Here is a 144179-nt window from a genome sequence, read left to right as displayed (position 1 = left end):
TTTTGCGGTACAGCTCTTTCATTTGGGTCATATTTCATGATTTGAGTACATTCGAATTGTTGCTTATTGGTGCGCGGATTGCATGAGTTGTGGCTTTAGATAGTATTGATATGTCATGTCACCAGAGTAGCTGTGTTGGATTAGATGAGATCGTTGGGATCTTGAATGAATACAAACGGATTTGATTTCAGCATGTTGGAAGGATAATATCGAGGTTCGGCTCAGAAATTTGCTATGGTCCTTGCCAAAGGAGAAGTGGCTTTGTGAATGGTTGATCTGAGGAATGGTTATGACTTACTGCATGTTTCAGTTATCATTGACAGTATATGAATGTGTTGGAATGAGGCCTTATTGGATAAGAGGATTATTATCGATATTCGATTATTTTGAGCAACTATTGTGATTAGAAGTTATCTCTACGAGAGTTTGAGTTATATGGTATATCATGTAATTGCATCTGAGGTTGCAGGTATGGTTTGTTACGGTTTGTTCGGGCTTATTCAGAGCATAGATGTGAGATTCTGGTCTTATGTATGATTTTAGAAGTAGAAATGTGGTTCTAAGGTTTATAGGCTAGGATGAATTGTGAAATTTCAGTTACATTGTGTTATCGGACAAAAATGAGATAGGGTGACATGGTATCACCCCCGGGTATGTGCATAGTAAGGTTTCATAGCGATTTGATGGTTTTAGAACGACTCAGGGCACGTTCGAGGACGAACGTATGTTTAAGTGGGGGAGGATGTAACGACCCGACAGGTCATTTTGAAATTTTGCACTTCGCTTGCTAGTTTTCGGGCACGACTAGACCTGTGTGATGTATTATGGCTTATATAAATCGCCGGTTTTGGTTTTCAGGGTAATTGGAATGAATTTGGAAGAACAGTTCTCAGCTTGAAGCTTAAAATTTGAAAGGTTTGACCATGTTTTGACTTGCTAGTATATTATCTTGGATTGGAATTTTTATTATTTGGTTAGCTCCATTAGGTGATTTGGGACTAAGGAGCGTGATCAGAATGTATTTCGGAGGTCCGTGAAAGGTTTAGGCTTGAATCGACAAAATTGGAATTTTGGCATTTTCTGGTTGATAGGTGAGATTTTGAAATAGGGGTCGGAATAAAATTCCAAAAGTTGAATAGGTCCGTTGTGTCATTTGTGACGTGTGTGCAAAATTTCAGGTCATTTGGACGAGGTTTGATAGGCTTTTTGATCGAAAGCGAAATTTATAAGTTTTTTAAATTCTTAAGCTTGAATCTGATGATGATTTAGTGTTTGGATGTTGTTTTGAGCGTTCCGAAGGTTGTAACAAGTTTGAATGATGTTATGAGATATGTTGGCATGTTTGGTTGAGGTCACGAGGGCCTCAGATGAGTTTCGGGTGGTTAAACGGACCAATTGCATGTTTGAAAAATTGCAGATTTGGCTTCAGTTCTGTTGCAGACTTTTGTTCTCTACGATCGCGTAGTAAGGTTCGTGATCGCGTAGGTCTATTAAGGACAGTTGGGAAATTGTCTTATGCAATCGCCAATTTGGGTTTGCGATCGCGAAGGTCTATGGATTTGGCTATTGCGATCGCGTGGCTAAGGTCGCGATCGCGAAGAAGGATCTGGAGCGGTCATGAGGTGAAGGATTTTCTCTACGCGATCGCGTAGTATTGGCCGTGTTTGCGGTGATTGATGATTTTGTTGTTCGCGATTGCGTGTGTTGTTCCACGATCGCGTAAGGTAAGTTGAGGGGCAGTACATTTCAGTGCTTCGCGATCGCGAGGCAATTTCCGCGATCGCGATGAAGGAAATAACTGGGCAGAATGTTTAAGTTCAAAATCGAGGGTTCCAATATCACAAAAACCATTGGAGAACTCGGGAGAAGGTGAAATTTGAGGATATTTTCAGTTGAGCAATTGGGGTAAGTATTCTTCATTGATATTTGGCTTAGTTCCATGATTTAGTCTTGAATTTCATCATTTAATTTGAGAAATTAGAGTGGAAATTGGGGAAAATGGAAGAAATGTTTGAGAATTCTTTTGGGGATTTTAATTGGCAATTGAGGTAGGATTTTGATAAATTTGATATGGGTAGACTCGGGAGAGGATGAGGATTCTATAGATATGATTTTTATTGTATTCCGAGATGTGGGCTCGGAGACCAATTTGAGCAATTTTGGGATTTTCGATGTATATTGGATATTTTTGAGTGGGCTTTGTTCCCTTAGCATATTTTAATGGTTATGTACTGATTATGGTTAAATTTGGAGCATTCGGAGGTCGATTAGAGAGGGCAAAGGCATCGTGGGGTAGAGTTTGGATCGGATAGAGGTAAGTAATGATTGTAAATGTTTCGTCCTGAGGGTATGAAACCCCGAACTTCACATCGTTGTGCTACTTTGAGGTGACACGCACGCTGGATGACGGACATGGGGTCGTGCACCATTGGAGATTGTGACTTAGTCCATCCCGAATGACTATTTTACTGCTTATTTGATTGAAAACTATTTGCTATTATCATGTTTTGGGCTGAATACCATATTTGGGCCTCGTGCCAACTGTTTTGGACCCTTAGGGAATTTTTACTGCTATTTCCTCACTATTTTGATTTTTATATCTGTACTCAGTCATGCTATATTCTACTATTTTCATAACTCGGCCATGTTTACTCTGTTTTAATACTTAAAATGATATTTTGGGCCGAGCATCATATTTTATTGTGCCCGAGTGGCTTTTAGAGATTTCTGACTGAGTAAGGCCGAGGGCCTGTGTTGTGAGGATACTTTTGGGTCGGGCTACACGCCGCATTAGTGATACACTGATTTATGATTATGAGGCCGAGGGCCTGAGTTTTACACCACAAGGTGGCTTGATATGAGGCCGAGAGCCTATTAATTATGCCATGAGGTGGCTTGATATTGCGCTTGGGCCATAAGGGGCCCCTCCCGGAGTTTGTATACTCCCAGTGAGTGCGGGCACCCTGAGTAAGTGATATATTGATTATGCCACGAGATGGCTTGTTATTGCGCTTGGGCCGTAAGGGGCCCCTCCCGGAGTCTGTACACCCCCAGTGAGCGCGGGTACCCAGTATGAGATGTGATATAGCCCGAGGGGCGGTTTTTGATTTATGTTATGCCTGAGGGGCTAATTACGAGTGATTGTGAGGTAGCCTAAGGCGCTGGTTCTGTTGATACTATGCCTGACGGCGGTTTATGGTACATGTTTTGCCTGAGGGGCTGTTTACGTTTCTATCACGTTTATTCACTATTTTATCACTCATTTGAAAAGTATTAAAAATTATTTTAAAAAGGGTTTTTTTACCGAAACTGAGCATGATTTACGAAGTAAATGATTTTTGTACTGTGTTGGAAATATCCTGCTTTTGTTGTAGCATTTTGACGTGGTTTACATGTTTTCTTACTGCTCAGCTTTCATTTACCTTTATTACTTACTGAGTTGGAGTACTCACATTACTCCCTGCACCTTGTGTGCAGATTCAGGTATTTTCTGAACCCCGTAGCGGGTGTCGATTACTCAGAGGCAGAATCATCGGAGTTTAGCAAGGTAGCTGTCCGGCATTCGCAACACAGCTTTTCTCCCTCTTGCTTTCATTAGACTGTAGTTAGTATATTTTCAGACCTTTTTGTTGTATTCAGACCTTAGTATATGCTCGTGACTTGTGACACCCCGACGTCGAGCTTGTATATTATTTTCGCACTTTTCATTTAGACTTATATTATGAAACATTTGTTTAAATTAAAGCCTTAACATGATTCTTATTGATAAATGATTATTTTGAGAGTTGTTTCGGCTGACCTAGTTTTACGATAGGCACCATCACGACCGGGTCAGTTTTAGGGTCGTGACAGTAGACTATGCCTATTAGCTTATTTTTCATGCTCACTAGGCTCCCATGTTACAATTCCTATGTGCAGACTACTATTTTACTTGTTTTTATTCTTGATTCTGCTAGACCTTCATGTAAAACCCTTATGTCTAAAGTTCTTTAGGCTAATTTTGGATTATGCTTTACTTTTTAACTCTCTTTGGAATGGTTCATTATCCTATAGTGGTCAATTCTATCGCACTTAAAATTTCTTTCTAGAATTACAAGCCTCAACTTTCATACGTATTTTGTGTACCTTCAATCTAGCTTAGTCCTGTTTATATATCTTAACTAGAACTAGTATTAGCTATAGCTTTAAGAATTAAGTGTTCAAACTATTTTAGTCAGATTTTATAAGTCTTTCGTCACTAGTATGGCTGAGTTTGGCATGTGTTTGGGTAAGTAAGTGTTGGGCCATGCACGTTGGGCATGGAACTCAAGTGGCTATGAAATGGATTGTTTGGGTCTGCTGTTGTGCGAATATTCAGACCATTGAAGGCCTGGGGACATCCCTGGTCTATTTCTGTATTGGGCTTCTAATTGCCTCATTGGGCGTGTGCCAGTTCATACTCGTAATTTTTCATCACGTATCATTTCTTCTTGGGCCAATAATAATTTGTAAACAAACAATTGGGGACTTAGTGAAATTGGGAAAAAAGGTATTCTAGTACTTGCATGAAAGGGTAGAGAACATATCTATAGGATATATCTGCTCTATTTGTTGTTTTGTTCAGCATGCTTTATTTCTGTATACTAATAAATATCATGTCTATAGGGGTCACACACATACTTCACCTAACTTGTCAAAACATGTTAGTTCCAGTATTCGCTATACTTGTTTCCACTACTGTGCACACTTAGACAACATGCCTATAGGATGCAATAACACATGCCTCACCAATCTTGATACCATGCCTATAGGACTTCAAATAATCAACTTATGAATTGCTTCAATTACTTCTAGTGTACTACTCATCTAGATATCATGGTTATAGGATTCTAATACTCTAATCGGTTGTTCCCATTGTCTTCTATTACACTGTCGCCTGGTCTAAGGTGCATTCCTATAAAACCAGCATTAGTCATTCAAAACTATGATTGTTTTCACTAACTTTTTACATAAAACTATTAGATATCATATCTATAGGACCCGCAACATTCAATTTGCCTATGCATTCATCCAGAAATTATTGCACTGCCCATGTATTACTGGAATCCAGAATCACTTAAAAATCTTATAGGACTTGCAATGTTACTACACTACCTATATAATGCTGGAAATAAAAATTAGTTAGAAATCATGCTTATAGGACTTGCAATATTTTAATTCGCCTACACTGTCTATATAGTACTGGAAATCAGAATCATGTAGAAATTGTGCTCGCGGGACTTAACGACTCAAACACGACTTAAATTGTTTACTATGTAGCTTGGAACCTATTTACATGCTTTGTTGTTACGTGTGGAGGCTACCATAAGCCACCCTTTGATATTGTGTGCGGTCTTGTTTGTTTTGAATGCACGATTAGTTTTATCATTTTGAGCAACCTAGGTAGAAATCTAGAATCACCCAAATAGAGATCTAAAGCTTCCTAGACCAAAGACATGGGACGGGTAGTGAATGCATAGGGTACGATGTAGAAATGAATTAGAATGCTTTTAAGTAAATAACTTCAACATAATAATCGGGTAGCAGGAGATGATAGTTTGTGCCCGCTGAATAATATGAGCAACCCTTACCCAAAGATTGTTGCGAAGTATTAGTTATGTTGCACGGGGTGATCCTTTAGGCTAAAAAACTTAGGACCCCCTCTTCTTTATATACTTATCATATATGCCTAGTCATTTGACATAGACCAATGTATTTGTACCGTTGTAATTGTTAAGATTTGCACCAATTATCATGTGTTATGATAAGACTCTTCGACTTCTATATTTTTATTTGTTTATTTGATCATCTAGCATAATTACACAATCCACATAGTCAAAGAGTTGTGGACCTTGAAGAGTGCCTAAAACCTTCTCTTATAGGTAATTTGAGCCCTTACCCAATCTTTGGTGACACAGACTAATCAAAAAAAGAGTTATTTGCAAATACGTGCCCTAACACACCTTAAAAATTATTAGGTGGCGAGTCTTCTCTTTTAATACCTCCTTTGAAAGAGTTGTCACACGTCAAAACCCACTTTTGCGAGAAAATAAGGCGCAACACTCGAGACACACCTCGTACCTCTTGCAAAAATTCAGAACGACCGGGTCCACCGGGCCCAATGTGAAGGGGTAAGTGTAAACACTTAAGTACCCATCCACGTGGGTAGTAACAGCGTCCTCGGTCCTGGGGACTACTATGTCCTTGCCCTCCTAATTGCAGTCATTTCGAACTATAGGAAGAACATCTTCAGTCACAGAGCATATGTACCTCGAGACTCTTTCACCCCGATTTTGTTTGTGTGAAGGCTTCTTAACTTTAAAGTCATCTGCAATTGAACAACCCCCGAGAATGAATGTTGTCAACGGAGGCTCGGTGGCCGATTCTTTAGCAAGCACACTAGGGGAATCCATTTCGACGGCGACCACTTCGAGGGCAACCGCTTCAGTACCAACGGACGGTTGAGAAGATGAAGAGGCAAATTATTGGGGGACGATTTTCAATGTATTGGCCATTGTCATCTGAGATAGTCTTTGAAATTTGAGGAAAGAATGCAATGTTTTGGAAAAATAGGCACTACTAGAAAATGGTAGATTTCTGACGGTCAAAACGGTCGGAATTCGGTCAGAAATCACGTATTTTCGACTACTTTGCGACCAAAATTGATCGATTAGAAAAACGTTGGTCGGAAAACAATTTCCGACCAAATCTGTCGGTGATTTTTGACCAAAGTGGTCGCAAATTTCAAAAAGGTCAGACAACCAAATAATTCACGTTTCCGACTAAAGTGGTCGGAATTTACCGACTGAATCGGTCGTAATAATACAAGTAAAATTAATAATTAAAAATTATATTTTATTTAATTTTCGACGGAATCCGTCGAAAACTATTGAATATTAATTTTATTTTTAAAATTTTCGACCGAATCAATCGGAAATTTTATTTAATTTCTGACGGAATCCGTCAAAAAATTTTGAATATTAATTTTATTAAAAATATTTCCGATCATATCAGTCGGAAATCTGGTAATTTATGATTAAATCTGGGAAGTTGTTCGACCGTTTCAGTCGGAATTTTGTATAAAACTGGGCAAAATTCTGCCCAATTTCAAGTTATACCACCAGTCAAACTATTACAAACAAAAAAATACCAACCAACAATACATTAACAACAATCTAAACCAACGATACATTAATACAATAATACGAACCAACAATACATTAACACAATCTAAATTAACAATACATTAATAAAATCTAAACCAACAATGCCAACCATTAACACAACTTAAACCAACAATACCAACCTTTAAACCTAATAATTTTGGGCATAAAAATATCCAAATAGTAGCCCACATTCAAGTTTAAAAGCAATACATAAAGTTATCTCTCACAATCAAGTTTACCAATCAACCAAAACATCACAACTAAACTACTACACATCAGATTCAGTTTTTTCATCCTCATCAGATAAATCATGCCCATGTTTACGCATGAATTTTTGCATCTTAACAAATGTTCCGTATTGGTAGTCCAATTGTTGCTTCAGTTCACGAATTTCGTTTCTCATATCTTCCATATGTTCTTGATTTTGAGGAGAAGAAGAATTAACTAAGAGTGGATTTGGATGACCTGTAGATGAGTGGGTTTGGATGACCTGTAGATGGACATACTCCTAGTTCGTAGACTCTGTATTTGTTTGCTCCACCCGATGCCTAAGTCCAAAATGAATCCATATCATCAGGTGTTGGTTGAGTTGAAGGAGGCTGAATTTGTTGCCATTCTTCCAATAACTTCCAATAACGTAGAGATGGACTTTAACTTCATCTGATTTCAATAACTTAACACACTTACATTTCACACATGGACACCTAATCCTTGCCCCAAAAAGAAAATCATCAAGTGTTCGAGACTTAGCAATAAATTCAGCTACCCCTTCAATAAATTCATCCCTCAACCCCGCACGATTAGGATGATTCCTATTATACATCCATCTACGATGCACAAATTCCATCTACCCAAATAGAAATATATAAATGAGATATTTAAACTAATTTGATTTATTTAAACTAGTTATTTAACACTCGAAATCTCGCATTAATCCCTATTTTAAATAATATAAGTAATTAAATGTACTAATTAAATTTGAATAGCTTCTTAAATATTCATATAATCCAAATTAATTAATGATTTGTCAAACAAAAGAAATAGTCGTAGCTAACAATTATTTAAACTCTTTCACCATATAAAAAAATTAAAGAATTCAAATAGAATAAAACTATGGAGCAGTCATGCACATATGTTAATCTTTCTCTTCTTGTGGCTAATTCATACTTTAGAAACAAGGAAAATATATTCAACTCTAAACTCTAAAAGGCTAAACTGACTTCAATTATTTATTGTAAGAAGCCATTCTTTTAAATAACTGAAAGCTTTTTCAATCAACACATGAAAAATATCACTAAAAATATCTATCCTTACCAAACGCAATCTAAATACAATCTTCAAATGAATACAATTAACATCTATCCTTACCAAATGCAAGCGTTTTTAGAAGATAGTTTTAGTTAATTGTTTAAGCCATGTCAACTATTATTGTGCGGCTTTTTTTCTGGTGCTTCTTAAACCAGAAAACTTTATTTTCTTTGTCCCCTAGTTATGTAAAGTTATTCTTGATTTTTAGCTCCTCGGACAAAAATCTATGTCTCATGAATTTATTACTAAATTATATGCTACTATCATATGCATCTGGTTCATATAAATAAGAGACAAGAAACTGTAATGGGATATCACTAATAGCTAGGAAACTTTACAGAGTTAGTACCTAATTCATACCATTTTGACCTCCAAAATACAATAGCATATTCATGACAAAAAGCAAAATCATATAAGATTTTTAATTGGAGCCATTTAACTTCTAATACATCTCAAAAAAAATGTTTACATTATACCAAGCCAAACAATTGCAAACTAAGACTTTCAGCTTCACAGGCTTCCAAGTTTTCTTCAAGTGCACCGATTGTACTCATTAATTTAAAAATGACAACTTTGGATTTTGCATCAATTTCATCTTCTTTCTATTGAAATGTTTTACGAGATCTCACTTCCTAGAATATTAAAAAATATACTAGTCATTAGCTAACACTAGATAATTTGAAGAATAGCAAACAGAATAGTTTATAAATTTCTTAGTCATATTCCAAACATAAAGTTCATATAATCTACAATTGTCGAAAGTAATCGAAAAGAAAGCAACAAAACTACTTTTAATCAGTTGCACAATATCATTAAAGGAACTCTATTACCATTTTGATAGATAAATCTACTCTATAGCCATTTGAAAAAATAAAGTACTGGAAAAAGAAATCTCACCTTCCGTCGACGAAGCTGCAGCGGAGCGGCGTCGCCGGTGAGTATTGCTGGTGATGGCAGCAGCAGATTGGTGGGGGGATGCAACGTTTGAGTGTGAGAGAGAAGAAAGAAGAAAGAAAAGAGGGAAATGAAAAAGAAAGGAGTCGGGTAAGGTTTTAAAAGTATACTTTGACCGATTCGATCGGAACTTAGGTCAAAATAGTCAAACCTCATTTAAACAAACAATTCCGACCGAATCGGTCACAATATTTTATTTTATTTTTTAATTTTTTTAAATTGTTTCCGACCAAATTGGTCGCTAACAGTTACGCGGTATTTTTCGCCAAAATTTACAACGGATATGGACGGAATATCAGTCATAATTATTATTAAAAATTGAAAAATATATTTTTATGCAATTTTCGACCTATTCCGTTGGAAATTTCTGACTACTTTATTCAGTCAGAAATTGGCCATTTTTTGATAGTGAAGTGGAGATGAAGAATAGCGTGTGAAGATTTAAAGAAAATCTAAGCGAAAGCCTAGACATTGCTGAGGAATCTTAAAGAACAGGGGAAAAGATATGAAAGTCTGAATAAGGTTAATAAAAGCTTGAAAACTCTAAGGTAGTAGCTTGGTTAAAAGGTGAAAAAAGAATGAAGGATGGAAGCTTTTATAGAAATTTCGTGCCGCTTCGCATTCAGAGGTAACCTACCGATGGATGACACATGTTCGAAATCAAAGGGATACGACTGACGGGACGTTTCGACTTTTTTGTCATTTGTGTTATGGCGCATTGAAGAAGGAATCAAAAAGCATATATTGTTTCTCATCATTTCGGTAAACCTACTCTCTAAGAAACGAGGGTACTATCTCAATATAGATAAAATCGAGCCCCACCTCAGTTTTTCGGTGGGGTAAACGATGTAGGGACGTGACCATAATGAATTAGAATCACGGTGAGGATACCCTCGTATCGGGATTTGAGCAAAACACCCACCTTCAGAGGCATCAGGACTACGTCTTCCGGGTCCGATTTGAGTCCCAAGACTTCGGAGAGCGTTGCCAAACAACTCCACACGACAAACAAAGATCCGTGATATCCGTGCCTAACCGGATGTCACAGCGTAAATCTTGGCCTGTATCAAAGATGGATCAGTGATTGGCGAAAAGAGATATTTTTACCCTTTTTTAGAATTGTACTTAGGATAAAACTCGCCTATATAAAGGGGAAACTAACTATTCATTAGGGACATTGTAACACGCATACCAAGGCAATTTACTCTCATTCTCTCTGTTATTAAAAGTTCTTATATTTGTTCATCAGTTCTTCACAAATACAAGCTCGGGATCAAAGGCAGGTTCTTCATTGAGCCATTAACCGAACCCGAGATTAATCTTATCATTGATTTGACCATTTATTATGTCTTTCATTTGCTAAACCTAACACCATTAATTACTTGTATTGAATTAATCTACATATACTCTATTTACCCTAAAACTCGAGTAATAATTAAACTTATATTGTGATTTAAGGATATGTGATTTACTCCAATACCAATTGATAAACAAGGAATTAAATAGATAAATTAAAGAGTAAAATAACTCAAACAAGTGTGTAAGCCAAATCTCCACCTCGAAATATGATAGTCTTGAGGTATTATAATAGGAATAGCAAATGATAATGCAACTCTCATGAACAATAGTTCGAATAGCAAGAAAGTAATGAACGTGTATTTTCTTATCAGTGAATAATGATCCTTCCAAATGAATGGAATTCCTTTTTATATAATAGAGGAGTCCTAATTAAGGTACACTTCTAAATATAGTAGAAAATCACGTTTACAACTTATTAACCGTCAAAGATTGATTCGTTCCGAGATTTATGTCACGATCCTCGAGCAATCGCGGATATCTTGCCCTTTTCGTTATAAAACCGACCCCGATGTTATTCGGAGTCTGTCCCTTTTTATCATTGATTGATATTGACCTCGATCTAAAAAGAGGCTTTGATCTCGGACTCAATGCGTTAGCTTGTCGACATGCCATTTTTATCTCGACCAAATAGTGAAATCGGGTAGCCCCGATTTCTACCGTATACAGATGGTCCCCTCATTTCTTAGAGTAAAATGATAAGAAATGACTTGAGCATCAATTTTCTGAAGACCTCGATAGTGATGTCATCCTTGTGATGCAAGCGACGGAGGTGACCAAAACATCCTATCGGTACAGTTTCCGAAACCATTAATGTTTGTCAGTTGACGATTGGCTACTAGCACAACCAAACAATCGCCGTAACTCTATAAATATAGACTCCTTTGTTGAACCAAATTTTTACTTTCACCTTTCATCAAATTTTCTAAGTCTCTCAAACTCTGTCCATCTCTTCTCTTTCACCACCCGTTGAGTCAGCTTTGTTAGTTTCAATACACAAAGTTTCACCTCTTTCCGCTTTTTTCTACCTAGATCAATGGTGAAAACTTCCAAAACCATTCCTCAAAAGGAAAAATCCTGTTCATCGCGACCAGCCGGCTATAAAACACCGGTGGAGACTCTCATCAAGGAGTGCATTCCTGGGTCGTGCGACCTCACTTCCGATTTTAAGGTTGAGAAAACCTCGTTGGTCCCGGGCCAATGCAATCTAATGCAGAGATACATATACTCGATATCTAAGGGCTACCTTAACCAAGTAAAGGAAGATTGCCACTGGGAGGGCAAGGAGCTGGTGATACCTACACCCGATGAGGATATTACTACTCGTGTGGAAGGGTTTTTAAGCGTTTACACTTACCCTTTAACACTGGATCCTATCGATCCTATAATCATCGACTTCTGCCGCCAATATCAAATAACCTTAGGTCAAATCCACCCTTATTTTTGGCGTATAGTAATTTTGTTTTGATTTTTTATGAGTAAGGTCGAGGGGATGTCTTTCACCCTCGAGCATCTTATTAGATTATACAGCCCACATCTCTATAGACGAGCCCAAGGATTGGGGGTGGATGAGTTGGTTTGTCCCAGTGAGGACCTCCGACATAATCTCGGCCGAGAAAATGCCATTCCCTGAAGAATGGAACATGAAGCGTAAGTAGAGTTTATTCATAGTCTTCTATTTACTATTTTGTTCCCTTTGCTATTCTTCATTTGCATCTTTTCTTATAATGTAGCGGCTCCCTAGGTGTCTGGTGCTATCCTGGACCTTGAAGGTTGGGTTCGGAAATTGGCTTCGACATCTACGTACTCCGAGTGTTGTTGGAGTGATCTGGCAAGGGGTCGATGGGAGGCCAAGAATTATGGTAAGCTTACCTTATATACCGTTGGTTCCCTTCTTCAAAGCATCTCTTTTCACTTGTACTTAACTTCTCTTTTATGCAGTTCTCGGGGATGTTACCAAGATGAGGCTGGCCCCGCCTGGGGAGGAGGAGGCCCCGAAACCATCCAAGGATAAGAAGTGAAAAGGGGTTTCGATCTCCGAGACTTCGAAACCAAGAAAGAGCAAGTCTCTTAAGATGAAGAATGATGTCGCCGCCCTGTCCGAGGTTGCAGTTCAACGGCTACGCGATGAAGACGAAGAAGAACATAAAGATAGCGGCTTCATGTTGGTGGCTCTAAAGAAGAGCGTTGTGGTCCCAAAGGCCACTGAGCTTGCCGTGATTGAAGAAGTTCAGCCTCGGGCTGAGGAGGGCTTGGAAGATGCCCCGAGCAAACTGCTTGAGTCAACGGGGGCTGACGTTGCCTCCCACCGAGATACGCATTCGGTGGATGTATCCAAAGGGGCTAGTTCAGAAGACCTTCGTAATGAGAGAATGCCCCAAGTGACTTGCTTGGATAAATAGATATAGGCGATTCGCCGCTCCTCCCTTCATTTTCTGAGGGGCAAATTGAAGAAGCTCGTGCCATGGAGCCCCTTGATGTGGGAACGGCCCATGGAGGGGAGGACCTCTTTCGAGGCTGCTTTACGGGGGTCGAAAATGCTCCTGATTTGGATGCAACGAGCATCTTTGACGAGGCTCATCGACTCTTGAGTCAGGTAAGCCTTAGCTCAATATTAATTTTGTCTTTTTGTTTTTCTCTTGTCTGACTTTCCTTTCTTTCTTCATAGGCTTCGACGCTTTATCGGGAAGCATTTTCAAAATCCCGAATGGATCTGGATCAGTGCGAGTCCGAGCTCAAGAGGCTCACTGAGGAGAAAATTTCCCTCGAACTTCTTAGTAGGCAGAGAGAAAAAGATCAAGGGCCTCTGAGCTGAATTGGTAGTACCTCACAAAGAACACACAGTCTTGATGGAGCAGGTAGTAAGAAACGTTTATAAATTTTATGTGCCCATTCGGAGATAATGACTCACACCTTCGATTCTACAGGTTAAGTAACTTCTTGAGGCAGCCAAGGTGAAAGAGGCGGAGACTTTGGAGTGGAAGCAGAACATGAACCGCCTTGCCTCCGAGAAGGATGCCGCTCGAGCTCAACTATCTTCGGTTGAGCATCAGCTCCAGAGCATGAAAGAGGAAAACTTGGTCGGAACCAAGAAGATCGAGGAGCTTGAGGCTCAATTGTCCATCGAACTTACAAAGACCTCATCTGAGGCAAGAAGGGTAAAGGCCAATACGGAGAAAGTTGTGGCTGTCTACCGAGTTGATGCTGAAGCTGCTCATGCTCTAGCAAAGGAGATCTCCGATTTTTCTCAGGCTCGGGCACTTTGAGTTGCTGAGCACGCCGAATGTCAATATCGGAGAAAGATCTCGAGAAGATCCACGCTTGTGGCTTTGACCTTGCTACTGAGATCGAGAAAGCGAAGGAGATAGAAGCCGAGGATGAAGCTTTGTCTCCGACGATAGTGACTCCGAGAGCGCGAGCGGATCTGAGAATGGAGAAGATGAAGAGTAGGCACTTAGGATTTTTTTTTCTTTTTTCTATTTTTGTGTAAGGCCCTTGCCGGTCCTTTGTACATGTTTTTTCATATAAAGAAATCTCTTTTTTAAATGCCTTTTTCAAACTTTGTTTCCAATCATGTTTCGTGCTTTGCAAAATTTCAGCACATTTTTATGCTTTGAATGATACGTTCGAGACTTTGACTTGATCAAAGTCATAATATTACCGCTTTTATAGCCGGGTTCGAGTGAAACCCGAATTCGGAGCCAAAGATAATGGACCCTCGCTCCGTAGCCGAGTAGGTTCTTGTTCGAATCCGAGATAGTGAGATCCTTAGGTTCAAATCGAGTGAGAATATGTTCTCAGACACAAAGTATGTTGGCCCTTAGGCTCATTTAATTGGGCCGGTATGGCATCAAAAGAGTGGCTTTTTTCCCCCTTTTCGGCTAAAAAAATTTAATTTATTATGCCTTAGCAAGAGATAACTCATTAGGATTTTCAAGGTTCAAAGTTATCGAAGCTTTGTTATGCCTTGACACAAGTTTGTTCGAGAGTTTGAACAATTTAGTACCCCTTAAGGTTTTCGAGGGTTGATATTATCGAAACCCATTGTAATTTTGTCGAGAGTAGCCTTGTTTAACCGGTTTTTCAAAGAATTCGAAGGCCTATGTTTATAGCGGGATTCGGACGTCTTCGAGCCGTATTAATTTGACCATAGCCTTTGGCTATTCCTCTTGGGCTTATTTCCCAATAACACTTTGAACTTGTTCAAAGTGTTAGTCCCCGAGAATGGTGGCCTTGGCCTATAGATCAAGGGGTGCCTCTTTGGGGTCTTATGAATTTGAGTTTAGATAACTCGAATATGTCGATTGTTGACGGCAGTCCCCGAGTGTTCGATGCGTGTTTGTGCTTGTCTCTTGAGCCATTTCTCACAAAATCATAAGTATGGAGCTTGTATAGTAGAAAATTTTCTTTGAGACACAAGATGTTTGATATAGAAAGAATGCTTCTTTGAATAGTTTATACATGTGTACATGTTTGCCATCGGGGTTCAACTAATCTATATGCGCACAGTTCATTCGACTGTTTGGCCCGTTACAAAGTTTTCCTATCGAGACCCTTTGACACGAAGTAGTACTTTCCTCGAAAATATAACATTCGAGGTTGATGCCCCCCAGTATTCAAGGTTGATTGTAAAGAAGCCCTGGATACTATTGAATTTTCCTTAGGTAGCACATAATTGTTGCCTTGTTAAAAACCTCACCAAAAAAATCCATTTGGGATAAAAATCGATCTTAAGGGAAAAAGAGTTCAACGCGTGCTTTCAAAGCTAAGGTCCTCGTGTCGAAGAGCTTCTTCGATTGAATATCTGCAATAAGTTAGTACAAAATACAAATGGAAAAGGGAGAAAGTCATACCTTAGTAATAATATCATTTGAGGAGTCAAATATTCCAATTATTTGGCAATTGTTCACCATCCATCTTGCTAAGCTTATAAGATCCCTTTCCAATGATGTTGAGGAATCGGTAAGGTCCTTCCCAACTTGGGCCGAGCTTCCCTTCATTAGGATCTCGAGTGTTGATGGTGACCTTCCTTAGGACTAAGTCCCCGACTCTAAAGTGGCGAAGGTTGGTCTCCTATTGTAGTATCTTTCGATTCGTTGCTTTTGTGCGTCCATTCGAACGATTGCGGCTTCTCATTTTTCATCCAATAACTCGAGGCTAGTATTCATAGTCTCATGATTTGATTCTTCTGTGGTATGCCAAAATCTGGTGCTAGGTTCCTCGACTTCGACTAGAATCAAGGCCTCAGAGCCATATACTAAAGAGAACGGAGGTTCCCCCGTACTGAACTTCGATGTTGTTCGGTACACCCAAAGGACCTCGGGTAGAATTTCTCTCCATTTTCCCTTGGCATCGTTCAACCTTTTCTATAGATTTAGAATGATAGTTTTGTTTGTTGACTCAGCCTGTCCATTTTCACTTGGGTGATATGGTGTCGAAAAGATCCTTTTTATTTTATGCTCTTCGAGAAACTTCGTTACCTTGCTGCCAATGAACTGCTTTCTGTTGTCGCATATGATCTCGGTGGGCATCCCGAATCGGCATGCGATATGATCCCATATGAAGTCTATAACTTCTTTTTCTCAGAGTTTATCGAAGGCATGTGCTTCCACCTATTTAGAGAAGTAGTCGGTCATAAACAAAATGAATTTAGCTTTACTTGGGTCGATGGTAGAGGGACGACGATGTCCATCCCCCATTTCATGAATGGCCATGGGGACAGGACTGAATGAAGTTGTCCTCCGGGCTGATGGATCATTGGTGTGAACCTTTGACATTTGTCACATTTTCGAACCAACTCCTTAGTGTCTTTTTTCAAGCTATCCCAGTAGTATCCTACTCTGATGGCCTTGTGAACTAGTGATTCGGTGCTAGAATGGTTCCCACAATTGCCTTCATGGACCTCTCGTAAAACGTAATCGGTGTCTCCTGGTCCTAAGCATACTGCCAATGGTCCATCGAATGTCCTTCTATATAGTGGTCCATCTTCATCCAATATGAATTGAGCGGCTTTAGTTCGTAGGGCCCTCGACTCTTTGGGGTCAGATGGGAGCTTTCCACTCTTCAAGTATTCAATATATTTATTCCTCCAATCTCAGGTTAAGCTTGTAGAGTTTATCTTGGCATGACCTTCCTCGATCACTGATCTCGAGAGTTGAATGACAGTCCCTGAGCTGATCTCATCTTCCTCGACCGATGACCCCATATTTGCAAGTGCATCGGCCTTACTATTTTGTTTCGAGGTACGTGTTGTAAAGTTTATTCCTTGAAACAGTGCAAAGTTACTTGCATTTTGTCCAAATATCTTTACATTTTATCCTCTCGAACTTCAAAGGTTTTGTTTACTTGGTTTACCACCAGTAAAGAGTCGCACTTGGCTTTAATGACTTCTGCTCCTAAGCTTTTAGCTAGCTCGAGGCCTGCAATCATGGCCTCATACTCGGCCTCGTTGCTATTTAACCTAGAAGTTTTGATATATTGCCTAATAGTGCTACCCATGGGCGGCTTCAAAATGATGCCTAGCATGTACCCCTTCACGTTCGCAGCACCGTCTGTGAAAAGGGGTCCATACCCCCAATGATGTGCCCGATTTTAACACAAGTTCCTTTTTAGCTTTGGGTATGAGGGTTGGCGTGAAATCGGCCACAAAGTCCGCTAGAATTTGAGACTTGATGGTCGTTCGGGGTTGATACTCGATATCATACCCACTGAGTTCGACGACCCATTTGGCCAATCGGACCGATAGTTCGGGCTTGTGTGGAATATTACAAAGTGGGTAAGTGGTTAACACGCATACGGGGTGACATTTAAAGTATGGTTTTAACTTCCTAGAAGCACTTATCAGTGCAAGTGCCAATTTCTATAAGTGTGGATATCTAGTTTCTGCTTCTTCTAAGGTTCGACTTACATAATAAACGGGAAATTGTATACCTTGATCTTCTCGAACTAGTACATCATTTACTGTGATTTTTGATACCATCAAGTACAAGTAAAGTTTTTCATCTGCTTTTGGAGTGTGAAGTAGTGGTGGGCTCGACATGTATCGCTTTAATTCATCCAATTTCTATTGCCATTTCGGGGTCCAGACAAAATCGTTCTTCTTTTTTAGTAGAGAGAAAATTCTGTGGCTTCGATCCGACGACCTCGAGATGAATCGGCCCAAAGCAGCTATCTTTCCGGTTAGCCTCTGAACTGCTTTTACACTGTCTACGATGGTGATGTCTTCGATGGCCTTGATTTTATCGGGGTTGATCTCGATCCCCTGATTTGATACCATGAAGCCCATGAACTTGCCCGAACTGACCCTGAAAGCCCATTTCTAGAGGTTGAGCTTCATGTTATATTTCCTCAAAATCTTGAACGTTTCCTGCAAATGAGTCAAATGGTACTCCGCGTGCAGGGACTTAACTAACATGTCATCGAAATAAACTTCTATTGATTACCTATTTGTTCTTTGAACATTTTATTTACTAGGTGTTGGTAATTAGCTCCTGCATTTTTTTAGCCTGAAGGGCATTACATTATAACAATAAGTTCCATACTTGGTGATAAATGAGGTATTTTCCTGGTTTTCCGGGTTCATTTGAATTTGATTGTGCCCGGAAAAGGTATCGAGAAAGGTAAGGATCTCGTGTCCAGCCGTGGTGTCGATCGTGCGATCGATGTTAGGCAGTGGAAAATAATCTTTGGGGCATGCCTTGTTTAAATCTTTATAATCTATATATATTCTAAGTTTGTTCCCTTTTTTAGGGACTACGACTATATTAGCTAATTATTCAAGATATTTTACTTCCTGAATGGACCCTATTTTGAGAAGTTTAGTTACCTCGTCCTTTATGAATGTGTGCTTTACCTCGAAATGGGCTATTCTTTTTTGCTTCACCCTTTTAAACCTAGGGTCCACGCTTAGCCGATGCATTGTTATCTCCGATAAGATCCATGTCATGTCTAAAGGGGACCAAGAAAAACAATCTATGTTATCAATAAAAATTTTAATATGCTTTTTCTTGAGTTCGGGGGTTAATCTCGTTCCCAGGTACCTTTCGCTAGGGCAGGTACTCGATCAATATAACCTGGTCCAGCTCTTCGATCGTTGATTTGGTGGCGTCAGAATCTTCGAGAACAATAAAAGTTCAAGGGATCAGAAAATCCTCCTCTTCTTCTTCTTCTATCTCCTGCTTCCCTGATTCGGTAGAGACTGATGGTTGTGATTGCTATTTGGCTTCTTGTTTATCTTTGGTGATCGGCTTTTCCGAGGTTGATAATGTCGATATCTGTGTTACCTCTTCGACTGCAAACAGTTCCTTTGCAGCATGCTTCTCCCCGTATACCATTTTAACACCGTCTAGCGTCGGGAATTTCATCATTTGGTGGAGAGTTGATAGGACGACCCTTGTATTGTGGATCCAATGCCTTCTAAGTAGGGCATTGTACCTTATGTCACCTTCGATTACGTGGAAATTGGTATCTTGAATGGTTCTAACCACGTTAATTAGTAGAATAATTTCCCCTTTAGTTGTTTCACTGGCCATATTAAAGCCGTTTAAGACCCGAGCTACGGGCACGATTTGATTTTGTAGGTCGAGTTTCTCCACAACCCTCAATTAGATGATATTTTCCAAGCTACCTGGATCCACTAAAACACGCTTAACTTGAACTTTATTCAATAAGATAAAAATTACCAGAGCGTCATTGTGGGGCTAAGAAATGTCTTTCGCTTCTTCTTCGTTGAATGATAAGGAGTCTTTTGGCACATAATCTCAGGTCCGTTTCTCCCTAGTAATTGATACCTTAGTGCGTTTGAATACAGGCCCTTGTGAAATATCGACCCCTCTGACGATCATATGAATTACATATTGCGGCTCCTCCTGCTCATTTTTCCTGTTGGCGTCCCTTTCCTTGAAATGACTCTGTTCTCGATCACTTAAGAATTCTCGAAGGTGGCCCTCATTGAACAAACAGGCTGCCTCCTCTCTCAATTGCCTGCAGTCCTCGGTCTTTTGACCATGCGTACCATGATATTTACACATTAGATTGGGGTTCCTTTGGGAAGGATCGGTCTGTATAGTCCTGGGCCATTTGGTATCTTTGATTCTTCTAATTGCCGATACAATGCCTGAGGCATCGACATTAAAATTATACTCCGACAATCGAGGTGCCTCTACGGGATGGGCATACTTATCAAAACCACTTTTTCTCATGAATCCTCGAGGATTCTGTCCTCGATCGTTTCTTCGATCATTCCGTGCGGAATTGTATCCTAGACCACTCTTCCTGTGATCTGAAGTGTACGGTTGATATAGATCTTTGTTTGACCTAGGCTCTCTGTCGATGTCCCTCTGATTTTTGGTTGCTGACCTGTTCGAGTGTACCGAACCGAAATGGGCTCCTAATTGGTCATCCTCGAACATGATCTTTAATTGATATCGATTGTGCACCTCTGCCCAAATTATAGTTGGATGCTCGATCAAATTTTGTTTCAACTGGCGTATTGTTATCGAGCTCTACTCATTCAACCCTTGGGTGAAAGCCTGAACGGACCAATCATCCATGACCGGTGGCAACTCCATGCGTTCTATTTGAAATCGGGACACGAACTCTCTCAACATTTCATTATCCCTTTGTTTTACTTGAAAAGGTCTGATTTCCTTGTTGCAACTTTTATGGGCTCGGCGTGTGCCTTTAAGAAAGAATCTGCTAACATAGCAAATGAATCAATGGAACTCGGTGGCAGGTTGTGATACCAAATTATTGCTCCCTTCGAAATGGTCTCTCCGAACTTTTTCAACAGCACAAATTCGATTTCATCATCTTCTATATCATTACCTTTGATGGCGCATGTATATGAAGTAACATGCTCATTGGGATCGGTGGTCCCATTGTATTTAGGTATGTCCGGCATACGAAACTTCTTTGGAATAAGTTTTGGGGTCGCACTCGGAGGGAATGACTTTTGTGCAAATTTCTTTGAATCCATCCCTTTCAAGATTGGTGGTGACCCCGGTATCTGATCAACTCGAGAGTTGTATGTTTCCACTTTTTTATCGTTAGCTTCAATTTTCTTCTCCCCTGACTCGATTCTTTTGGTGAGCTCCTCGAACATTTTCATTATTGCAAGATCGATCCCCGATCCGTATCATTCGACCTTTCTGGCACTGACTCAGTATGGCGAGTGACTTCTGGACCAACCCCACTCGGAGTCCTATGCTGATTTTGTAGCTGAGCAATAGCGGCTTGTTGAACCTGTATCATCTCGAATATAAGTTGGAGACTAACTCCTTCGTCTCCTCCGCCCTGTGTACCTTGGCCACTAGATCGGTCTTCTCTGCGTACGCTCCCTTTAGGGTCTGAGTTCAAAGCAACGCGCGAACTGACATCGACTAGGTTGACAATCGGTGCTCCCCCGAGATTAGACGGTGGTACTTCGACCCCTGGAGCAATTACATTGTCGTTTTTCCCGTGAAACTCGAGGCCATTGTCATCATGTATGGGTGTGTTTTGTGATTTTGACATGCTTTAACCTGAGAGCAAAAATACTTGACAAGAACAAGCGTGAAATAATGTGTGTTATCAGAATCAGCACTGAACAATCACTATTAACCTTAGCCCCACGGTGGACGCCAAACTGTTTACCCAAAAATTCGAGTAACAATTAAACTTATTTTGAATTTAAGGATATGTGATTTAATCCAATGCCAATAGATAAATAAGGAATTAAATAGATAAATTAACTCAAACAAGTGTGCAAGCCAAATCTCTACCTCGACCTATGATAGTCTCGAGGTATGATAATAGGAATAGAAAATGATAATGCAACTTTGATGAACAGTAAGTGGAATAGCAAGAAAGTAATGAACGTGTATTTTCTTATCAGTGAATAATGATCCTTCCAAATGAATGGAATTCTTCTTTATATAATAGATGAGTCCTAATTAAGGTACACTTCTAACTATAGTAGAAAATCACGTTTACAACTGATTAACCGTCATAGATTGAACCGTTCCGAGATTTACGCTACGATCCTCGAGCAATCACGGATATCTCGCCCTTTCCGTTATAAAACCGACCCCGATGTTATTCGGAGTTCGTCCCTTTCTGTACTCAATTGATATCGACCTCGATTTAAAAAGAGGCTTCGATCTCGGACGCAATGCGCTAGCTCTTCGACGTGCCATTCTTATCTCGACCAAATAGTAAAATCGATATCCCCAATTTCTACCGTATACATACTCAAAATCATATATAAATTCAATTGTTATATGTTTTTAAGGGTAAACAATTGCATATTTGCACTTTAAGGATCCGTTGTCTTTTCAAATATCTTAAGAGGTGAAAGGGACGAAAATCAAGACATGCAATGCTAGAATAGGCTAGTGCCTAAAATTATGGGCGTGACCAAAGAAAAGTACTTAAAGCTCAAAATGGTACAGTAGGAATTGGGATGAGGCACGTGAATGTCTTTCATGCTCAAGAAATATAATGCTAACGGTCAAAAGTTTCCTAGCTTATCGCTACAAGGTGCGGGGCACGGGATTCGCCCTGTGTGATGGTAGGTCAGGAACTCACATTTTTTATTATATTCTGTATTATATTGATGATATTTTAATTGTGTTTGAGCTTAATTGCTAGTATTTTTTATTTATTATGTGTTATATTGTGTAGGATATAGTTCCGAGTTAAGAAACAATTTTGGAGCTAAAACTGATGAATGTGAGCTTTGAAGTATGAGTAGAAGCTCAAAGTATAAAATCAGGATCGTGTTCAGAGTTCCAGTACCAAGTTTGAATATAAAAAACTGAAGAAAAATCCGAAGCGTATAAAATTATACTACCGCGTCGCACCGGCTCTGAAATTTTGCAATGTGGCACATGGTGGCGCATGGTATGTCGCGCCTGTGCAATATTACCGCTCAGTTTTTTCACTTCAGCTTAGAGAGGTAATTTGGTCCGGATCTGTTTCTACTTGGTATAAATATACTCAAAATACGTTTTTCAATGGACTTCTGACCTATGAAAGATTGAGAGAGCATTGGAGACCTCAAGATACAAGAATTCATCATCCTTCCATCAATCCAATACGCGAGTTTAGATCGTAATGTTGGATTAATATTTTCTTATTTTACAACTTCATATGTGATGATTTCTCCTACTGTTATGGAATAGATTACTTTAAGGTTTGACATGGTTTGATGACTTGATTGTTATTTATGGATTTGATCATTATTTAATTGCTTGAATTTGTTGGAGGAGCTTTAATTTTATTTGTGATTTTATTCATTATCGTGTATAATTGAAAGAGGAATAGTAAATATTATCACAACACATACGTTAATTTATTTTAGTAGTTCTTTAAAATAATCGAAAGAGCTTTGTGATTCACTATTTGAATTAAGATTGAGAAATATTCGCGAGACATTTCTCTTAGACTATTCTTATAAATTACACGGCTTGGGTTTAATTGAGAGAGGGATCTAAGTTAGAAGAATAAAATAATAACCTATTGTATTCATGAGAATCAATAGAACCTATTCAAATCCAGGATAGCAATCTTGCACTTATCATGCCATGACCCTTATTTCTCATATTGATAATAACATGTTTAGCTCAACTCTGTAGTTTTTCTGTGATCGAATTTGCCAATCACAGTTTTAGCTTAATAATTATAGTTAGTAATCATTCAAAATTAAAGTGTTGATCATCTTGAATAGTATTTAAGCAAGAGATTTACTTGAATATTATTTAATCAAATCCCTATTATGACGATAAATAATTTATATTATCTTTGGCCAGCGTACTTAGCTTTGACATATACTGATTTTGTGCTAGTCAGTGGGTGATCAATCAAGTTCTAATTCTGGAAGGGTGAAAGTACTTGGTTATAACTATAACGCTGATGGTTTACTTTTTACTAATTAAGCCAACCTCCTACCAAAAATAGAGAAAGAGAATTCAACTATACTAAGATTAAAAATGTGTTATTTGGATGAGTTTAAAGATTCGTTGACTCCACATATTGTTCCGTGCGTGCTAATATGAAAGGTCCTTTTCTTTCTTTTGCCTTGATGTTATGAATTGTACTAGTTGATTTACACTATGCTCCTTAATCTCTACAGTAGACTGTAGATTTCCGTTTTGTATTTGATAGGACTTAGGAGTTGAATAGTTTATTTAATTAGCTGTATATTTTATGTTATGTTCTGGATTATGATGAGCATTATGGAAAGGGATTTTAAGCAGTAAGCATGTTGTGTTGAATTATTTATAAGGTTATGGAACGAGTTTAGATTGGACATATTAAGTTGATTCGACTAGTAGATAAACCCACTACGTACCGGTTTTTCGATGCGACGTAAATCAGGTAAAGTAGTCGTTTATCTATTTTAGCATTCATCTCTTAATATCGATACTAAATGTAACCTCATAATCATTAATTAAATGCTTGTATTGTTTTCGTTGCTGCTTCCAGTTGCATTTTGTTTTAATAATGAAAAGGTTGTATTTTGTAAAGTCCTCTTACTATAGGGATATACCAAGTCAACATCAAACCTCGTTCCAAACACGTGCCTGCCTAATTCAGCTGAACTGAAAACTCAGTTCATCACTTCACTAGTTATCAGCTTGTTTGGATTGTTGTTGTATCGTTTTGTATTGTTATTCTAAAATAATATTTATTTTGATTATTTTATTAAAATTGATTGTATTGTATTGTTAAATCTATTGTTTCGGAACAATAAAAAGTCTTATTTTTTGAAACAATCAATTTGGTGTGGTGGAATTGTTTTCTATTTTTCTTTCCAATTATGCCCTAACTTATTACTCCGTAATTTTATTTTACCCTTTTCCTTTTTTTTTAATATTTTTAAAATATTTTAACTCCAAATCCCTCACCTATAACCCAGTTTGTCTTCATTCCTTTTTTTCTAGAACTTCTGTCACTTCCAACTCCAACGTAAAATTGCTAATTTTGTTAGAATTTGCATGAATTTAATTGCTTAATCTATTTACAAGACATATTTGGTGATGAATTAGTAGAAAGGGGTTTCTTAAATTATTTTTATGCGTACAAATTTAATATTTAAGCAATTGAGGGTATTTTAGTAAACTTACCAATTACAGTACAGTACGATACAGTACTATTTAACAACAAAATATTATCCAAACGTTATATTCATAAAACGATACAATACAATATATTTTATAATGATGGCTAACAACCATCCAAACAAGCTGTAAATAAAAGCACAACTTAAATTAGAGTTTGGATAAACATGTTGTTCGTATTTGTAAGTACAATGTCCACTTGTACTGATTTAAGTTTATAGAAAACTATGGTCCAGTTCATGCCTTAATTTGCTAATAGCGTTTACTTTTATTTTTCTGTTACAGAAAACTAACTAATTTTGGCTAAGTTATTGAATTGCATCATTTTAACATACTCTATTAAATTGTTTATAAGGTTATGGAATGAGAATGATTGGGCATGTTCATCACATTCGCATAGTCGGTGAACCCACTTAATGCTGATATTTCTCTTGTGACATAAATTAATCAGATAGACTAGTTTATCTATTTTAGCATTAATCATTTGTGGATATTGAATGCAATTTCACAATCATCAAACTAAATATTGGTTTTATTTCAATCTAATAGAATAGTAATTGCATACAAGATTGAATCCTAGAATCTAGAGAATTCAGAGAAGAAGAAGATGAAGAAGGAAGAAGAAAATTTTCATTTCATTTTTTGTTAATCCCTGTTACAAGACTTGAACAGTATTTAACAAAATAACCGACCTACACATGACTCTCACGTGTGGGTATGTATTGATTAAAATGCCCTCACTTAACTAACTTAACTCTCAATACTCTTCCTTAAGCTGGAGGGTGGAAGATGTCTAACACACCAAGCTTGGACACTAGAAAAGAATGTTGTGCTGTAGTGAGTCCTTTTGTTAGAAGATTTGCTAGTTGTAAGGAGGAAGAAACATGACATGGAGTAACAAGCCCTGTCTTGATTTTCTCTCCGACAAAGTGGCAATCGATCTCTATATGCTTTGTCTGCTCATGGAATATTGGATTCCCTACTATTTGTATTGCAGCCTTATTGTCACAGAACAATGTAACAAGTGTAGACACTTTAACTCCTAAGTCCTCCAGCAATCCTGTTAACCATGTGATCTCAGCAGTTGCAGCAACCATACTTTTGTATTCAGCTTCTGCTGAACTCTTGCTTACTGTAGGTTGCTTTTTTATTTCCATGATATCAAAGAATTACCTAATTTAACAATAAATCCTGTCATAGATTTTCTTGTATTAAGGCATGATGCCCAGTCTGAATCACAGTAAGCAGTTAGATGATCAATAGGTCCTGCTTCCATCAGCAATCCCATGTCTGGTGCTCCTTTGACGTATCTCACTATTCTCAATGCTGCCTCCATATATGACTGTTCGGGTCTTTGCATGAACTGGCTCAAAGTTTGCACTGCAAAACTTATATCAGGTCTGGTGATAGTTAAGTAAAACAACCTTCCTATCAATCTTTGATAAGCTAAATTATCTTTCAGCTCTAAATCTCCTGTCTTCCCAACACATGTATCATACTCCACAGTTGTCAATTTTTTATTCAACTCTATAGGAGTTGCAACTGGTTTTGCACCACTTAAGCTACCTCTAAAATTAATTTCAAAGCATACTTACTTTGATTGAGCAAGATTCCTTTCTTTGATCTTGATACTTCAATTACTAGAAAATATCTCAGCTTGCCTAAATCCTTAACTTTGAATTTATTGTGTAGAATTTTCTTGGTATTATTGACTAAGTTGGAGGAGCTACCAGCAATCATCAAATCATCTACATACACAAGTATAATGACTATCTATCCCCTCTTTGCTGCTTTGTGAATAAGGAATGATCAAAAGGACTTTGTTTGTAACCACTCTGAACAAGTGCATCAGTGAGTTTTATGTTCCACTGCCTAGAAGCTTGTTTAAGACCATAAAGGGATTTCATAAGCATGTTGTCACGACCCGAATTTTCCACCCTCGAGAGTCGTGATGACGCCTACTAGTGAAATCTAGGCAAGCCAACCATTTGAATTATTTACCTTTTTCCCAATTTTAATCCTTTAACAATTAAGAACCAACATTATATAATCAACATACTTTAATAAACGGAAGACTGATTTATAATATTTTAATAAAGATGTCAGTACCAATCCATACATACGCTACGAACGACTAGTGTCACAATTTTACAGACTATCTAAGAGTTCTACAAACAAGGTCCAAAAGATTTATTACAATACTGTCTCTGAAATACATAAAAGAAACAGAATAAAAGGATATAAGGAGACGCTAATGCCTGCGGACGCTTGCAGGACTACCTCGGATCTCTGAATGGACTGAAGACAGCAACCCCAAAGCTAAGGTCCGAAAGCTGCTGCACTGGGATATGCACACAGTGCAGAGTGTAGTATCAGCACAACCGACCCATGTGCTGGTAAGTGCCTAGCCTAACCTCCGCGAAGTAGTGACGAGGCTAGGACCAGACTACCAAATAAATCTGTGCAGTAAATCATATACAGCAAAAAATAAAAGCAAGAATGTACAGTTAAGGATAGAAGGGGGAAATCAATAAGGGCAAGGAAATCAACAAATTTACGATTAAATCCCGGCAAGGGAACAATAGTACAACAGTTATATCCCGGCAAGGGAAAACAATATCAACAATAACATCCCGGCAAGGGAGACAACATTAAACACCAACATCCCGACAAGGGAGACAATATCATAATCCTCTTTTCTATTTCACCTTTACTTCACAACTCGATTCACAATTTGAACCAATGCTCTATAAGGTTCAATTTTCAATTATACTTCCACAAATCACTTTATAACTTGAGCCAACACTCTTCAATGTTCAAATACAAATATCACTTCCACAAGTCTTGCTCAACAATAGAAATCATCACATAAAGCATAAACAATACAAACGGAGTCACATTAATCATAATATAAGACTCATGGGCATGCATGACACCAACGTATAGATACCTGTCACCATGCCTATACGTCGTACTCAACAACTAGCACATAGCAAATAGGACACAACTCCTAATCCCTCAAGCTAAGGTTACACCAAAGACTTACCTCGATGCCACGAACACAATTCAAGCCTCAACTACCGCTTTACCTCTTGATTCCACCACCAATTCGCTCGTATCTAGCCACAAGTTACTTAACTATATCAATAAATGCTAAATGAATCAATTCTAATGCATGAAAATAGGTTTTCTAAAAAATTTCCCAAAAAGTCAAAAATTTCCCCCAGTCCCACATGGTCAAAACCCGAGGTTCGAACCAAAACCCAATTACTCATTCCCACACGAACCCAAATATATAATTTATTTTTAAATCGGACGTCAAATCGAGGTCTAAATCCCCAAAATTTGAAAAACCTAGGTTCTACCCAAAACACCCAATTTCCCGCATGAAAAACCCTTGATTTTGAGTTGAAATCATGTGAAAAGATGTTAAATATTGAAGAAAACGAGTTAGAAATGACTTATAATCGATTTGGAGAAGAACTTTTCTTTAGAAAATCGCCCAAGAGAGTTTATGTTTTGAAAGGGTTTGAAAAATGAAAGATTTTCGGCTAAGTCATGAATTTGCAAGTCGCAGATGTCGCAATTGCGACCAGGGTTCGCAAATGCGAACCCTTCAGAACCTGCTAACTTCGCAAATGTGAATATTTTGACGCATTTGCGACACTGAAGGAAATCCGGTCCATATCGCATTTGCGATGGACGTTTCGCATTTGTGATATCGCATTTGCGATGAACAGGTCGCATTTGCGACCAAGGCAGCCCAGGTCTTCTTCGCATTTGCGAGCCAGGCTTCACAAATGACCTGCAACATACTAGCTGAAAACCTGCAACTTTCGAAGTTCAATTCCACTCTGTGGCCTATCCAAAACTCACCTGAGCCCTCAGGGCTCCAAACCAAACATGTACACTAACCCAAAAATATCATACGGACTTGCTCGTGCAATAAAATCATCAAAATAACATCAACAACTATGAATTTAGCATCAAAATCAAAGAAATCTCAAGAACGTTCAAAGTTTCAAATTTTACAACTAAGGTTCTGAATCACGTCATATGACCTCCGTTTCTTACCAAACTTTACAGGCTCAACTTAAATCACATATAAGACTTATACCGGGCTCCAGAACCAAAATACGGGCCCGATACCATAAAATTCCAAACACATTTCATTTCCAAAACCTCATATATATTCCAGAAAATAATTTTCATTAAAAAATTTATTTCTCGGGCTTGGGACCTCGAAATTCGATTCCGGGCATACGCCCAAGTCCCATATTTTTCTACGGACCCTCTAGGACTATCAAATCACGGGTCCGGGTCTGTTTACCTAAAATGTTGACCGAAGTCAACTTAAATTTATTTTAAAAGCAAATTTATCGTTTTTCACAGATTTTTGCATAATGGCTGTCTTGATAAGTGCCCGGACTACGCACACAAATCGAGGTGAGACAGAAAAAGGTTTTAAGGCCTCGAAATATAGAATTTATTTCTAAAATAAGTAATGACCTTTTGGGTCATCACACTTGCACATTTGCAACTCCCCCTGTTTATGAAATCCTTGAGGCAACAGTATATAAACTTCTTCATAGAGATCCCCTTTTAAGAAAGCATTACTAACATCTATTTGAGATAAAGGCCGACCCCTGGCAGCTACTATGCTGATAATGGTCCTGACTGTGACCATCTTTGCTATAGGTGAGAATGTGTCATGGTAGTCCAGCCCTTCCTTTTGATTATAGCCCTTAGCAATCAGCCTTGCCTTGTATCTTTATACCTCTCCATTAGCCTTGTATTTGATCTTGTATACCCACTTGGAACTAATAGCTTGCTTCCCTGCTGGTAAGTCCACTATCTCCCAAATATGATTATTTTCAAGAGCTTGGATCTCCTGTTGCATAGTTGTAACCCATCTGCTATCAGTGGAAGCCTGCTGAAAAGTAGTAGGTTTAACTTCAGCTGAAAAAACCTGCAAGTATGTATGATAACCTGCTGTGAGATTAGCATAAGTAAGGGTGTCAGTTAATAGATATAAGCATTGGCTAGAGAACTTCTGAGTAGTTTGGTAGTCTTTCAACCAAACTGGAGGTTTAGATGTCGTAGTAGTCTTCCTAGGCTCTTGATCACTTCTAATCACAGGTATGCTATTGTCTGGAGTAACATTTATCTCTGACTCAGTGTTTGGAACTAAGTCAGTGTAGGTATCTTGCTTATCATGCTCAACCTCTGTTGTTTCTATGTTTTGATCTTTGTGATCAAGGTGTTGGACATTTGTAATAGGTGTATTGGTGTTCTTTGTGACTGAAATATTATATGTAGGTGGAATGTGAGGGTCTGTGGATGTAGGCAATGAGGAATCAGGATATGGTGGTGTCACGACCCTAAACCCGGATTCGGTCGTGATGGCGCCTCTCGCGAAGACAAGGTCAGCCGACACTTTTCCATTTCAGTTTTAAGCAGTTAAACAATAAGATTGATGTCTAAAACATAGTAAATAATCCAAGAGTAAGCAGTGAACGTTACAGTTTGCGGAAATAAAACCCAACACAGCCCAATATCGGGGTGTCACTAGTCACGAGCATCTACCAATTCAAATACAAGTCTGAAAAGTCTACAAAGCTATTAAAAAGCCACTAATAAGAGAAAAGAAATGAGATAAAGGGGGAGAAGCACGGGACTGCGGACGCCAAGTAGCTACCTCGTGAACTTCGAAGTCTACCAGGAGCTCTCAACTCGCGCTAGCAGGATCAGCAATGCCTGAATCTGCACACTAGGTGTATGGAGTAAAGTGAGTACTCCAACTCAGTGAGTAATAATCATAAATAAAGACTGAAAGCAAGAAATCACGTAAGACACATTACATGCTATAATGAAGCAGTAAAAGTCGGTAAAACAGTGAAGTAGTAAAGATGTGCAAAATTACTGAGTTCAGTTTAAAACTACATAAAAGGCCTTTTTAATAATTAAGCAGGTAAATAATAGGCAATAAAGAAGATAAGCACATAAAGGTTCGCCCCTCGAGTACAATGTCAACAAATCCGCCACTCGGGCAATATCTCAGAACAATATCAGCCCCTCAGGCTATATCTCACATCATAATGGTTACCCGCGCTCACTAAGGGTGTGCAGACTCCTAGAGGGGCTCCTTATGGCCCAAGCGCAATATCAAGCCATCTCGTGGCATCACTACTAGGCTCTCGGACTCATATCATCAAGCCACCTCGTGGCGCACAAATATCAGGCCCTCGGCCTCATAATCACAATTAGTGTTTCCTCACAATATAAGCCCTCGGCCTTACTCAATCAAAATCTCAAAGTCACTCGGGCAATAGTAAAATATGATGCTTAGCCCAAAATATCATTTAAAAATTATTATTTAAGTGTTAAAGCAGAGTAAACATGGGTGAGTCATACAAACAGTAGAATATAGCATGACTGAATTCAGGTATAAAGTCAAAACAGTGAGAAAATATCAATAAAACCCCCAAGGGTTCAAATGGTTGGCACGAAGCCCAAATATGGCATTCAGCCCAAAACATGATGATAGCAAAGAGTTTTCAGTCAAATACGCGATAAAACAGTCATTCGGGATGGACTAAGTCACAATCCCCAATAGTGCACGACCCCACGCTCATCATCTAGCGTGTGTCACCTCAATATAGCACAACGATGTGCAATCCGGGGTTTCATACCCTCAGGGCATCATTTACAATCATTACTCACCTTAATCCAGTCAAATCTCTAGCCCGCGATGCCTTTGCCCCTTGAATTGGACTCCACTCACGTCGAATCTATCCAACATCAGAATCACGACATCAAAATATGCTAAGGAAACGAAGCCTAAGGGAAAATAATCAATTTACAACTTAAATCCCGAAATTACCAAAACCTGACCCCCAGGCCCATGTCTCGAAATTCGATAAAATTCACATCAATAGATTGCTCATCTCCCCGCGAGTTCATACATATCAAAAGTACCAAAATCCGACCACAAATGGTCCCTCAAATCTTCAAGTATAGGTCTCCAATACCAAGCCCTAGTTTTCCCAATTTTAACCCTTAAATTCCATTAACTATAGCTCTAATCCGTGAAATAATACCATAGGAACGAGTTTTAGGTCCAAAATCCTTACCTCAATGAAGTTCCCTTGAAACCTTCTTCAAAATTGTCCAAAAAGCTCCAAAGCCGACTTAGAAATGGTGGAATAGCTCAAAAATCGTGAAAGAAACAATTTATATGTTCTGGCCCAGGGTTTTTGCATATGCGACCCAATTCCCGCTTCTGCGGTACCGTATTTGCGGTCAACGAACTGCTTCTGCGGTTTTCACTTATGTTACCAATATCGCATTTGCGATGCACTAACCGTACCTGCACCATCGCAGGTGCGGTTCACTAACCGCTTCTGTGGTCACAACCCTTCCATCCTATCTCCGTTTTTGCGACCAATCATCTGCATATGCGATGTCGCACCTGCGGTCCCCACTCCGTAGGTGCGAAAAAAACAGAAGTAGCAAATCTGCAGCTTCACCAAAATTCCAAGCTTCTCCATCAACCATCCGAAATCACCCTTAGGCCCCCGGAACCTCCACCAAAAATACAAACATACCCCATAACCCTATTCAAACTTATACCAATCTTCAAAACACCTCAAACAACATCGAATCAACCGAAATACATCGGATTCAAGCCTAAGTTTCCAAAATCTTTTGAATTCCGCTTTTGATCAAAAACCCAACCAAACCACGTCCGAATGACCTGAAATTTTGCACACACATCCCAAATGATACAACGGAACTACTGTAACTCTCAGAATTCCCTTACGACCTATCAAAATCTCACCTATGAACCAGAAAATGCCAAAAATCCAATTTCGCCAATTCAAGCCTTAATCTATTCCGGACCTCCAAAACACATTCCGATCATGCTCCTAAGTCCCAAATCACCTCCCGAAGCTATTCGAATCATCGGAACTCACATTTGATCCCTCTAATACCTAAGTCAACATCCGGTTAACTTTTCCAACTTAAGCTTCCTCAAAAGAGACTAAGTGTCTCAAGCCTTACCTAATCCTTTCCGAACTCGAGCCACCTAACCCGATCACACAAAGAACCAAAGACAAAGCAATAAGAAGAAGAAATGGGGGAATCGGAGCGGTAACTCATGAGACGACTGGTCGGGTCGTCGCAGGTTGATAGAAGCTTGTGTGGGAAATGGATCTTGTGGAATGGTTACATTTTCCTTAAAAGGGAAAGTATGTTCTCTAAAGCTAACATCCCTACTTACAAAGATAGTTTTAGTTTCTAAGTCAAACAATCTATATCTCTTTTGAACTTCTGAGTAACCTATGAGGACTAATTTTCTTGCTCTCTTTGCAAACTTGTCTCCGTTTGGTAGGTTGCTAGAGAAACATAAGCATCCAAACACCTTTAAATGATCAATAACAGGTGTTTTATTATACAAAACTTCATAAGGAGATTTTCCTTGCAGTATGGGTGTAGGCCACATGTTGATGAGGTAAATAATTGTCTTGATGCTATCTCCCCAAAATTTACTAGGAACATAACTCTGAAATTGCAATGCTCTAGCCACTTCAAGTATATGTATGTGCTTTCTTTCCACCACCTGAGGTGTATATGGACAACTGCTTTGATGCACAATGCCTAAGGATGCTAATAATTCATTAAAACTGGAATTAAAAAACTCTCTTCCATTATCAGATCTTAGCACTTTCACATTCATGTCAAACTGAGTCTTTACCATTATAAGAAAGTCTTTCAACACTGTTACAACTTCACATTTAGACTGCAACAAGCACACCCAGGTATATCTACTAAAGGCATCCATAATTGTAAGAAAATAATGTTTCCTATAATATGTAGGAAGCTTGTGAGAACCCCAAACATCAAGATGAATAAGCTGAAAAATACACTCAATCTTACTGCCACTGAGAGGAAATTTCAATCTACTTTGCTTAGCTAAAGGACATACTTCACAGTTATGCTGTAAACTATCCACTACTTTATTTTTTAAGGCAAATATATGATTCATTGCCATTATTGATGGATGTCCCAATCTTATATGCCAAAGACTACACTCATCAGTATCCTTGGTGACCAATGCTGCTACTGGATTGTCTCTCCATTTCAGAATATAAAGTCCACAATTCTCTCTACCAATCCCCATCACCTTCCCATTGTAAAGGCCCTGCAATACACAAAAATCAGGGAAGAATAGAGCACAACACAACAGCTCCTTGGTCAGTTTGGAAACTGACAATAGATTGAACTTAAAATCTGGAATATATAACACATCTTTTAGTTCATATTCCTGGAGAATTGAAGTATTTCCTTTGTGTGTTACTGAACATTTGCTACCTGTTGGAACCTATACTTTATGATTCTTGTGTTGCTCAATGTTCTCTATGTTAGATAAAATTTCTTTATGACATGTGATATGGTGAGATGCTCCTGTATCTACTACCCATTCACATAAAGATGCATCAGACAACAATGTGGTTATACCTGCCATTAGTGTATGACAATCACCTGCAGATGTTTTGTTTAGAAGCTCCAGTATGTGTTTATCAGTGAACAGTTGTCCCATCTGTTGGCCTTGAGATGAGCTTGTAGTTTCTTCTGTCATCATGGTAGCATAATTTTTGTATCCTTGTCCTTGTTGTTTCTTCTTACTCTTGAAGTCAGGAGGCTATCCTATAATTTTGTAGCAGTTTTCCTTGAGGTGTCCATTATACCCACAGTGTTCACAAACAATCCCAATCTTCTTAGCCTTATATCCTTGATTTTGTCGTGCCATCATAGTTAAAAGTTCCCTAGTTATCTCAAGCGCACTTAGTTCACGATGGCTTTCTTCTTCAATGACCAAAGCATAGGCCTGATTTACAGTCAATACTGGCGTCTTAAGCAATATCTGACTTCTCACCTGACTATAGCTTTCATTAAGCCCAACTAGTAATTGTAACAAACGTAAATTCTTAAATTGTTCAATGAAAGGTCTAGTTTCTTCATAGTTACAACCAGGCCCTGGAACTAATAGGTCAATTTCATCTAGAGGCCTTCCATTTTCGTATAATATGATGTAACAGAATCAGTACCTTGCTTTAATGATCCAATTTGTATCCATAAAAAGTAAGAACGAGTGAGATTAGATTTATCAAACCTCTCCTTGAATTCCTTCCATATTGTTTTTGCATTTGAAGCATAAATGATGCTCGACTGCAATTATGCAGATACTGTACGTCTTATCCATGAAAGAACAACTGCGTTACATCTTTCTCATTGATTCGCCAATTCTCCTTTGTAAGAGCTTTTCAAGCAAGTTCCTTCTATGAAACCTAGCTTGTTCTTCACCAAAAGTGCCATCCGCATCGATCTACTCCACAAACCATAATTTTCAGGTCCGGTGAGCTTGATATCGTGCAAAGCAACTCCAAGTGTATCTGTAGCTGCTAAAAAACAGAGGATGATTGTGATCAATTGGTAGATTTCCTATTTCCGCCATGGTTGATGAAATCAAAGCTTCTAATCAGTGTTCGATGTTCAGATCTTGCAGAATTTCAACTCGATTGCAACAACCTGCTCTGATACCATGATAGAATTGGAATTGCATGCAAGATTGAACCCTAGAATCTAGAGAATTCAGAGAAGAAGAAGATGAAGAAGGAAGAAGAAAATTTTCATTTCATTTTCTGTTAATCCCAGGGATAAAAGACTTGAACAGTATTTAACAAAATAACCGACCTACACATGCCTCTCACACACGTGTATTGACTAAAATGCCCTCACTTAACTGACTTAACTCTCAATACAATCATTCATCCTTTCTTTCAGTTGCATTTTAATTTATTAATCATGAAATGGTTGTATTTTGTAAATTCCACGCACGACTTGAAACCACAAAGTCAACATCAAAACTCGTTGCAAACACGTGCCTTCGTAATTCAGCACAACAAACAACTCCTTAAAAACACAAACCCTTTGTCCGTATTTATAAGTATAAACTCCATTTGTACTGAATTAAGTTTATAACACATTTAGGTGCAGTTCGTGCCTTCCCTGATATAGCGTTTACTTCTATTTCTCTATTGTAAAAATATTCTTGTGGCTGATGTCAACTATGGCATGCCATTTTCATGCCGCCACATGATTTGGGTGAAGAAGTGTTATACTTTCAAGTTTCTTTTTCGCCTCTTGATTTTAACAAAAATATTTGGATACTGAATATTCAATATGATTTTCTTTCTGCTTAACTAATTAATTCCATTAATTTTTAATCCTAGCACACGAAATCAAAAACTTCTACTTATATATATAGTTGCTCCCATAACTCATAACACCAAAAAAAGAAAAACACATTATTCACTCAAACCAAGTAAGAAAACAATGGCTTGTTATAAGCACAATATTGCCATAATCTTCATTCTCATCTCAATTTTCACACCTCGAGCTTTATCAGTAGTAGAAGATTGTGGAGCAGAAGAAGACAACTCATGTGTCAACAAATCAAAAGCGTTTAGCTTAAAAATCATAGCCATAGTCTCTATCTTAATCACAAGTATGATCGGAGTATGTCTTCCACTGGTCACACGTTCAATTCCGGCCCTAAGCCCAGAACGTAGCCTTTTTGTGATCGTCAAGGCATTTGCTGCCGGAATTATTCTAGCCACCGGTTTCATGCACGTGCTTCCCGATTCATTTGACATGTTGTCGTCCAGTTGCTTGAAAGAGAACCCTTGGCATAAGTTTCCCTTCACTGGATTTGTTGCAATGTTGTCTGCTATTTTTACTTTGGCTATTGACTCCATGGCTACTAGTTTGTATAGCAAGAAAAACAAAGCTGGTGTAATTCCAGAAAGTCAAAGTCAAGATGGAGATCAGGAAATGGGAGCGGTAAATGCTGGAAACCATGTTCATTCCCATCATCACCATGGTTCCTTTTCGACTAAAGATGGAGTTGATGGCGCGAAACTACTTCGATACAGAGTGATTGCCATGGTTAGTTTTTTATTCTGTTACTCCCTCCATCCCATTTTATTATGTGATATATTTTACCTTTTAGAATGTCCAAAAAATAATTTAACTTTAAACTTTTTATTTTACCTGTTAATATAATTTATAGTGGCTACAAAAATATCACGGTAAGATCAAAAATTTCAAAAATCTTTAGCTTCACTGAACGGAAGGAGTACTGATAATTAATTTGCTTTATGTCATTTTTAATTTCAACATGGTAGAAATTTTGAAGCATGTCGTCACAATAGTTTGGAGATAATTAACTAACTTATCAAAGTGTAAATAAACTAAAGGGAATTAGAAAAGATTGGATTCGTTTGTAAACTCTTTGAATATGTTATTATGTTTTGATAGAAACCAACTTAATTATTGTTCACTGTGTTGCTACGTTGTTGACGTTAGATTGTTATGTTATTTTAATTAGAATATTAAAACAGATTGATATCATCGAACTAGACAGTGAAGGATGGGAGAAAAACGAACACGGATATTGTTATCTAAGCCATGTGGATCGACTCAATGTAGGATGGTCGTTTTAAATATTTTCCGTATTAAGTCCAGTTGTCTTATGAAAATAATACTCCCATTCGATCGATATTCATAAAATATCCACACTCAAAAAAAACAGCTAGTTGGTTATTTGACCCTTGGGAATTGAAATGGCTCCACTAGCTTGAGATGGGAGTATATTTTCATTCAGTAGCACTCTAATGTGTGAGTGATTTGTGTTCAAAGGATAACAATAGTATGTCAATTATTATGGTACAGATAAATAATTGACAACTAATGCCTTATTCTTGAAACATTTTATGCCAACATTTTCTTATAGTTATGTTGAGTTCCGCTAAATAATTTAAAATTGCGGAAACGTTTTTTGGCAGGTATTAGAGCTGGGAATCATTGTGCACTCAATAGTGATAGGACTATCTCTAGGTGCTTCAAACAATACTTGCACAATTAAAGGACTTGTCGCTGCACTTTGCTTTCACCAAATGTTTGAAGGAATGGGACTTGGTGGTTGCATTCTCCAGGCAAGTTTTCATTTCATGACATAGAATTAAAATAATCCTCAGTCAATTTCAGCAATTCATGTTTATATTCACTAATTCATATACTCTTCAAGGGGTGGCAAATGGGCGGGGCGGGTCAAATATGGTTCTGATCGAAAACGGGTAATGAAAAAACGGATCAACTATCCGACTCGATCCATATTTACTACGGATAAAAAACGAGTTAACTGACGGATAATATGGGTAACCATATTATCCATGACTTCTTGCATGTGATCACTTTTGGGAGAATTCTTAGCTACGTTTGGCCATAGATTTTCAAATTTATTTTGAAAAATCTGATTTGGGTGAAGTTTGGTTTGAAGATGAAAATGTGTTTGGACATATATTTTCAAAACATATTTCCCAAATTTATTTTGGAAAAACATGTATATTATTAGTGTTTGTAAAGATTTTGGCCCAAAACCCGCTATTGAGCTGGTTTGGGGATTTTGCCAAAATATAGACAAAATCTATGGCCAAACATGTGTTTGCCAAATAAAACCCAAATTTATATTGGCAAAATCTATGGGCAGACGGGTCCTTAGTCTCCCTAACTTGAGGAACCTCCAATTTGAGACTTTACAAATGTAAAAGTTAGACACATTGGTTATCCATTTTCTAAATAGATAATATGATTCTTATCTTTTTAAAAAGTTCATTATCCAACATATTTTTTAATGGATAATATGGGTGGTTAACTAACTGTTTTCTTTTAACCATTTTGCCACCACTATACTCTTGTTTTAATTCAGGCTGAGTACAAGTTCTTGAAGAAGGCAATAATGGCATTCTTCTTCGCAATAACAACTCCATTCGGTATAGCACTTGGGATAGCACTTTCAAGCACTTACGAGGAGAACAGCCCTCGGGCATTAATAACCGTTGGATTGCTCAATGCGTCATCTGCTGGCCTTCTGATCTATATGGCTTTAGTAGATCTTCTTGCTGCAGATTTTATGGGTGACAAGTTACAAGGCAGTATTAAGCTACAGATCAAGTCTTACATGGCTGTTCTTCTTGGTGCCGGTGGCATGTCTCTTATGGCCAAATGGGCCTAAGATTCGTTTCCTTGATTGTTTTAGGAAATAAGTTTTTGTGTGAATCCTCCCCTTTTTTCCCTCCCTCCTTTCCTCCAATTTTAAAATTGTAATTTGGTATCCTTTTCAATTTCGTGACTCATTGTGAGCTTCAAAATATTGTGTAAAATATGCCCTCTCTTTTTTCCTATAATGTTTATCAGTGGCAAAATCGACATATCTTATATAAGACTTTCTAGCGAGTGAATCTTAACAATATATACTCTTTAGAAAGCACAAGAAAAAGTCTACTATTTAACTCGTAACATCTCCTAGCTACATAACAATGCAGCCCCTTTTTGTATGGTGTTATGCGCACCTGGTCCTAGATCATCAATAATCTCTTTTAATATTTGTCTTCTAGGTTAAGTATTATATGTTTCCCTCTATTATACTTATTCTTGCGATCTATATCACATCAGGCCAGCATAGCCCGGTTGAATGGTTTATAACAAAAAAAAAAAAAAAAAATCCTAACAATATTTCCCTTGTGTATTTCTTAGGTTTAGAAATGGAGGGTACACCAAAAATTTGCCCATCAACTTTTCCAATTCCTCTAAAATTGGGGAAGGAAAAAAGAAGAAGTGGTAAAGTTATTTATTTAAATTCTTCCCAAGTGATAGTGTTAGTTTATGTTTAGTCAACAATGACATGTCAATTGGAAGAGTTGGTATGGATGCTAGGAGGAAACTTCCTCCTTTGATGTCACCTATGACATCAAGAGGAGGTAGTTTGATGTCACTAATGATATCAAGAGGCTTTACCTCTATAAATAGATGCACTCCTTCATTTGTAGAAACCATCCCAAAAATAATACAACACATTGTAGTGAGTAGAGAGTTAAGAGAGAAATTCTCTTAAGTGTAATTGGGAACTCTCCCCTTCCTTTGTTAATATTAAAAAGGCAACTGTTCTCTGGTGGACGTAGGATTATTTTGATCCGAACCACGTTAAATCTTGTGTTCTTTCTTTTACGTTTCCGCTAACAATTGGTATCAGAGCAACAGGATTCTTTAACGATCCAAGGAGGAAGAACAAGCAAAGATGAGTTCCATGAAGTTTGAAATTGATAGATTCAGTGGATGCAACAACTTCAATATCTGGAAGATCCAGATGATGGCGTTACTGCGGAGGGAAGGTTCAATCCATGCTATTGACGGAAAGTATCCTAAGTCCGTCATGTTCCTGATCTGAAGAAGAATTTGATCTCCCTGAGTACTCTGGATGAATAAGGCTACAGGTACATGAGCGAAGCAGGAACTATAAAGGTGACTAAAGGTTCTTTAATCATGCTGAAAGGCAAGCTGGAGAACGACCTTTACACATTGGCCGGAAGCACCATTGTTGGCTCTGCAAATGCATCTACAGTGCAGTTATCTAATGATGACAAGGCAAGACTATGGCACATGAGACTAGGTCATATGAGCGCACGTGGACTGGAGATATTGAGCAATCGTAACCTTTTGGAAGATGAGAAGATCATCACACTTGACTTATGTAAGCACTGTGTTCTAGGGAAGCAGATGAAGGTCAACTTCAGCACTGGCAAACACAAGACAAGAAGAGTGTTAGACTACATCCATTCAGATTTATGGGGTCCCTCTAAACTTCCATCGAAGTTCAGAAAGAGGTATCTTCTCACTTTTATTGATGATTTTTCACATAAGGTTTGGGTGCATTTTTTGAAGGCAAAAAATGATGCTTTTGAAGCATTTAAAGAGTGGAAGATTTTGGTTGAAAATCAAATGGAGCGGAAAATCAAGTATCTTCGCACAAAAAATGGCTTAGAGTTTTGCAATGAAGAGTTTAATGAATTCTGCAAGGTTCATGGGATCTCAAGACAAAGGACTATCAGGCATACCCCACAGCAGAATGGAGTTGCCGAGAGAATGAACAAAACTCTTCTTGAAAAGGCTCGTTGTATGCTCCTACAAGCCAAAATGTCCAAAGTATTTTGGGCTGAAGCAGTTCACACTGCTGCTCATATTGTCAATCGATCTCCAGCATCGGCAATTGACTTTAAGACTCCGAATGAGGTATGGTTAGGTGAACCCTCTAACTATTCATACTTACGAGTATTTGGGTGTCCATCTTATTATCACGTTAATGAAGGAAAGCTTGAACCAAGGGCTAAGAAGTTCATATTCGTAGGGTATGTGGATGGAGTAAAAGGGTACAAACTTTGGTGTTTGTCTTTACTCAAAATTTATAGTTAGTAGAGATGTCACCTTCGATGAATCCTCTATACTTGATCCCCGTAAAGTTTCCATGGAGTTTTCAGGAAACAAAAATGACGAGCAGGTGGAGCTTCCGGTGGAGCTTGCCAAGGAAAAGGATCAAGAGACTCAGGTTAAAGATGAGTCAGAAGATGTAGACCTTGAAGAACTTGGTGTCAATGAACCATACACAATTGTGAAGGGGAGGGAGAAGAGGCAGACACGATAACCAGAACGCCTTATAGATCAAACAAACTTGATTGCATATGCGTTCGTAGCTGCACAAGAAGAGATTAAGGATCTGGAGCCCTTCTCGTATATTGAAGTAACTTCTTGCAAGGATGTTGTACAATGGCGGTTAGCCATGACTGAAGATATGGAGTCTCTTCACAAGAATTAGACATGGGTCTTAGTGAAAAGACAAAAGGGGAAGAGGACAATTGGATGCAAGTGGGTCTACCGAAAGAAAAAGGGAATTCCTGAAGTGGAAGATGCTAGGTTTAAGGCGAGATTGGTTGCAAAAGGTTTCAGTCAGAAGGAGGGGATTGACTACAATGAGATTTTCTCTCCAGTCATGAAGCATAGCTCAATTCGCGTGCTACTAGCATTGGTTGCCCAATTTGACTTGGAGCTTCAACAGCTTGATGTCAAAACTGCTTTCTTACACGGTGATCTAGAAGAGACAATCTATATGGATCAGCCTGAAGGTTTCCTAGCTGAGGGAAAAGAAGATCACGTATGCCAACTAAAGAAGTCTTTGTATGGTTTGAAGCAATCCCCTAGACAGTGGTACAAGAGGTTTGATGCATTCATGACTACACATGAATTCTCAAGGAGTGCATTTGATAGTTGTGTGTATCACAAGAAGATGTCTGGTAACTCAATGATTTATTTACTGTTGTATGTTGATGATATGCTTATTGCTGCTAACAACATTACAGAGATAAATGCTTTGAAGAAACTGTTGAGTAAGGAATTTGACATGAAGGATTTAGGAGCTGCAAAGAAAATCCTTGGTATGGAGATTTCAAGAGAAGACGGTGTTGTACATCTTTCTCAGAAGAGGTATATTGAAAGGGTTCTCGAGAGATTCAATATGCATACGTGCAAGCCTGTAAGTATACTATTAGCTCCTCATTTTAAACTTTCAGAGTTACAAATGCCTCAGTCCAAGAATGAGGTGGAGCATATGTCAAAGATTCCTTATGCCAGTGCAGTCGGTAGCATTATGTATGCTATGGTATGCACACGTCCAGATATTGCTCAATCTACAAGTGTGGTAAGTAAATACATGTCCAGCCCAGAAAAGAGGCATTGGGAAGCTGTCAAGTGGATATTGAGATATCTCAAAGGAGCTTCTGCTGTTGGTCTGACCTTTCGAAAAAGTGGTGGAGGTATTTCAATTCTCGGTTATGTAGATTCTAACTTTGTAGGATATCTTGACAAAAGAAGGTCCACAAATGGATACATCTTTACCCTCGTTAGCAGTGACGTTAGTTGGAAGTCGACTCTGCAGTCGATTGTCGCTTTATCTACGATAGAAGCAGAATAATGGCAGCAGCGGAGGCGGTGAAGGAAGCTATATGGTTGAAAGGTTTAGTAGCGGAATTGAGTTTGGTTAAGTTGGAATCAACTCTTAGATATGATAGTTAGAGTGCTATTCATCTAATGAAAAATCAGAGATTTCATGAGCGCACTAAACACATTGATGTCAGATTTCATTTTATTCGAGATGTTGTTGAAGAGGGAACTATCAAGGTCGTTAAGGTTATCACAGACGATCATGCTGCAGACATGTTGTCCAAGATAGTCCCGCTCGCTAAGTTTGCACACTGCAAGGACTTGGCGGGGGTGTGCATCAACTGATGCAACTCCGAAGAGAACAATTGTTAGGTAGAGGTGGTATGTCCAACAATGGTTTGATTCTTCTTGTTTCTTACAACGGGGTTGCCCAGTAAGCTTAGAAGTTTTGGCCAGAGTTGTTCACACGCACGCTCGAAACGCAAACCAAAGTGGAGATTGAAAGTGTTGGTTTATGTTTAGTCAACTATGACATGACAATTGGAAGAGTTGGTGGAAAGAGTTGGTGTGTATGCTAGGAGAAAGCTTCCTCCTTTGATGTCACCCATGACATCAAGAGGAGGTAGTTTGATGTAACCAATGACATCAAGAGGAGGTATTTACCTCTTTAAATAGATGCACTTCTTCATTTTTAGAAACCATCCCAAAAATAATACAATGCATTGTAGTGAGTAGAGCGTTAACACAGAAATTCTCTTAAGTGTAATTGGGAACTCTCCCCTTCCTTTGTTAATAATAAAAAGGCAACTGTTCTCTGGTGGACGTAGGATTATTTTGATCCGAACCACGTTAAATCTTGTGTTCTTTCTTTTACGTTTCCGCTAATACCAAGTATGAACGAAAAGAAAAACAAGTACACTATTCAATGAAGGTATGTAAAAAATTCGTCTCTCATTAATTAATCTTATATTCATCTTTTAGTTCAATGATTGAAGAACCAATTACCGATCAAGAAGCAATAAACTCAGTCAAAGGGAAAAAGTATATGTGTGGGACTTGAAGGCTATTTGGCATCTGGGCCTCGGCAGAAATAGGCCCAGTTGTGTATAAGTTAATTGTATAGGCTTTTATTTTGTTAAGCTTTGGTTTATAATTTCCGGGTTTAAGACATTTGGCCCAATGTATATATAGTATAGTTTGTACACATTTGGACGGTTTTGCCATTCGAATATACAGAAACATCTAAAGCTCTCTTTCTCTCTCATTTTTGTTCTCACGAACCCTAGTTAGATTTTCATGGCGATTTGGCTTATATTCAAAGTTATCATGGTATCAGAGCATGCTAGTTCTAATACTCAGTCTGCTTCCCCTTAATCTCTGAGGAGGTCTACTAGGGATCATAATCCTCCTGCATATTTGAAAGATTATCAATGTACTTTTTCTTCATCTCTTTCTTGTTCCACTTCTATTTTTAAGCATGTTGAATTTGAACCTAGTACCTATTCTCAGGCAGCCTCTATTCCAGCTTGGCAAGATGCCATGAGAAAGGAATTTGAGGCTTTAGAAGCTAATCACACTTGGGATATTGTAGAGTTACCTAAAGGCAAGAAGCCTATTGTATGTAAATGGGTTTATAAGGTGAAATACAAGGCTGATGGTAGTGTAGAGAGGTATAAGGCCAGACTTGTAATTAGGGGTGATACACAAGTGGAAGGTGTTGATTTTAATGAGACTTTTTCCCCTGTTCTGAAGTTGTCCACCATAAAATGTTTAATAGCAGTTACTGTTAAAAGACAATGACCCTTGTTTCAATTAGATGTTAATAATGCTTTCCTCCATGGTGATTTAGATGAGGAAGTCTATATGAAATTACCTCATGGTCTTTCGGTTTCTGGTTGTTCTTCTTCAGCTCCTCCAGTGCGCAAATTACAGAAGTCTCTTTATGGTCTTCGGCAGGCATCAAGACAATGGTATGTCAAGTTATCTCAAGCCTTATGTTCTAAGGATTTCTCTCCCTCTGTAAATGATTATTCTCTGTTTGTTAAGGGTTCCCCTGGTTCTTTGACTATATTAGCCGTTTATGTTGATGATATCATACTAACAGGGGATAATGCAGTTGATATCCTTGATTTGAAATAATTTTTAGATACTCAATTTAGAATCAAAGATCTGGGTACTTTGCACTACTTTTTGGGCATTGAGGTTTCTTATTTTTCCTCTGGTGTTCTTTTGAATCAAAAAAAGTTTGTTTCTGATTTGTTATCAGCATACCATTTTTCTGATGTTTCTTCTGTGGTGTGCCCTCTCGAACTTCATGATAAATTGTCGGTTGATTCTGGTGATATTTTGGACAACCTTGAGGCTTATAGGTCTTTGATTGGTAAATTGTTGTTTCTCACACACACTCGACATGATATTTGCTTTGCAGTCCAGCATCTTAGCTAGTTTTTAAAGTATCCCCAGTCTCCTCATATGTCTGATGCTTTACACATTTTGAGGTATCTTAAGGGTACTTTTGATGTTGGCTTATTTTACTCCAATTCTCTTGATCTCAAAGTGACTGCCTATAGTGATAGGGATTGGGTTGCTTGCGTTGATACCAGACGCTCTGTCACTGAGTTTTGTATTTTTTTTGGGTGATAGTTTAATTAGCTGGAAATCTAAAAAGCAGCCCATTATGTCCCTTTCTTCGGCTGAGGTTAAATACCGAGCTATCAGTAAAGTTGTGGCGGAATTGACTTGGCTAGTCCGGATTTTCTCTGATTTGCACGTTCCTGTTTCCCTTCCTATCTCTGTATTTTGTGATAATCAGGCCGCTATTCACATTGCCAAGAATCCAATTTTTCATGAGCGTACCAAGCATATAGAGATGTATTGTTACTTTATTCGGGCTAAGTTGGCTGACGGACTGATTTATTTATCTCATGTCTCTACTCTTAAACAGTTTACTGATGTCCTCACCAAGCCATTAACTGGGTAGCTTCATCATCAGTTTCTCTCCAAGTTGCAGGTGGTTTCCCCCTCCAACTTGAGGGGGGTTGTTGGACTTGAAGGCTATTTGGCATCTGAGCCTCGGCAGAAATAGGCTCAGTTGTGTATAAGTTAATTGTATAAACTTTTATTTGTTAAGTTTTGGTTTATAATTTCCGAGTTTAAGATATTTGGCCCAATGTATATATAGTATAGTTTATACACATTTGGATGGTTTTTCCATTCGAATATACAGAAACATATCTGAAGCTCTCTTTCTCTCTTATTTTTGTTCTCATGAACCCTAGTTAGATTCTCATGGCGATTTAGCTTATATTCAAAGTTATCAATATGAATGATAAAAATGATAGTATAACAATAATTAACAAATTATGTTGCTTGTAAACAAATAAGACCAGATCCCAACTATGCAACTTATTGAATCACTATCAGGCAAGTCTCTAATTCAGCCATGGTGCTTGAATCACTATCAGGAAAGTACACCAAATAATTGATCGTTTGACTTTCACCTTCTTGAACGGTTTCTTTTCTTAAAAATGATGAATGCATGCAAGATTATTTATTATATTAGGATCCATAAGTTATCATGGACAACTATTTGCCACTCCATTTTATCTGATATAGTTTTTTCCTGTCATTTTTAAATACTTGATACGTTACCATTATTTATAAATGATGACACGATAATGATAAAAACAAGATAATCATCATCATCAATAAATAAGTAAATAGATAAAAATAAATGAATTAGACGAGTAATGATAATGAAAAATACGACCACGAGAACAACGATTAAGTGGTTCGCTATATATCGAAACATACTGCCGATATATTCAACAAGTTTTCAAAGTAATCCAGTCTTTTCTTTCCTATTTCAACTAGATATTTCAAATAAGATTATTTAATTATCTTCAAAATATTTGTGAGTGCTTAGCCAAACTTCTACCACAATAATATTAATTAAAATTATGATTTAATTTGTGTACACCAACCGCGTAAAAAAATTAATAGCATGTAACTTTATTTTTTAGGTTATTACTAATTTTACAAGCAATTCTACTTGTGAGGGATAGGGCATAGATGTTAAAAGAAAATAAGAGAGAAAAGTCATGACCACTAATAGATCGAAGAGAAAACTAACCATGGCATCACTCTGTATCGCAGTAATTTCGTGCCATCAACTCCAACTTTAGTCGAAAATGATCCATGGTGATGATGGTCATGAACATGATTTCCAGTATTCACCGATCCCATTTCCTGATCACCAGCTTTACCTTTGTTTAACCAAAAATCTGACTCTTTGGTCAAGGCTAAAAAGAAATTCGGGTTACTGATAATCAGGAGACGAAAACAAAATACTTTTAAGAATGATAGTAAAGCAGTAAATAGTTTTGTATTTCAGTAAGATCCCAATAATATTTCGTCTCCTTACAGATGGTGAGTTCTTCTCCTTTTATAGCTAATCCTAGGAGAAGAGGTAATGTCTTTGTCTTAATGAGGCAATTATTAGCAATAAATGACATTAAAAGAAACGTTACACAATCATTTCTTTTTAAAACAAATATTCTAACGTATTTGATATTTAATGCTATATTTAAACTCTTTTACGTCATCATATTCGTATCTTCAACTTCTTCCGATCTTCGGTCTTTAGATGACTTGGATAGGTACGAGACTCGTACCTATTTTAGTAACGGTCTGCACCAATGTTGCTTTCTTTTTCCCTTATCTGTTGTCACCCGTGCCTCTTGGCTATTTATTGTGTTTTGACCGTTTGACCAGTCCACGTGTCATGCCACGTCACCTACAATGTAAATTCAGTTTTTTCCCAATACAGATAGTCCCCCCACTTTCCATTTATTTATCAAGTAAATAATTGGGAAGTGGATTTTCATAAAAAAGGAATTTTTGCCGTAATTAATATTATGACAAATACTGACGCTTCAATTGTCCCTTCCATTTAATGATTTACATACGTGTCACCTTCTGATTGATTCTGCAATTCTACCCCCTTTTTTCGAGACTTCTTCATTCATACTATTCACGAAATGATAGTTGCCTTTATTATAGGCTTTCCTTCATTGCACTTCTAAGTTTGATGGTTGTTAATATAAGTATTTTTAACCCTCTTTCGTTTACCTTCTTCTTCATAAATCTTCAACAATCAATTTCTTACTTACTTGTATTTTCTCTCCCTTTTAGTACATCTTTCTTCAACAATGTCATCTCCAAACCCTAACCCTAGAAAAGTTCCAATTCTTGATCACTTCCCCAATGCCCCTACAAGACATAGGAGAGGCAGAGGAGGTAGGCTTCGGAGCTTGGGCCTAGGGTCCGCTCGTGATGGTTTATCTGGTCCTGCTTCTTCTTCTCCTAATATCGGGAGTTCTATTCCGAAGACCCCTTCTTCTAAAGGTAAAGAAATCCTTGATTCTTCTCAAGAACCTTTAGTCGATGAAATTGTTCCCAGTGATTTGTCTTTTGGGAGTGATAGAACGTCTCTTCAAAGGCAAATTGCAAATTTAGAAAAAGCTGACACTTATCCTTCATTAGTAACCGAGCTTACAATCCCTACCATCAGAAGGGATTGTAACTGGAGCAATAGTCTACGAATGTCAATTCCTTCCCCAAATCAAAGAATTTCTTCCTTTAGAAATGGTTATTCTTTCGTTTATACTTACCCATTTACTTTGGGTTTTAATCCTCCGGTTGACCTAGTCATTATTAACTTTTGTAGTTTCTTTAAAATCAGTTTTGCCCAAGTTGGTCCCCTAGTGTGGAGAGTAGTGGCTTGTCTGAGATACTTATCTGCCAAAGCCAATGTCGACTTCACCCTTTCTCACCTTATTCATTTATACCATCCCAATTTAATGCGCCATGGGGTTTTTACCTTAACTGCAAGAAGCAAAAAGGTTTTGGTAAACCCTGAAGATGACAGGGATCGTGGATGGTACACCCGTTACGTTGTTGTACGTACGGTGGAGTTGCTTGGTGAAACAAATATTCTCTTCCCTGAGAAGTGGAATTTTGCACGTAAGTTTTCTTTTATTTACCGCACCTATTTTTGAGAATTCTGATTTTTTTTCTCACTTCGTCTCTTTTTGGTTTTTTGTAGCAACCATGGGAGATGTGGAACTTATTCCTAACTTCCGTGGTTGGGTAGATTCAATTTTGAAGATTACTCCTAAGGATCAAAGAACTTGGAAATCAATTTCTTCTTTACATGGCTGGAAGGTGAAAACACATGGTATGTCCCTTTTTACACGTTTTGTTTACATGCCAAGCACCTTTTTCTCAATGTTGATTATGTATCCTTCTTTTGATCAGGATTTGGTGTTAGAGGAATGACAACTGAAGTAGCTATGGCCATTCGCATGTCTGCTAATGCTTCACTTGATTTGAACAAAGCTCGAGCTTCGCTTCCCAAAAGGAAAGCTATAGGAGAAAGTTCTGAGAATGAGGAAGAGGAAGATACCTCTTTAATTGCCAGGCCAAGAGTTAGGAGACAAGTCACTAATAATGATGAAATTGAGGATACCCCTGCTCAAACTTCGTCCACCGAGCCTGTTTTGATTCATTCTGACGAGGACACTGTGCCAAAAGATACTAATGAATTAACTCAGCGTCTTTTTGATAGTGGTTTTGAGAGTGGCGAGCCCGGCCCTGTTTTTGATGAAGCTCCTCTTTCCTCATTCGTTCCTAGTTCCTCCATTCCTTTGCCAGTTTCAACTGCACTTGCTTCCCTTCCTGTGTCAGTTTCTTCATCTTCTCCTTCCATCCCTTCTTTGACTCTTATGGCTCCTGCTGCTGTGTTTTCCTTTTCTACTACTCCTCCTTCCATGGATCCTCCTCCCTTCGTTCAGCATACAGAGGCGGGTTCTAGCAGTAGAACCATGGCTATGAGAAGTGTTACTCTTGAAGTTCCTGCCAACCATAGCCTTTTGAGAAAGACTGGTAGAGCTGATGTTTGGCTCGAGCCTCTAATTGGTGATATTGAGAAGAAGAATATGGAGAGCCACAACTGCCTGACTCTGATGAATGACATAGTTCATTCTACTTTGAAGGTATTTTTCCTTTACCAACAAGTTTTTTATTTTCGATCTACAAATCCTCATTTCTATGAGTTGTCTCTGTAGGCTAACCTTATTGGTACCGAATTGATGGGAAGAATTTCCCTTCTGGAAAGAAAAACCCGTGAGTCTGAAAAATCCATCCATGAGGCCGAGGAAATAGCCAGGGGAGCCCAGCTTGAAGCAGCTAATTGGAAAGAACAGTTTGAGAATGCTCAGGGGACCATAGAGGAGTTGCAAGAAAGTAGAAATATCCTGGAGCAGCAAAAGCGTGGTTTGACTTCTGAACTAGCGACTGCCAAGGCTTCTTCAAGCCAATTTAAAAGAGATAAAGAGCTTTTGGAGTGCTCAATATCAGAACAATTATCAAAGGCTAGTGAAGAAGTCAGGGAGCTTAAGGCACTTTTAGCCAAGAAAGAAGAATATGCAGGAGAGTTAGTGCAAAGCTTGACTCAAGCTCAAGCTAACTTACATACCTCCTCTGACGAGATTCGAGCTTTGAAGAGCTCTCATGCCTCCCTTGAAGCTTCCCTTGATTCCCATTTAGCTGAACATCAAATATTGAAGAATGATCTTGCTATTTGGGAAAGGGAGTATGGACTTCTAGAGGAGAACTTCAACATAGAGGTGAGTTGGGCTTTCCTGAAATCTCGCCGTGATGCTCTGATGGAAGCTGCTCAGGAAAGCTTCGATTTGCAATCTGAATTAGCCAAAGTCTTAGACACTATCGAGAAAAGTCAACAACCTGTTGATATTCCTTCTCCTGCACTTGAAGCTCCTGGAACGGAAGAGCTTTTAAATGAAGAAGTGGCTACTGCAGCAATTGAGGTTGCAATTCCGACTCCCGAGGGTGAAACTTCTATGACACATTCCATGGAAGCTGAAGCTCCTGTGATTCTTGCTCCCCTCGGTGATTTCAATATTCCAAGCCCAATTAAAATTGCTCTTGAAAATGAAATTGCAACTTCTGATGTTCCAACCCCTTCAGTGACTAGCTGAAAATGAAATTGTTGTTTTTGTTTTTATTAATTGGTGGTGTTATCCCTTGGCAACTTTAAGGGATCTTTTGACGAAATCCCCAGTTATCATAATGGGGAATTTGTAAAAAACAAATATTTTGCTGACTAAGTTTGTACTTAGTCTTTTATATTAAGAAGTTTTTATTGGTACTTCCGTATATTTTATTCTTGCCCATTTATCTAGGACTTATAGAATAGATTAGCATTTTTGTTCTTTTAAAATGCTTTATGATTCTTCTCATGGATTACAACATGAGCCTTATAAAAGAGGGCCCTTTTATTTTATCGACACTTAATGAAGAAGACGTCTCAACTTCATAATGGTGTTTATAATACGATGAAAGAAATAGGAATACACACGTTTTGTATGAAACAACTTTGGCAAGTTTCTATTCATGAACTTTAACAAGTGTTTGACTATTATATTATTACAATACATCTACAACTTTCTCGTAACTGTTTTTGTTTTGTAACAGATTTGTACATAACATAGAATAAACAAGGTTTTTCTTCATAACCTGTTTCAGTACATAGTCATGACCCTATCTTTATATATTAAGAAGGGTTTGAGAGGTGACTTTGTTTATGAGTTTTGAGAGATGACTTTGTTGTTCTCATGAATGCTGAAGACTTCGTAACTTTTTCTCAACACTTGTCTCTTTGTGGCCGACTTTTGTTCGATATTCGTATCTGCACTTCTACACGTATATGTGTACAATATGTAGTCCCCCAAGTGTTTGAGCGGTGAAGTATGAAGCCTCGAGCACTTGTTTATTTCTTTTACTTTGGCCCTTTTCCTGAAATAGAAAGATATACGGGACTCGAAGGTGCGATTATAGATGAAGACTGCCTAACTCGTGTGTATTTCCATCAGATTAATTGTAACCCTGGGCTGGGAATTTAAGAATACTCCATTTTGCCTTACAGTTTGTGACTCATCATTTGGCACGAGTTAGGGTGTTTTGCCTAGCATCTAAAATCGTTAGTAAAACATTAATAATCCAAGAGAGAAATTTTAACATGGTGATACCTGACCGTAGGTACTTTCTCAAAAGTAATATCTTTTTAAGTGGACGGCATTCCAATGTGAGGGTAAAACTTTGCCGTCCATTGTCTCCAACTGGTATGCTCCTTTTCCCGCAATTCACGGACTTTGTACGGTCCTTCCCATGTTGGACTTAGCTTTCCTGAGTTAGCAGCCTTTGCAGATTGGAACACCTTTTTAAGCACGAAGTCCCTAATTTTGAAAAATCTGAGGTGTGCTTTCCTATTGTAATATCGTTCAATTACTTGCTTTTGTGCTGACATCCTTATCAATGCAGCTTCTCTTCTTCCTTCAAGTAAATCAAGGTTGACCCGCATCTCTTCATCATTAGATTCCTCCGTTGCCTGATCGTACCGTGTGCTTGGCTCACCTATTTCAACTGGAATTAAGGCATCCGCACCATAAACCATTGAAAATGGTGTTTCTCCAGTGCCTGTTTTGATCGTTGTACGATAAGCCCATAATACTCCAGGTAACACCTCAGGCCAATTACCTTTTTGAATCCTGTAACCTCTTCTTCAAGTTGTTGATAATGACTTTGTTAGTAGATTCCGCTTGTCCATTACCTACTGGATGATATGGCGTAGATGTTATCCTTTTGATCTGCCAACTTCGAAGAAATTCTATGATTTGAGCTCCAATGAATTGTGGTCCATTGTCACACACGATCTCCTTTGGTGCTCCAAAGCGGCATATTATATTTCACTATATGAAGTCTTTAACTTCCTTCTCTCATACCTGTTTAAATGCCCCTGCTTCTACCCATTTAGTGAAATAATCTGTAAGTACAAGTTGAAACTTTACCTGACCTTTTGCTTGTGGAAGTGGACCTACGATATCCATTCCCCATTTCATAAAGGGCCACGGGGCTATAACAGGATGTAGTAACTCAGCTGGTCTGTGCATATTGTTGCCGTACCTTTGACATTTATCACATTTGGACACAAAACTGGTCGCTTCTTCTTCCATCTTAGGCCAATAATATCCTGTGCGAATTAATTTTCTTACCAGTGACCGCCCCCCTGCGTGATTCCCACAATGGCCTTCGTGCACTTCTCTCATCACATATTCTGTTTGAGAGGGTCCGAGACACCTTGCTAGTGGTCCACCGAACATCTTTCGATAAAGATTTCCTTGATATAAACAATATCGAGCAGCTTTTTTGCGAAGCGCGTGAGCCTTTCCTTTGTCATTAGGCACGGTACCGTGCTGTAAAAAGGCAACAATTTCGTTTCTCCAATCCCATGTTAAATGATTAAAATTTACCTCATTTTTATCAGATTCGAGAACGGAATGAAATAAATGTATGACTGAAGCATTTGTATCGTTTGCTACGTCTGTTGCAGATGCGAGATTTGCTAAAGCATCTGCCTCTACATTCTCATCTCTTGGGATCTGCACTACTTTCCAAGTTTGGAATTGCTTTATTAACTCCCGTACCTTTGCGAGGTCTTCTTGCATTCGCGTCTCTCTGGCTGTATAAGTCCCCATCATTTGATTGACCACGAGTTGAGAATCACTCTTGATTATAATCTGTGTTATGCCGAGTTCTCGTGCCAATTCTAAACCTGCAATTACAGCCTCATACTCTGCTTCATTGTTAGTTATAGAATGACATTTTATAGCCTGTCTAATAGTCTCACCCGCAGGTGATACGAGGACTATCCCTAGGCCTGCCCCTTTTACATTAGATGAACCATCAGTGAATAAAACCCAAGTCCCCGGGTTTGCACCATTAAAAACTAGTAATTATTTTTCTGCTTCTAAGTGCATCCCCTGTCTAAAATCAGCCACGAAATCAGCTAGTACTTGAGATTTTATAGCGGTCCTGGGTTGATAAACAACTTCATATTCACTTAGTTCTATAGCCCATTTTGCTAATCTTCCTGAAAGTTCGTGTTTATGCAAAATATTTCGATGCGGAAAAGCAGTAACTACATTAATGGGATGACATTGAAAATAAGGTCTTAATTTTCTAGATGTCATGATCAAAGCTAATGCTAATTTTTCTAGCTGTGGGTATCGTGTCTCAGCATCCAATAAGTACTTACTTACATAATAAATAGGAGATTGTTTACCTTGGTCCTCGCGGACTAAAACAGCACTCACCGCGACTTCAGATACGGCCAGATAGATGAGAAGTTTTTCCCCCACCTTTGGTTTTGCCAACAACGGTGGTTTTGACAAATAAGCTTTCAAATTTCTAAGGGCTTGTTGACAATCTTCATTCCATTCAAAATGATCTTGCTTTTTGAGTGCAGAGAAAAACTTAAAACACCTTTCTGAGGATTTGGAAATAAATCTCCCCAAAGCTGCAATTCTTCCCGTTAATCTTTGTACTTCCTTTTTATTAGTAAGGATATCAGGGATTTCTTCTATTGCTTTGATCTGAGAAGGATTCACTTCAATACCACGGTTAGAAACAAGAAAACCCAAAAACTTACCTGATGCAACTCCAAATGCACATTTTTCTGGGTTGAGTTTCATATTAAATTTTCGCAAAATTTCAAATGTAACAGATAGATGAGAAATATGATCATGAGATCGCTGGGTTTTGACGAGCATATCGTCTATATATACCTCCATTGTTTTTCCTAAATGTTCTTGGAACATTTTGGTGACCAACCTTTGATAGGTTGCCCGAGCATTTTTGAGACCAAAGGGCATTACTTTATAACAGTAAGTCCCCCTGTCTGTGATGAAAGAAGTTTTTTCTTCATCACCAGGATCCATTTTAATTTGATTATATCCCGAGTATGCATCTAAAAAACTTAAAAGTTCATGACCTGCGGTTGCATCAATTAGTTGGTCTATATGTGGTAAAGGAAAGGAATCTTTTGGACATGCTTTGTTTAGATCGATATAATCCACACAAACGCGCCACTTACCATTTTTCTTGGGTACGACCACCGTGTTAGCTAGCCAATTAGGATACTTTAGCTCACGGATCGATCCGATTTTTAATAATTTTTGGACCTCATCCTGAATCACCTGGTTCTTGAAAGCACCTTGCTTTCTTTTCTTTTGCTTTATTGGTGTGAAAGAAAGGTCCTCATTGAGTTTGTGAGTCATCACATCCGGTGGTATCCCTGTCATATCAGCGTGGGACCAAGCAAAGCAGTCCAAGTTAGCTTTTAAAAATTCGATTATCATACCTCGCATGTTTAAGCTTAAATTGGCTCCGACATAAACCTTTCGTTCAGGCCATTGCTCAAATAATGTCACTGCCTCGAGCTCTTCAATTGTTGTTTTGATGCTTTCATTTTCTTCAAGTTCCTGAATTGTGTCAGGCCTTGAGTCCAAATCTGTCTTTTCTTGTTCAGCTGAAGTTTGATCTTTTTTACCTTTAACTGTTTCCTGTAATTGCTATTTTTCTTTATTTACGGTGCTCGTACTTGTTATAGCATTGACACTTCTAGCCATCTACTGATCCCTACGAATTTGGCAAATTCCCCATGGTGATGGGAATTTAATAACTTGATGTAGAGTTGATGGGACAGCATCCATATCATGTATCCATGGTCTCCCCATGATCATATTGTAGGCCATTTCCATATCAACTACCTGAAATTTAGTTTCTTTAACAACACCCGTAGCAAAAGTTGTTAGAATTACCTCTCCTTTTGTTACCACACTTGAATTGTCGAAGCCTGACAAGGTGTGCGCCTTGGGTATCATTTTGTCTTCAGCTTGCATTTCACGTAATACCCTTAGTAGTATAATATTTACAGAACTCCCTGGATCAATCAAAACTCGTTTTACATTAGTATCATGTACAAGTAAAGATATTACCAGTGCGTCATTATGTGGAGTTGTCACTCCTTCGGTATCTACGTCATCGAACGAAATATTTTCATTTTTTAGGACCTGCCGCACCCGTTTCCCGTGTGTAATTGTTACCTTAGAAACCTTGTTGGAGGCTGTGTAGGTTATGCCGTGAATATCTTCTCCCCCACTTATCACATTCACTGTCCTCTTGGGTGAAGGAGGTTGTGGTGGCTCTTGCCTGTTTTTCATATAAGCTTGTTTTCCTTTCTCGCTAAATAACTCAGTGAGGTACCCTTGCTTCAATAGATGATCCACTTCATTCTGCAAGAATCTACATTCTGAAGTTTTGTGCCCGTGATCATTATGGAATTCGCACCAATGATCTGGATTGCGTCTATTTGGATTTGACCGCATCTCTTTTGGCCACCGTACCTTATCTCCCATGCTTCTTAAAACAGCTACGAGCTCGGAGGTAGAGACATTAAAATTATATCCGCCGAATCATGCCTTTAATTCTGTCATCATCTCGTGATTCTTGTCTGTTCCGATCATTCCTGAACTTTGAAGAAGAACCAGAGTCCCTGTTCCTCGATTTTTGATCATATTGCTGGCTATCTTGTTTCGACCGTGGGTCTTTTCCTGCAGGTCCCATATATGGATCGTACCTGTTTTTACCTGATCTTTTTTTGGTTTCTGATCTTCGGGGACCACCCCTTTCTTCATGATGAAACTTAGGTACGGTATCTTCTTCAATTCGCAGCTTCGTACTATACCTGTTGTAAACATCATTCCATGTGGTTGCAGGAAATTCTTGAAGGCTTTCTTTGAGTCGTCTCGTGGCTTCAGAACTTTTGTCATTTAAATTACTTGCAAAGGCTATTGCAGCCCAGTTGTCAGACACACGAGGTAGAGTCATTCTTTCACGCTGGAATCTATCAACAAAATTTCTAAGCAACTCTGAATCCCCTTGTTTGATTTTGAAAATATCTTCCATTTTTTTCTCAAACTTTTGTGCTCCCGAATGTGCTTTAATAAAAGAATTTGCAAGCTCAACAAAAGAATTAATAGAATTTTCAGATAAAAGAGAATACCAGGTTAATGCACCCTTGGTGAGTGTTTCTCCAAATTTCTTGACCAGTACTGATTTAATTTCTTGTTTGGTCAAGTCGTTGCCTTTCACGCCTGTTGTAAATGCAGTCACGTGGTCACGTAGGTCTATAGTACCATCATATTTCGGGATGTCAGGCATTTTGAACTTTTTCGGAATTGGAAGGGGAGCAGCACTTGGCTTCCATGGTTGTTGTGAGTATTTGTCCATGTCTACTCCTTTTGTTATAGGCGGAACTCCAGGTATTTGCTCAATACACTCATTTTGTTCCTTAATCTGTTTCTGCAAGGTTAGTACTAAATTTTGCAAATATGAATTATTTGAATTACCTGGTCCCCCTTCCTGTGGTTCACTGGGGGTTGTTCCGTTTCCAGAATTATCAAGACCAGAACGGGGATTCTCCAATGTATTATTATTAGGAGTTGGTGTGAGTGGTGCAGCAGGCAATCGACTAACAAGTGCCTGAAGAGCTTTGCCGACCTGTGCATCAATTAGCTTTTGTAAAGCTTCAGTTGTAACTCCTTCAAAGTGTTCAGATTGTTCTTGTTGATCAGCACGGGATTCAGTAACAGGAGTGCCTTCACGAGATTGACGTGGTGAATCTGGAGGGGAGGGAACCACGTCATCTTGATTTTGATGGATTTGATTTTCATGGTTTCCCAATGTGTTATTACTGTTATTGTCGGTGTTATTGTTTGACATGGTGATAACAATGGACAAGATATAGTTTAAAAGAAAAGATTATCAGATTCCCGGTAACGGAACCAATTTGTTTAACCAAAAATCTGAGTCTTTGGTCAAGGCTAAAAAGAAATTCGGGTTACTGATAATCAGGAGACGAAAACAAAATACTTTTGAGAATGATGGTAAAGCAGTAAATAGTTTTGTATTTCAGTAAGATCCCAATAATATTTCGTCTTCTTACAGATGGTGAGTTCTTCTCCTTTTATAGCTAATCCTAGGAGAAGAGGTAATGCCTTTGTCTTAATGAGGCAATTATGAGCAATAAATGACATTAAAAGAAACGTTACACAATCATTTCTTTTTAAAACAAATATTCTAACGTATTTGATATTTAATGCTATATTTAAACTCTTTTACGTCATCAGATTCGTATCTTCAACTTCTTCCGATCTTCGGTCTTTAGATGACTTGGATAGGTACGAGACTCGTACCTATTTTAGTAACGGTCCGCACCAATGTTGCTTTCTTTTTCCCTTATCTGTTCTCACCCGTGCCTCTTGGCTATTTATTGTGTTTTGACCGTTTGACCAGTCCACCTGTCATGCCACGTCACTTACAATGTAAATTCAGTTTTTTCCCAATACAACCTTGACTTTCTGGAATTACACCAGCTTTGTTTTTCTTGCTATACAAACTAGTAGCCATGGAGTCAATAGCCAAAGTAAAAATAGCAGACAACATTGTAACAAATCCAGTGAAGGGAAACTTGTGCCACGGGTTCTCTTTCAAACAACTGTACGACAACATGTCGAATGAATCGGGAAGCACGTGCATGAAACCGGTGACTAGAATAATTCCGGCAGCAAATGCCTTGACGATCACGAAAAGCAGGGGTGGCTCAAGGGGTAGGCTAGTAAAGCATTTGCTTTAGGCGTTGGACTTTAAGCCATTGGGCTTTAAAGTAGAAGAAGTGTGAATTGGAAATGGAGGGAAATAAAATGGAGGGAAAATGAAAATTTAAAGAAGTGAACTTTTATCTTGCACTTTGTCCCTCATTGGTGAGGGACAATTACATTTGTGTGCTTATATATAGATTCACTTCTTAAAGCTCTTAAAAGGAGTTGAAGAGAATGAACCCTCGCGCCATCGTCGTCGCTCGCTCGGCTTCGGCTTCGGCTTCGGATAATGATCTATAGATAAGATTATTTTTTGGACAAAATTTATTTAATTATTTAATAATTAATTAAATGGCAAATTACTGCTGAAACTACGCCAGAACCCTGCTGAAAGTTCAGAGGGCCTCACTGGCCGCGGTTCTGCCGCGCCCGCGGTAGAATCGCGGCAGTCAGATTCAGAGAGCCTCTTTAGCTGCGTATTTTCTGAAAAGGCACATTTCCAGACACCTCTTCTGATATTTGCCTATAAATTCTGAGGCAAGGCTGCATCTTCTACACACGAAAAACACTCCAGAACTTCTTTCTTTCTGAATATACTGCATCCTAATTCGCAGTCTCTCTCTCTCAAATTCGTAAGTGTGATTTTGCTCCGTTCTTTGAGTTTGTTGGTATCCTGCAGTTTGTATTGCCACTATTGTAGGAAGGTTTATTCCATTTTATCCTGGGAGGTTTTAATACATTACCTTGGCAACGTGTGAGGGGGTTAAAATTCCTTAAGGACGCACAAGAAAAATTGTGGACTCGGAATATTTCTGATTCTTTACTATTTTATACATTTCTTTATTCTTCTAACAGTTTTCTGATTTTTGTTTTAACACAGTTACGCTCATAAGCTTAAGGAATTTTATTTTACTAACGTTTTTGTGTTGATTATTAAACTGTTTTCTATATACTTTATTGGAGACTAAAGCCTTGTTGCTTTCTACTCCTATAATTGTTTCTGTCCGGTTTAAAGTACATAAAAACTTTGCCGGAATAATAAACGTACGAATTTGAAGTATATAAAAACTTCACCATTGTTACGTGTTCTATGTTTGGTTTGGTATTCAGTTTGAAGATATCAAAACTTTACTGATTTAACAAGTTCTGTATTGTTTTCAACTTTACAGAAATATGACGAATGAAAACCAAACTAATGGAAGTGTTGCGGGAACGGGTGCTACTGTTACGAGTGCTGCTGCCTCGTTAAGCCGTTCTACTCCTGCTCATGCTATGGCACCGGCAGAAAAACCCGGAAAGTTTTCCGGTATTGACTTCAAATGCTGGCAAATGAAGATGCTCTTCTATCTTACTACGTTGAGTTTGCAACGTTTCGTCAAGGAGGATCCTCCGGTCATGGCTGAGAATACTCCGGATGATGAACGACTTGTTGTAACTGAAGCATGGAAACATTCTGATTTCTTGTGCAAAAACTACATATTGAGTTGTTTGTAAGATGACTTGTACAATGTCTATAGTGTCATGGAAACTTCAAAAGCGTTATGGAATGCACTTGAGAAGAAGTACAAGACTAAGGATGCCGGACTTAAGAAGTTCGTGGCTGCAAGGTTTTTGGATTTCAAGATGATTGACACTAGGTCCGTCATAACTCAAGTCCAAGAATTACAAGTCATTGTGCATGACCTCCTTGCTGAAGGTATGACCCGAATCAATAATTTTATTAATAAGATTATCTTATTATTAATTATGAATTTGTTATTGAAGGTATGGTCATAAATGAGGCCTTTCAAGTCGCTGCTTTCATTGAAAAGTTACCTCCGTTGTGGAAGGATTTTAAGAACTATCTTAAACACAAGCGGAAGGAGATGACACTAGAAGACTTGATTGTTCATTTGAGGATAGAAGAAGACAATAAAAATGCTGAAAAGAAGTCACGTGGAAACTCAACAATGATGGGGGAAAACGTTGTTGAGGAGGCACCACAAAATAAGAAGAGGAAGAAGGCTTCCGGACCAAAGAATTACCCAAGCAAGAAAAAGTTCAAGGGTAATTGCCACAACTGTGGAAGATCTGGGCATAAGGCCGTGGATTGTCGTGCGCCCAAGAATGATAAGAAGAAAAAGAATCAAGCTAACATGGTTGAAGATGAAATGGAGGACTTATGTGCCATGTTGTCTGAATGCAATTTGGTAGGAAATCCAAAAGAATGGCGGATAGATTCTGGAGCCACCCGCCATGTTTGTGCTAACAAGGAGTTATTTTCTTCTTATGCCCCCGCAGGACCCAACGAGACAATCTTTATGGGAAATTCATCTACGGCCAAAATTGAAGGAGTTGGCAAGATTGCGTTGAAGATGACGTCGAGAAAAATAGTGACTCTAAATCAAGTCCTCCATGTTCCAGAAATTCACAAGAATCTTGTGTCTACCTCACTTCTTGTCAAGAATGGATTCAAATGTATTTTTGTTTCTAATAGTGTTGTAGTTAGTAAGAAAGATGTATATGTAGGAAAAGGTTACCTAAATGAGGGCCTTTTTAAGCTAAATGTAATAGCAGTTCCTATCAATAAAGTGAATGTTTCTTCTTACTTACTTGAGTCAAACACTTTATGGCATTTGCGTTTATGTCTTGTAAACTTCAAAACATTGCGAAAGATGATAAATCTAGAAGTATTGCCAAAATTTGATTGCATTAATTCCAAATGTCAAATATGTGTGGAATCAAAGTATTCTAAGCATCCTTATAAGTCCGTTGAAAGGAATTCAAGTCATTTAGACTTAATTCACACAGATATTTGCGACATGAAGTCAACACCATCTCGCGGTGGGAAAAAGTATTTTATTACTTTTATTGATGATAGCACGAGATACTGCTATGTTTATTTACTTAATAGTAAAGATGAGGCAATTGATGCTTTCAAGCAATACAAGAATGAAGTTAAAATGCAACTAAACAAAAAGATCAAAATGATAAGAAGTGATAGGGGTGGCGAATATGAATCTCCTTTTGAAGAAATTTGTTTGGAAAATGGCATTATTCACCAAACAACTGCCCCTTACTCTCCACAATCTAATGGAATTGCGGAGAGGAAGAATCGAACATTGAAGGAGATGATGACTGCATTGCTAATAAGTTCTAGCTTACCACAAAACTTGTGGGGGGAAGCTATACTTACAGCTAACCGGATAATCAACCGTGTACCTCATAGTAAAACACAGTCCACTCCTTATGAAAAGTGGAAAGGAAGGAAGCCTAGCTTGAAATACTTCAAAGTGTGGGGGTGTTTAGCTAAGGTACAAGTTCCTAAACCTAAAAGGGTTAAGATAGGTCCAAAAACGGTTGATTGTGTGTTTATTGGATATGTAACCAATAGCAAGGCATATCGTTTTCTGGTTCATAAATCAGAAAATCCTGAGATTCACATTAATACGATAATAGAATCAGATAATGCTGAATTCTTTGAAACTATTTATCCGTATAAAAAAGAAAGTGAAGTGACCTGCCAAAAGTCAAAATGACCTCGGGAGGAAATAACAGATGGTATGCCTAATGAAGAAAATCCAAGAAGAAGTAAACGTCAAAGGATATCTACTTCATTCGGTCCAGATTTTCTGACTTTTCTTTTAGAAAATGAGCCTCGTACCTTCAAGGAAGCAATGTCTTCCTCAGAAGCACAATATTGGAAAGAAGCTGTCAATAGTGAAATAGAATCCATATTGAGCAACCATACTTGGGAATTGGTTGATCTTCCTCCGGGTAACAAAACGTTGGGTTCTAAATGGATTTTCAAGAAGAAAATGAAAGACGATGGTACTATTGACAAATACAAGGCAAGACTTGTTGTCAAAGGATTTAGACAACGAGAAGGTCTTGACTATTTTAACACATACTCGCCGGTAACAAGAATTACATCTATTCGGATGCTAATAGCGTTAGCCGCCTTGTATGGTCTTCAAATCCATCAAATGGATGTAAAAACAGCCTTCTTAAATGGTGATCTTGAGGAAGAAATTTACATGAACCAACCTGAAGGGTTTGTGGTTCCGGGAAAAGAAAAGAAGGTGTGTAGACTTGTTAAGTCTCTTTATGGACTAAAACAAGAACCCAAACAATGGCATGCGAAATTTGACCAAACAATGTTGTCAAATGGTTTTAAGATTAATGAATGTGATAAGTGTGTTTACATTAAGAACGTTCAAAATCATGCAGTCATTGTTTGCTTATATGTTGATGATATGCTAATAATGAGCAAAGACATTGCCGACATTCAAGCTACTAAGCGTATGCTTGCTAGTAAGTTTGATATGAAAGACTTAGGAGTTGCCGATGTAATTCGAGGAATTAAAATCCAGAGGACTCCTCAAGGTCTAGCTTTGTCTCAATCACATTACGTGAAAATTGTACTTGAAAAATTCAAACACTTGGAATTTAGAAGTGTGAGGACTCCAATTGACTTAAACCATCATCTTATGAAGAATAAAGGCGAAAGTACGTCTCAATTGGAGTATGCTCGTGTGTTGGGAAGTCTAATGTACATCATGAACTGTACACGGCCCGATATACCTTGTGCAATAAGTAAACTTAGTCGATTCACAAGTAATCCCAACAAGCATCACTGGGTGGCTATGAAACGAGTTCTGGGATATTTGGAGTATACCCAAGACTACGCTTTGCACTACAATAAATATCCACGGTTATTGAAGGATATAGTGATGCTAATTGGATAACCGGCTCATCAGAAACAAAGTCCACAAGTGGATATGTGTTTACTGTTGGTGGAGCAGCAGTATCTTGGAAGTCTTCCAAACAGACATGTATCGCTCGCTCTACAATGGAATCAGAGTTTATAGCATTGGATAAAGCCGGTGAAGAAGCTGAATGGCTTCGGAATTTTTTAGAAGACATTCCGTTCTGGCCAAAACCTTTGGCACCTATTTGCATACATTGCGATAGTGAGGCTGCAATAGGACGGGCAGGGAGCGTTATGTATAACGGAAAGTCTCGTCATATACGATGAAGACATAATACCGTTAGACAACTACTTTTTAGTGGAATTATCACTATTGATTATGTAAGATCAAAGGATAATGTTGCGGATCCACTTACAAAAGGCTTAACTAGAGAGGGAGTTGAGAAATCATCTAAGGGAATGGGACTATGGCCGAGGACAAGTCAACATGGCGGTAACTCTACCTAGAATTTTAGATGTTCCGAGATCTAGGTTCAAGGAGCTCAAACAAAGTTGTGATTGACCGGTTCAACATTGTCAAAACAAAATCTTTGGTCCATTCACGTGATGAAGACAATGTTCAGTAACAAGGATAGAACTTTACACGTTCTTTAATGATTACCAAAGTTTGATGAGGTATCTATCAAATAGTGTCGATCTAAAGGATTACACGTTTAGGAATCACCTACGTAAGTGTGAAGTGTAAGCCGCTTCAAGGAGAATTCTGTAAGGCCAATTCTTTACGCACTTATGAGACCAGGCGGTGTTCATGGCTAAAACGAACATAACAATGAGAACCAAAAGACAGTTAAGGGTTGGTTGTGTGGCATATGGCTGTCTAGGTATACACTAAAGTTCGACGGTTCAAAGATATAAAATCTACCGATTGACCGAGTATATCCGACATATGTTCACTACGGAAAGTTCAAAGAGAAACCTACTTATCCAGATGCAATTAATCCTTACTTGCAAAATCACATAGCTTTCATCTATGATCTTTCTTGATACAGCCATTCTCATTCATGTGGGGGATTGTTGGACTTTAAGTCATTGGGCTTTAAAGTAGAAGAAGTGTGAATTGAAAATGGAGGGAAATAAAATGGAGGGAAAATGAAAATTTGAAGAAGTGAACTTTTGTCTTGCACTTTGTCCCTCATTGGTGAGGGACAATCACATTTGTGTGCTTATATATAGATTCACTTCTTAAAGCTCTTAAAAGGAGTTGAAGAGAATGAACCCTCGCGCCGTCGTCGACGCTCGCTCGGCTTCGGCTTCGGCTTCGGCTTCGGATTCGGATTTGGAAAATGATCGATCGATAAGATTATTTTTTGGACAATTTATTTAATTATTTAATAATTAATTAAAGGAAAATGATCGATCGATAAGATTATTTTTTGGACAAAATTTATTTAATTATTTAATAATTAATTAAATGCCAAATCACTGCTGAAACTATGCCAGAACCCTGCTGAAAGTTCAGAGGGCCTCGCTGGCCGCGGTTCTGCTGCGACCGCGGTAGAATTACCTTTCCAGACACCTCTTCTGATATTTGCCTATAAATTCTGAGGCAAGGCTGCATCTTCTACACACGAAAAACACTCCAGAACTTCTTTCTTTCTGAATATACTGCATCCTAATTCGCAGTCTCTCTCTCTCAAATTCGTAAGTGTGATTTTGCTCCGTTCTTTGAGTTCGTTCGTATCCTACAGTTTGTATTGCCACTGTTGCAGGAAGGTTTATTCCGTTTTATCCTGGGAGGATTTAATCCATTACCTTGGCAACGTGTGAGGGGGTTAAGATTCCTTAAGGACGCACAAGAAAAATTGTGGACTCGGAATATTTCTGATTCTTTACTATTTTATACATTTCTTTATTCTTCTAACAATTTTCTGATTTTTGTTTTAACACAGTTACGCTCACATTAGGCACCCTAAATTTTGGGGCCCCAAAAATAATTGTGAATTTTTTATCTTATTTTTGCTTAGACAATATTGAAGTTTATACAAACTCCTTATATATAAAAGTAGAAATAAAGACTGCCTATTTTTAACAATAGAAATATTTTAGACCTTTGAATTAAGATACTCAAATTTTCATATATGTAAATAATATTTTTTACAATAAGATTCAAGGTAACACATTGTAAATACGTGGCTAACATCTTAGTAACTTGAATTTTCTTACCAATATAAATATTAGTACTACATATTATATTTTGTAAGATAACTAAATTACAGACAAAAAGAAAGGAAAAAAATAAAGTAAATATTAGTATTACATTTTGTAAGATAACTACAGTATAAACAAAAAAAAAAGGGGGGGGGCCCTTTTTAAAATTTGGCTTTAGGCCACGAATTTTATTGAGACGTTCTTGACGAAAAGACTACGTTCTGGGCTTAGGGCTTGGATTGAACGTGTGACCAATAGAAGACATACTCCGATCATACTTGTGATTGAGATGGAGACTATGACTATGATTTTTAAGCATAATGCTTTTGATTTGTTGACACACGAGTTATCTTGTTTTGCCCCACAATCTTCTACTACTGATAAAGTTTGAGGTGTGAAAAGTGATATGAGAATTAAGATTATGTCTATGTGCTTCAAAACCTTATAATTAGCTATTGTGCAATAGAGAGGTTTGAGTGAATTTGTTTTTTTTTTTTGTTTTTTTTTTTGTTTTTATTTGTTTGGGGTTCTGACTGATGATATCTAGGAGCTACTATATATATCTTAGAAAGGTATGCAAGTTGGGACTAAAAAATTGTAGTAGTCGCGGAGATTTTGAGATGAAGGATTCTAATGGAGGACTGTTTTGGACGTTATACATGCATGAGGAATGTTAGCATTTTGAGATTAAGGATTCTAAAGGAGGACTGTTTTGGACGTTATACATGCATGAGGAATGTTAGGATTTTGTGACAAAGGAGGAGAAAAATAAGGAAATGTGTAGGAGCTAAATTTTGATGGACATCGGAAAGAAGACGTTGGGGAGATTAGTGGTGATCAAGTAGATATAAGATAAGGATAAGGAAAACAGTTCTCGTCAAATCAAATATGTCTCGAAATATAGACTTTGTCGGTAATCGGATCAAAACATCGAAGTCTCTTATATTTTTTAATGTAATATTGATTACATAAAATTATTTTTTATAAATATAAATTTATTTTATGATAAGTTAAAATACAATCGTAACCTATAAACAAAAACTAATAATTTGACTAAAGTATGTTAGTAAAATATATACTTAAATAGTACATGAAATATTAAGTTCAAATTAAAATTTACAATCATAAATAGATCATCTTCTTCGATTTTTTCCAAATATATCATTCTGATTTCTTCATTGTTATTTCATAGGCAAAAGTTCTCATAGAATGAAAAATAAAAAGTGTTCATATTTGGATAGCAACATAAAGAACTTAAGAGTCTGGGAAACAAGCAATCACAGAAATAACTATATTTCAAATGAATCTTAAAACGTTAAGGAGATGAAGATCGAAGGGTGATTTACAAGAGAAAGATTTCTTATCCAAATGGAAATTTGATCCCAGTCTATGTAGAGGAGCCGTAAGAAATCTTAACTGTTAGGCTAAGAAGAATAGGTTGGGATTGATCCCACCTTTGAAAGAGTGGTTTTGTTTTGTCAATACAGCTTATCGAGTTATCAAGCTGAACTGCCTTCTGTAAGGAGCTTGAATCGTTCGTTTACTCTAAGTCTTATTACCGACGCGATGGATTGCTATTTGAAAACACTTTCAATACAAAAAGAGCTCCTTCCGGCTATACCTCTAGTTGGACAGTCTTAGTTCAGTTTGAGAAGTCAAGGAGGCACGAAGAACTAACAAAGAGTCTTTATATTTGACTGTCTGAAATCAAGTGGGAGATTGAATTGAAAAGGCCCATTGCGGCGATGATGTTGTTGCGTCTAAAAGAAGTAATAGAAGGTGAGAGAGAGGTCTAGGAGAGGGTTAGAGGATTTCAGTACGGGTATTTGGGGACGACAAAATAATATTAGGAATAGTATAGTAAAATATTTGGTCAAAGCGAAAGTGTTTATAAGTTGAAAAATTATAAGTTGGGGGTGACAAACTTATGACTTTTTGTTTTTTTTTTTTTACTTATAAGCACTATGTATATTTACCAAATGCGTAGATAAACTAAAATGAGTTTATAAGCTAGTTTGACCCGCTTATAAGCTTAACCAAACACCCTCTTAGACCGTCTACTATTGATCAAGGTTTATATCCTGATCTATAATAAATTTTAATGGTCATACTTCAATTTAATTCATAGTATCATATGTTTGAATCTGAATTGATCTTCTAATCATTACTGTCCAATTGAGTCTTGTAGATCTGCTCTAATTTAAACATATGGAATGATATGAAGTGTCATCAGGTGGTAAAACAAATTGGGTTTGAGAAAGAAAAAGGGTGTATAAGAAGAGAAGGCTAAAGTTAAAAGCAAAGGGTTAAAACTTAGAGTATTTGTTAAATGTATAAGATATGTTATACCACTATATATGCACTATATAACATATTATATACTTGGATGATTTGAGATATGAGTTTGTTGTGCATCGTGTGTTGTATTATATATTGATGGTTTCAGAATTAGTATGTCCAAATCAAGTCTTGGATTGGATTACTACTCACTTAGTCATGCAGACTGATCCCTCAATCGTTATGTCTTTCAAGTATAGATCTGGGCAGACGTGCTGATAAATAATTGTAGAGGCTGACACCTTGTGAGCGCCACATACATTCGTGGATGCTGGATGTTTGCAAGCTTTGTTTATGTTCTAAATTTTAGAGTGATGTTTATCACTCACCGGTTAATTTTACCAAAAAAAAAAAAACGCTTGACTAATTTGACAATGAAAAGCTCCAAATAGACACGCAGTAAATGAGGGGAAAAAAGAGAGAAGACACATTTTACAGAATATTTTACGAAATTACAATTTGAAAATTGGAGGAAAGGAGTGATGGAAAAAGGGGGACAGGTTTCACACAAACTTGTTTTATTAATTAAAACAAATTAAGGAAACAAATCGATCTTAGGCCCATTTGGCCATGAGAGACATTCCACCAGCACCAAGAAGAACAGCCATGTAGGACTTGATTTGTAGCTTGATACTGCCTTGTAATTTGTCACCCATAAAATCTGCAGCAAGAAGATCTACCAAAGCCATGTAGATCAGAAGGCCAGCAGACGATGCGTTGAGCAATCCAACGGTTATTAATGCCCGAGGGCTATTTTCCTCGTAAGTGCTTGAAAGTGCTATCCCAAGTGCTATACCGAATGGAGTTGTTACTGCGAAGAAGAATGCCATTATTGCCTTCTTCAAGAACTTGTACTCGGCCTGAATGTGCATTTGAATTAGTGAAAGTGAACCGATCGAGAATTATTTTTATTATTATATGTTGTAAAATGAAAACTTGCCTGGAGAATGCAACCACCAAGTCCCATTCCTTCAAACATTTGATGAAAGCAAAGTGCAGCAACGAGTCCTTTAATTGTGCAAGTATTATTTGAAGCACCTAGAGAAATCCCTATGACAATCGAGTGAACAATGATTCCCAGCTCTAACACCTGCAAAAACGTTTCGCTTTAATTATTTATTTATTTATTTATTTATTTATTTATGATGTTGCATGAATCAACAAAAATTATCAGTGTCGCTTATCTAATTTGATTCAGATTTATAAATGTATAATTTGCTACAAACAAATATTGATCTAGCTCGTATATTAATGTTTTTAGGTTTCGAAATGGAGGATACATCACTACAGCGCCCATCGACTTTTTCAATTCCACTAAATTAAAAAGACAAAAAAAAAAAAAAAAAAAAATGTAAGAGGCAAGGTTATTATTTATTCCTTCGCAGGTATGAACCAGCTGCAAGCAGAAAAGAAAAACAAGTACCCTCTTTAATGAAGGAATATAAAAAGTTCCTCGCTCATTAATTAATCTTATAGTATTGGTTTTTAAGTTCAATCATTGATGAAGAACTGATTAACGATCAAGAAGAAATAAACTCAGTCAAAGAGACAAAATAATAAAAAATGAAAGTATAACAAAAATAAACAAATAGATAAGTTGCTTGTAAACTAAGAAGACCAGATCCCAACTATGCAACTCGTCTCTAATTCAGCCATGGTACTTGAATCACTATCAGCAAGTACACCAAATTAAATAATTGATCATTTGACTTTTACCTTATTGAACTGTTTCTTTTCTCAAAAATCTTGAATGCATGCAAGATTATTTATTATATAAGGATCCATAAGATATCATATATAACTCAGGACAACTATTGCCAACTCCATTTTATCTGATATAGTTTTTTCCTATCATTTTGAAATACTTGATACTTTTCCATTATTTATAAATGATGACACGATGATGATAAGAACAACAAAATTAACAATAACAATGTTATAATCATCATCATAAATAAATAAGTAAATAGATAAAAATAAATGAATTAGACGAGTAATGATAGTGAAAACTACGACCACGAGAATACCGATCAAGTGGGTCGCTATATATCAAATATGAAAACCAATCCAGTCTTTTTTCCCCTATTTCATCTACATATTTCACAATGATAAGATTATTTCACTATCGTCAAAATATTTGTGAGTGTTTAGCCAAACTTCTACCTCATTAATATTAATTAAAATAATGACTTAATTAATTTGTGTGCACCAACCGCGTAAAAAAATTAATAACATGTAACTTACTTTATTTTTCATGTTACTAATATTACAAGCAAAGAATTCTATTTGTGAGGGATAGGGATGTTAGAAGAAAATAAGAGAGCAAAGTCATAACCATTAATAGATCGAAGAGAAAACTAACCATGGCAATCACTCTGTATCGAAGTAGTTTCGTGCCATCAATTACTCCATCTTTAGTGGAAAAGGATCCATGGTGATGATGGGAATGAACATTGTTTCCAGCATTTACCTCTCCCATTTCCTGATCACCACCTTGACCTTGAGCTTGACTTTCTGGAATTACACCAGCTTTGTTTTTCTTGCTATACAAACTAGTAGCCATGGAGTCAATAGCCAAAGTAAAAATAGCAGACAACATTGCAACAAATCCAGTGAACGGAAACTTATGCCAGGGGTTCTCTTTCAAGCAACTGGACGACAACATGTCGAATGAATCCGGCAAGACGTGCATGAAACCGGTGGCTAGAATAATTCCGGCAGCAAATGCCTTGACGATCACAAAAAGGCTACGTTCTGGGCTTAGGGCCGGAATTGAACGTGTGACCAGTGGAAGACATACTCCGATCATACTTGTGATTAAGATGGAGACTATGGCTATGATTTTTAAGCTTAACGCTTTTGATTTGTTAACACATGAGTTGTCTTCTTCTGCTCCACAATCTTCTACTACTGATAAAGCTCGAGGTGTGAAAATTGAGATGAGAATAAAGATTATGGCAATGTGATTGAAAACCTTATAACTAGCCATTGTGCAATAAAGAGGTTTGAGTGAATATGTTTTTTGTTTGTTTGTTTGGGGTTCTTAGTTACAATATCTGAGAGCTACTATATATATACTTAGAATTTTATGATAAGATATTCACATTACATAAGATAATTTCAAATGCTCTCTCTGAATTTGGTTTTATAATACCAATGTTTATTGCAATTTGTAAAATTATTATTTACCTGGTTTTTATTTTGTTATACAACTATTTTAGCGTATTTACTTGTCATTTTAATGCAGAATAATTATGATTTAACATTGAAGCCAAATGGCAGTGCAGCCAAAGCATGTGGCGGCATGAATGATTCATGCCAATGCCATAGCTGGTGGAATCAGCCAAAAAGGACATTTACAATAGAAAATTAGAAAGTAAACTCTATAAATTTAAATACATACGTACGTACAAGTGGGTACTTGCGCGTACGTACCAATAAGGGCATGTGTATGTATGTGGTTTTGACCAGTGAATTGAGTTATTTAGCTTTGCTGAATTACACAGGCACGTGCTTGGAACGAGTTTGAAAGTTGACTTTTCCTAATTTCTTTTCCCGCGCGGAATTTATAAAATACAACCTTTCATGTTTAAAAGAAAAGGCCAATGAAGAGAAGAATTCTATTTGTGAGGGATGTAGTTTCTTAGGTGGTAGTAATGTAATTATTGTCCTTTTTCACCGCCTATTCATATTTTTTACTTCTTCATGTACATAAATGATCATTTTACTTTTCTATATTAATCTAAAATAAACGTCCATTTAGCAAAAATTGATATTTAATTGTTTCAAACATTTTAGCAGATTATAATGCATTGGAAGAATAGTTGGTAGAAGGGAAAATCATAACCTCTTGAATTGTGACGACCCGGCCAGTCGTCTCATGAGTTATCGCTATGTTTCCCTCATTTCTGCTTCTTATTACTTTGTTTATCGGTTCTATGTGTGATCGGGTTGGTTGGTTCGGGGTTGGAGAAGTTTTGGTAAGGTTTGAGACACTTAGTCTCTTTTGAGGAAGCTTAAGTTGGAAAAGTCAACTGGATGTTGACTTATGCGTTAAAAGGCTCAGATGTGAATTCCGATGGTTTGGATAGTTTTGGGAGGTGATTTGGAACTTAGGAGCGTGATCAGAATGTGTATTCGAGGTCCGGAAGAGATTTAGGCTTGAATTGGCGAAATTGGAATTTTGGTGTTTTCCGGTTGATAGGTGAGATTTTAATATAGGGGTCGAAATGGAATTCCGGAAGTTACAGTAGTTCCGTTGTGTCATTTGGGATGTGTGTGCAAAATTTCAGGTCATTTGGACGTAGTTTGGTATACTTTTTGATCAAAAGCGTAATTCGGAAGATTTTGGAAACTTAGGCTTGAATCCGATGTATTTTAGTTGATTCGATGTTGTTTGAGGTATTTTTAAAGATTGATATAAGTTTGGATGGTGGTATATGATGTGTTTGGGCTTTTGGTTGAGGTCCCGGGGGCTTCGAGTTGATTTCGGGTGGTTGGCGGAAAGTTTGGAAGTTGGTTTTGGCAGCTGAAGAAGTTCCATTGCTGCCATAACCGCACCTGCGGCTAGGGGACCGCAGGTGCGGTCTCGTAGAAGCGAGATTGGAGTCGCTGAAGCGGAAAGAGCGTAGGAAGGCAGAAACTACAGAAGCGGTTGAGGGACCGCACCTGCGATGACGCATGTGCGGATTATGCATCGCAGATGCGGATTTTGGCCACTTAAGTGTGGACCGTAGATGCGGCACTTGGGACCGCAGAAGCGGTCTCGCAGAAGCGATATCTGGACCGTAGGTGCGAAAAGCCTGGGCCAGAAGGTATAAAAGTATTCCTTCGGGATTTTTGAGTTGTTCTTCACCATTTCAAGTCGGTTTTGGAGCTTTTTGGGAGATTTTGAAGAAGGAATCAAGGGATATCGTCTGGAGGTAAGATTTTTGAGTCTAATAATCGATCATATGGTATTATTTCACGGATTAGAGCTGTAATTAATGGAAATTAAAGGTCAAAAATTGGAAAACTAGAGCTTGGTATTGGAGACCTTGACTTGAGGATTTGAGGGGCCATTTGTGGTCGGATTTTTGTACTTTTGATATGTATGAACTCGTGGGGAGATAAGGAATCTATTGATGTAAATTTTATCGAATTCCGAGACGTGGGCCCGGGGGTCGAGTTTTGGTTATTTTCGGGATTTATGCTATAACTTGATTATTTTCGCATGGGTTTCATTCCCTTAGCATATTTTGACGTCGTGATTCTGATTTTGGATAGATTCGACGCGAGTGGAGGCCGATTCGAGGGTCAAAGCCGTCACGGGCTAGAGTTTGACCGAATAGAGGTAAGTAATGATTGTAAATATTGTCCTTAGGGTATGAAACCCCGGATTACACATCGTTGTGCTATACTGTGGCGACGCACACGCTAGATGACGAGCGTGTGGTCGTGCACCGTTGGGGATTGTGACTTAGTCCATCCCGAATGACTGTTTTACCGCGTATTTGACTGAAAACTATTTGCTACCAACATGTTTTGGATTAAATGTCATATTTGGGACTCATGCCAACTATTTGGACCCTTAGGGGATTTTTACAGATATTTTCTCACTGTTTTGACTTTATACTTGTACTCAGTCATGCTATATTCTACTGTTTTCATAACTCAGCCATGTTTACTCTATTTTAAAACATTAAATGATAATTTGGGCTGAGCAACATGTTTTACTGTTGCCCGAGTGGATTATGAGATTCTGACTGAGTAAGGCCGAGGGCCTGTGTTGTGAGGATACACTGATTTATGACTATGAGGCCGAGGGCCTAAGATTGTACGCCACGAGGTGACTTGTTGATATGAGGTCGAGAGCCTAGTGATTATGCCACGAGATGACTTGATATTGCGCTTGGGCCGTAAGGGGCCCCTCCCGGAGTCTATACACCCCCAGTGAGCGCGGGTACCTATTGTGATATGAGATATTGTCCGAGGGGCGGATTCTGTTGACACTGTACCCGAGGGGCGAATTTTATGTGTTTATATGTTCCAGCTGCTTTTCATTTTATTGTTTAACTGTTAAAAAAATATTTTAAAGAAGCTTCTTCTGAACTAAGTGTTTTTACATATTTCCACTGTTTTATTGTTTTACTGGTTTTTATACAGCTTCTTTATAGCATGTTGATGTGCCTTTACATGATTTTTTATCGCTCAGTCTTCATTTATTATTATTACTCATTGAGTTGGAGTACTCACTTTACTCCTTGCACCTCGTGTGCAGATTCAAGCGCTTCAGGTCCTGCTTGCGAGGGTTGAGAGCTTCGAGCAGACTTCGGAGATTCACTAAATAGCTGCTCGGCGTTCGCAGCCCAATGCTTCTCCCTCTATCTTATTTTCTCCTGTTTTAGTTATGTAATAGTTGTGTAGACTCTTTCAGACTTATAGATTTTATGATAGATGCTCATGACTAGTGACACCCCGATATCGGGCTGTGTTGGTTTTATTTCCGCAAATTGTACTGTTTCATTGCTTATTTGGGATTAAATTATATTAAAGACTTAAATTGTGTCCTTTTAAATGCTTTAAATCGAATTGGTTGTTGTGTCGGCTGGCCTGTCTTCACGAGAGGCGCCATCACGACCGGATCCGGGTTTAGGGTCGTGACATTAATATAACTTCAAGATTTCTTGATTGAGCAGTATTGGAACTCCACATGATAATTCCAATACCTCATTTCACCATTATCCCTTCATTATTAGCACCAAATAGACAAGAGGGGTTCGATAGTAAGCAACCCCCACCTCCAACTAAGAGGTTGTGAGTTCGAGTTACCCCAAGAGCAAGGTGGGAAGCTCTTGGAGTAAAGGATGAAGATGATCTATTGGAAACAAGTAACAACCTCTCTACCCTATGGTGGTAGGGGTAAGATCTGCGTTTACACCACCCTCCAAGACCCCACTAGTGAGGTTATCGTGAGTTGCTGCTGTTATTAGCACCAAATAGCCCTATCTGTTTCAAACTTAACAAAGGAAACACTTCTTAAGACATTATTGTTCCTTTCTCTTCATATTCCTATTCCTAAATCCCGCTTTACCTTTGATTAAATACTTCCTTAGTCCATATAATCTTTTGCACATTCTTTAAAAACGATATTTAACCGCTTTAATTATAAAAGTAATTGTGTAAACTATCATTTACCTCTTCTTAAATGTCTCTTTATTAAAACTCCACGAACTATTGATAAGTAATTTTATGTTTTTTCTAAAATATTAAATATTTTGAAACAAATTTAATTTGTCAAAAAATCTGGTACAAATTTTAGGACCGGATGGAGCAATTTTGAAAACAATTCTCCAAGTCAACTACCAAAACAGGGGAAAATTAAAATTGATTAAAATAAACAAGGAGAGATTCCCGGAATGCAGATGGTACTGTTCAGAACAGTGTTATTGGTGATTTTTTAAAGCAACGACGGCATAGATAAATTTATTTATTAATAAAAAAGATTTGGTATAAAACAGAAAAACTAAAGAAAGTTGGTACTATATTTATACCTCTTGTCTCTTGACAGTAGAGTGGAATAATTCTCTCTATTAAAAAAAAAAAGAAAGGAATAATGAGAAGTCATCTTTGAGATATAGTTCTTTGACTTTTAAATGAGACACTTATAGTTATATTGGTACCATTTGGCTTGCTGTTGCTGAAATGAAAAAAACCTATCACCAAAAATTAAAATGAACCCAGTTTGCTGGCCTTGATTTTCGACAAAATTACAGAATAATGCACTCCATAAGTTGACCTTGCACTATTTTAGTTCAATTATAAGTTTGCAAATGAATAACCAAATATCAATAAGATCTTTTCTTTTCTCATTCTCTCCAATTATAACAACCTCATTTATTCCTACCTACCTCTATTGTAGCTCTCTCCTCATTTTTCACCCATAAATATTTAATTTAATTAATGAAAAAGAATCATGTGCAGACAAAACTGAAAAGAAAAATTAGTTCTCCATTCAGTCAACACTCATTCGTGTCTTTTTCCATAACCAATACTTCTCTGTTTTTTTTTGTATATCTTCAGGTTTATACATACCTATCACAACTGCAAAACGCAAAAACAGACGCGAGAAACCTAAAATCTCATTTCCTTTACTAATCTTGTTAAATTTCGATTATGATTCTATGAGAAATTTGGAGTGAGTATTGTTTGAACTTATTAGAAATAGTCTAAGTAGGTTGTATACAAAGTTTGAAGTTATTTGCTGGAGATTTGGACTAGTTTTATACTAGAATTGCAAGTGAAAATCGTACAAAAATTTCGTCAGCGATGCTTATACACTTTTATACAATGTTATACACTTTTATACAAAGAGATACAATATGTATATAGTTGTATAAAAGTGTATAATCACAAAGTAAAAATATTCTTGATACACTATGTATATAGGTGTATAAGAAGAAGAAGAAGAAGAAGAAGAAGAAGAAGAAGAAGAAGAAGAAGAAGAAGAAGAAGAAGAAGAAGAAGAAGAAGAAGAAGAAGAAAATGCGAGAAATTCAACAAATATATTTCACTACCAAATACCTGTAAATAATGTACCAACTTTGGATATAATAGTGTATAAGTTGTTACACTATTATATTCTATTTATACAATATTATATATTATTACACAAATGAATCCTACCAATGGAGCTTCACGTGTTCTTCTTCTTCCTTGGGCATCTTCTGAAATTTAACTCAAATATAGCCTAAAGCTACTCCAAATCACTTGAAATTTAAGTTTTGAACTCATCTTGATGATTCCAATCAATTGAGACAACACACATTCCAAACAACTAACAAATCAGAAAACTCAATTTTTGAAATTTAACTCAAATAAAGCCTAAATCTACTCATCTTAATGATTCCAATCAATTGAGACAACACCCATTCCACAAAACTAACAAATCAGAAAATTCAATTTTTGAAATCGAATCTTCGAACCACTTGTAATAATGACTTTTATTTTCCAAATCCTTAGTTAACCATTGGAATCCGGAAAAGAATTGAAGGAGAATAACAATAGTAGAGAAATTTTGTAGTGCAAAGGCTGACATGGGAAGTAGAAGAAGAACGAAGAAAAAAGGGGAACGAAGAAAAAAAGGGAACGAAGAAATAAGGGGTGGACTAACTGATGAAAATTAATTTTCAGATTATGTACAACATGGGCTAACTGGATAAGGGCTTCAAACATGGGTCATTTTTTGATGGGTTGTTGGTCCAAGTGACAATGGAGATAATTCTCCCTTGATTTTCGACCACCAGTCTATTTTGGAGTAATATTTGCTTTTTCAGTTATTCAGATGGTAATTTAATTTTGTGTTAATTAACTAAATTAAAGTGGGGTTTGCAGATCATTCATATACATCTTTTCTTTTTCTCATATTTATTTATTTATTTATTTATATCTTTTTACTTTATGGCATGAGTTGTTTTGATTTTGATGATTGACGAAGGAACACATATACGAAGGTCGGAAAAATGTATAAGTACCCCTTGACCTATACCCGAATTTTCAACTACACACTCTATCTTTGCGGTGTTTTTATTACCACTTAAATTATTTTAAAGTAGAATTATTTGCACCTTTAAAGCTGACGTGGCAGAGTGTGTGTATTTCACTCTCCCTGGGAGAGTAAGAAGCAAGAAAAAACGATATTCAGATTTTTCTTTTTGCTTTTTTATCATTTTTCTTACTTTTCCCCTTTTCCTTTTTCTTTGTCATTTTCTTTTACTTCTTTTTTCGTTTCTTCTCTAATTTCGGCGGATATTCATTCACCGGCGACTTTGTCTAACTATTTTCTTCCATTTATTCTGTTTTTATTTTTCCTCTCTAAAAAATATCTATTCATAAGCAAAGCAAAATATACTCAGATCGAGATAAAAATCTGTCGTCGAAAAAAAAATTCGCCGGAGAAAATGGTATTCTTGAAATTTCCACGACCACCATTTTATGTCGCCGGCGACCAAAACAAAAAGAAAGAGAATGAAATTGCCAAAAAAATGAGAATAATAAGAAATAAGAAAAAAGGATAAGAAAAAGAAGAAAGAATAAAAAAAATACTAAAAATACATGTGGCAGCGCGTGTACTTCACCACTTGTTAAGAGTTTGGTTGTCTAGTTTTAGGGTGGTATTTATTCTATTTAAAAATAGTTTAGGGGGTAATAGGATTTCCGCAAAGAAAAAGTGTGCAGTTGAAAATCCGAGTTTAGGTCAGAGGGGTACTTATGCATTTTTCCCATGAAGGTCCATAGACAGTGTATACAGAACACGATTAGATTCAAGTAAAAAGCATGTATGTGAAAGGGATAAATATAAGTGGTTATATTTTATATTCCCTTAACGAAAAGGTTGCATAATTGATAAGGAGAAGGACTCATTATTTGAAAGAAACTCTGTCCTAAATAAGGAAAGAGTTAGAGATTGAAGTTAACTAGAACTCTTCCACCAAGGAAGAGTAAAATATTAAAACTCTAGTTAATTTTTATTCTACTAATTCTATAAATATCAATTGTGTTCTCTTTTACAGGTGACACACATGTACTGAAGTAAAAGTAGAATTGAGAGCAAAATAATAAGACATTTTGTGAGTAATTCCTATGAGATTCAAGAGTGTGATCCTGAAGCCACTAATGCTAGGCTAGAAACCCGTATTTTAGTCATAAATTGTATTCTAATTACTGTATTTTACTTGTGGTTGAGCTTAAATAATTGTCATTTGTGCTTATTACATGTTTTATGCCTTGCAGGAAATGATTCCGAGCTATTAAAATAATTTGGAGCTAATTTATGTAAGTTGGAACTTTGAAGTCTGAGTAAAAGTCAATGAAATTAATTCGGGATCATGTTTGGGGGTCGAGGACCAAGTCTGAATGTCAAAAAGTGAGAAAATAAAATTACTGTGAGAAAATTGCACTACCGTGTCGTGCCATGCGTAGCAGGGCACGGGGCACTAGTGAAAAGTCATGTAGAGTGAAAAAATTGGCCTCTGACCTTTCCCACTAATGCGGCACATAGTGCACCGCCCGGTGCGCCGCGGTAGTTTATTTTCTCGCTCAACTTTTTTCACTTCGGCTTGGAAATTATAGTTTTGTCTGGGATCATTCCTACATGATATAAATACATTAAAACACGAATTTTAAAGGACTTTTGACCTTGGAAGCTTTGGGAGAGCATTTGAGGCTACAAGACACAGGATTTCGTCATCTTTCCATTAGTTCAATACAAGAGTTTGGATTATAACGTTAGACTGTTGTTTTCTTATTCTTTAATTATATTTGTGATGATTTCTTTCATGATTATAGAGTAGCTTCCCTTAGGGTTTGACGGGTAAGGTATTTTAATAAATATTTATGGATTCTAACTCTAATTGTTTGCTTGAATTCGTTTATGAAGCTTTGAATTATTGTAACTTTATTCACCGGTTCATTTAATCTATAGAGGAATATTTTGGTGATTATCTTTACATTATTTTGTTTGATTTAATTCATTGATTCTTTTAAATAATCGAAAGAGCTTGTTGAATTGTTGAAAAAATCAAGTTAGGAGAATATTCGAGAGAGGTTTTCCTAAAGACTTAGAAACCAACTCTGCTAATATCTAGTTCTTTGCAATCAATTGTCAATTGCTTTACTGTAGTAGTTAATCGTAGTTTGTAATCACTCCAAATAAAATTTTGATCATCCTGAATAACAGTTAAACCATAAATTACTAGAGCATTATTTAAATCCAATCCAGTGGAGACAATAACTTAACTATACTATCTATGGCTAGCGAGTATCAATTTTGTGTTGTGTTTTGCGCTCGTCAAATTTTGGCGCCTTTGCTAGGGACTGACAATCAATAGTGTTCAAATTAGTTTTTGTGCTAATTCAGGAACCAATTTTATTTTATTCTTCACGTGTTTTCTCTTTCGTGTGCAAGCAATGGGTTAAGCTCTTTGGTGTATGACTCGATCTTCTTCTAAGGAGGTGATTCAATACGATCCAGAGGTGGAAAAGCGTCTGCGACAGTTGAGGAGAGAGAAAGAACTCACTGGAAAATTCTTGGGGCAATCTTAAACCAAAGAGAACAAGGCTATGAACAGTGAGGAGATAATTGATTTGGTTGTATGGGAAGCAACCACACAAGCAATTACTGAAGTAGATCTCAGAGCTGATGAAACAGTTGATAGGAATAGAGGACGAAGATTCAACTTGAGTTTACGTCTAGTTGAAGACGAATTTGAAAATAATATGCCCAAGCCTAGACGATCACTAGGAGACTATGCCAGGCCAGTCTACTACCAAAGTGTATCTAGTGTGCGACCCCCTCCAATGACAACAAATAATTTTGAGATCAATCAAGGGATACTTAAGACTATTTAGAATAATTGTATCTTTCATGGCAAACCCAATGAAGGTCCAAATACTCATTTGATGGATTTTGATGAGATTATGAATAACTTTCAGCATAATGGAGTATCGAAAGATGCTATCTACTTAAGGACATTTCCTTTTTCACTGAAGGAAGATGCTAAACACTGGTTGCGAAGTTTGTCGAGTGGTTCAATTCAAACTTGGGAAAACATGACAAAGAAGTTCCTTGAAAAATATTTTTCACCTGCAAAAATAGGGAAAATTCGAAGAGAGATCCACAACTTCGAGCAAAAAGAGATAGAAATGGTGTTTGAAACATGAGAAAGGTTTAAGGAGATTGTGAGAAGATGTCAGCATCATGGAGTATACTTATGGATGCAACTCCAAGATTTCTTGGATGGTTTGACACCCTCTAGCAGGAGGACGCTAAACAATGCAGTTGGAGGTCCTCTTATGAAGAAAACTCCTGATGAGATTATTTCAATTCTAAATAAATTATTTGAACATGCAAATTAATGGCATGCAGAAGATAACCATAGAATAAAATTAGTTGGGTTGCACCAGATAGACTCTAACACATCAATGCAAGCCCAGAGAGACACCATGGCTAGAGAGATAAGAAAGTTGACATTGGCCAAGGTACAAAGTGAGCCACTAGAAACATATGACTTTTGTGGAATGAGACACCCTACACACGAGTGTCAAGCTTCAGCTGAAGTAGTAAATGTTGCATGGAGCATTGACAGAGGAAACTATCAAATTGAAAACAATTTTAACAATTTGGAACAGAGGCACCCAAGTTTTTCATGGATTTTACCAGGTGGTAGTGCAAACGCATGTCAGCAAAATAACTCCAGACCCCAGGGGTAGGGAGCTACATTTTTCAAAAACTAGTAGAGTCAACAATATCATCCTCCATAGTCTAATCAGTCTAGCATGGAAGATCTGATGAAGGCCTTTATTATTAAGACAAATAAGAGGCTTGAAACCCATGGCAAAGCTATCAGAGAACTGGGCACGACTTTTCGAAACTTGGAAAGACAGGTTGGGAAACTAGCAAATCTATTGTCTGAGAGGGTTCCGGGAACTCTCCCTGCTGATACTGAAAGAAATCCAAAAGAGACAATAAATGCAGTGTCTTTGAAGAGTGGGCACATATTGGAGGATCCCGGGGCAAAACAAAAGGATGAGCTGATTGAAAGATAGGTGGAGATTGTGGAGGAGCAGAAAAATGATATTAATTAAGAAGGTGTAGAGATGGTGGATGATGGTTTGAAGAAGAAGGGGAAGACTATATCTCAAATGAAGAAAAAAGATGAGAATGCAAAAAGTGAGGAGACTGAAGAAAGTAAATATATGCTTGCTCTACCTTTCCCGCAAAAGCAGAGAAGAGAGAAGCTGGATAAACAATTTGGGAGCTTTCTAGAAATGCTCAAGCATGTGCAAGTGAATATACCTTTCATAGAGGTGCTATCATAGATGCCAACTTGTGCTAAATTTTTGAAGGAGACTAGTATGAAAAAACAAAAAGTGGAGGAAAAATCGGTTGTCAAGATCACAGAGCATTGTAGTGCCATTCTGCATAACAAACTCCCTCAAAAGTGTGGAGATCCGGGGTGTTATTATACCTTGATCTTTAGTAAGTACTAAATTTAAAAAATCTTTGTATGATTCAGGTGCTCCTATTAATTTTATGCCTTTGTCTATTTTCAGGAAATTGAAGGAAGAGATTGGAGAAGTCTGGTCGATACCTGTGTCCTTATAGCTGGCGGATCAAACCACAATCATACCTGAAGGAATAGTGAAAGATGTGCTAGTTTGGATGGACAAATTTGTGTTCCCTATGGACTTCATTGTTTTGAACATGGAGGAAAATATGGAGGTCCCCCTGATTTTAGGAAGACCCTTCTTAGCTACTGGCAGAGCAATTCTGGACATTCAAAAAAGGCAACTCATGATCATAGTGGGGGAAGAAGGGGTGATCTTCAAGATGGAAGGAGCAATGGAGGCTCTAAAGGAGCAAACTGGAGAGAGTAATAATGATAAGTATGGGGTGTACCCAAAGAAGGTCGAAAAGAGGCTCTCAACATGGATGTGTGCACTAGGTCGGGCATGTAAAAGTGATCCCGACTTCAATTAGATCTCGACTAGATGAATCTGGAAAGGTTCTAGAGCTCCGATTGAGGTGATTTTTGCGGCGTTCTTCTCGTCCTTTCATGGGGGTCACCGTGTCAGTATATAACTATAATTTTTGTATTTTAATATGATTAAAGAAGTTAATTTTTTAATTAATCCAATTTTTTTTTGGCAATCCGCTAGGCAAGAGCCTAGGGCTAATTTTTTATATAACAATATTAAAAAGCAAAATACAAAGTCATGATATCCTACAAAATGAAAGGAATAAAATTTGAACTTAACAAATAGCCTATTATCAAAATTGAGCATTCCACTCAAAATTGATATCACATTAATTCTAGGACAAAGATGTCCTTTGCTTCCTTATATTTCCAGTCCATTGAAGCCCAATTCAAATGTGTAGTATGCTGAAAAGTAGCCATAATCTGCGTCAAATTGGTTGCAGAAATGGCCTATTTCCTTGTGTTTCACTATCAGATGTTTTTGGACTTGTCATTCCTTCCACATACCCATGTTACTCATGCCATTATTATATTGAATAAACAATCAAAGTTGGCAGACATCTGTCTTCCATGTTGTCTTTGTTTATTACAATATTATATTATTTCTCACTCTTCTCATGTGCTTTCGTAGGTTATCACCTATGTTCCTTGTTATTTGCACCCACGCATGCTTCGATCCTGGCATTCTTTAAAAGTAATTTGGGGCATCCTTTTTCCTTTGTTTATGTATCATTTCCAATGTTTCTTTTTCAGCATGCAAACCAAACATTTTTGTCTTCCCATGTTCATGTTTTCAGTAATGTGTGCATCTCCAGCAACGTGAGAATTCATGCACGACCAAAATTGTAATTGCAATTCATTATCCAGCCTGCCTTAAAGGCACCAGGCGTGAGCTGACTCTTCTGTCTCCATTGCTTAGCGCTTGAAGCATTGATGGAAAAGCATCCATTGAAAATTGCAGCAATCCCATTCCCAAGTCAGTCGTGAAGGAGGCAGTCGTGCATCCAGTTATAGAATACTGCATTTCATCTGTTCCCAAAAAAGCACGCCGCATGTGCTTTTGTTTTCAAATCTACCAGCGTCCATGCGTGCATCAATATTCCTCAAGATTATCTCCCACATGTTGGTCGCATAAAGTTGCTGGATTCTCTCACGTTTGAATGACTGCGAAGCGTGCATCTCCAACAAAAGATGCGTTCAGCGTACATCTGCTGCCATGCGTGTTCCGCAGGAAACATGCATTGTCGACCTACTTTTGTATCCTAGTAAACTGAAAGCATGCGATGACTCTTCTGTCGAAAAGCATCTGTTGAAAATTTTCAGCCTCATGTTTTTCTTTATCCAAGATTAATTTCATTTTCCATGTGATACTTTTGTTGACAACATGTGTTTTCTTCCATGCGTTCCACAGTAAACCATGTGTGCACATGAACAGATTTGTAGGAATCTGTGAAGGCTAAATTGTACAGTGCTTTGTATTAAAAGAATACCCTTTCGTTTGCATCATCCAAAATGTGAGATTCCTGCATTTCCTAGAAATTCCCTAGCGTGCTGGTGCACTCTCCAAGCATTTTGGCATCTGTTATTGTCCATAACTTCACGTGCCCCTCTTGTTTTCCCATGCTATGTTAATACTTCCCTTTGATGTGAATGACTGCCATGAAATGAACATTGTAAAAGTCGCCAAAGCTCACCTTTAATGTCCTCCCAGTGGATTGAATGCAATGCATTAATACCACCACTTGAGATTCTACTGTAAGATTAGGCTTTAGCTTCGATGAAATACCTGCAAAAAAGTGAACAAAGTTATCCGAAAAATTGCTAGCCAAACTCTCCTCAAGAATGATTCGAGTGGGGTAACAAAATGAATCCTCTTTTCCTCCTAATTCCTTGCAACCTTCACTCTTATGTATGGACATTGCATCTTATCTTCGTTAATAATCCTCCTTCCTATTGAGTCCATATCCCAGAAACCATGACATTCAGTATTTCCTTGATTTAGAGCATAATTGGCAAAGTGGTCTACTAATGTATTCCTTTCTCTGAATATGTGTGTGACCTTGATGATACTTTGTTCCTTCAATCTTAAAATCTCCGCTACATGTTCAGTAACATACCAAGAAGGCTTCCATGATTCCTCTATGATGTTCTTTAACAGCATTGAATATGTCTGCAGCCATATCTGGAAATAATTAAGATTTTTGCACATCTTCAATGCCTCCACAATAGCTACAGCTTCTAATTCATTGTTGGTTCCTTCAGAAATTTTCCTTCCTTCTGCATATATCAAATCACCTACCTCATCCCTTATGCAGAAACCAATTGAACTCCTCCCTGGGTTCCCTCTACATGCTCCATCCGTATTAACTTTGATCCATCCTCTTGAAGGAAATTCCCATAACACTTTATCATATTTCAGTCGAGGTGTGTATTGCACCATCATTGTCAGTAAGTCTAGCCACTTCTGAGGCACACGTAGTCCAGGCTTTTTCAGTTGGACAAGTGCTTGCACAGTAGACGACACCTGGTAAATAACTCTGCTCACTAACACTGCTTCTCCATATTTCAAACTATTTCTTCTCTTCCAAAGTTCCCAAACGATGTATGCAGGTAAAGCTTGTAATACTGGCTTCAATCTAGGTACAATTGGTGTTGTCCAACACTTTGTAATTGCGTGATGTAATGACAACCCATCTAATGCAATTTCTGCTCTCCTCAGGAAATAAGTCCAAACACTTCTAGCTGCATTGGATGTGAAGAACAGATGTAGTAATGACTCCTCCTTAGGATCAGCACAACACCAACATTTAGATGGCATTGAGTATCCTAGTTTACGCAATAAATCATCAAGTGGCAGTTTGGCTTTCCACACCTACCACAGGAAGAAGGATATCTTGAAAGGTAAACCTTTTATCCATATTGTGAGCACGTGATTTTTGCCCTATATATGAATAATTCCCAAAAAATTCCAACAAAATAATTTTTCTTTATTTTTTACAATTTTTGTGCATTTCGGTGTCATTTCCTTGATAATTATCGCATTTTAGTTTATATAAAATACAAAAATATGCATTTTGCATTTAGGTTTTAGTTTTATATTTTAGTATCAATTAAGGGTTAATTTATTTAGACAAAACATGAAAAATCACAAAATTAGTTCACTTTTGCATTTTAATGATTTTTATTGTGAATTTGTCATGAAATAGTTTTTTTTAAAACAATTTTAGGAATTAATTAGTCTTTGTTTTGAAATAATTAGGATTTCATGTTAGTTTTACATCTTTATAAAAATTAGAAAAATTATAAAAAAATTTAAAAATGAGAAAAAGGAAATAAAAGAGAAAAGAAAATAAGAGTAGGATAATCTGGGCCAATTCCGTTCTTAAAACCCCCCAGCCTAAACGGATCCCAGCCCAAAATCAATACCCATTCCAACCCCAGCCCAAATCACCCCTCCTTGCCCATGACCCGACCCGTCCATCAATCAAACCCACAGACCCCTAATCCCAAAACCCACCCCTCTGTGACTGTTCTTCTTCTTTGAAGAACATGCGAGTCAGGCCTCAAATCCGTCCCAATAAATCGTCAAAATTCACGCGAGTGAGCATCAAGGCCTAACCCACGCATCCCTCTACCTGTCCTCTTGCTGTTGTTAATGGATTTTCTAAGGCCAAGATTCGTTTCTGTTCACTCGCTCGATTTTGAGAGGAGGCACGCGATTGGAAGGTCCTAGAGACGATTCGCTGGATGAATGTGAGGCATTGGATTGATTTCGTTCAATCCGAGCCCCACATTCATCAGGGATTCGTTTCATAAAAGGGCTCAATCCGATTCTTTGAAAAAAAAAAAGGTTCAGAGGTTCGATTTCTAATTTCTATTTTGGTTTTCTGATTCTCGGCGTTTGTTTGATTGATACTGAACCCTCGTTGTTTTGGATTTTTTTTAGTTTCAATCCCAGAAAATACAGAAAGGATCCCAGATTTCTATTTCTCTTCGTTAGAGTAAAAACAAAATGAAACAAAAATAAAAAAAGAGTTTCGATTTCTTCGCATATCGTCTCTGGTTTAATTGTGCGTGTGATGGAGTTGGTTTACAAATGGAGCTCGTTTGAGAATCGCTGAGTTCGTCGCTGTCTAAATTTCTGATTGCTGCTCGCCTTTGCTATTGATTTGGTTGTGTTTCGAACCTTCTGTTATTTTACTGCTGAAAGTTTGGAGTCGAAATCATGTAATGTCCTTCGATTCTGTTATTAAAAGAAGTTCAAAATTTCAGGTTCAATCTTCATCTCTCTGTTCTTGCGATTCTGTTTTGTTTTAGTGCTTTGAACTATGTGTTTCTGTCTCGAGTGCTCTGTTTGTGCTGGGATCGAATCTCCTGTTGAATGAATTCATTCTCAGTAGTATGATGTATTTGAGTATTTTCAGTTAGTAGAAGTCGATTTGAATAGTCGTCTTTCATTCCCTATATGTCTTGACGGTTATTCAAGCTTGAAGAATATTCTAAATCAAGTGTCGTCGACTTCAAATGAACAATGTGTTCATGTTTATTCTGGTTCTGTTTAGTTTAGTTTACATATGAATTAAACTCTGAAATTGTCTGCCCTGCAATAATGGTACGAATCTGATAGTTTGACAAATGCGTTTGATCAAAGTCAGATTTGATTCTTGGTCGTTTGAGTTAGTGAAACACGTCATTTGCTGTTAGAATCAGTTAGATTAGCTATTTGATAAAGAAACTTATTATTGTTCAAATGATCCATAGTTCAGTAATGGGTTCTTTAGAGCTTGTTGTAAGTGTTTGGGTTCAGTTTGCTCGTATAAGCTCGAGACGAGTTCCATAAGCACTGTTTGATATGTCTATTTCCTTTCATCCTGTCATCCTTCCAAAATAGGACTATATTCTCTGGGTTCTTCTTTTCAGTTTTAAGTTTTGTTGATATATGCTACTGATTTAGCTAAAGACCAGCTTGAACTCGTGTTAGTTTCGCGTTAAGTGATTTTTTCAATGGTCCAGGTCTGTTTGTTTCAATTGTTTGGACTTAAAATTTAAGTTTGAGGTTCAGTTGTGTGAGTTGTTCTTCGGTGGTTCTGTTTTTCTAAGCTACAACTTTCCTCTCGCCTTTCTTTGGCTATTCAAATTTGTCTCGAATGATGTTTAGAGGCATTGTCTCAATCTCAAAAATGTAAATGTTGTTCAGGCATCCATGTGCTATGAATTTGCTGAAATTTGTTCGCGTATACATGGTGGAGTTTGTTCTCTGATGTTTTCTGTTGTTCATGGTATGGGTTTGTTGATTTTAGTTTTAGTTTCAACGCAAAATTGGATATGGTCTACGTTAATATCGATTCATGTTTATTCCCTGATGGATCCGTTTGGTATTGTTGTTTGCATATTGATTAATTTGATCCATTGGCCCACTGCATCTTAAGGTACATGAATTGCTTTTTTTTTCTTTTCGGATATTTATTGTGTCTTCTCCGTTAGGATTAAAATGGTATGCTTGATTTTAGAGCAGCTGGTTTGTTTTTGGATCTCATTATCTGTAGCTAGAATGTTTTTACCTGTGGCTCAACTTTTTTTTTTTACGAATTCAAAATATATAAAGGGGAATCCTGATTTGTTACCCTACTGTTTCCGTTCGTCTTATTAGTATTAATTAATACCTCGTTTCGTGCTTGCCAATGGTTAGAGTTAATAGGCTAGAGACAATCTGTTCGTAAAATGCTTGGGCAATTCCGTATGATTGGAAGTAAATTTCTTTTTAATATGGTTTCCCACCATTTCAGCTTCTATAAATCATGTTTTACGATAAATTTCAAAGCAAAAGAGAAGAACAATTCATGAACATTCATAGGCTGCTTTAATTGGGTACAACCCTTTGGGACAATTTAAGGTGTGCCATGTCGAACAGAAGGACAATCGCATGGCCCTCACTTAATTAATTTTATTCCTTATAAATCGAGGTGTGCCATTTAGTTGAAATTCCATGGCCCTCGCAAAGTGCAAACGCGTAGTGGCTTTAAATGCGCTCTTAATAAAATTACCTTCCTGAACTCGGGTGCGCATTGATGCGACCCAAATCCAAATCTCAATGAAGTCGAAATGTGTTGACAATCACGGGCGCATTGATTGCGACGGGGTTCGAAACGCGTTTTCACGACATCGTAATTCTTTAAAATAAAAAGCGGTTTACAAATAAAAGGCACATAAGCTAGCAGGTATTAAAATCAGCTAAAATCAAATACAACAGTTAAGCGACCGTGCTAGAACCACGGAACCCGGGAATGCCTAACACCTTCTCCCAGGTTAACAGAATTCCTTACTCGGATTTCTGGTTCGCGGACTGTTAACAGAGTCATAAATTTCCTCGGTTCGGGATACAACCGGTGACTTGGGACACCATTAATCTCTCAAGTGGCGACTCTGAATAATTAATAATTAAATTCCGTTCCGATTGTCCTTTAAATGGAAAAACTCCTTTATGCCCTTACGGGTGTAGGTGAAAAAGGAGGTGCGACAGCTCTGGCGACTCTGTTGGGGATCGAACCCAGAATCTCTGGTTCAGGGTTCAGAATTTGAGCTTAGATAAATTGTTGTATTTCATTACATTTGATTTTCCTACATATTTCATGCTGAATGTGCTAAATGTTACCGCTTTGATATTATTTGAACTATATATAAACTGCGCCGACACCCTTCTCTCTTCACCTCCGGGGATGTGCTTACTGTTGAGACTCCCTATTCTGTTAGTGTCATACCTTGAAATAAGAAAGAGGCCGGACAAGTTACAAAGCCGGATGGCCTTTTGGTTCCCGGTAAGTTGCCCCCTCCTCGACTCGAGTTGTCCGCTCGGGTACACAGTCTAGAACACTGACCCAGGTTTTTGAACATAGAATAACATGACTTCATGCCGGATCCCTAGTAGGAACGGTTATTTGCATCATGTTGCATTTGACTTAGGGGACTCAACACAGGGGTTGGGTCCGTCTAGGACTAGCAACCTGAAATGAAAAGACCGTCCTGATGCATCCTACTTGCTCTGTACATATATTTGTTTCGAACCTGCATGTTGACCGGTTTCTGAATCTCGGGAATGTTGGAAAATTGAGAAAAAAAAAAGATTAAAGGGGGAAAAAAGGAATATCAATTAGGGAGTTAATTGTTTATTTTATAAATAAAAAATCAATGACCAATTACTGGCGGAACTCTGCCGAAATTTTGAAAAAAAAGGAAAATGTTTTATTTTGTTTTACTTAAAAAAAAAAGCAAAGGAAAAATAGAAAAAAAAGAGTCTTTTATTTTTTGGAAAGTTGGTTGTTGAAAAGGAAAAGGACAAGAAAAGTTTTTGTTTTAGTTCGAAAAACATAAGTTGTTTCATTATTTGTTGAAAAAGGAAAAAAAAGTCTTTTATTTTTAGTTTGAAAAATAGGTTGTTTTATTATTTGTTGAAAAGAAAAAAAAGAGTCTTGTTTCTAAAAATAGTTTTTCGCTTATGAAATGCCAAAAACAAAAATGGAAAAGAGTCATGTTTTAAAATAGTTCAGTTAATTTGCCCGAACTACGCATGGTTTGATTCTCACAGGGCGTGAGATACGTAGGCAACCCTCATCGGGTCCAACCCCCCCTTCGCAAAAATAATTAAAAAATATCAAAATTTTAATTTTTGTCATAAATAAACCAGGTGATGCTGTTTTTGTCAAAATAGCCAAATGTTCCCAAACGGGGCGCCGGAAGGCTGACTTTGCATAAACAGCCACCTTTGGTCATATTTTCATTTTTTTTGTTTTTCGACCCTCACAGCCTTAGGTTTTCGTCCGCAAGGCGTTGAAAGGCCGTGTTGCAATACTGGGTATTTTTATCTTAAAAAAAGAGAAGTAAGAATCGTGAATAAGCTGGATATTAGATAGTTTTTTTTTGAGTCGAATAAAAGTTTTCTTTTTGCTTAAACGCTTTAATAAATGTGCAGGATGAACACGATGATAAATGAGCCCTTTTCAATAATGACCAAAATCCCTTTTGAGCTGCAATTATGGTGGAATGATTTAGGCAAAGAGGGGCAAGACGAAGTGAAAAAATATTTGAAAGACCTTCCGGATTTATTAAACATCCAGCCTCGGGGGGATATCATCAGGGCATTGGTCGCCTATTGGGATTCGACACATAATGTATTTCATTTCTCAGACTTTGACCTCACCCCAACATTGGAAGAAATAGCGGGGTATATTGGAAGTGATCAAGCTCCATTGAGGTTCAAATACTTGGTGGCTCCTAGAGCCATTACCATACACCGGTTCTTGGATTCCTTGAAAATACCCCGAACAGCTCATCATCCAGATTTTGCAAAGGGTTTCTGCAGTTTCCGCTTCATATATGATAGATATGGCCATGTGGGCGGGTTCAACAATCCAGATTTTAAGCTATGCAGTAGAAGTAACCGACAAAAATGGGAGGAACACAGACGGGTGGCATTTATGATAGCCTTTTTGGGACTCATAATATTCCCAAGGAAAGATGGTAATATTGATTTGAAAGTAGCAGGGGTCGTCAATACCTTGCAAACCATGGGTAAAAGCACTTTAGCACCTATGATCGTGGATGACATCTTCCGGGCTCTCACTGCGTGCAAAGCTGGGGGCAAATTTTTTGAGGGATATAACTTGTTGTTACAAATGTGGATGACTGAGCATTTGTGCCATCGCTATCAGCTATTGAGTTATGGTTTGGCTGAGAAAACTTGTATAGGAGAATTTTACACAAGAATCAAAGGGGCTAGTCTACCTGAAGGAGTCACGGCCTGGACATCATTATTTCGGAACCTCAATGCCAGCCAGATACAGTGGGTGCTTGGATGGTTGCCTGTCGAAGAGGTCATATATATGCCAGCAGCCCGCCCGCATTTTTTGTTGATGGGACTCAAAAGCATCCAACCCTATGCACCATATCGGGTTCTGAGGCAACTCGGGAGATATCAAGTAGTACCGAGAGATGAAGATCTGAGTACCCAAGTGGTCGAAATTAGTCCTGACGGTCGATTCCCCGAGGAAGAAGTTCACCAAATTTTGAGTGAGTGTCAACATTTGATGGCAAACACTTGTGTGTCTGATAGGGTTAAAGGGGAAGTTGCCCTAGGGTATCATGATTGGTTCAGAGGTGACGTGGCATGTGGGAGACCGGCTAAAAGACCTCATCTCGAAGATTTCGCCAAGTCGTCCCAAGAGCAGTGAGATTGGTTAGCAAAGGAAGAAGGCTATCGAGTTGAGATTGGTAAATTGAAGCAGCAAGTTGAGAGTCTGAAATTCGAGAACAGTGTACAAGTTGCTGCGGATCAAGGTGAAAAGAATAGACTAGCTCGAGAAAATGAAGCACTTAGGGCACAAATCCGGCAATTGAAGATAACCATCGATAAGCAACCGAGGAGCCGATCTGATGAGCAATTGATAAAAAGATTGGAAAACGAAGTCAGGGAATGGCAGGATGAATTAGAAAAATCTGAGAATATCATGGCAGAACTTAAAGCACAGTGGGCTACAAGAACAGAGGAGCGTCGCCAGTACTTGACTCAGTTGAAAAGGGACCATGAGAAAATTCTTGCCAATTTAAAGAGAAAAGTGGTTGCCCTTGAGGGTAAAGCGGTTAGGCAGGCTAGAGATTTTGAAATTGAAAGTGGACATTGTTACGACTTGTTGGCCCAAATGGAGATAGAAGTGCAGCGGCTGCAAGACCAACACCTGCAGAACTCTCGAGCTTTAAAGACGTGCAGCGATCAGATAAGATGCTTGCTCATAGAAAAGAAGCAAACAAAAGACAGGAATAGAGCCATTGCTCATGCCATTTTCAGGAGATGCCGGGTTTATGAAGACATGACCTATACTACTTTTGTCTCAGCAGTGATGATCTATGTGAAGCGAACCATGAATGAGTTAGAGCAGCTTGAAATGGATTTGGATCCTAGGCCAGCGGCGAGGCCGAACGACGCCCCGCGGACACCTAAGTTTGAAGCACTAGAGTATGCATAGTCCGTGTCTGTAATTTTCTACCATTTTGAGTCAATCTTTCGTATGTCCGTTATCTTTCTAGGTCAAGTACGTCTGCAGTCTTAGAGTCTGTATTTGCTTTTAATTTGCGTCTGTTAGTTTCATTCCGAAAAGTGTTGAGTTTGTAATAGTTTGTTTTAGTAATGAAAATTAAAAATTTCAAAACTTTCCACCCTGTATTGTTGCATTTATTTTCATGAACTACGTTTGGTCTGATTCGTGCGGGGTCAAGATACGTAGGCAATCCCTATAAGATTCGACAGTAATCATAAGAAAAAAAAAAGAAAAAACCAAGGAAAGAGAGAAAGAGAGAAAAGAGCGGAAAAATAAAAGAGAAATGAGCGGAAACACAAAAGAGAAAGAAACAAAAGAAAGAGAAGAGCATAAGAGAGGGATGAGGTGAGGAAATTTGAAAGAAGGGTAAAAAGAAACAAGGAACGAAGTGCCGGGATGACGCATGCGATCGAGCAAATGCATAATAGAAATGATTAACTGTATAAGTGCATTCATGCCAACGTGCGGTTGTTAAATCTGTTAAAACCTAATCGCTAACAAAGTGGTTGTCTAAATGTGTGAGTCCAGGCAGGTGGTTAGTTGATTGGCAATTCTGGCAACTCACCCGTACAACACCCGGTCGAAAGATCAAGTAAAAATGACAGGGCAGGATTCGGAAATCAGCATCGTAGACCCTTCAAATGAAGTTGAGGTAACAGATGTGGGTGCTATGAAAGAAGAGATGAGGAAATTAAAAGAACAAATGGCTGAAATGCATCGGGCATGGTCTCAGGGACATCCGACACCACTATATCCCGCTAATCCATCTTACATCCCACCCCTGGCTCAAGCTCAGGAGCCTACCACTCCCCACGCATCTTCAGCCTTCCCCTATCACACCCAGGGTTATGGTACCACTTCATACGCTCCCCCAACTCCACCCCCTAAACAGAACCCTCCACCATCCATGGTTCCCGTCTTTGTGGCACCTCCCCCAGCCCCATTACATAGATCGTCCAGTGAGCCGCTATTCCAAGCTCACGACACCCAATATTACCCTCCCGAACCCACTTTCAAAGCGCCCGAGCCATATACCTATTCTCCCCATTTTGAAATCCCGAGAGAGGTTGAGAAGCCGGTTAAGAATACAGAACAGGAGGAAGTGATTCGTAAAGTCAAAAGGCTGGAGCAATCCTTCAGGAACATGCATGGTTTAGGTAACCAAGTCAGCGTCGCATACAAAGATTTGTGCCCTTTCCCTGATGTTCAGTTGCCTGCGGGGTTTAAAATGGCGAAGTTTGACTTGTATGAGGGGCACGGTGACCCAGTAGCCCATCTGCGTGGCTTTTGTAGAAAAATGAGAGGCACTGGGGGAAAGGATGAATTGTTGATAGCATATTTCGGTCAAAGCCTGAGCGGGTCCACGCTGGAATGGTACACGAGACAGGACCCCGGCTGATGGTATACATGGGATGATTTGGCACAGGCATTCATTGGCCATTTTCAATATAACCTTGAGATAGTCCCCGACCGTTTGTCATTGTTGAAACTGGAAAAAAAAGCCTGGGGAAAGTTTTAGAGAGTTTGGTTTCCGCTGGAGGGAACAAGCTGCAAGGGTTGATCCTCCAATGAGGGAGAGTGAGATGGTAGATTACTTCTTGCAAACATTGGAACCTACCTATTTTGGTCATCTGGTGACATCCGTCAGAAAGTCGTTTAATGAAGTGGTAAAAATGGGAGCCATGATTGAAGAGGGATTGAAATCTAATAAGATCTTGAGCTACTCGGCATTGAAAGCAACCACCCAGGCCATCCAAAGCGGTACTGGTGGTGTGCTTGGAAAGAAGAAGAAGGAAGAAGTTGCTACGGTTGAAGCTAATGCCTGGTCCAGGCCCAATAACCCTCCACTCTATTAAAACCAACCTAGACCCCACCACCCAAACTACCAATATACCCCATATGGCCCACCACAACACTACTATCCACCACCAGAACCACACTTTTCTATCCACCACGCCCAGACCTACACTCAGCCTCCGGTGCACTCGCAATGGCGTGCACCGAATCCCCAAAACACACATCCACCCCCACAAAACACCTATCCACCTCCCAGGGCAAATGGACCAGGAACCAGCTTCCGCCCAAACCAAGCTTTTAGAAGTGAGAAGGCCCCAAACAGAAAAACATTTACTCCGCTGGGAGAATCTTACACTGCTCTTTTCCATAGATTGAAACAGTTGGGAATGTTGACCCCAATTGAATCCAAAGCATCAAACCCCCTTCCCAGAAACCTGGACAATTCTGTCAGCTGAGAGTATTGCTCAGGGATGCCGGGGCATGATACTGAAAAATGTTGGAAGTTGAAAAACGCGATACAAGAGCTCATTGATAATTGCCATATTGAAGTACAGGCTCCAGAGGCCCCAAACATCAATCAAAATCCGTTACCAGCGCATTATGAGGCCAATATGATCGAACTGATACATAAGGGGACAGAGCCTAAAAAACCTTCGCAGGTGGTGATGGTGATTCGTTCTACGGAAGCCAAGGAAAAGACAGTGAGTGCAAGGCCAGTGGTTCAGTTAAAAGCAATAAAAGACAAGCCAGCGTTGGTAATGGGAAAGGGACCGTTTGTGGCTGCAAAAAAGCCAGAGCCAGTCAAGTTAGTGGTACCAGGGTCATCATCTGCACCTGTGGTGGTTGTGAAAGGGGCCTACATAGAACCAATTGTCATAAAACCAGTAGTCCAGTTACCCATGGTTGATAGCAAAGCCGTACCGTGGAAATATTACAAGGTAGTGGTGACATACAAAGGAAAGGAAATTGAGGAAGAGAGTTGTGAAGCACAAGGACTAAATCGGTCAGGACGTTGTTTTGCTCTCGAATAGTTGAGAAAGGCTAAGGGCGCTAAAGACAATCCAGTGCCAGTCAAAAAGGCTGTGAAGAAGAGGCAGAAGAGTTTCTGAAAAAGATGAAAGTGCAAGATTATTCTATTGTTGAACAACTGAGAAAAACACCGGCCCAAATCTCGTTGTTGTCGTTGTTGATTCATTCTGACGAGCATTGCCGAGCTTTGATGAAGATATTGAATGAGGCTCATGTGCCCGACAAAATTTCAGTGAACCATCTGGAGACAATTGCCAACAAGATCTTTGAAGTGAACAGGGTAGCATTTTCTGATGATGAATTGCCTATGGAAGGCACATAACACAATAAAGCTCTCTATTTGACGGTAAAGTGTGAAAGTTCAATGGTTACTCGGGCACTAATCGATAACGGGTCGAGTGCTAATATTTGCACGCTGTCCACATTGAACAAGTTGAAGATCGATGATGATATAATCCACAAAAATAGCATTTGTGTTCGAGGGTTCGACGGAGGGGGAACAAACACAGTAGGGGACATTGTACTCGAATTGACTATTGGTCCAGTCGAGTTCACTATGGAATTTCAGGTGTTGGATGATGCAGTATCCTACAATTTTTTGTTGGGTCGACCATGGATCCACGCGGCCAAAGCCGTGCCTTCCACGCTGCACCAAATGGTCAAGTTCAAGTGGGACAGACAAGAAATTGTGTTATATGGGGAAGATCCCACATGCGCCATGAATGATGCCATTGTGCCCTTTATAGAAACTAAAGATGATAAGGGACCATGGGTTTATCAGGTCTTCGACACGGTCCTAGTGAGTAGAGTGCCCGAGGGTGAAAGCATTCCATGTCCCAGGGTGGTAGCTGCGACCGTCATGGTAGTATCAGAAATGCTGGGTAACGGGTTCGTGCCGGGGAAAGGTCTGGGGGCTGAACTTCAGGGCATTATTCAACCTGTTTCCCTACCCAAAAATCTGGACACCTTCGGATTGGGGTTCAAACCAACAGTGGCAGATGTTAGAAAGGCCCGTAAATTGAAAAAGAAAGCTTGGTTTCTTCCCAAACCAATTCCACGTTTGTCCAGGTCCTTCGTCAGGCCGGGTAGCAAGAAACAGTCATTGGCAAAGGTGTCAGGTTCACTGATTGGGTCAGAGGGGAATTTGGATAAGGCGTTCGAGAGAGTATTTGCTGAAGTGAACATGGTTGAGGCCGGGGAAGGGTCAAGCGGAGCAGATATACAGTACATTGGACCACATGCTAACATCAACAATTGGAAAGCTACTCCTCTTCCAATTCGGAGAGAGCCGTGGTAGTGGGTTTTGTTTTCCTTTTGACACCTGGATTATTCCAGGGTTTGTAATCCAGTTGCTATGTTCCGTCCGTTTGGATGAGTTAAAACCTGGTTATCTTTACATTCAATGAAATGCAATTTTCTTCGTTCCTAATTTTGTTTCCATTTTCTTTTCTTTTGTACAGTTCTTTTTATGCTGATATCAATGATATGACATGCATGGGGAATCTTCGTCCCAGTTTTAAAAGCCAATCTAGCTCGGAAGTAATAATACAAGAAATCGAGTGTGATGATGGGGTGGATTGTAACAACGATGAAGCTTATGAGGAAATTAGTAAAGAATTAAGTCATTTTGAAGAAAAACCCAAACCTAACCTAAATGACACAGAAGTAGTCAATCTAGGGGACAAAGACAATGTGCGGGAAACTAAAGTAAGTGTTCATCTGGAGCCACAACTCAAGGAGGAGATAATTAAAGTATTGCATGAGTACAAAGATGTTTTTGCATGGTCATATGATGATATGCCAGGTCTAAGCACCGATTTGGTGGTTCATAAATTACCCACCGATCCGGCACTCTTCCCTGTCAAGCAGAAGCTAAGAAAGTTCAAAACTGACATAAGTGTGAAGATCAAAGAAGAGATTACCAAGCAGTTTGAGGCAAAGGTCATTCAGGTTACACGGTACCCCACTTGGTTAGCTAATGTCGTGCCTATGCCGAAGAAAGATGGCAAGACCAGGGTGTGCGTCGATTATCGAGACCTCAACAAGGCAAGTCCAAAAGATAATTTCCCACTGCCCAACATCCATATACTGATCAACAATTATGCCAAACATGATATTGGCTCTTTTGTGGATTGTTATGCGAGTTATCATCAGATTCTAATGGACGAGGAAGATGTAGAAAAGACGGCGTTCATCACGCCGTGGGAAACGTATTGTTATCGGGTCATGCCGTTTGGTTTGAAAAACGCTGGGGAAACTTATATGAGGGCCATGACAACCATATTCCATGATATGATACATAAGGAAATCGAGGTGTACATGGATGATGTGATCGTGAAGTCTAGATAGCAATCCGACCATGTCAGAGATTTGAGAAAGTTCTTTCAAAGGCTTCGCAGGTACAATCTTAAGCTCAATCCTGCAAAGTGTGCTTTCGGGGTGCCATCTGGGAAGTTGTTGGGGTTTATAGTCAGCCGGCAGGGTATTGAATTAGACCTGTCGAAGATCAAAGCTATTCAGAAATTGCCACCTCCAAGAAACAAAACCGAGGTGATGAGTTTGTTGGGAAGATTGAACTATATCAGCAGGTTCATTGCTCAGCCCACGACAACTTGTGAGCCAATTTTCAAATTGTTAAAGAAAGACGCTGCGGTTAGATGGACTGATGAATGTCAGGAGGCTTTTGATAAGATAAATGGGTATTTGTCGAATCCACCCGTGTTGGTCCCGCCAGAACCAGAGAGGCCTTTGATTCTATATCTGGCAGTTTTGGATAATTCATTCGGTTGTGTAATGGGGCAGCACGATGTTACGGGCAGAAAGGAGCAGGCTATCTACTATCTCAACAAGAAGTTCACATCTTACGAGGTTAAGTATACTCATCTGTAAAGGACATGTTGCGCCTTAACTTGGGTGGCACAGAAGTTGAAACATTATTTGTCATCTTACACTACTTACCTTATATCTCGCTTGGACCCGTTGAAGTATATTTTTTAGAGACCCATGCCCACAGGGAGGCTTGCAAAGTGGCAGATCTTGCTTACAGAGTTCGACATTATCTATGTAACACGGACTGCAATGAAAGCACAGGCACTAGCCGATCATTTGGCTGAGAACCCCGTCGATGAAGATTATGAACCTTTGAAAACTTATTTCCCTGATGAAGAGGTGATGCACATTGATGAATTGGAACAAGCTGAGAAGCCAGGATGGAAAATTTTCTTTGATGGGGCTGCGAATATGAAAGGCGTGGGAATAGGAGCGGTACTTATTTCTGAAACAGGTCAGCATTACCCTGTTACAGCTCGACTTCATTTCTACTGTACGAACAACATGGAAGAATATGAGGCATGTATATTGGGATGGAGATTAGCTGTGGATATGGGTGTACGGGAAGTCTTGGTCATGGGTGACTCGGAGCTACTGGTACACCAGATTCAAGGAGAATGGGAAATGCGGGATTTGAAGCTTATACCGTATCGGCAGTGTCTGCATGAGCTTTGTCAATGTTTCCAGGCCATAGAATTCAGGCACATTCCAAGGATTCATAATGAGGTTGCCGACGCTTTGGCTACTTTGGCGTCGATGTTGCATCATCCAGATAAGGCTTATGTTGATCCGTTGCAGATTCAGGTTCGTGATCAGCATGCTTATTGTAATATGATAGAAGAGAAAATTGATGGCGAGCCGTGGTTCCATGATATCAAAGAGTACATTAGGGCAGGAGTATATCCGATACAGGCCACCGGTGATAAGAAAAGAACAATTCGGCGATTGGCAAGCGGGTTTTTCTTTAGTGGAGGAGTGTTGTACAAACGAACTCCGGATCTCGGGTTGTTAAGATGCATTGACGCGAGACAGGCTACATCTATCATGACTGAGGTACATTCTGGAGTTTGTGGACCGCATATGAGTGGGTACGTTCTAGCAAAAAAGATTCTCCGAGCAAGTTATTATTGGCTCACCATGGAGCGGGACTGTATCAGTTTCGTGCGTAAGTGCCATCAGTGCCAAGTGCATGGAGATTTGATTCACTCTCCACCATCAAAACTACATACGATGTCCGCACCATGGCCTTTTGTTGTGTGGGGCATGGATGTTATTGGGCCAATTAATCCAGCACCATCAAATGGGCACATGTTTATTTTGGTAGCTATAGATTATTTTACCAAATGGGTGGAAGCTAAGATGTTCAAGTCTGTGACTAAGAAAGCTGTAGTCGACTTCGTGCATTCAAATATCATCTGTTGGTTTAGGATTCCAAAGGTAATCATCACGGATAATGGGGCTAATCTTAATAGTCATTTGATGAAGGAGACATATGAGCAGTTTAAGATTACCCATAGGCATTCCACTCCATATCGTCCCAAGGCAAATGGTGCGGTTGAAGCAGCCAATAAGAATATAAAGAAAATACTCCGGAAGATGGTTGAATAATCTAGACAGTGGCATGAGAAATTACCTTTTGCATTGTTAGGATATCGCACCACCGTTCGTACCTCGGTGGGGGCGACTCCTTATTCATTGGTGTATGGCACCGAGGCAGTAATACCCGCAGAGGTGGAAATCCCGTCTCTGCGAATTGTTGCAGAGGCTGAAATCAATAATAATGAATGGGTGAAAAGCCGTCTTGAGCAGTTGAGTTTGATTGACGAGAAGAGATTGGCATCAGTGTGTCATGGCCAACTGTACCAACGAAGAATGGCAAGAGCATACAACAAGAAAGTGCGTCCAAGGAAATTCGAAGTCGGACAGTTAGTACTGAGGCGGATTTTGCCTCATTGGGCTGAAGCAAAAGGAAAGTTTGCCCCAAACTGGCAGGGACCATTTGTGGTAACCAGAGTGTTGTCTAACGGGGCATTGTATTTGATAGGTGTGGAAGGAAAATGTATAGAAATTGCCATCAATTCCGATGTGGTCAAGAGATATTATGTATGATTTATTTAGTTCTGAATGTATCTGTTTGTATTTGGCATATCTTAAAGATTGAAATGATGAAGACTTTTTGTCCTGCTATCCAAATACTCTTATCCCTTGTTATCCCCTTTGAGCCTTACTTATTTTTCATACCCCTCTTTCGGAATCAACGACACTATCAGGGAACACAGGTGCCAAACATAAAAGAAAGAAGAGAAAAACAAAGGAAAAGGAAAAAAAAGGAGAAAAGAAAAAGAAAAAAGGAAGAAGAAGAAAAGAAAAGAAAGAAAAGCAAAAGAAACGAAAGAAGAGAAAAACAAAAGAAAAGAAAAAGAAAGAAAAGGAAAAAGAAAAGAAAGAGGAAGAGAAGAAAACAGAAAAAAAGAAAAACACAACAACAAAAGTTAATTATGATACAGTGAACTACGTTTGACTTGATCCCGAAAGGGTACGTAGGCAGCCTTACTCCGAGGTTCAGTCATACCAAAATAGAAATCCAAAAATCCCCAAGCAAAAACTGGGGCAGAAGTTGTGATTGTTGTGAAAGTTGGATTCCGAAAGTTGTAATTTGAACCCATTTGAATTGTTTTGAGCCTTTCATACCTTTCTTTCTAACCCAATCCAAAAGCCTACATTACGGTCCAAAGGAAGACCTTCTGATCAATTTTTAGGAAACGCCAAATCAAGTAGGTAACGGTAATTCGTGGCAGTGGCAACACTCTGGATCAAGCAAGAAGAACAAAAGATAAAAATGAGAGTCTTATGAGTGAAACCCTCACGGGCACCGTAAGGCGACGGGAGCTGAGAGAAAATAAATGAGAGAGTCTTATTGGTGAAAACCTTCGCGGGCACCTTGAGGCGAAAGTGAGTTGAAAAATGGTTAAATGGCAAAAGGTCTGTGGGTGGAAAAATGTTTCGAAGTATCGTAGGAAAGCAAGGGTAAGATCTGGGTAATTCAAACAATTGATGGAAGTGCTGGGCAAGAAAGTATGGCAGTTGAAAGCTGGTTATTTGGACAGATTGGGCCGATCAATCCAAAATGCATGTCATAACCATTGGCACCAGCTGTTTCGCTCAGATAAGTTTCTTCTCCTTCTCTTTTTAAAACAGTCATCTGGTTTTGGATTCTTCTTATCCTTAACTCAAAAATCATCGCATTTCATTTTCTTTTGAGGGTTTCATCTAGCTGAGATGTTTCAGTACCAGTTTTGGTCAATGCAAGCATAAAGGATTTCAAAGCTCACTACCAGCTTCCAGAATTGTAAAGCTCAACGTGGTCAGAGCATGTCAAAAACAACTTGATGTCAAGTGGAATATAGGGAATTAACAGAAGTTTCATCGTTGAAATGATTGGGGAATGTCGTGGGAAAGGCAAAAGTTTAGACAAAAGGTCAGAAAAGTGAAATAACAGCATGGGTGTAAAACATTTAGGTCGCCAGATGTTGGGAAATTTAAAAGTTGGTCAGAAAGTCAAGCGGTTCAAGGTCAGTACGTGGAAGACAGTCAACACAAAGCAAGGCAGTGGAAGGATTTTTCAGCAAGAATGCCATCAACTAACCACCGTTTTAAACTGACGAAATTTTCTTTGATTGAAACAGGGGCAGAAAGTTAGCCGTTGAGGAGGAATTCTCCAAGAAGGAAAAACAAGCAGTAATCAGGTTTGATCGCAAAGTGCGGTTTGATTAAATACAAGATAATCCTGAATAGCATAGGGGAATATAATTTGATTGCAAAGTTTGCATGATTAGAATAAATGCAAGTTGTCATGACCTCCCTGGATAATAGGACGTAATTCATATACCCGGGTAAGATGCCTTGGTACCGTGAGAAGTAACACCTTGGGTTTATAATTGTTTGGAGCAGTCAGGAGCCCGCCTGGATAACAGAGGAATACATTCAAATTCAGAAATCAGGAGTCCGCCTGGAGAATACAGACATACCATTCAAATTTTAAGCAATCAGGGGCCCGCCTGAAGAACGGAGGTAATACAATGCAAGTTGTTAGCTTCCCATCAATCTCTTTGTTTATATTTGAAGTCAGGAACCCGCCTGAAGAACAGAGGTACAGAGTTCAAAATTCAGAAATCAGGAGTTCGCCTGGAGAATAGAGACATATAACTTAATTTTAGCAATCAGGAGCCCACCTGGATAATAGAGGAGCAGTTTCAATTTTAAGTTCAGCAGTCAGGAGCCCGCCTGGAGAATGGAGGTGTTAAATATTTTAAGCAGCCAAAGTCAGGAGCCCGCCTGGAGAATGGAGGTGTTAAATATTTTAAGCAGCCGAAGTCAGGAGCCCGCCTGGAGAATGGAGGTGTTAAATATTTTAAGCAGTTGAAGTCAGGAGCCCACCTGGATAATTGAGGAGCAGTTTCAATTTTAAGTTCAGCAGTCAGGAGCCCGCCTGGAGAATGGAGGTGTTAAATATTTTTAAGCAGTCGAAGTCAGGAGCCCGCCTGGATAATAGAGGAGTAGTTTCAATTTTAAGTTCAGTAGTCAAGAACCCGCCTGGATAACAGAGGAATACATTCGAATTCGAGTTTATTCAAGTTCAGCAGTTTGGAGAGAGGGAATAACATCTCAATTCACCAGGGGAATAGCAACAGGGAATTTTGTCGATGAGGCAGCAAGGAAGTACAAGAGCAAGTTTGAAGAATTTAGATAGGATTTTTGTAATTCATAGAGCATAGTTAGTTTAGATTCTTTTATCTTTGACGTGGTGTAATAAAGGAAGTCAGCAAGCAGCAACAACAACAATCGCAGTGAAATCACAGCTCCCGGTAGTCCCAGCTACCGGTCATTCCCGAACTACACTGACCTGATTCCTGTTAAGCCCAGGATATGTAGGCAACCTCTGAAGCAGGATGCGGTCAAACTTTTCAAAATTGCTTCACAACAGAATATTTGAACGGGCAAAAATCGCTCGTATTTGCTCACTTATCTTTGCCCGAAAACCTTTCGTGTTTCCGAGCAAAGAGGGGCAGCTGTGAGCACGTGATTTTTTCCATATATATGAATAATTCCCAAAAAATTCCAACAAAATAATTTTTCTTTATTTTTTACAATTTTTGTGCATTTCGGTGTCATTTCCTTGATAATTGTCGCATTTTAGTTTATATAAAATTTAAAAATATGCATTTTGCATTTAGGTTTTAGTTTATATTTTAGTATCAATTAAGGGTTAATTTGTTTAGACAAAACATGAAAAATCACAAAATTAGTTCACTTTTGCATTTTAATGATTTTTATTGTGAATTTGTCATGAAATAGTTTTTTTTAAACAATTTTAGGAATTAATTAGTCTTTGTTTTGAAATAATTAGGATTTCATGTTAGTTTTACATCTTTATAATAATTAGAAAAATTATAAAAAAATTTAAAAATGAGAAAAAGGAAATAAAAGAGAAAAGAAAATAAGAGTAGGATAATCTGGGCCAATTCCGTTCTTAAAACCCCCAGCCCAAACGGATCCCAGCCCAAAATCAATACCCATTCCAACCCCAGCCCAAATCACCCCTCCTTTCCCATGACCCGACCCGTCCATCAGTCAAACCCACAGACCCCTAATCCCAAAACCCACCCCTCTGTAACTGTTCTTCTTCTTTGAAGTACACGCGAGTCAGGTCTCAAATCCGTCCCAATAAATCATCAAAATTCACGCGAGTGAGCATCAAGGCCTAACCCACGCGTCCCTCTACCTATCCTCTTGCTGTTGTTAACGGATTTTTTGAGGCCAAGATTCGTTTCTGTTCACTCGCTCGATTTTGAGAGGAGGCACGCGATTGGAAGGTCCTAGAGATGATTCGTTGGATGAATGTGAGGCATTGGATTGATTTCATTCAATCCGAGCCCCACATTCATCAGGGATTCGTTTCATAAAAGGGCTCAATTCGATTCTTTGAAAAAAAAAAAAGGTTCGGAGGTTCGATTTCTAATTTCTATTTTGGTTTTCTGATTCTCGGCGTTTGTTTGATTGATACCGAAATCTCATTGTTTTGGATTTTTTTTAGTTTCAATCCCAGAAAATACAGAAAGGATCCCAGATTTCTATTTCTCTTCGTTAGAGTATAAACAAAATGAAACAAAAATAAAAAAAGAGTTTCGATTTCTTCGCATATCGTCTCTGGTTTAATCGTGCGTGTGATGGAGTTGGTTTACAAATGGAGATCGTTTGAGAATTGCTGAGTTCGTCGCTGTCTAAATTTCTAATTGCTGCTCGCCTTTGCTATTGATTTGGCTGTGTTTCGAACCTTCTGTTATTTTACTGCTGAAAGTTTGGAGTCGAAATCGTGTAATGTCCTTCGATTCTGTTATCAAAAGAAGTTCGAAATTTCAGGTTCAATCTTCATCTCTCTGTTCTTGCGATTCTGTTTTGTTTTAGTGCTTTGAACTATGTGTTTCTGTCTCGAGTGCTATGTTTGTGCTGGGATCGAATCTCGTGTTGAATGAATTCATTCTCAGTAGTATGATGTATTTGAGTATTTTCAATTAGTAGAAGTTGATTTGAATAGTCGTCTTTCATTCCCTACATGTCTTGACGGTTATTAAAGCTTAAAGAATATTCTGAATCAAGTGTCGTCGACTTCAAATGAACAATGTGTTCATGTTTATTCCGGTTCTGTTTAGTTTAGTTTACATATGAATTGAACTCTGAAATTGTCTGCCCTGCAATTCTGGTACGAATCTGATCGTTTTGACAAATGCGTTTGATCAAAGTCAGATTTGATTCTTGGTCGTTTGAGTTAGTGAAACACGTCATTTGCTATTAGAATCAGTTTGATTAGCTATTTGATAAAGAAACTTATTATTGTTCAAATGATCCATAGTTTAGTAATGGGTTCTTTAGAGCTTGTTGTAAGTGTTTGGGTTCAGTTTGCTCGTATAAGCTCGAGACGAGTTCCATAAGCATTGTTTGATATGTCTATTTCCTTTCATCCTGTCATCCTTCCAGAATAGGATTATATTCTTTGGGTTCTTCTTTTCAGTTTTAAGTTTTGTTGATATATGCTACTGATTTAGCTAAAGACCAGCTTGAACTCGTGTTAGTTTCGCGTTAAGTGATTTTTTCAATGGTCCAGGTCTGTTTGTTTCAATTGTTTGGACTTAAAATTTAAGTTTGAGGTTCAGTTGTGTGAGTTGTTCTTCGGTGGTTCTGTTTTGCTAAGCTACAGCTTTCCTCTCGCCTTTCTTTGGCTATTCAAATTTGTCTCGAATGATGTTTAGAGGCATTTGTCTCAATCTCGAAATGTAAATGTTGTTCAGGCATCCATGTGCTATGAATTTGCTGAAATTTGTTCGTGTATACATGGTGGAGTTTGTTCTCTGATGTTTTCTGTTGTTCATGGTATGGTTTTGTTGATTTTAGTTTTAGTTTCAACGTAAAATTGGATATGGTCTACGTTAATATCGATTCATGTTTATTCACTGATGAATCCGTTTGGTATTGTTGTTTGCATATTGATTAATTTGATCCATTGGCCCACTGCATCTTAAGGTACATGAATTGCTTTTTTTTTCTTTTCGGATATTTATTGTGTCTTCTCCGTTAGGATTAAAATGGTATGCTTGATTTTAGAGCAGCTGGTTTGTTTTTGGATCTCATTATCTGTAGCTAGAATGTTTTTACCTGTGGCTCAACTTTTTTTTTTACGAATTCAAAATATATAAAGGGGAATCCTGATTTGTTACCCTACAGTTTCCGTTCGTCTTATTAGTATTAATTAATACCTCGTTTCGTGCTTGCCAATGGTTAGAGGTAATAGGCTAGAGACAATCTGTTCGTAAAATGCTTGGGCAATTCCGTATGATTGGAAGTAATTTTCTTTTTAATATGGTTTCCCACCATTTCAGCTTCTATAAATCATGCTTTACGATAAATTTCAAAGCAAAAGAGAAGAACAATTCATGAACATTCATAGGCTGCTTTAATTGGGTACAACCCTTTGGGACAATTTGAGGTGTGCCATGTCGAACAGAAGGACAATTGCATGGCCCTCACTTAATTAATTTTATTCCTTTAGAAATCGAGGTGTGCCATTTAGTTGAAATTCCATGGCCCTCGCAAAGTGCAAACGCGTAGTTGCTTTAAACGCGCTCTTAATAAAATTACCTTCCTGAACTCGGGTGCGCATTGATGCGACCCAAATCCAAATCTCGATGAAGTCGAAATGTGTTGACAATCACGGGCACATTGATTGCGACGGGGTTCGAAACGCGTTTTCACGACATCGTAATTCTTTAAAATAAAAGCGGTTTACAAATAAAACGCACATAAGCTAGCAGGTATTAAAATCAGATAAAATCAAATACAATAGTTAAGCGACCGTGCTAGAACCACGGAACCCGGGAATGCCTAACACCTTCTCCCGGGTTAACAGAATTCCTTACTCGGATTTCTGGTTCGCGGACTGTTAACAGAGTCATAAATTTCCTCGGTTCGAGATACAACCGGTGACTTAGGACACCATTAATCTCTCAAGTGGCGACTCTGAATAATTAATAATTAAATCCCGTTCCGATTGTCCTTTAAATGGAAAAACTCCTTTACGCCCTTATGGGTGTAGGTGAAAAAGGAGGTGTGACACATATCATCTTGTAAGCTAATCTTGGGTTGGCTCTTCTTCGCACGTAATCCCATGCAGACTTTACTGTAAAATGTCCCCTTGTTTGAAGCATCCAGAAAGGAGTATCTAACTGTGAACTTTCAGTTGGTGGTCTAATATTCGGCACAATGTGGTGTGCCAAACCTTCAGGTAGGCTCTCAAACATTTTATCCACATTCCACATACCATTTTCAACCATATCATTGACATTATGAATATCCTCATCGATACCAAAATCTGCCGGTACTTGAAAATATAAGGCTCCTATCTTAGTCCAATTGTCGAACCAGAATAGAGCTGATCCCATTCTCAGTTTCCATTAGATTTGATGCTCAATCAAGTCCCTACATTCTAGCATTTTTCTCCACGTGTGGGATCCACCCTTCCAAGGTACAATTATTGCATTTAGTTTCTTGCAGTACTTTTGACTAATAAATGCACTCCACAAACTGGGTTTTGTCCTGAAATTCCACCACAATTTGCAGAACAGTGCCTTGGATACATCATGTAGGGACCTGAAACCTATGCCTCCCTCCTCATAAGGCATACAAAGGTTAGTCCAAGATGCCCAATGTCTAGTGCTGCCTCCCACATTGCTGCTCCAGAAAAACTTGGCAAAAATGCTATGTAATTTGTTGATCACATAACTTGGTGGATTCACTGGTGACAACATATGAATTGGGATACTCTGCAGGACATTTGCGATCAAAACCACTCTGCCTCCTACAGATAGGATTTTGCCTTTCCATGACTGCATTTTGTCCATAGCCTTGGTGATTAATCCTTGGTAATAGTCTCCCCTTCTTCTTGCATAAAAAATAGGACAGCCAAGATAGGTCATAGGGAAACATTGTCTTCGTATACCTGTAATCCTTTCCACCTTGTTAATCACCTCATTATCCGTTAAATGATGCAGGTATATGGCTAATTTGGCTTTGTTCACCAGTTGACCAGATGATGATTCATAAGCTTTCAAAACCTCCATGACAAGTCTCAATGAAGTTTCATCAGATGAGCAGAAAATGATCGTATCATCAGCGTATGATAGATGATTTATTTTTGGGCTCCATTTTGGCATTCCAAAACCACAGAAATACAGGTTAGTGTGTAGTGAATTCAATCCCCGAGAAAGTGCTTCTGATGCCAGAATGAATAGAGTTGGTGACAAAGGGTCACCCTGTTTAACTCCCCTCGATGATTTGAAGAAACCATTAGGCTGACCACTTATAAGAACAGAGTACCAATTGTTCCCAATCAAATCAAAGATCAAGCCAATAAAAGCTTCAGGAAATCCCATTTTCCTTAGTATTTTGGTCAGGAATAGCCATGATAGCCTATCATAAGCTTTTGTCATATCAAGCTTAATCACAACATTTGGACCTGCTTTTATTCTCAACTTGATATCCGTAATAATTTCTTGAGTTAACAGCACGTTCTCAACTATGCTTTTGCCCTTCACAAAACCTGCCTGTTCCTCCGAGATTATGTTTGGTAATAATTCAACCAACCTCTCATTAATAACCCTAGAGAAAATCTTGTTAACAAAGTTGCTAAGACTGATTGGTCTCATGTCCGCAAAGGTCGTAACTTCTTTTTTCTTTGGTAATAAAACTAGGTTTGTGTGCGTCACACTCTTTGGCAAATGCTAACCGCAAAAGAATGCCTTGACCATGCGGACTACATCTTCTTCAAAAATTTCCCAGCATATTTGGTAAAAGGCTCCAGTGAATCCATCCGGTCCACCAGCTGAGTCCCCATTCAACCCCATAACTGCTCTCTTCACTTATTCATTGGAAGGCAAGGCCATCAATCTTTCATGTTGATCACTATCTACCATTGAAGGTACATGATTTAAAATGTCAAAATCATTTGGAACTGCAGTCTCAGTAAATTGATCCTTGTAGAACTTTATTGCTTCTTCTGCTATTAAGTGATCTTCTTCGATCCAGTTACCAAGGCTATTCTGGATCCTTGATAATTTCAGTCTCTTCCTTCTCCCATTAACTTGAGCGTGGAGAATTTAGTGTTTCTATCGCCATCTTTGAACCATGACATGCTAGCTTTTTGTCTCCAGAATTCTTCTTCTAATGCAAGATATTTAATCATTTCAGCTTGGACCCGTTTTAATCTTTGTCTATTCATCTGTGTAGGATTGACTTCATATTGTCTTTCATGAACCAAGACCACCTCCTCAAGGCTTGCAATCTTCTGGAATATATCCCCATATGTAGCTCTGCTCCAGGTAGATAGTGCTTGTTTAAGATTCTTTAACTTGTAGTTAAAAATTCATAAAGGGTTAGCACTAAAATCAGCATTCCAATTCTCTTTTACTACATCTTTGAAGGTTTCATGCTTTGTCTAGAAGTTAAGAAATTTGAATGACTTCTTAATTGGAGGAGTTTCTATATCACATTTCAGCAGCATTGGGCAATGATCAGACCCAATTTTGGATAGGTGAGTTATCTCCAATCCAGGAAATGTCTGTTGCAATTCATTATTGCCAAAACATCTGTCCAATCTTTTAAAAATGCAGTCCTCCTCTGATCTTCCATTCCACCATGTAAATATGCTTCCTTTAAAACCCAAGTCTGTCAAATTGCAGGTATTGATGCAGTGTCTGAAGTCATCTACTTCAATGAGAGAAACTAGCAAGCCCCCATATTTATCTTCCTCATCCCATATCACATTAAAGTTGCCTCCAACTAGCCAAGGTACCGTCATATCTGATGCCATTCCATACAACGTATCCCATAGTTCTATTCTTTCAGTGCGATCACATTTGGCATAGACTAGTGTAAGGATGAGCTCAACATGTGTTTCAGAGTGCATTAATCTCAAAGTCAGCTGTTGAGTCATGTTATATAAAATAGTAACCTCAAAAATGTCATCAATAAAAGCCCAAATCTTGTGTGACACATTCACCACAGCCTGTGCCAAACCAATTCTTGCTCTATACCTCTCCATTTTGTGAGACTGTTGCATAGGCTCAAGGATTCCTATGAACTCAAAATGATGTTTTCTATGCATTGTAATCAGCCTTTCAAATGCTTGCATTGTGTTTACTGACCTGACATTCCATATAATGGCATCCATTAAATGTTTTGGGATTTGGACAGTGTTCTCGTTGTTTGTACTCCACTAATTGGGACAGTAGAAGTCTCTTTTGACTGTTTCTTTTTTCGCTTTGCTGCAGATTTTACTTGTTCAATTAGTCTTGGCGACAGATCTCCCTGCTTGGCAACATTAAGGAAATTTTGTATAGTGGATTCCTCATCCATGTCTCCACCTTTACGTTCTGCGTTGTTAACTTGATCATGTGCTTCTACTTCTTCTTTTGATGTAACAATATCCTCTGCCTGGTTGATAAGTTCAGCATCTTTTGCAGCATGTTCATTGGTCAACAACATTGTATTGTTCAGTGGAACGTTACTTCCTGCTACATCCTGCACGGTGCTTAATGGAACAGTACTTCTTGCATAAAACTGCACTGTCATAGTTCGGTTCTTGTCTGCATTCTTGTCTTGTTTCTTGTCTGCATTTTCAGCTTCTTTCAAGACTTTACTAACAACATTATGTGAAGTCCCTCCTGGATCTATAGTATTAATGTTCCCCTCTTTTGTCTTTTCTGTTGCTGCATTTGTGCATTCGCTGATGCTTTGAATATTGATTGCATTGACATTACAATTAAAACTTTGATCCTCATCTTCCACTTCATTTCCTCCAAATTCTTCATTACTATGCATTGTATCTGGAATCTAACCATCTGCTAGGTCTTCCTCTATTTGGTTTAGCCATAGTCTCCCTCCTGCCCATTTTTCTTTTTCATTGGTCATGAATTTCTCAAAATCTGTATCTTCAACAAATTCATTTTCTTTGTTGTTTGCTAATTGTTGTTCAACTTTGGTGTCCTTTGAAGGAATGTCTTGACATGAAGTATTGACTTGAACAACATTATTTTTGAATGCTTTTTGGAACCAAAGGGCAGTTGACTCATTGTGAAAATGCTGCTCATTCCCAAAATCTTTTTGTACACAATGAGTTGTTGCTTCCCTATTTGCTGCATGATTTTTTATTGCTGTAGGATTGAAAGTAGGTGCTGCAGGGTTCAGTTTCTTGGGTTGTGTCTTGGATGATTGTTTCCTATATGAGCTAGGAGAAGTTACCTTTTGTACTATTTGTCTAGTTGAAAAATCAAATTCCTGCTCCTCAGACTCATTCTCTACACCTACCATGGAATTATTTTGCTGAATGTTGTTGCTTGTGGTTTTTTGAACTGGAGTTTCTTCCACAGTTGCCAATTGGTAACCTTCATTGATCTCACCATTTTCAATTTCTAGCACTACAAATTGGTTGGTTGTTTGTATTTGTTTTGTCACAGCTGTATTGTTAAGAAGAACTATTTCTTTCCCTTCTGCATTAGTACCTTCAGATTGTTTGCCTTTGTTTAGTCCCCTATTGTCTCGAACTTCCTTCCATCGAGGACATGCATTACCAACTACCTTACCACTAGTAAGGATCATCAAAGGAGCATCATTTTTTGCCGGTTTCTTAGTGCCTTGTTTCACATTTTCGACATTTTCCTGCTGCTGGACATTTTTGCTTTCCCTTAAATCAGGATTAATTCTCCAACATTCAAGCATGTCATGGCCTTGTAACTTGCACTCTTTACAGTACTTTGGAAAATAATCATAGTTAATGGTTACCCATTCAGTTCTAACATCCCCATTTACTTCATTGACAATGTCCATCCGAACGTTCTTGGGGAGGTCAGCTAGCAGATCCACCAACACTTTAACACGAGCACAACTAGGTCTAGTTCTCTTGACAGTAGCCAAATCCAAGTGAAGGGGTTTACCTACAACAGAAGCTAGAGAGAACAAGCATTCTCTGACAAAATAGGTAGGCAGCAAATTAGGGAATGAAATCCAAGCCATTACCTTAGGTGTCTCCTCTCCAACTTTAAATTTTGCATCATAGATCAAAGTTCTTAGTTGAAATTCATCCCCATGCTTATCCTTAACATAGTACACACCTTTTGACGAGAAATATACGTAATCTTGCCATAATGAAAATTGAATCAAAATGTGCCTGTCACGAAGATATCCAATGTTGCAATCAGCTTTGATACCACATTGCATAGGAACAATTCGACGTATTTCATTGATTTCTGGCCATCCGTATGAAAATTTGCACACATCTGCCTGTTGCAGTCCTTCAATATAGTTCATACATTCAACTTCTGATTCTGTAAAGCATACTGTTGGTTGTCCTTGAAAGAGTTGGGCTTGTCTGGGGGGATTGGATAAACTACTGCTGCTCGATCTTGCATTGTCGAAGTACTAGTCGTGGGTTTTACAGCATTTGCATAATCCATAGTTTTTGGAACTTTTATTGTTGTCTCGTGCATGGCTGGGTGATGTTAAGGGGAGGCTGGGGAGGTGTCCCAGCGTTTGCGGGTAGCTGGCCACTGGCCATAGTGGCCATGGCAACACTCCGTGAAGGATCTTCCAACTGTAAAGTTTTTTTTAAAAACTTGAGACAACATAGATCAAAACTCTTTCGCGTCAACACTCTCTTTCACCTATGAAAACTCTTTTCCACGTTAATACTTATGACAAGAAAAGCACAATTTTTGCTAATTTGATGCTACAGTAACTCTTCAAAGCAAAATAAGATCTGTTTTTAATCTGTTGTTGATTTAGCTTCAGAACTTAGAATCACCCTTAAAAACAAACCATCCAAGCTTCACGTTAAATAAGCAGTAGCTATCGCTGGCAGAAATGTTGAAATTGGCTAATGGGAGGTTGTTGCTACAGTAACTCTTAAAAGTAAAATTAAAATCTATTTTGAATGGGGATAGATTTTAGGAAAAAATCAAAAGGAGGTTGTTCACAATGAGAAGGGTGTTCTTTTGGTACCAATATTGTGATCTTACCTTGCCGGATTCCGGAATTATGGCCGATGAATAGTGACAGGATCACTATTCATGGGATTACAAAGTCTCTGCTCCGGATTAAACTTTGAAATTTAAAGTTTTACTGAGGTTTGATTGGTATGGGAACTTTGACGATGGATTTCCTTGGCTGTCTTCTTGAAGGATAAAAGTTGAAGAAGAAAAAAAAAAGGTGTCTTTTATTTTGTTTTATTTTCTTAGGTAATGTAACAATTTCTCCCTGGTTTTCTTTGTTCTGCGGTTCTTTTTTAGGGATTTTTGCTTGAACTGGGCATAGTTAGTTCTTCTTTTATTAGGAATAGAGAAGTCTTGTGTTACGATATTAAATGGAGATAACTGCTCTTAACTTTGTCGTACCTTGAGAATAGTGAGTTGTTTAGTTGTGACGCCTAGGCTCAGTTCTTGACTCATATATTATAGTGCCTTAATTTGTTTTATTTTAACATTGCTTAACTGCTTTGACTAGAGAGTCAGGATAGATCCAATCCTAAGTGAGTTATATGTCAATGTGTATGTGAGGTTGTTGTGATATTATGTGCATGTCAGTTGATGCCTAGAACTTACCCCATGTGTTTGCAAAGCGAAATAATAGTCTTGTTCATTATAGGAAGTGATATAGGCATTTCTTTGTTTAGCCAATTATATGTCTGTGACCCGCCTAATTGTTGTGTATCCTAGTTAACCCTTTTAAGCCTGTAATCTTACTTCTTTGGCAACCACACTACAATCCTGATCCATTTAATTTGAATTGGCTATCTGCTTGAACCTTTTACCTCATTTGAGCACCTAAAATTTTTATGAGCATGTGAAAGCTAAAGTTGAGGTATGGTCGGGTTTTTGAGTGAAACTATTGAAAAGGGATAAAGGTGCATTACTGGAAAAATTGTGAAAGCCACTTGTAGGGAATTGAAAGAAAAAAAAAAGAGTGAGTGTTCTTGAAAATAAAAAAAATCAAAACATAAAAAAATGGATTCCATACTAGTGGTAGTTCTCATCTTGTTTGTGCTTAAAGATATTGGGAGCTTGATGCTATTATGTATGAAGGTTGGGGTTTGGTTCAACACAAGTGTGGTGTTTAAATTATGAAATTGTATATATTAAAGTGTTTAGGGAGGAATAGTTACTATATCCAAATGTATCCTACCCATCTTGCGGCCTACATTACAACCAAAATAAAGTCCTATTTGATCCTTGACTGAATGAGCACAAATTAGTAGATTACTACACTTCGGGCAATCCTATGGTACGTTTTTTGTGGCGCATGAATTTTATTTCTGAGCGTGAGTGAATTCTTTTTATCTTGAGTTCCTATTTGTTCTTGAATTTTATTGTGTGTGGAACTACTCTCGATCTTTAGTGTGAGGACACATTATTTGTGAAGGTAAGGTGATACCTTTAGCCTCTATGTTAGAGAAAGTGAGCGAAATTTTGAAAAATACGTGGTTCATTTAAGTTGAGTCTTTGAGGCTAGGATGTTATGATATGGTGCTTAGTCTGCTTTAAATATTCTTGGCATGATGCGTTAAGGAAGTTGTCTCATAAGAAGGTCGTCTCTATGTGAAGTGCAGTTTGATTGCTCGAGGACGAGCAATGGTTCAAGTGTCGGGTGTTGATGCTAGGCTAGAAACCCATATTTTAGTCAAAATTTACACTATAATCACTGCATTTTACTTGTGGTTGAGCTTAAATAATGGTAATTTGTGCTTATTACATGTTTTATGCCTTGTAGGAAATGATTCCGAGCTATTAAGATAGTTTGAAGCTAATTTGAGCAAGTTGGAGCTTTGAAGTCTGAGTAAAAGCCCAAAAATTAAGCCGTGATCACATTTGGGAGTCGAGAACCAAGTCTGGATGTAAAAAAGTGAGAAAACAAAATTACTCTAAGAAAACTACACTACTGCCCCGCTCCATGCGCAGTGGGGCACTAGTGCAAAATTCTTGCAAGGTAAGAAAATAGGCCTTTGAACTTTCTCACTAATGCGGCACATAGTACGTCGCCCGGTGCACCGCGGTAGGGTATTTTCTCATCCAACTTTTTTTACATCAGCTTGGAAAGGATAGTTTCATCCGGGCTCGTTCCTACATGGTATAAATACATCAAAAACACAAATTTTAAAGGACTTTTGACCTTGGAAACTTTGGGAGAGCATTGGAGGCTACAAGACACAGGATTTCGTCATATTTCCATCACTTCAATACAAGAGTTTGGATTATAATGTTAGATTGATATTTTCTTATTCTTTAATTATATTTGTGTGATTTCTCCATGATTATGGAGTAGTTTCTTTTAGGGCTTGACGGGTATGGTATTTTGATAAATATTTATGGATTCTAACTCTAGTTCTTTGCTTGAATTCATTTATGGAGCTTTGAATTGTTGCAACTTTATTCACGGATCATTTAATCAAAAGAGGAATATTTTGGTGATTATCTTTACATTATTTTGTTTGATTTAACTCATTTATTCTCTTAAGTAATCGAAAGCGCTTGTTGAATTGTTGATTAAATCAAGTTAGGAGAATATTCAAGAGGCGTTTTCCTAAAGACTAATCTACTAACGCGTGCGTGCATACTTTCACAGTGCTTACATTAATTCAACTCGTAGAGTTAAGACTTAATCGAGAGAGGAGTCTTGACTACACGTTTGAACTAATCATCGAGTGAATTCGTAAGAATAATTAGAACGTTAAAGTGAATTAAACTAGAGTTAAATCCCAAATAGCTATCTTGCACCTATCTTGTCAAACCCTTATTCCTCACATTGATAAGAAATCAACTCTGCTAATCTCTAGTTCTTTGCAGTCAATTGTTTTACTTTAGTAGTTAATCGTAGTTCGTAATCAATCCAAATCAAGTTTTGATCATCCTGAATAGCAGTTAAACCAGAAATTACTAGAGCATTATTTAAATTCAATTCCCATGGAGACAATAATTAAACTATACTATCTTTAACTAGCGAGCATCAATTTCATGTTATTTTTTGCACTCGTCAGCTACACGAACCAAATTGAAGAGCCAGTTCCATAAAAAGTTTTATGTGTATGTCTTTCTTTCTAGTTCAAAGTGTAGTAGGCATTTTGAATTGTATCTTTCAACTTTCTTAGAAGCAAATTGTACTAAGTAGTGGAGTTGTATCATTCAAGTTAGAGTTAACTTGAAGTAGTCGCAACAACATGTGGTGTGTTGCTACAAGGTTAGAGTTCATCCTTAGGTTTGCAAAAAGTTGTAAAGTCAAGTTGTATCTTTCAAGTTAGAATTAACTTGAAGTAGTCACAACAACTGTGATATGTTGCTATAAGGATTAGAGTTAATCCTTAGGTTTGCAAGAGGTTGTAAACTTTGTTGTTAGCTCAGAGCTGTAGTGAAGTGTTTGGGAAAGTTCTACAGGGTAGTAGGTCATGGTTTTTTCACCTTTTGAGCCGGGTGTTTTTCACGTAAAAATCCTTATATTCTTTACTTTCTTTATTATTTATTCCACAAATGTAGTGTAAGGAACACATAGAAGGACCGAGTCCTTCGATAATCTAGTGCACACGAAAATTAAACACCATACAAATCACCCCCTCTTGTATGGTATTGAATTATAAATCATCAATTTCTATCAGAGAACATTATCCTCAAAGAGAAAAATACTTTAGGAAAAGATCAAGATGAGTTCACTATCTAAAAACTGTAACGAGCAATTCACCACTATACCCCTATCCAATGATCGCTATTATTCTTTATAGAAGGAGAAGAGAAGAGATCACTTGCATATGACTGATGGATGCTTCAAATATAGTAAAAAAGAACCACATAATCAAGAACTATCATATGTGAAAAGTCGATTAGAAAAATGAGAGATTTAAAATAAGAAACATGAAGAAAGAACAAGTTCATGATAAAAAGAACTACAACAAAGGGTCATCCAAAGTGATGGTTGTTGCTTGGGAAAATAGTTTAGATGAGGACACTAAGTCACTAATTATGATAATGATGCTAAGCGAGCTCTTATAGCAATTAAAGAGTCTGAAGATGAACCTGATAAAAAATATGAGATAAGTTTTATAGACCAAAAGGATAAAATTAAATTTCTTTCTAAAGATAGACTATCAAAATTATTGTTAACTTTAATTGATGAATTTAAGAATATAAATTCTGAAAAAGAACAATTGTCAAAAGAGTAACTTTTTAAAAGCAAAGTGCAAAAACATGGAAATTAGAGCTCGTGAAACTGAAAAAGAAAATACTATTTTGAAGAACCAGGTTCATGCACTTGATATAACTGTTTTAGAACTTAGATCTGAAAATCTGAAGTTAAAGTAAGGAATAAGTAAAGGAATGGCCAGTGATGAACAACTCAAACTAGAGAATGACTTAACGTTAAAAACAAGTAAGAGCTTTGAAAGAGGACTTCACTAAGATTAAGCATCGACTATATAGAACATGTAAATGGAACATCTCCTCTGATGCACTTTCATAGCTATAAGAATATTAAGTAGCAACAGAAGGGGACTTGGCTTTGGGAACTCTACACCTAAATGGGATCCCAAAAGCAAGTACCTCACACTTTCTGAGAATAAGCTTTTCACTCACTGTCTCCAAGGACTTGGTGATATGGCTGCCTAACATTATGCTCAAGGAAGATAAAGTTTGTGAGTCTTGTGCAAGGGGGAAGCATGTAAAGTTTTTTTTTTCAAAAGTAAAACAATGGTGAGTACTACTAGATATATGGAACTGGTCCATATGGATCTGTGTGGACCAATGAGGACAATGAGCAGATGTGGTAAGAGATATGTTATGGTGTTTGTTGATGATTACTGTAGATTTACTTGAAAACTGTTTTAACATCTAAAGATGAAGCATTTGACATGTTCACTTCATTTGTTAGAAAAATTCATAAACAACTAGGTATTGAGTTTAAGAATGCACAACAAAATAGATCATAATTTTTTTTGCTCATAGAACTCCACAACAAAATAAATTAGTTGAAAGAAAGAATAAGACTTGGAGGAAATGGCTAAGACTATGTTACTTTCTAGCAAATTGTCTCATAGCTTATGAGCAGAAGTTGTGAACACTGCATGCTAAATCGTAAATAGATGCATGACTAGACCTCTTATTGAGAAAACTTCATATGAGTTACTTAAAGGGAGAAATCCAAATATATCACATCTTAGGGCATTTGGATACAAATGCTTTGTTCATAACAATTAAAAAGACTCCCTATGAAAGTTTGATCTCAGAAATGATGAGGGAGTATTCTTGCAATATTCTTCACATAGTGAAGCCCATGAGATATACAATAAAGGAACTATGTGTGTAAAAAAGTGTGCATATTATCATTGATGAAACTAACATTCTTACTGAGAGGTAGGAACAAGATTGAGCTGACAAGAAATTCAAATGGTGAAACCGATGTTTGGCCTGGAGCTGTATCATATGAAGGACCATGTGATTATTACACCTTACGTTTTTTGTACGTGAAAGTATGCCATAAGTAAACTGATGAAAGTCCGAAAACGAGATATTACATTCCGCATTTTCGTACGTTAAAGCGTCGTCATGCGTTAAAGCTTCATCGTAAGTTAATCGACATAAGTTCGGGAATGAGATTCATTTTGGGATTATAAGTATTACTCTATTTCAAATAAGTGGTAAGTTAATTCGTGAATATAAGAGGGCAAGTGAATCAAAGAAACTGAGTTCAGTCGAATTTTGGCAATTTGGGGATAAAATACAGTCCAAGATATAATACCCGTATTTATAGACTAGTGACATACAATGTACCACATGACCATGAGAGAAAGGAGTATAAAGTGAGTAATATTTTAAATAATTTGAGAAAATTCTTAATTATGTGAATAATTGGTTAATTATCGGTCAGTGGGAGATTAATAAGATAACAAAAAAAATTAATAAATTGTGATTGGGATAAGGCCAAAAAGTCCAAAACGTGGCTGCCAAGGGACTAAGTAAGAAGTGACTCTTAAGTCACAATTCAAGGTGTCAAAATTAATATGTTTAGTTCGCTTAGTCACCATACGAGGTGGGGCCCACAAGTCATAGTGTTATAAAATCTTTCCTATATTATTAAGTGAGATACACATATTTGCTAGGTAACTGATGGATTCTAAATAAGCTAATATGAAGCCTTATAATGATACGCAACATGAGATATGATTTTAAGAGAGCACGGCACAATCTTTCTCAAGAATATCATATGAATGTTTCCCTACTTCGATCCACCGTTATGTGTGTTGAAATTGACGTGTGTTTGAGGAATTGTCAAAGAGAATTGGATCAGGTATGTTAAGGCTATCCCTTCTTTCTTTTGGCATGATCCATACGATAAAAATGAAACGTGCAAATGCACAATTTCCATACATGACTCTATTCATAGAAATATTAGAGATGTTTATGTTTTTGATTCCCCATGTGTTATATTATTCTATCATCTATTCACGGGTCTAAAAAAATACATAAGTTTGAAAAGTTTACTTCATGATATTATTCAAAGACAACGGTCTTATGACATTCCAAGAAATTTTATTGACGTACTTCTCATGCATTACATTCATGTACATTGACCCATGACCAGATGGCGTTATATACGCCTATATATGTATATATATGTATATGGGATATGGGAAAAGGTTACGGCATTATATACGCACCACCACTTGATCAGTTGGTATACGTTGATGAGTTGCCCACAGTGGCCGAGATGATATGATGAGATGCCCTCAGAGGATTGCCCATGCATGGTATGACATTTATATGCATATACATGACATTATAAAAAATAAAATGATTTACAGAGCTATGAAAACGTACATGTGGAGTCTTTTACTCCATGTTTCTCTCATGATTATTATTTGCTGATTTTCATTCCTTACATACTCGGTACATTATTTGTACTGACGTTCCTTTTGCCCGGGGATGCTGCGTTTCATTCCCATAGGTCCCGATAGATAGGTCGAGAGTCCTCCAAGTAGGCTATCAGCTCAGTGGAAGATGTTGGTGCGCTCCATTTGTTCCGGAATTGCTTATTTAGTCAGTATAATTAGGACATGTATGGATTGATATGGCGGGGCTCAGTCCCGACCTTTATGATACTTATGTACTCTTAGAGACTTGTGACAGATGTCATGTATACAAATACTTGTATGGCCTTATCTGCCTATGTTTTGAGTTTATAAATGATCATGTTGGCCTATTAGGCCGTATGCCACGTGTATATGGTGATGTAATAATAAAGGTACGTTACATCGGTACTCGGTTGAGTAAGGTACTGGGTGCCCGTCGCATCCCATCGGTTTGGGTCATAACAAAAGTGGTATTAGAGCAGTTCTTTCCTAGGGAGTCTATAAGCCGTGTCTAGTAGAGTCTTGTTTATGGGTGTGTTGTGCACCACACTTATAAGCAGGAGGCTACAGGGCATTTAGGATTGTCACTCTTTCTTCTTACTTTAGATCGTGTGGTAAAGCTCACTTATAAGAATTCAAATTCTTAACTTCTATTTTATTCGTAATAAGATGATGCCTACATTCAGAAAGACGATTGATAGGAGATGTAGATGTGGAAGTGTTGAGTTAGAGGAACTCGATTTTGCATCTTGCTTATGATGAGTAAATGTGAGGTCTTTAGCAGATCCTGGTACTAAAAGTTGTACGGTTCTTGATAAGGAGCTTGTAGGAAAGAGTACTTATCTACTCTTACGGTAAAAAGACAACAATAGAGCTGAAAGTTAGATACAAGTTTCAATATGTAAAGGAAGCTAGGTAAAAGAGGGTACGAGGTACCCGATTAATGATGATCATCCTTATTTACCATTTAGGAAGAGAGATATAAGCATTTTGAGTTACCTTCAACAGTAACAGAGGTATGTACAATTGGCCATGACGATCTAAGTTATGCTTTATGGGAGTTAACAAATATGGTTTAAGAGGAGGACATAACATCACGATCCGGCTGGGTTTAGAGTGACCCAAAATGGTGGATGAATTGTTTGTGCTAGTTAACATTGCCGAAGGATATTGCAAATGTGCTAATAAATCTCCTTGTGAGACACCCACATGGTGCATTCTAAACTAGTACAACTAGATATGAGTAGTAAAAAGATAGGCACTGGAAGCCTGGAAAGGATAAATATTATCTTAGTATGGCTTCCATCCCTAGTAGAGAGATAATGTTAAGCAACCCAAAGAGCCAGTGGATGGATCAAAGGGGAGCTAAAAGCAAAAGAATATCTTGTCGAAGTTTTTAGAATAAAGTGATAGACAGAAATGTTAGCAAGAAATAAGAATAGAGTTAATGAAGTATTATTAGTAAAACATGATATATGGATGACAACGGTAGATAAAAAATGAATGAATGACAGCATTACAGAGTCTATAGTCAAGTGAAAAAAAAAGACGAGAGGTGATGGGCCTTAAGACAACAAAAAAGTATAGGCTATACAATCACATCCTCATTTCGAGAAATAAGTTTGCAACTCTAACGTGATTAACAGAAGGAAATGTTAGACCCTAGAGTAATAGAAATCATTATGGACTGGTGAATAAGATAAACTAAAAATGAATTAGAGACTGAGTAATTTGATAATAGTCAGCATCATGAGAATTCAGATTGCGTTCCAGCGATAATAAAATAGACAACAGAAGGAGATCCATGATGAATTCATAGAATGGTCACTCAGGAAGACGCTTCCCTAAATTAAGAAATGTGAGCAAAGTTAAGCTTAAGGGATTATATGTGCCAGTTACACTAAGTGTCACCATCGCGAGTAAGGAATTTTGTTATCCTTGGTACAGAAGGATTACCGCGAGGCGAGTAAGGGTCATCGATAATGTGAAAAAGGATGCCAAAGATGAAGAGGTAAAACATCTGTAGGTAGGTCATCGTAGCTCCAACTCTTAGTACTCCCCTAAAGGGGGGAATATGGAATGATGTGACATTAATCCATAATTAAGTGGTTCTAGTAATTATGGAATGGTAAAGGAAGAAAGCGAAAAAAATAAAAAAGGGATGAGATTACAATTATCCAAATCCTACATATATGCTACAATTCCAGAACATTATGCAAACACGACGTCAGGGATATAAAGTAAGGGTTCTCTCCCAGATGTTATTAATAAATAAATGCGAATGAACACTTAATATATAAGGAGCCGGTGCAAGAGGCATGTTAAGACATAGGAAATAACCCAAGAAATGTTACGCGGAATATCGATATGAGAATGGGCCAACGAGTAGTTAGTAGCTGATTTAGGAAGAGCCTAGTTATGGCTAGACAAGAGGATACAAACAAATCAACAGATTATGCAAGATAAACATAGTGAACCCCAACATGGAAATTGAGTCTCGCAGTATGATATCGTGATCCTTGAGAAATATTCAGATATGAGTTGGGATAGTAAAAGGTACCATATGAGTATTATGGAAATAAAAGAGAATGTCACTAGGAAGACAATAGAAATATTAGTTCAGAAGAGACCCTACAAGCACAAGGGCGTGGAGGTAAGTAACTACGGATAATTAGAGGCGAGGAAGAACATCAAAAATTCCATCGGGTATACGATGTAAAAAGATCGCAACTTAATAAGAGTCAGAGGGTCCTCCCTAAGTATTACAATGGGAGACTAGCCGAGAAAATAATGAAGAAGGCTTCAACCTAAATATAGGAACTCGAAGGAGAAATGGTTGTGTAAAAGAAGTCTCACAACAAATTGAAGGTTATATTCGAGACCATATGAGTTGCACAAAAATTCTGGCATGCGTGGGAACTAGGATAAGTTAAGTATGCACGCAGCAAGGGGCGGAAAGACGAGAAAAAGTAATTGCGTACATTTAAAGAAAGCTGAGATAGAACGAAAAGAATTATTCAACCAATGATCCAGAGTTAGTATATTATGGATACACACAAGATTTTGGAGTATTATCCATGCAACATATATATTGACAATTATACAGATATAGAAGACTCCGGTATAAGTTAAAAGAACGAATTGAGCCCAGGGCATAGACAAAGGATTGAGCTGTTAGAAGATTGTATCACGGATATTCCATAACGCCCATGAAAGGCTAAAGTAATAACTAATACCAGGAGCCGCAGATCAAAAGATAACTTAAGCATACATGAAAACTGATCAGAAGTTAGAAGAAACTAAAGAGTTATATCAACCAAGTAAAGTAGGAATCTGATTATTGGACCAAGAAAATTATAGAAATCTTGATTAAGAACATTGCAAGATCACCCTTAATATCAGAGGTACAAAAGAGATAGTACATTAGCCATATTCTATAACGGCTCTACGATATTCCAGCCTCATAAGAAGTCAGTATGAAGCTCCCACCGGATTGTGTATGCACCAGAGGTGCAAGTATTATAATAGAGCTTCAAATTGTGGATGTGAAATCTACCTATATAGAAGGAAGGTCATGAAGGATATAAAAAAATGTGATGCGAAACTTTAAAATAAGTAAGGTAAAGGTGAACGACGTATTATATACTCAGATGCAGATGGTTGTAAATAGTCCATACTTCGGATATAAGCCTAAAAGCGCGGGGATTCAATATCCAGAAATGATAACAGCATTGTCAGTGGCATACCTTCCAGCCTATGATTTCTAAGTACCGAAAGATCTAATTAGAGAGTAAAAGAAGAGTTAGAGACGATGCAATGTCTCGCTTGATATTCCAGAAAAGCATAAGGGAATCGATTGCAAGCTAAAGTATGTTAGAATGATAAGGTTTTAGAAAAACAAGAGTAAGGATACGAAGAAGGAAAGTGAAAAAGTAACAGAAGTGGTATGGATAAGTCCTCGGGATTAAGCCGTGAAAACAAAGGAGCTGATGGTTCTTCTAAGTTATAAAAAGCTCAATATAGCTTGAATAAACTCAAAGGAGTCTAAGACTGGTAACATTTTGAACATATGGGATGCTGCCCTGGTAGCAGAATGAGGGTGTAATTATGATAAATAAAGGATAACGGTTAGGCCTTTGCTTGAGTAATGATTTGAAGAAGAATAAAAAAAAGGATTTCACGAATTGTAAGGGACTAAAATACCCATATAAGGTAACTCACATTAGGATGCTATAAAGTACGATTATGGAAGTATAGTATCACCCCTAGGTGGATCAATCTAATTACTCCAGATGTCCCAGTGAGACACGAGCCCTAGCGGCGGTGTTACATAAAAGATCAAGTTATGAGTGGTAAATGATGAATCAACATTAAGGTAAATCAATAATAGATGGATAAAAGTTCAAAAGTATGAGATGAGATTATACCATCAGTCTTAATGATAAACAACGAGAGTAACCAGAAGTTAGTTGCAGACCTTGTATACGGTGAAATCGGAGGGTCCAATTTCTCATCATCGGGACACATCAGAAGATCATCTCGAAGGATCAAGGCTACAGGTCCACGGTCAAGTTCCTCTCTCGAGATTTGTCGATGATCGACCAGGGGATAATGTTGACCACGGCTGTGATAGATTTGGGGAGTTCTTAAGGCACACGGCTAGGACTGACATAGTTTAGTAGGCTACCCTAACCCTGAACCAGGGTGTCATCTAACTGTCCCATCTCTTTTTCTTTGTCATTAATGTCATTTTGTACTATGTTGGGATTTCCCTCCTATATAAAGGGGATCCTTTTCATTTTGTAAGTTTTGGTTTTTTCAGTTGCTCCACACGAAATATACAAGAACATTTACTTTATTCTCTAACACATTCTTTTGATATTATAGCTTCCATTTATTATCTTCATTATTGTTCTTCATTCATTGCTTATCATTGGCTATAAGGAGATTTCATTAATTTTACTTCAATTGTTAGCCATGCTTCGATCACCTCCGATAGCTCATAATCGAACTCCGGAATCGACTTTGAGGCCCCCGAATCAAAAGCTCGAGGCCCCAATTGTTAACCTATCGGTTTGATTATCACTTTACTCCTTACTCTTATCTCGTTTCTAAGCCTCACACTTAGCATCAACTGCTTAACAACTAGCATAAAAATAGATCACGCATTTTTAGAGTCCCATAATCAAACTTAGTTGTTTTTACCATTTTCACGGTAAACAGTATGGCACCCACCGTAGGGCTAAAAATAATAGTGATTATTTTCTTGCTGGTTTTACTACATAACGCAAGTTATCTTTCATACTTTCTCTTGTCCAAGATCTTCGATTTCAAGTCAAAATGTCTAACTCAGTGAATGGAGGTGAAAACAACAATCTCGAGGACCACGGAGAAAACGGTGTGGCTGCTCCAGGTGTTGGTGTGACACCACGAAACCCTGGGAATACAACGGAACCAATCCCCATGGACGCGGTCTCACGCGACGCCCAACACATTGACATAAGCTCCTATACTGATAGAAGCGTGCACCAAGGGGATCCACAAGAAGTTCAGAAAACCCCAACCAAGGAAGAACGGGAGGTTAGCCTTCATGTTATTTTTGAAATGTTGCAGGCACAACAGCTGGCTATTGCTCAGCTACAAAGTCACCAGAAAATTTCTAGCATGGTAGCACTGGGGACAGCTCCCCCGACCGAACAGGTACCGGAGAGATCGAGTAATAACGGTTCGATGACCGATCCCGTAATCATAAAGATGCTCGAGGACCACACCAAAAGGATCGAATTAGGCGAGAATATGATAGAAGCCAACGATAAGAAGGTCGGGACTTATAACTTCAGGGTCGACCAAATTCCTGGCGGACCCCCGATCTTGAAAGGTGTGGATTCAAAGAAGTTCATACAAAGGCCGTTCCCAGAGGAAGTGGCTCCAAAACCCATTCCAAAGAAGTTCAGAATGCTAGACCTCCCAAAATACAACGGTACCTCAAATCCCAATGAGCACGTTACTGCTTACACTTGCCAGTAAAGGGCAACGACATAAGGGATGACGAGATCGATTCCGTCTTACTAAAGAAGTTTAGGGAAATACTCTCGAAGGGGGCCATGATGTGGTATCACAACCCAGATCTTAACTCCATAGACTCATTTGCCATGCTGGCACACTCCTTCATAAAGGCACATGCCGATGCCATCAAAGTAGCAAAGAGGAAATGTGACGTGTTCAAGATCAAGCAGAGGGAGAACGAAATGATGCGAGAATTCGTATCTCGCTTCCAAATGGAACGAATGGAACTACCACCGGTCTCCGACAACTGGGTAGTGCAGGACTTTACTCAAGGTCTGAATGAACGAAGCTCGGTGACTTCAAAGCAGTTGAAACAAAATTTAGTCTAGTATCCCGCTATGACCTGATTGGACGTCCACAACAGATACCAGTCGAAGTTCAGGGTCGAGGACGACTAGCTAGGATCCCCCTCAGTCTCAGTATACCTAAGTAGGCTTCTGGCGAATGAGCCAAAGCCAAACAAAGAAAGATATCAGCCATACACCGAAGATAGAAGGAATGCCCCGAGGCGTAACCCACCTCGCAATGATCGAAGGATAGACCAAGGACAGAATCCTTAGGGACTTATTAACAGAGCCGGATTTGATTGGAACGCGGGGCCAATGGAGGTACCTTGCTTATCAGAATACAACTTCAATGTCGATGTATCAGACATCGTGTTCGCCATCAGCAAAATCAGAGATGCTGTCACACCTTGTGTAATCAGATCCTTCACAAAGGAATCATAACTTAGTGTGTGAATTTCACAACACGCACGGCCACAGGACTGAGGATTGCCACCAACTCCGAGAAGAGGTAGCCCGACTACTTAACAAAGGTCACCTCCGGGAATTCCTCAGCGACCGAGCCAAAAGTCAGTTCCGAGAAAGAGAGGCAACCAAGAAGAACGAAACAAATGAGCCACAGCATGTCATCCACATGATCTTGGGGGGTATCGATGACCCACAAGAGCCCGTGATGAGAAGGACAAAAATATCCATTACCAGAGAGAAGCAAACCTGGGGGTATATACCCGAGGATGCTCTCACGTTCAGCAAAGAGGACACCGAGACCTTGTCTCAACCCCACAATGACGCACTGGTAATCTCTTTCCTTGTAAATACATTTCAAATAAAACATGTGCTCATCTATCCAGGTAGCTCGACCAACATTATCAGGTCGAGGGTAATAGAGCAGCTTAGACTGCTCAACCAAATCATGCCCGCCACTCGAGTCCTCAACGGATTCAACATGGCAAGTGAAACAACGAAAGGAGAAATCACCCTCCTAGTCAATGTGGCCGGCACAACCCAGAATGTCAAATTCCATGTCATTGAAGGAGACATGAGGTACAACGCCTTATTCGGGAGGCCGTGGATACACTGAATGAGAGCAGTACCATCCACCCTCCACCAAATGATGAAATTCACGATGAAGGATGGAATTAAAACCGTCTATAGGGAACAACATGCGGCAAGAGAAATGTTCGCGGTACACGATGTGGCGCTGGCACCAATACCTCCATTCGCAAAGGGGCCAAAGGGTAACAAAACTACACCTTTAGTTAAGCCCGATTAAATAGAGCAAAGGACTATACTGCATGCTCATCACCAGCAAGTAGAACACATCGGACTTCGAAACATCGCCGACATATCCCACACTAAGGTATAACCATCTCCCTTTTCATTTTATATTTCATGCTAACCTTTATGCAGACGCCCGACTGAAGTAGTCAAAGCGCTAACCCAGCCCGAAGACCTTAAGGTTTTAAAGCATCCGTTGCACTCTTTTCCTTCGACCGAGTTTTTTGTCCCGAAAAGGTTTTTCCGGCAAGGTTTTTAATGAGGCAACATCCACATGCTACCTAAGGACAACTCGACAAGTATTCAAGGCTTCTTTTTCCATCAACCTCGAACACTGGGGGGCATCCCCCTAGAAGGCCATCCACTCGGAAAAGCCAAGAAATACCAAATGGGGTCCCAATAGGAAAATAATGTACTGGGCCAAACGGTCGAATGAACCGTGTCCGTATAGCCGGGACCCTGACGGAGAAAACATGTACACTTGTACGAAATAATTGAAGAATATCTGTTAGCAAAGCATCTCACACTCCAAAAAGAAGCTCGGCACCCTCGCAAAAACATCTCCCAGGCCGAAGTGCCCCGAGCACTCAGGGACTGGCGTCAATAATTCAACACCTGAACGACCTCCGGGTCGGAACTCCAAACTCATAAGCCCTCAATGAGGAAACATGAAAATCACGAAACACCTCCAAGGCTGAAAGTGCCACGAGCACTCGGGGCTGGTGTCAAATTCTCAAAAGGTGCACGACCTCAGGGTCAGAATCTCTGAAATCGTAAGCCCTCAATGAGGCAATACAAAATTTACAAGTAACGGCTTCCGAGCCAAGATACCCTCGATGACTTAGGGACTATCGCCAAACACCATTGATTAAAAAACTTGAGGCCATAAGACCCCAAACGGGCAGACTCAGTCCTGTAAGACCTATATAAGGCAACAACAAAAACTATAAGACCTCAAACGCATAAAAATTCTATAAGACCTCAAGCAAGGCATGAACCATACTTGTACCAAGTATCCAAAACTATAAGACCTCAAAGTCATGTAAAACGTGTAAGACCTTACTAAAGGCATAAACCCGACCTCAAAGTTTCGGGCTATATATCGAACTTGTAAGACCCCTAAAAAGGCATACACTCGATATAGATGCCGAAACTACTTCACTCGGGACTTAAAGGCTTCGGTAGAACACAAATGACTCCGGTCATAAGGTTGTACTAGCCAAACTAACGTGACTCGGGGACACCCGACCGTCGCTACAAAATCACAGGCTTTCAGTTACTTCGATCTACTTTGAAAAAACCGGTTAAACAGGCTACCCTCGACATAGGCAAAAAAGCTTTGACCATGTCTGCTCCAAATCACAGGCTTCAAGCTACTCAGCCTCCGAGACAAACCTCCCTAGGTGCTCTATTATCGCCACATAACGACTCATAATCGAGGTTTTTATTGAACCGTCGAAGAGTCAGGCAAAAATCATTTCAAAAAGTCCTTAAGAAGGGAAAAATAAAGCCAATAAAAGGTCGCTTCGACCCAAGGCATAAGAGCCATTGACACCAGCCCGCACAAATACAAAACATGAGGGTCGAATGAGCTCGATTCAAAACTCGATTCGGAGGCTGAACCTAAAACAGTTAACTATATATGCCTAAGGGCAAAGTAAGAGCCATTGTCGCCAGCCCACACTAAAAGGCCGTATCGGCCCAAGGCGTAAGAGCCATTGTTGCCAGCCTGCACAAATACAAAACTTGACGGTTGAATAAGCTCAAGTCGAAACCCGATTCAGAGAACTGAACCCAAAATAGTTAACTATATATGCCTATGGGCAAGGCGTAAGAGCCGTTGGCACTAACCCACATAAAAGGTCGCATCGACCAAGTGCGTAAGAGCCTACGTGCCAGCCTAATGAGCCCCAGGGCCATATCACGACTCTAAGTATTCCTACCAACTCAAAGACCGGTTCACCTGGCCAAATTCAAGACAGAAAGAGATACAAAGGAAATAAACCTGCAAGGTTTTCTTTTATACACATATGCGAAAAAATGCAATCTCCATCCACAAACATGCTTTGAAAATTCTATATACAGATGGTGAAATCTACGCCCCCTGGAAGCTATGGCCCGCCAGCCTTGTCTTCGCTTTCTTCGGCATCGGACAGAAGTAACCGAGCATCACGCTTGTCCGCCCTCGCTCGCACCAATACTTCTGAAAGGGCAAAACTCCTAGCACGGATCTCCCCGAGGGTCTTTCTTCGAGACTTGCAATGAGAATATTCTTTAATCCTTTTTTTTGCGGTCGAGGATCCTTCTCAGCTCAGCTTGAGCATCAGTAGCGTCCTTTAAATAGATTGCCATTTCCTGGTCAGCCGTAGTTTGGCTCATTACGGCTTCAGCCCGGGCATCAACGATCTCAGACCTAACCTTCGAAAGCTCGAACTCAAGCTCCTTAATGAAATCAGTTTGAACCAAAGCATTGTCACAAGGCAAGCGAAGTTGAGCCTCAAAAGCGGGAAATTTAGCCAGAGCACCCTTCCCTTCTGAAACCTGAGCCTCCGCTCGAGCTTTTAACTCATCATGCTCGACCAGCTTCATCCCGAAGGCGCTCCAGGGCCTTCGTATTTTTTTTTGCAACTGAAATAAATGAAGCGTTAGACTCAGAAGCTAGATGGATGAATGCACGCTCACCTGGGACAGAAAATTACCTACTCCTTCAAGTAGTTCTTATAATTCAAGCTCTGGCTCACCTCACACCTCAAGTGTACCAACTCGACTTCCTTTTCATCGCAAAGGAGCCTAAGGGATCTCTTCTCATCCAGAGCTTTCCGTAGCTAGGCTTCACAACGAAGCAACCTGGACTTAAGCTTGTCGAAGGCCTACAAAAGAAAACCAAATAAGGAAGAGAAAGCGCGAAGCTCGAAAGGTCTGGACCGAGACTCATCGCGAAGTGAAGACACTGGGATTCCTCTGACACGACCTGAATCTCCCACCATCGGGAGTCGTGATGGCGCCTACTTGTAGAAGCTAGGCAAGCCACTAAACATAGAAATTTCTAACTCTTTTGTTTTTAACCCTTTTTAACAATCTGAGTTAACAGGTGTCCAACATTTAGATATTAAGGATAAATGAAATCAAACGGAAGACTTAATCTAATATAATAACAAAAACCAGTAAGATAATGACAACACACATCTATACCCGGAATCCAGTGTCACAATATCACGGACGTACAAAGATTACTACAACAAATGTCTGAACGAAATACAATCTATCTCGAAATCTAATGAAAATAGAGTACATAATAAAGTAGAAGAGAACGATGGGCTTGCGGACGCCTGCAGGACTACCTCAGGATCTCTAGATGGACTGAAGGCAGACTCCCCAAGTGCTACTATCCAAAATCTGCTCTGGAATCTGCACATAGTGCAGAGTGTAGCATCAGCACAACCGACCCCATGTGCTGGTAAGTGCCTGGCCTAACCCCAGCGAGGTAGTGACGAGGCTAGGACTAGACTCCATATAAACCTGTGCAGTTATATAATATACAACAAAAAATAAACAGGAATAAACAATTAACATGGGAGGGGTACATGCTACGGGGCAAAATATCGAATCCAGCAGAAACTTAAGAGAAATATGAGAGAACAATTCAAGATTTACAACAAAACCATAATAACACTGTTGCGGCGTGCAACCCGATAGCTATCATTTAACACTGTTGCGGCGTGCAACCTGATCCACTTATATCACTATTGCAGCGTGCAAGGCGATCCAATATAACATTGTTGCGGCGTGCAACCTGATCCAACATAACATTGTTCCGGTGTGCAACCCGTTCCATATATAGTATTATTGCAGCATGCAACCCGATCCAACATAACATTTATATACCTTTAGTAACAACCATACCAAGAGTCCCGGGAAGGGATCAACAATAAACTACACTATCCCGGCAAGGGATTCGATAGTAAAAGTAAATACGTTCCGGCAAGGGAGAAACAACTATTACCAATTTTAACCCAACTTCTACGCATCTCAGCTAATACCAATACCCAATCATAAGTAATTTCCATGAAAACAAACTTAATCCTTGCTCAATATCGAGAATCATCAATTAAAGCATCCGTAGTACTATTTAAGAACACAAAATAAATTGCAATTTAAGACTCACGGTCATGCTCGACACCAATGTATAGATACTCGTCACCATGCCTATACGTCGTACTCAACAAGAAGCAAATAGAAAATAGTACACAACTCTTATTCCCTCCAGCTAAGGTTAGACCGAACACTTACCTCGAACTTCCACGACCAACTCAAACCTCAAACACTGCTTTTCATTTTAAATTTGACTCCAAATCAATTTTATCTAGACATAATCGACTTAATAACATCAATAAACGCTAAACAATTCAATTCCAATGCTTAATTATAGCTTTCCCATCATTCTTCCCAAAAAGTCAAAAATTGGCCCCGGGCCCGCTTAGTCAAACACGAGGTTCGGATCCAAAATCCGATCACCCATTCACGCACGAGCCCGAATATATATTTTGTTTTGAAATTCGACCCTAAAATGAGGTCAAATTCCCAAATAATCAAAAAGCCATAACTCGACCCAAATCCCTAATTTTCTACCCTTAATCTCATGTTTTAGGCCTAGAAATCTAGTGGGTGTTGATAAAACTGGAAGAAAACGAGCTTAGGGTTACATACTTATGAAGCTATGGTGAAGTTCCTCTTTAAAAATCGCCCAAGATGTGTGGAGAAGATGAAGTTTATGAAAATGGTGGAATTCCCATAATACATTCTGTTTTTGGAACTTAAAATAAATGGGCGAATTTGCTCTATGCGTTCGCGACAGGCTCATCATGTTCGTGATGAGCTAGGCCTGAGAGACCTTCGCGTTCGCGGAAATGGACTCACGTTCGCGGAGAACAAACTCCTCGAGCCTTCGCGTTCGCGGCCAGGAGGTCGCGTTCGTGTAGGTATAATACCCCTCCCCCTGCCCAGGCTCATAAGCTTTCGCGTTCGCGATACTAGGCCCGCATTTGCGAAGGGAAGACCCCCCTAAAGCTTTGTGTTCGCGACCTGGGTCTCGCATTTGCGTAGAAGGAAATTTCCTAATAACTCATCGCGTTCACGAGGGTCCTCCCGCGAACGCGAAGAAGAAAATACCAGCACATCAGAAACTGAAAAACCTGCAACTTTTATGAGTTCAAAAACCTTCTGAAACACATCCGAAACACACCCGAGCCCTTGGGGCTCCAAACCAAATATACGTACTAACTCAAAAACATCATATGAACTTATCCATGCAATCAAATCGCCAAATTAACCCCTTATGAATTAAACCTCAAATTCAATGAAATATTTCAAAACTTCTTAAAACATCCAATTTTGCATTTAAGGTCCGAATCACGTCAAACGGATTCTGTTTCTTATCAAACTTCACAGAATTATCTTAAATCACATATTAGACATGTACCGGGAGTCGGAACCAAAAGATGGGCCCGATACCAACTTGTTCCATTCAAAATTCATTTCCAAATCCTTTAAACAATTTCAGAAAATAATTTTCTTTAAAAAATTTATTTCTCAGGCTTGGGACCTAGGAATTTGATTCCGGGCATACGCCCAAGTCCCATATTTTCCTACGGATCCTTCGGGACCGTCAAATCATAGGTCCGGGTCCGTTTACCCAAAATGTTGACCGAAGTCAAATTATTCATTTTATAGTCAAAATTTATTATTTTTCATAGATTTTCACATATAAGCTTTTTAGCTACGTGCCTGGACTGTGCACGCAAATCGAGGTGATGCTAAAAGAAGTTTTTAAAGCCTCGGAATGCAAAATTTCATTTTAAAGCAAGAGGTCATCACATTTTCCACCTCTAAAATAATTGTTCGTCCTCAAACAGACAGAAGAAAGAAGTACATGAGTCGGGGAAAAGATGGGGATGACAGCTCTGCATATCAGACTCAAACTCCCAGGTCGATTCCTTAGGAGGCTGACCTCTCCACTGAACACGAACAGAAGGAAAACTCTTCGATCTCAACTGACGAACCTGTCGGTGTAGGATAGCTACCGACTCCTCCTCATAAGACAAGTCCTTGTCCAAACTGGACAGTGCTGAAATCTAACGCGTGGGATAGATCGTCGTGATACTTCTAAAGCATGGACACATGAAACACTGGATGCACGACTGACAAGCTCGGCGACAATGCAAGTTTATAAGCCACCTCTCCTACTCGATCAAGGATCTCAAACGGGCCAATGAACCTACGGCTAAGCTTGCCATTCTTCCCAAATCTCATCACGTCCTTCATTGGTGACAGTCGAAGAAAAACTCGCTCACCGACCATAAATGCTAAATCATGAACCTTGCGATCGACATAACTCTTTTGCCTGGACTAAGTTGTACGAAGCCTATCCTGAATGATTTTGACCTTGTCCAAGGCATCCTGAACCAGATCTGTCCCCAACAACCGAGCCTCTCCCAGCTCAAACCATCCAACCGGAGATCGACATCGCCTACCATATAAAGCCTCATAAGGAGCCATCTGGATACTCGACTGGTAGCTGTTGTTGCAGGCAAACTCTGCTAAAGGCAAAAATTGATCCCACGAGCCTCGAAAGTCAATGACACAAGATCGGAGCATATCTTCCAAAATCTGAATGGTCCGATCGGACTGCCTGTCTGTCTGAGGATGAAATGTTGTGCTCAACTATCACTAAATTGCTCTCCAGAAGTGTGAGGTAAACTGCGTACCTCGGTCCGAAATGATAGACACGAGCACACCATGAAGGCAAACAATCTCCCGGATATAGATCTCAGCTAACCTCTCAGAAGAATAGGAGATTGACACAAGAATGAAATACGCTGACTTGGTCAGCCTATCAACAATGACCCATACTGCGTCAAACTTTCTCCGAGTCTGCAGGAGTCCAACAACGAAATCTATAGTGATCCGCTCGCACCTCCACTCGAGAAGCTCAATCCTCTGAAATGAACCACCGGGCCTCTGATGCTCGTACTTAACCTACTGACAATTCAAACACCGAGCCACATATGCAACAATATCCTTCTTTATTCTCCACCGCCAATAATGCTGCCACAAATCCTGATACATCTTCGCGGCGCCCGTGAATAGAGTACCGGGAGCTATGAGCCTCCTCTAAAATCAACTCTTGGAGTCCATCCACATTAGGCATACAAACTCGACCCTGCAATCTCAAAACTCCATCATCACCTAAGTTAACTTGCTTGGCACCTCTGTGCTACACTGTGTCTCTAAGGACACACAAATGGGGATCATCATACTACCGATCACGGATACGCTCCAGTAATGATGAACAAGCGACTGTGCAAGCTAACACACGGTTGGGCTAAAAAACATCCAACCTCACGAACTGATTAGCCAAAGTCTGAATATCCAAAGCAAGCGGTCTCTCATCGACCGGAATATAAGCAAGATTGCCCATACTGGCTGACTTCCTACTCAAAGCACGGTTACCACATTGTCCTTTCCCATATGATATAAGATGGTGATATCATAGTCTTTCAACAACTCCAATCACCTCCTCTACCTCAAATTTAACTCCTTTTGCTTGAACAAATACTGAAGACTCTTATGATCCGTGAACACCTCACATGCCACGCCATACAGATAATGCCTCCAAATCTTCAATGCGTGAACAATGGCTGCCAAATCATGAATCGAGTAGTTCTTATCATGAATCTTTAACTGTTGTGAGGCATAGGCAATGACCTTGACATCCTGCATCAACACTGTACCAAGTACAATACGAGATGCATCACACTAAACTGTATAAGGCCCTGAACCTGTGGGCAAAACCAACACCGGTGCCGTAGTCAGAGCTGTCTTGAGCTTCTGAAAGCTCGCCTCACACTTGTCCGACCATCTGAACTGGGCACCCTTCTGGGTCAACCTGGTCATTGGAGATGCAATAGATGAGAACCCATCCACAAACTAACGATAATAGCTTGCCAATCCCAAGAAACTCCGAATCTCTGTAGATGATGCTGGTCTAGGTCAGTTCTTGACTGCCTCAATCATACAACATGACCCAGAAATGCAACTGAACTCAACAAGAACTCACACTTCGAGAACTTAGCATATAACTGACTATCCCTTAGAGTCTGAAGAACCACTCTGAGATGCTGCTCGTGCTCCTCCCGGCTGCGGGAATATATCAAAATATCATCAATGAAGACTATCATGAACGAGTCCAAATAAGGCCTGAACACTTGGTTCATCAAATCCATAAAAGCTGCTGTGTCATTTGTCAACCCGAATGACATCACCAAGAACTCATAATGCCCGTACCGAGTGTGGAAAGCTGTCTTGGGGACATCGGATGCCCTAATCCTCAACTGGTGGTAACCAGATCTCAAGTCAATCTTCGAAAATATCTTGGCACCCTGGAGCTGATCAAATGAATCATCAATCCTCGGTAATGGATACTTATTCTTGATTGTAACCTTGTTCAACTGCCGGTAATCATTACACATTCTCATCGACCCATCCTTCTTCTTAACAAACAACACCGGCGCACCTCAAGGCAAAACACTGGGTCTAATAAAACCCTTCTCGAGTAAGTCTTGCAACTGCTCCTTCAACTCTTTCAACTCAGGCAGGGCCATACGATACGACGAGATAGAAATGGGCTGAGAGCTCGGAGCCAAATCAATGCAAAAATCAATATCCCTGTCGGGTGGCATACCCGACAGGTCTGAAGGGAATACCTCAGGAAACTCATGAACAACGGGCACAGAATCAATAGAAGGAACCTCAACACTAGAATCACGAACAAATGCCAAATAGGCCAAACACCCCTTCTCGACCATACACCGAGCCTTCACATAAGAGATAACACTACGGGTAGAATGACCAGGAGTCCCTCTCTACTCTAAATGGGTTACACCCGGCAAAGCTAAGGTCACAGGCTTGGCATGACAGTCCAAGATAGCGTGGTAAGGTGATAACAAGTCCATTCCCAATATAACATCAAAATCAAACATGTCCAGAAGCAACAAAATCTACATGAGTCTCAAGACCCCCAATCACGACTATACTAGAGTGATGGACTCGATCTATCAAAATAGAATCACCCACCGGTATATACACATATACAGGGGCACTCAAGGAATCACTAGGCATGACCAGATATGGTGCAAAATAAGATGACACATAGGAGTACGTAGACCCTGGATCAAATAAAACAGAAACATCTTTGCCACAAAGCAGAACAATACCTGTGACAACTGCATCGGAAGCCTCAGCCTTATGCCTGGCTGGAAGAGCATAACATCGGGGCTGGGCCCCGCCACCCTAGACTACCTCTTTGGGACGGCCTACAACTGGCTGGCCTCTACCTTTAGCGGTCGGAGCTCCACCTCTAGCACCTCTACCTCCACCTCTAGCACCTCTACCTCCACCTCTAGCACCTCTACCCCCACTTCTAGCTAGCTGAGCGGTCTGTGGAACACCTGGTGCCTGAACAATAGCACGGGAACCCTACTACTGCGACTGAGTACCCACCAATCTCAAACAAGCCCTTCTGATATGACAATACTTACCACACTCAAAACATCCACCAGAGTGTTATAGTTGAGGAAACTGAGACTAACCCTGGCGGCCTGAATAGCCACTCTGAAAACTCTAGAGCGGCGGTGCACTGATAGGAGCTGGTAGTGCACTGTAGGGCTGCTGATCAGAATACTGCTTGTGAGAACCACGGCCACCTGAAGCACCGTGAGAAACCTAAAGTGCTGACTGAAAAGGCCTAGGAGGATGGCCTCTACCATACAAATCCTTGCCTCTAGACAAGGCAGCACTGAATCTGCCTAAATGATGGGGCCTCTTGTCCGACCCATGACCACCTCCCTGCGACAGAACCATCTCCACTCTCCTGGCCACATTGGCCACCTCATGGAAAGTAATCTCACTCCCAATCTCCCTAGCTATCTGAAGACGAATCGGCTGAATAAGTCCATCAATGAACCTCTTTACCCCCTTTCTCTCGATAGGAAGTATGATAAGAGCATGACGAGCCATGTCGATGAATCTGGTGTCATATTGGGTAACAGTCATGAAACTCTGCTGGAGACGCTCAAACTGCCTCCGATAGGCCTCTCTCTGAGTGATAGGGAGAAACTTCTCCATAAATAGCTGAGTAAACTGCTCCCAAGTCAAATCTGGTGATCCGGCTGGTCTAGCCAAATAGAAATCCCTCCACCAAATCTTGGCAGATCCAGACAAGCAAAAAGTGGCAAAATCGACCCTACTAGTCTCAACTATCCCTATGTTCCTAAGAACCTCATAACAACTGTTTAGATAATCCTAGGTATCCTTAGTAGATGCACCGCTGAAAGTAGTAGTAAAGAGCTTGGTGAACCTATCCAACCTCCACAAGGCATCCGCAGACATAGCTGCTACATCACCGGTCTGAGCTACCATACCCGGCTGAACTACTCCAATTGGCTGAACTGTTGGAGTCTGAAACTGGGGAGCTACCTGCTCCTGGGTGCGAGTAGCAGGAGTTTGGGCTCCTCCTCTAGACTGAGAGATGGTTGGTGCTATAGGAAGTAAGCCTGTCCGGGTGACACTCGCCATAAGTCCTACTAGAAGGACCAGATCATCCTGAAGTACTAGGTAGCAATAAACCCCTCTGGGACCTGAGCTGGGCCCACCGGAACCGTCTGGGCTGAAACCTCATCATCAAAGTCAACCTGAGGCTCCACCGCTGGTGCTACTGCTCTGGGTTGAGCTCTGCCCCGGCCTCTAGCACGGCCTCGGCCTCGCCCTCTGCCCCTTGTGGGAGCTGCTGCTGGGGGCTTGGGCTACTGATCGGGGAATGAGGAAGCACGTGTTCTCGCCATCTGTGAAAGAATAGAGTAGAAAGTCAATTAGCATTGAGAAACCAAACCGCACGACAAGAGAGAACAAATGTGAAGTTTTTCCTAACTCTGTAGCCTCTAGGGGATAAATACAGACATCTCCGTACCGTTCCCTCAGACTCTACTAAGCTTGTCCGTGAATTGTGAGACCTATGTAACCTAGAGCTCTGATACCAACTTGTCACGACCCGGATTTCCCACCCTCGAGAGGCGTGATGGCACCTACTCGTAGAAGCTAGGCAAGCCACTAAACATAGAAATTTCAACTCTTTCATTTTTAACCCTTTTTAACAATTTGAGTTAACATGTGTCCAACATTTAGATATTAACAATAAATGAAATCAAACAGAAGACTTAATCTAATATAAAAAATAAAACTAGTACGATAATGACAACACACATCTCTACCCGGAATCCGGTGTCACAATATCATGGACGGACAGAGATTACTACAACAAATGTCTGAAAGAAATACAATCTGCCTCGAAATCTAATGAAAATAGAGTACATAATAAAGTAAAAGAGAATGTTGGGCATGCCGACGCCTGCAGGACTACATCGGGATCTCTGGCTGGACTGAAGGCAGACTCCCCAAGTGCTACTGTCCAAAAGATGCTCTAAAATCTGCACATAGTGCAGAATGTAGCATCAGCAAAACTGACCCCATGTGCTGGTAAGTGCCTAGCCTAACCCTGACGAGGTAGTGACGGGGCTAGGACTAGACTCTAGATAAACCTGTACAGTTATATAATATACAACGGAAAATAAACAGGAATAAACAATTAACATGGGATGGGTACATGCTACGGGGGAAATATCGAATCCAGCAGAAACTTAAGAGAAATATGAGAGAACAATTCAAGATTTACAACAAAACCATAATAACACTGTTGCAGTGCGCAACCCGATCCCTATCATTTAACATTGTTGCGACGTGAAACCTGATCCATTTATATCACTGTTGCGGCGTGTAACGCGATCCAATATAACATTATTGTGGTGTACAACCCGATCCATCATAACATTGTTGCGGCGTGCAACCCGTTCCATATATAGTATTATTACGGCATGCAACCCGATCCAACATAACATTTATATACCTTTAGCAACAACCATACCAAGAGTCCCGGCAAGGGATCAACAATAACTACACTATCCCGGCAAGGGATTCGACAGTAAAAGTAAATACGTCCCGGCAAGGGAGAAATAGCTATAACGAATCTTAACCCAACTTCTACTCATCTCATCTAACACCAATACTCAATCATAAGTAATTTCCACGAAAACAAACTTAATCCTTGCTCAATATCGAGAATCATCAATTAAAGCATCTATAGTACTATTTAAGAACACAAAATAAATTGCAATTTAAGACTCACGGTCATGCTCAACACCAACATAGAAATACTTGCCACCATGCCTATACGTCGTACTCAACAAGAAGAAAATAGCAAATAGGACACAACTCTTATTCCCTCAAGCTAAGGTTAGACCGAACACTTACCTCGAACTTCCACGGCCAACTCAAGCCTCAAACACCGCCTTTCCTTTTGAATTTGACTCCAAATCAATTGTATCTAGACATAATTGACTTAATAACATCAATAAACACTAAACAGTCCAATTCAAATGCTTAATTATAGCTTTCCCATCATTCTTCCCAAAAAGTCAAAAATTGACCCCAAGCCCGCTTGTTCAAACACGAGGTTTGTACCAAAATCCGATCACCCATTCACCCACGAGCCCGAATATATATTTTGTTTTGAAATCCGACCCCAAAACGAGGTCAAATTCCCAAATAATCAAAAAGCCCTAACTCTACCCCAATCCCTAATTTTCTACCCTTAATCTTATGTTTTAGGCCTAGAAATCTAGTGGGTGTTGATAAAAATGGAAGAAAACGAGCTTAGGATTACATACCTATGAAGCTATGGTGAAGTTCCTCTTCAAAAATCACCCAAGAGGTGTGGAGAAGATGAATTTTATGAAAAATGGTGGAATTCCCGTAATACATTCTATTTTTGAAACTTAAAATAACTGGGCGAATTTGCTCTATGCATTCGCGACAGGCTCATCGCGTTCACGATGAGCTAGGCCTGAGAGACCTTCGTGTTCACGGAAATGGGCACGCTTTCGCGGATAACTAACTCCTCGAGCCTTACCGTTTGCGTCCAGATGGTCGCGTTCGCATAGGTATAATACCCCTCCCCATGCCCAGGCTCATAAGCCTTTTAGTTTGCGATACCAGGCCCGTGTTCGCGAAGGGAAGACCCCCCCCCCAAAGCTTCACGTTCGCGACCTGGGTCTCGTGTTCGCGTAGAAGGAAATTTCCTTCAACAAGAATAACTCATCGCGTTCGCGAGGGTCTTCCCACGAATGTGAAGAAGAAAATACCAGCACACTAGAAACTGAAAAACATGCAACTTTTATGAGTTCAAAAACCTTTCGAAACACATCCGAAACACACCCGAGCCCTCGGGGCTCCAAACCAAACATACGTACTAACTCATAATAATCATATAAACTTATTCGTGCTATCAAATCGCCAAATTAACCCCTTAAACAACGAATTAAATCTCAAAATCAATGAAATATTTCAAAACTTCTTAAAACATCCAATTTTGCATTTAAGGTCCGAATCACGTCAAACAGATTCCGTTTCTTACCAAACATCACAGAATTATCTTAAATCACATATACGACCTGTACCGAGCGTCAAAACCAAAATAGGGGCCCGATACCAACATGTTCTAATCAAAATTCATTTCCAAATCCTTTAAACAATTTTAGAAAATAATTTTCTTTAAAAAAATCCATTTCTCGGGCTTGGGACCTTGAAATTCGATTCCGAGCATACGCCCAAGTACTATATTTTCCTATGGATCCTTCGGGACCGTCAAATCACGGGTCCGAGTCCGTTTACCCAAAATGTTGACCAAAGTCAAATTAATTTATTTTATAGTCAAAATTTATCATTTTTCACAGATTTCCACATATAAGCTTTCCGGGTATGCGCCCGGACTATGCACGCAAATTGAGGTAATGGTAAAAGAGGATTTTAAAGTCACGGAACGTAGAATTTCATTTTAAAACAAGTGATAACTTCTTGAGTCATCACATCCTCGAAGGCTGAACGCACGTCTGCCAACCTAGTTCCCTCAGCTCCGAAAGGGTCGAGTCCGATCGAGGCACGGTCGTTCGATGTATGCGACCCCAGATTTCTAGTATTCCTCGAAGTACTATCGGCGGAAGCATCTCTCTCTTATTGTTGTCATTCTTTAGCGCGGAAGCTGGCAACCCTTTTCTCTCTCGGAAGGCTCTACGATGCCTATAACATCAAGATTAATACACATAAAAGGGAAATTCCTCTACAAACGAAGGAAGGGAAAGGAAAAAATAGCACAACACGCACCATGATATTTTGCCTCCCATATACCTCTAGACAAAACTCGCCACTTTCGCTCATCATAGGTCGAGTGGGTCGCCAACTTCCGAACCCAATCTGGCAAATTAGGAATGTCGTCCAGCTCCCATGAAACCACTACAGATAAAGAAAAGAAGGCATGGTTATGAAACCAGCTTTCACCATAGATAAACTGGGAATGCATGGAATACGCCACTTACGAGTATAATTCCATTCCTCAGGGAACGACATAAGCTCCAAGGAGATAATGTCAGCGGTCCGCACTCGGACCAAGCGACTCATCCACTCGCGGTTTCCATCTTCCTCATCATCAACAACAAAGGGCGTGGTCGATCGACATTGCAAGGTTAGCAGACCTTGATGATGAAAGGGCCGGCACAGCCTAATAAGATGACTGAGCGTAAGTTCAAGCCCCACCTTCTCCGCGGAAAATCTCATCATCAACACTGTTCGCCAAAATGATGGGTGGATCTGCGCAAAGGTAACCCGATACTTCAAACAGAAGTCGAGCACAACTCTATCAAGGGGGCCCAGTGTGAAAGGATACGTATACACATTCAAAAATCCATCGACACGATCCGTGATGCCCTAATACAGGGAAAATATCTATAACACTACTTTCTCCTCCCCATCCGCAGTCTTTTCTCACTAACTCAAGGTGTTCTTCTCCTATCAAAGAAATAGTTTTTAAGGTACGTCAGTACTGAAGTAATGAACGACTTAACGCAGAAAAAGAGGGGTGACTACTTAAAATGGTGGGATCTCCAAAGCAGCAGAAACGACCCTATATATGGAAAAAGCGGAAACGATCCGCCTCCCTAAAAGGCCAACAGCATCATCGCCAGTCCCGAGGTGGTATCCAACCTCGAGGACCTCTATCATAAAGAAGTTAGGCTCTAAAAGGCCAACGACATCATCATGAGTCCCCAGGTGGTGCCCGACCTCGAGGACCTCTATCGAAAAGAAGTTAGGCTCTAAAAAGCCAACGACATCATCACCAGTCCCGAGGTGGTACATGACCTCGAGGACCTCCATCGAAAAGAAGTTGGGCTCTAAAAAGCCAACGACATCATCGCCAGTCCCAAGGTGGTACCCAACCTCGAAGACCTCCATCATAAAGAAGTTAGGCTCTAAAAGGCCAACGACATCATCGCCAGTTCCGAGGTTGTACGCGACCTCAAGGACCTCCATCATAAAGAAAATAGGCTCTAAACGGCAACTACATCATCGCACGTTCCGAGGTGGTACCCGACCTCGAAGACCTCCATCAGGAAAAGGTTAGGCTCCAGGAAGCCAATGACATCGTTACAAATCTCGAAGTGGTACCCAACCTCGGGGACTTTCCTCAAAAGGAGTTAGGCTCCAAGAAAATAAGTATTTAAGCTCCATCCGCATGGGCTTGGTCTCGGGGTACCATCTGAATTCGGGCAAACCCTCTGTCGGGATCTATCTACAGCGCCTTAAGGCTATCTACGCTAAGTTCAAAGCAAGTTTCCAGATGGTCCAAATTTGAGCGAACCTCCACTCGAGGACTACCCTCAAAAGATCAAAGGCAGTCCCTACACATGATTACAAAAGCCCACGAGGGGTCCTTACATAGAAACAAAGGAGAAAAAAGGTACATATGCAAGAAAAAAAACTAGAGTCTAATTTGTCCCTGGGTATTCATCCTCGGTGGCAGTATTTTAGAGCGCCATCTCCTCGGCGGCAGTGTCTTCTACCACCATCGCCTCAGGGTCTCACCTCGATCCTCCAGAATGGAAACTTCAAAAGGGAAGATGAATAAGAGGAAAACGATGGAGAAAAGCAAAGTGACGCCAAGAAGTGGCTGGGGGAAAAATCTGGCTAGTATGGATTTCGCCAGTGCTACTATTATAAAGCCACTTCTTGGGATGTTTCCCCAGTGCGGGATGCAATATTTAGTAGATAGTGCCACCTCACTCCACGGAAAGCAAAGGGGAGTGAGGTGCCGCACCGGGTAATCGGGGAGGTGAACAGCGGTGTATAGTCTGATCTCCCTCGTGAGCAGTGGTGTAAAGTCCTAATATTTCCTTGAGTTTAGAGAAATCGGCCCCTGCTTTGTTGTCCCGAGCCAACGATGACAACAACAACAACAACAACAAAATGGTGTAGTCTCGCTCGACAAAAGAAAGTCCAGGAGACAGGCCGTGGCATGGCTGATAGAAACGCCGCCGTATGATCCTAAGGCCATAGGCCTTAAACATGGTGAATGACAATGAGTAAGGATGGCGGGAAGAGAAGGATGGATAGATATGTGAAGACACTTGGGTAAAAGGCTGATTCCAGGAGGCTCCTATTTAAAAAAAGGAGGCATCGTAACCGACTACGCCATTATTGCCCTCGAAAGACATAACGATAGGCATATTTAATGCATCCTTGGGAGCTGAACCGGCGGCGTCATTATAGCTCTGAAGAATGAGAAACTGTAATTCTTTAAATGATCCTGGAGAAGTGAAATGACGGGACATTTCAGTTATCATGAAGGCTTGCGTCATTAGTATGAGGTCATCACGGGAAGTCCGAAGAGTCAGATCTCAAAATTGTTTCTTATCGCTCCTCTCTAAGAAACGTGAGGACTATCTGTATACGGTGAAATCGAAGGGTCCAATTTCTCATCATCGGGACACCTCAGAAGACCATCTCAAGGGCTTGAGGCTATAGGGCCACGGTTGAGTTTCCTCTCTTGAGGTTTGTTGAAGCTCGACCTGGGGACAATGTTGACCACGACTATGATAGATATGGGGAGTTCTCAAGGCACATGGCTAGGACTGACATAGCCTAGTAGGCTACCCTAACCCTGAACCAGGGTGTCATCTAGCTATCCCATCTCCT

At 39.0% G+C, this 144179-nt stretch overlaps 6 protein-coding genes across 6 annotated transcripts; 1 reads left to right on the top strand and 5 right to left on the bottom strand.

Moving 5' to 3' along the window:
- Positions 1 to 29672: 29672 nt before the first annotated feature.
- On the bottom strand, positions 29673 to 35287 carry LOC142177578 (uncharacterized). The gene is made up of 5 exons (XM_075246742.1): positions 35207 to 35287; positions 35014 to 35134; positions 34671 to 34867; positions 33245 to 34106; positions 29673 to 30202 (listed from the first exon to the last, which is right to left on the bottom strand). The coding sequence occupies exons 1-5, from the start codon at positions 35285 to 35287 to the stop codon at positions 29673 to 29675; spliced, it is 1791 nt and encodes a 596-aa protein (XP_075102843.1).
- Positions 35288 to 36253: 966 nt separating this feature from the next.
- Positions 36254 to 39189, top strand: LOC107812774 (probable zinc transporter 10). The gene is made up of 3 exons (NM_001325896.2): positions 36254 to 36913; positions 37813 to 37962; positions 38736 to 39189. The coding sequence occupies exons 1-3, from the start codon at positions 36302 to 36304 to the stop codon at positions 39039 to 39041; spliced, it is 1068 nt and encodes a 355-aa protein (NP_001312825.1). The 5' UTR covers positions 36254 to 36301; the 3' UTR covers positions 39042 to 39189.
- Positions 39190 to 46903: 7714 nt separating this feature from the next.
- Positions 46904 to 65737, bottom strand: LOC142177573 (putative zinc transporter 10; the record flags this gene model as incomplete). The annotated part of the gene is made up of 3 exons (XM_075246733.1): positions 46904 to 47055; positions 58135 to 58365; positions 65479 to 65737. Coding segments are annotated over 3 exons (642 nt in total), but the record flags the coding sequence as incomplete, so codon positions are not given.
- Positions 65738 to 68016: 2279 nt separating this feature from the next.
- On the bottom strand, positions 68017 to 70668 carry LOC107798016 (putative zinc transporter 10). The gene is made up of 3 exons (XM_016620942.2): positions 69975 to 70668; positions 68553 to 68702; positions 68017 to 68472 (listed from the first exon to the last, which is right to left on the bottom strand). The coding sequence occupies exons 1-3, from the start codon at positions 70599 to 70601 to the stop codon at positions 68167 to 68169; spliced, it is 1083 nt and encodes a 360-aa protein (XP_016476428.1). The 5' UTR covers positions 70602 to 70668; the 3' UTR covers positions 68017 to 68166.
- A 12319-nt stretch (positions 70669 to 82987) lies between these two features.
- LOC107798017 (uncharacterized) lies at positions 82988 to 106864 on the bottom strand. Its single transcript, XM_075246731.1, has 4 exons — positions 106604 to 106864; positions 84046 to 85000; positions 83823 to 83914; positions 82988 to 83146 (listed from the first exon to the last, which is right to left on the bottom strand). The coding sequence occupies exons 1-4, from the start codon at positions 106862 to 106864 to the stop codon at positions 82988 to 82990; spliced, it is 1467 nt and encodes a 488-aa protein (XP_075102832.1).
- Positions 106865 to 108537: 1673 nt separating this feature from the next.
- LOC107798019 (uncharacterized) lies at positions 108538 to 109650 on the bottom strand. The gene is made up of 2 exons (XM_016620944.2): positions 108941 to 109650; positions 108538 to 108790 (listed from the first exon to the last, which is right to left on the bottom strand). Exons 1-2 carry the CDS (start codon positions 109648 to 109650, stop codon positions 108538 to 108540), a joined length of 963 nt encoding a protein of 320 aa, XP_016476430.2.
- Between the last annotated feature and the right edge of the window lie 34529 nt (positions 109651 to 144179).

The sequence above is a fragment of the Nicotiana tabacum genome, chromosome 3 (genome assembly GCF_000715075.1).
Source record: "Nicotiana tabacum cultivar K326 chromosome 3, ASM71507v2, whole genome shotgun sequence".
Lineage (NCBI taxonomy): Eukaryota > Viridiplantae > Streptophyta > Magnoliopsida > Solanales > Solanaceae > Nicotiana > Nicotiana tabacum.
The sequence above is the reverse complement of the archived record's forward strand: the minus strand, read 5'-3'. Positions and strand labels throughout refer to the sequence as shown.

Coding starts and splice junctions, on each gene's coding strand:
- LOC142177578 (XM_075246742.1), bottom strand. CDS start 35,287: ATGCGGATGGCACTTTTGGTGAAGAACAAGCTAGGTTTCATAGAAGGA. Junction 35,135..35,206: donor GCTCTTACAAAGGAGAATTG/GCGAATCAATGA, acceptor GCATAATTGCAG/TCGAGCATCATTTATGCTTC. Junction 30,203..33,244: donor AAGAAAATTAGTCCTCATAG/GTTACTCAGAAG, acceptor ATAATATTTCAG/TCACAAAGAACACCAATACA.
- LOC107812774 (NM_001325896.2), top strand. CDS start 36,302: ATGGCTTGTTATAAGCACAATATTGCCATAATCTTCATTCTCATCTCA. Junction 36,914..37,812: donor GATACAGAGTGATTGCCATG/GTTAGTTTTTTA, acceptor GTTTTTTGGCAG/GTATTAGAGCTGGGAATCAT. Junction 37,963..38,735: donor TTGGTGGTTGCATTCTCCAG/GCAAGTTTTCAT, acceptor GTTTTAATTCAG/GCTGAGTACAAGTTCTTGAA.
- LOC107798016 (XM_016620942.2), bottom strand. CDS start 70,601: ATGGCTAGTTATAAGGTTTTCAATCACATTGCCATAATCTTTATTCTC. Junction 68,703..69,974: donor GATACAGAGTGATTGCCATG/GTTAGTTTTCTC, acceptor ACGTTTTTGCAG/GTGTTAGAGCTGGGAATCAT. Junction 68,473..68,552: donor TTGGTGGTTGCATTCTCCAG/GCAAGTTTTCAT, acceptor ATGCACATTCAG/GCCGAGTACAAGTTCTTGAA.
- LOC107798017 (XM_075246731.1), bottom strand. CDS start 106,864: ATGGGATCAGCTCTATTCTGGTTCGACAATTGGACTAAGATAGGAGCC. Junction 85,001..106,603: donor AAACAAGGGGACATTTTACA/GTAAAGTCTGCA, acceptor TTCCTGTGGTAG/GTGTGGAAAGCCAAACTGCC. Junction 83,147..83,822: donor CCACTGGGAGGACATTAAAG/GTGAGCTTTGGC, acceptor GATGAAATGCAG/TATTCTATAACTGGATGCAC.
- LOC107798019 (XM_016620944.2), bottom strand. CDS start 109,650: ATGGATGCCATTATATGGAATGTCAGGTCAGTAAACACAATGCAAGCA. Junction 108,791..108,940: donor GAAACTCCTCCAATTAAGAA/GTCATTCAAATT, acceptor TACCTGGAGCAG/AGCTACATATGGGGATATAT.